The sequence below is a fragment of the Zingiber officinale genome, chromosome 5A (assembly GCF_018446385.1).
Source record: "Zingiber officinale cultivar Zhangliang chromosome 5A, Zo_v1.1, whole genome shotgun sequence".
Lineage (NCBI taxonomy): Eukaryota > Viridiplantae > Streptophyta > Magnoliopsida > Zingiberales > Zingiberaceae > Zingiber > Zingiber officinale.
The window spans coordinates 18,940,058-19,084,236 of record NC_055994.1 but is presented as its reverse complement, the minus strand read 5'-3'; the positions used below and the strand labels follow the sequence as shown (position 1 = coordinate 19,084,236).

At 38.5% G+C, this 144,179-nt stretch overlaps 2 protein-coding genes across 2 annotated transcripts; one reads left to right on the top strand and one right to left on the bottom strand.

Annotated features, from left to right (window-relative positions):
• The first annotated feature begins 52,442 nt into the window (after positions 1–52,442).
• Positions 52,443–77,241, top strand: LOC121980274 (protein phosphatase inhibitor 2-like). The gene is made up of 5 exons (XM_042532248.1): positions 52,443–52,636; positions 75,682–75,746; positions 76,146–76,327; positions 76,434–76,592; positions 76,831–77,241. The coding sequence occupies exons 2-5, from the start codon at positions 75,742–75,744 to the stop codon at positions 76,884–76,886; spliced, it is 402 nt and encodes a 133-aa protein (XP_042388182.1). The 5' UTR covers positions 52,443–52,636; positions 75,682–75,741; the 3' UTR covers positions 76,887–77,241.
• Positions 77,242–77,438: 197 nt separating this feature from the next.
• Positions 77,439–108,168, bottom strand: LOC121980273 (protein EXPORTIN 1A-like). Its single transcript, XM_042532247.1, has 32 exons — positions 107,736–108,168; positions 107,139–107,255; positions 105,564–105,656; positions 105,389–105,460; positions 105,108–105,215; positions 104,959–105,041; positions 102,450–102,588; positions 102,253–102,321; positions 101,963–102,040; positions 101,773–101,835; positions 101,634–101,678; positions 100,545–100,652; positions 100,365–100,463; positions 99,405–99,608; positions 97,863–97,922; positions 95,338–95,448; positions 94,369–94,466; positions 94,177–94,285; positions 93,759–93,824; positions 88,899–88,997; positions 88,712–88,792; positions 88,547–88,636; positions 85,231–85,316; positions 85,022–85,102; positions 84,744–84,926; positions 79,368–79,434; positions 79,182–79,292; positions 78,928–79,035; positions 78,707–78,844; positions 78,507–78,644; positions 78,322–78,426; positions 77,439–78,009 (listed from the first exon to the last, which is right to left on the bottom strand). The coding sequence occupies exons 1-32, from the start codon at positions 107,829–107,831 to the stop codon at positions 77,887–77,889; spliced, it is 3,228 nt and encodes a 1,075-aa protein (XP_042388181.1). The 5' UTR covers positions 107,832–108,168; the 3' UTR covers positions 77,439–77,886.
• Between the last annotated feature and the right edge of the window lie 36,011 nt (positions 108,169–144,179).

Below are 144,179 nucleotides of genomic sequence, written 5' to 3'. Positions count from 1 at the left end.
TGGTGTTGGAAAGACCAAGTTGGTCAAAGGGATTGACCGGACACTTGGTAGAGAGTCTTAGCAGGTCAAGGGAGTGACCAGATGCTAAGCATGAGATACCAATAGGTCAAGGTTGACCGGATATTGGTTTGGAAGGCTTGGGACTTGGTTTGGGCAAAAACCAAGCTTTGGATCGATCAGTGGATCGATCCAGTGATACACTGGGTATCTGGATCGGTCTGGTGACCGATCAGTAACCAAACAGTAGCCTACTGAGTGTTATCTGATCGGTCTGCAGACCGATCAGGAAACAACGATCAGAAGGCAAGAAGCTCGGGAGAAAAGGAAGGGGATCGGTCCCTGGACCGATCAGAGAAAGATCTGATCGGTCCCCAGGACCGATCAGGATGAAGCTGGACCGATCAGGAGCATGCCTGATCGGTCCAGACCTTAAGTCCAGAAAGGCCCAGGCAGGGCTTAGCCTGATCGGTCCCCATGACCGATCAGGAGCTCTGTGGACCGATCAGGATGGAGCCTGATCGGTCCAGAACTATCCGTTGTGAGTGACAACGGCTATCTCCGTCTTCTTCGATGTCCTCTTTGCAGTGCAGGTTATAAAAGGAGATCGAGGGCTTCTAGGCGTGTGCTTCTACTGCTTCTTCTTCTGGTTCGAAGCTACTGCTTCTTCTTCTTCACTGCTGTGATCTGAGCTTTGCTGAGCTCGCTTCTGCTTGAAGCTTCGTGTGAGCTTCCCCGGCTGGTCAGCTGCTGCTGTTCTTCCGTGAAGTTGCTGCTTCGTCAACGGAAACCAGTCTAAGGCAAGCAAGGTGTTTTACATTCATATTGTTTGTATTTCTTGCTGTATTTCTATCTTGTTGTTGCAAGTTATTGTGGCGAGGTTTCTCCACCCAGAAGGAGTTGTTATTAGCCGATTTTCCGGGGTCTCATCCACCGACGGATTGATAGGCTTCGTCCACCTTACGGACATGCCGAGGAGTAGGAGTTTATCTCCGAACCTCGTTACATCATCGTGTTAGGTTTGATTTTCTTCTCCTTCCTAGTTTCATTTCTTGTTTTTATTTCCGCTGCGCTAACCCTAGTTTGTAGAAAGAAACGAGAATTTGGGGTCGGCTATTCACACCCCCCTCTCTAGCCGCGACCATCGATCCTAACAGCCTAAACTCTATTATATTTTTGTGTGGCATGTACTCATAGCAATTGAACTCTAGAACTTGCTTAATTTCTTTTCAAGGTCACAATAGCATATGTATGCATGGAAATAAAGGATATTTGTCATTTTTCTTCCCTCATTATTTCCCATTTCTTTCTCCACAATTTTCTTTATACATTCTCATCTAGAATTCGAATTCTTGAGTATACTTGTTTGTCTTCATTTCATTTGGAGTGTTGGTTGAATTCTTGATGAGTTGTATTGACAAGAGAACAAAGTTCAAGTGTGGGGAAGGTGTAAATTGTTTTTGGAATGTTTGGATTCATTTGTTAATGTTCAGGATTTAAATTTAAGCCAAAGATGAAGTGTTGGAAAGATGCAATGGAGTTAAATGCTTAAGGGTTTTATGGTTGGAGTGCTACTGTTCTAAAAAAAAAATGTTGAAAATCTGTTATGAATGAAGAATTCTTAAGATTGTATGCTAAATGAATCCATATCTTGAGCTTAATCATGTGAAGAGCAAGCTCCAATTGCTTTGAATTTTAAGATTTGATACTTTGTGATACTTTCAAAACTATGTGGCAAGAAAGTTTTGGAAATGCTGAAATCTTGACTACTGTAGGAGTTGCTAATCAAAAGCAAGGATCTGGTTCACCTTGTCATGTTGAATTTGCACATTTTGTCGTGTTCAGAAAGTTCAATTGCAATCCTCAAATTCTGATTTCACTTGAATTTATATTGTGACTCATTTTTGAATTTAGAATTTAAGAATTCAGAAATTTAAGTTAATTGCAGCAACAGATTCCAATTAAACTGCAGGCTAGAATCACTTTAGCTACAGCTTTGATTTCAAAAAAATCTCAATTTGGAATTCAAGCTACTGGAATTAACAACCAGCAAGTTCTTTATCAGATTTTACTGTAATTTCAATTGGAAGTTTTGTGTGCCAATTGCAACTTAATACTTCAAAATTCTGTCCAGAATTCAATCAAGTTCATTTCCTTAATCTCAAGGCAATTCCACACCAAATCCTTAAGATGAGATCTGTGATGACGCATTTAAATCTGCTACACTGAATTTGGCAGTGGCTACTAATTAGAACTTAGCATCAATATGCATAAGTGGAGTTTGAATGGATTCTGAAATGCTGAGCTTGTGTCCTGTTTATTGCCTGTCTTCACCTTGCTGTGGTTGCTTTAGAGGATGTTTAAATGAGAATTAAATGCTCAACATATGTGGCATTTCAAAACTTCTTTAATTCAAAAGTCTCTACTGAAATTTCTAAGTATGGAAAGGAACGAGAACCACTGAAATTGCTGTTTATGTGGAAGCTGAATGCTGAGGTTTTTTTGTACCAAGCTTTTGATCAGTAAGGTCCAATCTCAGTTGTGCTAGAAGTTACAGAGATTAAATCCATGTAGAGACCTCTTAATTGATGATGGTAACATTGCTAAAATTCTGAAACTAAGGGAAGCACACGGAATGAAGACTGATTTCAGTAATGAAATTCTGAAGGAGAGAATATGATTGCCACTTCAGAAATCAGTTTCGAAATCTGTAAGGAATTGGATGTGTTGAAGTGGTTGCTGATTTGTAGTGCAGAATTAGAGAAGTGTTGAAACTTGGTAACAAAGTGTATCAGAAATTCAGAAATGACATCAGGGAATGGAGAAGCTGAGATGAAGTTTTAGCATACAAATGAAAATAAAAGGAGAGTTTGCTGCAGGAATAGAGATAAACAAACTGCAGAATTCTGCAGAATAAGAAATGAGGCAGTTTTGTGCCAAATTTGGAAGAGCTGTTGGAATATGGGAAGCTTTCGAATATGCATTGTAAAGGGTCTATAGAGACAAGATGAAGGAGCATTGAAAATTTTTTGTGGCTGAACATGATAGGTTGATACAAAGTCTAGCACTGAAGGTAATCTGCAACAAGCAGTGCAGAATGGAGTTCAAGACCTACTGACCATAGAAAAATCTGAAACCTAGCTGCCACTTAGTATTGATAATTGGTTATCTATCTTCTCCAGAGTTTACAAGACTTTTAGACAAGGAATTTGATAACAAACAGGAAAATAAAGCTGTAAACTGAAGAAGATTGAACCAAAATTGCAGCTTGATGTTTTGGACTGTTATTGCAGTGAGAAAAAGTAAAATCCAAGCTCAAATAATTTTGTGAATCTTTCTATTTGTGTGCAGGATCAAAACCAGAATTGTTGGAGTATAGAAAACTGAAATGGGGCAGTAAGAATAAATTCAAGTTTCATTACTGGAAAGGGAAAAGTGCATGACAATTTCATGAAGAGATACCAGATTTGGAGGGAGATGATAGTGGTGCAAGGTTCTGATCAGTAGAAGGTTTCACTAAACTGTTTGAGAATTTCAGTACTTTGAATCTGAGTTCTGAGTTCTGAAATTCTGTTCCAGAAATTGATTAGCAGGCAACTTGAATTCTTTTGAAATCAGAAATTGGAATTCAGAAATGATTGTTCGAAGTTTCATTCCAGCTGAAAGTGCTCAGGAAATTGGAATTCAGAGATTCTACAATTCATGATATTGTAAAGGTTGAATTTAGGAGTTCACTAACTTCCACATTAAACAAAATGTGGAACTACTTGAAATATGAATCCGAATTTGTTTCTAAAGCCATGAATCACTTGGTTGAGCTTGTAAGTTAAGTTGATATTACAAATGGCAATGCTGAATTTGGGATTTAATGCATGATAAAATCTGCAGAATTAAGATCTGATTTCTGAAAATTGCAGCTGCTGTGACATCAAGCCTAGGAAGTGTTCAGAAAATTGAAATTCTGAGATTCCGAAGTTGCAGAATTTGAAGAGATCAGGATGTAGGCAGTACAACATTTGCATTCCAGTTTTGGAACTGAAATTGTAGTAACAAGGATTAGGAATCAATTTCAACTTGAGTAAATTCTGAAATCTGCACACTACAGCTTAATAAAATTTTGCTGATTTCCAGAATTCAGAATCCAAATTGAATGTTTCTGCAATTTATGATTCGGCAAGGTTTAATCTGATGTAACAGTATTTGAAGTTCCAATCACTCTAATGCTATATGAGACCACTGTTGGCTGGAATTTTCTTACTTAATGCTGAAATTGATTCAATTCTGGAATCCTGAAACTTAAGTCCAGAGATCAGAATGCAAATATGCAGAATCTGGAATTTTCCAGCTGCACTTCAGTTTTGATTCAGAAATGGCACGGCAGAATTTTGTGAAGTTGATTTCTTTGTTCAAACTTCTGAAATCTTATCATTATTATTGAAGATCTTTAGGAGCTGAAATGTTCAGTTATGGAGAGTTTTCTGCTGCATTGTACCTGCAATACACCACAAAAACAGAAGTAGAAAAGAATCTGCAGAAAAAGAACAAAATTGGTTTGGATGGAGTTTTATTGCTCGAGACGGCCAACAATTTAAGTGTGGGGGAAGGGAATTATTCTTCATGATTTGAGATTATTTTTGAGCTTCCAAATTGCTGAAATTGAAGTGGAAAAATAGTGAAAGAAAATTTTTTGAAAATTGGCACATTCAAGAGAGTATCAAAAGGGAGACAATGTATCAAGATTCTATGTTGGCATTCAAATTGAATGGGAGGGTAACTTGATACTTTGAATTGGTTAAAACAAATGGTATTCAACTCTTTTTACATCAAAATGGTCAACTCATCAAGTATACTCCTCCAATACTCTCATCTTCGCATTTTCTTCATTAATGCCTTTTCTTTTGCCTATTTCATCCATTTCAATTGTTCTTTTTGCTTCTATTTAACTTCTTCATGATTAAATCCTTTTGATTCATGTATGCTATATTTATAGTGGTGGAGAAGTAGAATATAAGCAAGCTTATGGTAGTGAAATGTTGTGAGTTGCATTGAGTGAGTTCCACTTATACACATGCTTGAGTGTGAGAACTAGAATAGGTAAATCCTTTGTGAGATTGCAACTTGCTTAATTTTTTAATTGAATTGAAACTACCATACCTACTGATTATTGTTTGGATTGTATTCATGATTGTTAGTGATCTTTAGATGATCTTACTTAAATTCCTTTTACTATCTTTTAGATATTGCTAGGGAATTTTCTATGGAGATGATTTTTAGTTTTCTTTACTTGCACGGGACGTTCAAGACTAAGTGTGGTGGATTTGATAACCATGATTTTATTGCATTATTTTGATTCATATATGCATGGTTTGATGTTGATTTTATAGGTTTAAATCATGGTTACATCATATTTTGTGCATTGTATCTATTTTGGACCTAATTACAAATTATTGTATTTTTGTGTTATTTGATGCTAATATTTGATTCTTATTTTGTAGGCATCAAAAGATCTTGGATTTGGATCTATTTGGACCGAAATTGGGCTCGAATCGGAGTTCAAACGAGAAGATCAAGCTTTGAAGCATTATGGGCCGTTTATCAAGAATAGGAGAGATCTGAACCATCTGTTGAAGATCTGGCCGATCCAACCTAATGGGGAGTAGATCTGAGCCATTGATGAAGATCCAGAAGTTTTGATCCAGATCTGAGTTCATCTAGCCATTGATCCAGCTCGAATTAATCTGGACCGTTCATTGAAGACAGGGCAGATATGGGCCATCCAGTGATGATCTGGTCGATCCGACCTACGGGAGAGTACATCCAAACCCTAGATCAACATCAGCACCTTCGGATCAGATTTTGGATGACTTTTCACCGTTGATTTAGCTCTAAATTGATCCCAGCCATCGGTTCAGATCTGGAACAGATTCAAAACACAGAAGCTACAGTGTTTTCCAGTGTCGATCTCCTCACGCAGCTGCGCGTCCCGCGGCGAGCTTTTGCCGGGATTTCGATCTCTTTCCTTCTCCAATCCATTTCCAGAGCTTCTACCTTGGTGGAAGACTTCTTAGCAGCTCATCCCGATCATCTGGAGCACCGGCGAGTGTTCTCTCCGGCGAAAAATCTGCTCACGGCGACTTCTCTGTTTTCGCCAGATTTGGAGGTGGTCTTCCAAATCTGCGCTCCGATTCCCATCAGTGACGCTTGGAGGTGGTCCGCCGGCGTTATTGAGCTTCATCCGATGCCCATCTGCAATCCACGACTTCCATCCAGATTCAGAGAGCTCCGGTAGCAGATTTCCAGCATTTTCCGGTAGTGGGTGTTGGTGCAATATCCCTCAGGTCAAGGTTGACTGGGTAACCAAGCGGAGTCTTGGTTTGGGTTTAGATGTTTGACAATAAGATATTGATTGAAGAAGAGTCAAGTAGGTCAAGGTTGTTGGATAATCTGGGAAGTCCTAACCGGGATGTTAGGCAAAATGAAAGACCTAGTGAGTGAAGCTAGGCGGTATGAAAGTCCCGGTGAGTGAAGCCAAGGAGAGTGAAGTCAGGTGGTGGAAGTCCTAGTGAGTGAAGCTAGGCGGATGGAAATCCTGGTGAGTGAGGCGGTGAAAGTCCTAGTGAGTGAAGCTAGGCGGATGGAAATCCTGGTGAGTAGGCGGTGAAAGTCCTAGTGAGTGAAGCTAGGCGGATGGAAAACCCTAGTGAGTGAAGCTAGGTGAAAGTCACGGTGAGTGAAGGCAAGGGAAAATCCGGATGGATCAAGGATGATCGGACATATGGTCTTGGGAAGTCCAAGTAGGTCAAAGATTGTTGGATACTTGGCATGAAAGAAAAGTCCAAGTAGGTCAAAGGATTGACCGGATACTTGGCACAGAGAAAAGTCCAAGTGGGTCAAAGGATTGACCGGACACTTGGTAAGGGAGTCCTAGCAGGTCAAGGGTGACTAGATGCTAGGCATGACATACCAACAGTCAAGGTTGACCGGTGTTGGTTTGGGAGGTTTGGGACTTGGTTTTGGACAAAATCAAGTCTTTGGATCGATCGATGGATCGATCCGGCCCTGGATCGATCAATGGATCGATCCGGGCTCTGGATCGATCAATGGATCGATCCGACCACTTGGTCGGATCGATCCGTGGATCGATCCGAGGCCTAATACTAGCTGAAAACATTTTGGCTCCGGATCGATCCGTGGATCGATCGGAGAGCGATGGATCGATCCGTGGATCGATCCAAAGCCTCCCCGATCGATTGGGAACATTCGAATCGATCGGGATCCGACCGTTGACATTGTTTATAGCTGCAGGCGTTCGATGGCTGCGGTATTGCTTCTCCGATTCACTCCAGAGCTCTCGCCAACTCCTCCACAGCGCTCACAAAGCTCAGATCGCCAGTTCTTGAAGGATCTTGGAAGCCCTCCAAGTCAAGAGGCGGATCAAAGCCAAGAAGAGAAGCTAGGGTTAGGGTTTTGTACTCATTGTAAGCTTGTAAGCTTGTATTTCTTGTATCCTTTCCCTCTCTTCTTGTATTGAGTCTTGTAGGGCTTCTCCGCCCTTGGTAGTTACCATAAAGGAGAGTTTTATTTAGTGGAGGGTGTGTGTGTTGGTGTGGATCCTTGGATTAGTCACCTCTTGTGAGGTGGATACCAAGTAAAACCAACCGTGTTAGCGTTGTTGTATTTGTTTCTGTATTTTCCGCTGCACATCTTTGAAGGAACAAGCAACGCCGAGCACCGAGCGAACGCGACGAGCTATTCACCCCCCCTCTAGCTACTTTTGGTCCTAACAAGTGGTATCAGAGCGAGGCCGCTCTTCACCGGAATCATCGCCGGAAGGGTCAAGCATAACAAGAAAAGCTAGAGGGTGAAGAAGTTGGAGCAAATTCTTCAAGTTCAAGATTCTATCAAGCTCAACTTCAAGATGCAATTCCAAGATGGACTTGGATTTGACACAAGGGTGGCTCCACCATACACATCGGCAAGCTTCGATTCTTGGAGATCAAGAATCGAAAACTTTCTTATGATGGAGATAGAGCAATGGTTTGCTCTAAGGCTTCAAAGCTCCAACGAACTCCAAGGGCAAGCTTCTAAAGAAAAGCAGATGGAGCTCAGAGCAAATTCAAAGGGGCGAGGCAAATGACAAAGTGACCAAGCTTCTGGTCAACTTATTGCCTAGCCACATCTTGGCTCGAGTTGGAGAATTCGAAGATGCCAAGGAGCTTTGGAGCAAATTGGCCAAGCTTCATGAAGAGATCCCCTCCACTGTACAAGATCATGAAGAATCCAAAGAGGGTGACTCTTTGGAGCAAGACCAAAAGGAGGATTCCGAGGTTGATAGATGCTCAACCTCCGAAGAAGAGGAAATCCAAGAAGCTTCATCCTCAAGGGAATGCAACGAAGGGAACAAGGAGGAAGCATACTCCTTGTTTCATATTCAAGATGATGAAGCCTCCACCTCTAGGATTGAGGGGGAGCAATCCTTGGTGACGCCGGATCAAGAAGAAGGAGAAGCTTCTACATCCGGGTCAAGAGACGAAGAGGAGGAAGTAGATTCTACCTCCACAAGTCAAGAAAAATCAAATGGAGGAGAATCAAGGTCCGATCAAGAGGAAGCTTCTACCTCCGGATCCAAAGAAAAAGATGCCACCCCTACAAGCAAAGGTATAAATATTTCAATTAATAATAAAAATCATATAATATATTTTGAGTGTAGGGAACATGGGCACTATAAGAGCAAGTGTCCCAACTTAGCCAAGAGGAAGGGCCAAGTGGCACAAAAGGGCAAGGAGAAGCCCAAGGAGACCACCCCCGGGACAAAGAAGAGCAAGGAGCACATTGTGTGCTTCTTGTGTCAACAAAAAGGGCATTACCGAAGTCAATGCCCCAAGGGGAAGAAGATGGTCAAGGCTCAAGGAGGCACTAGTCAAGGGGGAGCCTCCAAGGTAAAAAGGAAGGTAACTTTCATTGAGCCTATTCCCTTGCAAAATGGTAAAAAGCATGCTAGGTCAAATTTTTATCATTTTAATGCGATTTACCATAAGAATAGGAAGCATGAGGGCTTTAAGGAAAAGCATGTGGCCCTACATGCCAAGACTACCCAACCTAAGGTTAGGAAGGTAGATAGACGTTTGGGCAAGAACACTAAGGATAATAGATACAAGCCCAAGAATAAAAATGCTCATGGATCAAATGAAAAACCAAAAACTAAGGACTTAGTGATAGAAAATCAAGTCTTGAGATCAAGGCTTGATAAAATGGAAAAGACCCTAAAAAGGATGGAAAATATCCTATTAGGGCAAAATGAGCATAACCTAGGTTTAGGGGTACAAAAGCCATCCAATGGCCATAGAGGTTTGGGATACAAACCAAAGGCTAAGAAGGATGTGCCCTCTTACCATAGAGTTCCATATAGTTATGGAACAAACCCTAGGTCTAGTGGTCAAGCCAAAAATGCTAGGGAAGTCATCCCTAAGAGTATTTTTGCAATAAATGTGACTAAGACTTCTAAGAAGTCTAAGAAAGTCACAAACAAGGTCACAAGGGAGGTTATCCCTAGAGTTGACCTAGAAAGTGTGACCAAGGCTTCTAAGAAGCCCAACAAGGTCACTAGGAAGGTATCTAGGGAAGTTATCCCTAGTGAGTACCTAGAGCATCCAAGGAGCACCAATAGGTGTTGGGTTCCTAGGAGCATCTTCTCTACCCCATAGATGGGTTAGAGAGTGTCAACTCCGATTAGAAGGGTAGTTAACCCAACTTTGAGGAAATTGACACTCAAGGAGCATTTTCAAGGTTTTAGTTAACCTTTGAAAATGAAATGGAATATTGATTACTTTGAAAGAGTAAATGTGTCAAATTGGAGAAGTATTGATTTTATTTTAAAGTGGCACAAATTTGAGAAAACACAAGAACTACCAAGTTGGGATTTTGGTATGTTCTTAGGAAATTAAAGGCAAACTAAGCCTTAATTTAAAAGTGCTACTCTTGAGGAAAAATGGAATATGGCAACATTTGAGGACATGTTTACTTTCAATTGGCATACATTAAATCAAGGAAATTAGAAATGCCAATTTAGGTTTTGGCACTCTCTTGAAGCACTTTAGGGCAATCTAGGTTTAAGTTGTAAGTTTAGCTAAGACTTTAAGGATACTTAGATAGTTAATCTAGGTATATTTTATTTATGCTAAACCTTGCCATGATTGTTTGCCCATCATATGCCATGACATCATGTCTATTTTTGCATTCATGTTTTATTATGAAAAATCCAAAAATACCATGTCATGACATTCATACATCATGTAGCAATAGGATATTTTCTTTTGAAAATTATTTTCTGTTGATGTATGCCATAACATAATCATGCATTTAGTTTAATTCCTTGTAATTAAGGACGAATGGCATTTAACGACACTTATTAACAAGTGACATCCTGGGTGGATGTCTAATATCTCTAAAATGCCTAGATAGATATGCATGATCCCTAGATTAGGGTAAAAACCAAATTTTACATCTCACAAAGACCTCTAAGGTGACTTGTATGTGTTTTAGTGCATATTATATACAAGTGAGATGTTAGGATGATGAACAAAGCTCAAGATGTTGATTTAGTGCATTCCTTTGAGTTTTAAATTCATCAAAACACATAGTTATGTGTTTTCCCATCATTGGGAAAGCTAATGTACAAGTCATGTGCATTAAGCCCAAGGAATGTGATGGGATATTGGTTTTGAAAATGTTTTTAAAATGTTTTTAGAAAACCTTGGTGAAGGCTATCTTTTGATAGTAATCACCATTGAATAGTTAGACACAAACTTGAAGAAAAACACTAAAGTTTTTGCAAGTTTTCAAGTTTGTGTCAATCTTTGAAAATATGATGTATTTTCATAGAAAGCTATTTTTCCATGATTAAGTATGCCCTAAATAATGTCTACACGAAATTTCATAATTTTTGGATTTTTGTAGAATTTTCTAGGGGTTTCTGAAGTTGACTGAAATGGAATTTCAGCAACTATCAGAGCTCCGATCGATCCATGGATCGATTGGAGTTCCATGAATCGATCCATGGATCGATTCAAACGGCAATTCCCGCGAGCAGAAGCTCGCTGGATCGATCAGCCGATCGATCCAGGGAGTCTGAATCGATCAGTGGATCGATTCAGAAAGGTTAAATCGATTGGAACCCAACTCCAATCGATCCAAGTTGCTGATTTTGGCTGGGAAGGCTTGATTTCAGCATCTTTGAACCTCTTTGAGTCTAGGTAACCATTCCAAACCCCTTAAATACATTTGTATACATACAAAGGGTGTTTTCATGTTGAAAACAAGGATGGATTGGTTAACGAAGACTAAGTAGAAGTTTAGGTTGAGGTTGTTTCAAATTTTGAATATTTGAACCTCAAAACTTCTAAACTTGGGTTTCCTAATGGTTTAGGGATTCCAAGTCATTGTTGGTGCAATGACAGAAGTTACCACCATGTCTTTAGGGGGAGGGACTCTTTAAAGACATGAAAATTATTTTTCATGAACCTTGGAAGGTGGTTAACCTTCTGATGTGAACTTGCTCAAGGTTGAGCATTTAAACTTGAAATGGGGAGAAATAGGGAGTGGATATCCTCATTATTTCAAGTGGACACTCAAGTGGTAGATAATGCTCAAGGTTGGGTAGTTGTCTACATTGAGGGAGAAGTTAAGGATAAATGAAGGGTATGGGACCTTCATTATCGTGTTGATCTACGAGTGATGTTGTGAACAACGATGAGCAACTCTTCGGGGAGAGTCTTCAACAAATGGATTTGTTGAAGTGTGCTAAGTGGAGCATAGGTTGATGTGTGTCCAACGATGGGTTGATGTGTGCCAATAGGGGGAGAATGTATGGTTAAGTTTAGGCTTTCATTACCTATGGGAAGGTCATAGGGGGAGAATGAAAGGACTCATGAAAGGGAGTAAGTTAGGCTTTCATTACCTAGAGGGAGTTTGCCCTCTTAGGGGGAGAATGAAGAGCTTAATTTATGCCTTCATTACCTAGTGGCATGGAGAAGGAGGCTATGGGATTGTAAGTGTTATTGTGGTATTGTCAAACATCAAAAAGGGGGAGATTGTTGGTGCAATATCCCTCAGGTCAAGGTTGACCTGGGTAACCAAGCTGAGTCTTGGTTTGGGTTTAGATGTTTGACAATAAGATATTGATTGAAGAAGAGTCAAGTAGGTCAAGGTTGACTGGATACTTGACTGGGAAGTCCTAACTGGGATGTTAGGCAAAATGAAAGACCTAGTGAGTGAAGCTAGGCAGTATGAAAGTCCTGGTGAGTGAAGCCAGGCAGAAGGAAAGTCCTGGTGAGTGAAGCCAGGCAGAAGGAAGTCCTAGTGAGTGAAGCTAGGCAGATGGAAATCCTGGTGAGTAAAGCCAGGTGAAAGTCCTAGTGAGTGAAGCTAGGCAGATGGAAATCACGGTGAGTGAAGCCGGTGAAAGTCCTAGTGAGTGAAGCGGATGGAAAACCCTAGTGAGTGAAGCTAGGTGAAAGTCACGGTGAGTGAAGCCGAAGGAAAATCCAGATGGATCGAGGATGATCGGACATCTGGTCTAAGTAGGTCAAAGGATTGGATTTGGATACTTGGCATGAAAGAAAAGTCCAAGTAGGTCGAAGGATTGACCGGATGCTTGCACAGAGAAAAGTCCAAGTGGGTCAAAGGGATTGACCGGACACTTGGTAAGGGAGTCCTAGCAGGTCAAGGGAGTGACTAGATGCTAGGCATGACATACCAACAGGTCAAGGTTGACCGGGTGTTGGTTTGGGAGGTTTGGGACTTGGTTTTGGACAAAAATCAAGTGCTGGATCGATCAGTGGATCGATCCAGGCTCTGGATCGATCAATGGATCGATCCAGGCTCTGGATCGATCAATGGATCGATCCAGACCTGTCCCAGCGAACAGAGAGCCTCTGGATCAATCCGTGGATCGATCCAGAGGTCCCAATCGATCAGTGGATCGATTGGGACGCGGCTGCTTCGCGCGATAAGCGCTGGATCGATCTGTGGATCGATCCAGGCGCGTTTCCAAAGCACAGAGGCGCTCTGGATCGATCCGTGGATCGATCCAAAGCCTCCCCGATCGATTGGGAACATTCGAATCGATCGGGATCCGACCGTTGGCGTCGTTTATAGCTGCAGGCGTTCGATGGCTGCGGTATCTTCTCACTGATTCACTCCAGAGCTATCGCCAACTCCTCCACAGCGCTCACAAAGCTCAGATCGCCAGTTCTTGAAGGATCTTGGAAGCTATCCAAGTCAAGAGGCGGATCAAAGCCAAGAAGAGAAGCTAGGGTTAGGGTTTTGTACTCATTGTAAGCTTGTAAGCTTGTATTTCTTGTATCCTTTCCCTCTCTTCTTGTATTGAGTCTTGTAGGGCTTCTCCGCCCTTGGTAGTTACCATAAAGGAGAGTTTTATTTAGTGGAGGGTGTGTGTGTTGGTGTGGATCCTTGGATTAGTCACCTCTTGTGAGGTGGATACCAAGTAAAACCAACCGTGTTAGCGTTGTGTGTTTGTTTCTGTATTTTCCGCTGCACATCTTTGAAGGAACAAGCAACGCCGAGCAACGAGCGAAGCGCGACGAGCTATTCACCCCCCCTCTAGCTACTTTTGGTCCTAACAGGGGGTGGTCCGTCGGCACTTGTGAGCATTCCTCGAACTGATTTGCAGCTTAGAATCTCCACTGAGGTCCGAAATTGGGTGGTCTCGATTTTGGCCTCTTGTGTGACGGCTTGAGTGTGAAGTTTTGTGGAATTGGTTGAGGGATTGGATTGGTTAGGGTTTATTTCTTTTTGCTACTGTTTTATAGCTTAGAACTTGTTTCTTTTAATGGTTGTTATGTTTTTATGCAAGTAATTTAGTATTTCATTACCTTGTTGTAGTTTAATTTGAGTTTAAGTTGTGCTTAGTTAATTGTTTAGTGTTTAAGTTCTAAGTTAGGGTTTAAATTCTGCTTAGATTAGATTTTATTTCTGTCTTGTTATTTCATATTTAGTTTAAGTGTGTTGATGGATTTATCACAACGTAGTGTGACAATGCGTAATGATTTGTTCATTGGCACATAGTTAGGTTTCACTCTTGCATTTGATTAGTTTCTTATTTGCTGTGTTTTTCATTTATTAGATTTAGATTTAAAGCTTAAATCCCCCCAATTCCATTTTTATATCGAAAACCCCAAAAATAGGAATAAAAAGACAATCCTAAATTACATTCTACCGTTGGTTTCTCGGATCGATCCTGGGCTCGTTACTACAACATTATTGCAAAATTAAGGGGTTCAGTGAAAAATACATTTGTACAATTTGATTAGCGGATGTGACAGTAGATTCGCGCTATATCAGTGCTTCAAGAAGGTTATAGCACCGCTCGACCACCGCTCTTCACCAGAGACCATTTCGGGTACTGGAAGGGCCAGATGGAGGCGTATCTCCAGACTCATTTTAAAGTCTAGATGATCATCAAAACCGGGCTCCAACTACCAACTGACAACGCTGGCAAGCAACTACCATACGAGGACTGGGATGTGACACTAATCAAAATGGTAGAAGCAAATGCCAAGACGACCTGCACCCTCCAATGCGGATTGACGAAGGAAGAGCTGAACCATGTCGGCCCATTCACGAATGCTAAGGAGCTGTGGGAAAAGCTGATCAAGCTTCACGAAGGAACGCCCGACACTAAGGTAAGCAAAAGATATTTAATTCTCAATAAATTGTACAATATAAAATTACAGGAAGGTGAGACGGCTAGCCAGCTCCACGCCTGGATCCAAGATCTCCTCAACGGGCTTCATGCGATTGGACAAAAAGTGGAGAACCGCGACATAATCAGGTACTCTCTGAATGCTTTTCCAAGGAACACCTTGCGGGCATCCATGGTAGATGCTTACAAGGTTTCTAAAAACCTTTCTTCTATCAAATTAAATGAGTTATTCTCTGAATTCGAGTTGCATGAACAGATTAATGCACGCCCGGTCGAAAAGGGTATAGCTTTGGTTGCAGGTATCGGCAGATCACGTGAGTCAAAACCAAGGCGAAAAACCAAACCAGAATCAGAAGAAGAACCAGATTCAGATGACGACGATGACGAACTCACGACTGAGCTCGTCAACCTAGTGAAAAAGCTCTACAAGAAGAAGAAGGGCTTCAACAAAAATGATGTCAGAAAGGTCATTCAGTTCAAGGAAGCCCAACTAAAGGTAAAGTTTGAGGTGACGTGCTATGGATGCAATTAAAAAGGGCACATCAAGGCAAACTGCCCGAACCAGAATAATCCGAAGAAACTAAGGAAGAAGAAGGCCCTGAAGGCTACCTGGGATGAGTCATCCTCAAAGGAGTCCGACGACGAAGAACTTGAGCAGACGAGTTTTCTCGCAATGACGACTTGAGACTACATCAACGAATCAGGAAGCGAGGACAAGTCGGAAGCTGAGTCCGAGAGAAGCCACAGATCCGTATCCATTTCTAAAGGGCTAAACTCCACTGTAAGTACAAGTCGGTTATACAATTTAATTAATTACTTAATGCGTAAATTAACTAAGTCTAATGTTCTGATCAAGTTGCTTCTAAAGGAAATAACATCCTTTAAAGAAGCAACTAATACCAAATCCTTGGCTGACCAAGTTCAGACTGGAACCTCAACTCAAGTCCAAAAACTTGAGGAAGAGAATTCCAACCTAAAAAGTCAAGTCAAGGATTTGAAGACTACATTGGAACGGTTTACACTGGGTTCCAAGAATCTTGACTTGATTCTTGGAAAATAGAAAGTCGTATACAATCGATCCGGAATTGGATTTAAAGCTAAAAAGAAATATTGGTCTTATTTATCGCTTATTAATAGACCGAATAGTAAGATAGTCCAAGCATGGGTACCTAAGTTCAACTTGGTCAATCAAGTTGGACTTGGTCAATATTGGGTCCCCAAGGATCAAGTACATTACCTTGATAGACCATATCGAGGCTAAGATCCAGGGGGAGCCAATAGAAAAACTATCTTAATAAATAAATAGAATTATCTGATGATTGTTTATTTACTTTCCTGTTAATATGCATGGTTAGACTAAGATATATTAAGGACCTAGGCATAATTTACACTTGTTCAGTTAAACCTAGGGATTTCAAAAAGAAAAATTAAATATGACATTTCTTTGAGTGGTTCTGTCTAGGAAGTGGTGGATGATCCCATACCCAAAAAGGTCTAGTGCCTCGCCACGACCTGGGAACCAATCCTTGAAATACATACTTAATTGACTAATTGAAAAACCTAAGTTTAACTCAAATGTAAATTAATCCTTAGAAAATAATCTAAATCAAAGATAACCATCTCACAAAAACTACTTAAGGTTCTCTGATTGATAACTTAGAATCGGGTGAGATGGATTTAGATTAAACTTAGTTCTAATTATTTAATCAATTTAACTTAATTAATCAATTTAACTTAACTAATCTAATTATTTAATCAACTTAACTTAATTAATCTAATTATTTAATTAATTTACCTTAATTATTCAATTTAACTTAATTAATCTATTTTAAAAAATATTTAACCTAATTAATCAATTTAATAATTTAAATTAATCAGTCAATTTGACAATTTATTAATTCAATTGAATTGACTTAACTCAATTGAGTTAATCAACTTAATAAACCATCTCACAAACACCCATAGGAATACCATGATTGATCATCTAGCTTGGGTGAGATGGAACATTAAGATAATTTCAGTCAAACTATCGTCTAAATCCAGACATTGACACAAGTCAAATACTTTATGTAGGAACATAAAGATTTGGATCAATGGATGCTAGATAGTGGATGCTCCAAACACATGACGGGAGACAGACTGAAATTCACGAAGTTGAAACTCAAGAACCTAGGGTATGTCACGTTCGGCAACGACGAAACCCTTAAAGTGATCGGAATAGGTAACATCCAACTAAATTCTGATTTTTACATTCGAAAAGTGTTATTAGTTGAACAATTTAGTTTCAATTTACTTAGTATTAGCCAGTTATGTGACTCAGGATATTTAGTCACATTTTCAAAAACTGAATGTATAATTAAGAGTATTAATAATCCTGAAATTAAACTTAAGGGTATTAGGAAAAAGAATATTTATACTATAGACTTACCAACTTCCTCACTAGAGTATTTATTAACACAACAAGAGGAAACTGAGTTATGACACAGGAGACTGGGTCACACTCATACTAGACTCATTTTAAAAATGAGTTAAAATGGTCTAGTTAGAGGTCTACTCAAATTAAAATTTATTGAAAATTCAACTTGTGATGCTTGTCAACAAGGTAAACAAACCAAGTCAAATCATAAGTTAACCAACTTAAATAGAACAACTTCAATACTTGAGTTCCTTCACCTAGACTTATTTGATTCACATGGAGCCAAGTCACTAAGCAAAAATCAATATTGCTTAGTAATAATCGATGACTACTCAAGATTTACTTAGGTAAAATTTTTAAAAACTAAAGATGAAACTTTTCAAGTATTTAAAATCTTTTGCAAATTAATAGAAAATGAAAAAGATACTCAGATAAAAAAAATTAGAAGTGACCATGGGGGAGAATTTGAAAATCATAACTTTATTGAATTTTGTGAAATGAATGGATATAAACATGAATATTCTTGCCCTAGAACCCCCTAATAAAATGGTCTAGTAGAACATAAAAACAGAACCCTACAAGAAGCCGCTAGGACCATGTTAAACGAATACAAACTATCTAATCAATTCTGGGATGAAGCAATTAATACAGCCTGTTATATACAAAATAGAATTTTAATTAATAAAAGTCAAAATAAAACACCATATGAAATATATTATAATAAAATTGCTAACTTAAACTATTTAAAACTATTTGGGTGTAAATTATTCATCTTAAATACCAAAGATTACTTAGGAAAATTCTCATAAAAAACAACCCCAGGAATATTTTTAGGGTACTCAACAACCAGTAGGGCATACAGAGTTTATAACAAAAACACCCTAAAAGTTGAAGAAACTGTAAATATAATATTTGATGAAGAAAATATAATGCCCAATTTAATAAATGAAAATAATACAGAAAATACTAACTCAAGAAATATAGAAGATGATGAAGAAAACCTACTTAAACCTAGTGACTCACAAGAACCAATTACTAACCCAAATACAAGGCCAACTAGAACAAGTACAAATCACCCATCTGACCAAATTTTGGGTGATCCAACTCAAGGAGTCAAAACTAGGTCATCCTATAGGAACCTAAGCCAGATAGCCCTTATTTCCAAAATTGAACCCAAAACTATAGATGAAGCCCTACCAGACCCAGACTGGACCTTAGCAATGTAGGAAGAGTTAGCCCAATTTAAAAGAAATCAAGTCTGGAAATTAGTACCTAAACCCATGAACAAGACTATAATTGATACTAAATGGGGTTTTTGATCAAGGCAATATAGTCAGAAACAAAGCTAGGTTAGTAGCCAAAGGATTCAATCAAGTAGAAGGGTTAGACTACGATGAGACCTATGCCCCTGTAGCCAAACTTGAATCCATTAGGATGTTGCTGGCCTATGCAGCACACATAGGGTTCAAGCTATACCAAATAGACGTAAAATCCACATTTTTAAACAGATTTATTAAAGAAGAGGTATATGTAGGTCAACCCCCAGGATTTGAGGACTTAGAATATCCAAATCATGTCTTTAGACTAAAAAAGTCCCTATATGGACTAAAACAAGCTCCTAGGGCTTGGTATGAACGCTTATCCAATTATCTAATATCAAAAGACTTCAACCAAGGTCAAATAGATCCAACCCTATTTGTGAAAACCTTAGAAAAAGACATCTTTATAGCCCAAATTTACGTAGACGATATAATTTTTGGATCAATCAACTTCAAGTTTTTAAAATAATTTACCAAATTAATGGAAGATGAATTTGAAATGAGTCTGGTAGGTGAACTAAACTTTTTCTTAGGTTTACAAATTAAACAAACCAAAGATGAAATTTACATTTATCAAACTAAATATGCTAAGGAACTAGTTAGAAAATTTGGAATGGAAAACTCAAAAATTATTAATACACCTATGGCCACTAAAACTAAAATTGACTCAGACTTAGAAGGTAAACTAGTAGACTTGAAATACTATCGAAGCGCAATAGGGAGTCTACTGTACCTAACTGTGAGCCGACCAGATATCCTTTTCACAGTAGGTATGTATGCAAAATACCAATCTTGTGCAAAAGAGTCTCACTTAACCTTTGTTAAAAGAATACTAAGGTATATTAAAGGGACCCTAAATGTAGGATTATGGTACCCTAGATCTTGCACCCTTGACCTAACTGGCTACTTTGACTCAGAATATGCCGGGTGCAAGCTAGATAGAAAAAGCACAAATGGTAGCTGTCAATTTCTATGTCAGTGCCTAGTAAGTTGGTCAAGAAGAAAGCAACACTGTGTTGCTTTATTTACCACTGAAGCTAAATATATCGCCCTAGGTGAATGTGCATCTCAACTGTTATAGATGATGCATACACTAAAAGATTATCAACTAGAATATCATAAAATAAAAATTTCAATTGATAATATAAGTTCAATTAATCTAACCAAAAACTCAATTCACCACTCAAGGACTAAACATATAAAAGTAAAGCACCACTTTGTAAGGGATCACATAGCTAAGGGTGATATTGTACTTAACTACGTTGAGTCAAAATCAAATTTAGCTGACATATTCATAAAGCCCTTATCTAAACTTGAGTTCAGTTCACTTAAAAGATAAATAGGGATGTGTTTAGTAGAATAGAACTTATTTTCTACGTACTTTTCTCAATTTCTTTTAATATTAGGAAAAATACTTTTTCAAAATCCCAATTTCTTAGACTTTCAAATTTTGGACTTAACCTAGGAATTTACCCCTAGAAATCATGTTCCCCTAGATTTCAGCGAGAGCATCTCACAAGCACACTAGACTTAACTTGTTTGTGCTTGATAAATTTAGAATGGGGTGAGATGCGTAGGATACAGTCTAGACTTTAGTATGCTTATTTCTGTGTATCACAGTAAGTCTAGACAATAAATACCAAAATTACAGTAATCAAGTTAAGTTATCCAGACTTAGTCAAATATAACTGGATCACTAGCTTAACTTGACTAACCAAGTGAAAGTTGTTGCCCTCTAGGTAATCAGATAGTAACTTTGGTTAGAGATGTGGCCAAGGAATTTAAATGTTACTCATGCTTGGACTTTAGGAATATGTTTTTGGTTTTATTTTGTTTAAGTGAAAATGGCCTTAGTTAAAATTTTACAAGTTTTTCAAGTTAAGCATTTGTTTTAATTATTTCCAAAAAGGAAAAACAATTTTTTTCTCTATATTTCAAACTTAGCGTTTAAAGCAATCCCAAATTTTTTGTGCTAAGTGTCTTTCAAATGCTTATTAAAATTGGCAAAGTACTTCAAAAACTAAGTTACTTTTCAAAGTCAAAAACTTCACTTAGCTAAAAGTTTTACAAGAAAATTAAGAGTTTTCCGAAGTATGTTTAATCCTCTACTTAAAAACTTGTATGTTTCTTAAACTTGTATGTTTTCCGAAGTGTTTAGTTAAACACCCTATTTTCGAAAACTAATATCACTCTCCAAACTAACTAAGGCAATTTATCATTTTATGTTCCCTTAAATTATTTTGATATATGACAAAGGGGGAGAGTAGAGAAATTCAAATTCATTATTCAATTCAAAGAAAATTAAAGAAACGAAGGAGAGCTTTTATTAAGGGGAAGTTTTTGTAAGATTCCATTAAGGGGGAGGTTTATTTGTGCTAATCATGCTTGTGCTAAACTTTTATCGTCTTTATTATCTTTTTGCTTAACTTTGAATTTCTGTTGCCATAATCAAAAAGGGGGAGATTGTTGGTGCGGGAAGCATCCGACGATCAAACCTTAGTTTTGATAATGACAAAAGGGATTCAAAGTTAAGTTTAATTGTTATCTAATGAGCTTAAACAAGTTTGCAGAAAAGTCCTAAAAACCCTAGGGGGTGGTAACCCTAGGTGGAGGAGAAATCCTAAGGGGGGACAACCTTAGGTCCTAGAGGGTGGTAACCCTAGGTGAAGGAGAAATCCTAAGGGGGGGTAACCTTAGGTCCTAGGGGGTGATAACCCTAGGTGGAGAAAAACCCTAAGGAGCGGTAACCCTAGGTCTTAGGGGTAGTAACCCTAGGTAGAAAGTCCAGTCGGTTTAGAAGACCGGACTGGCATCAAGTAATCTCTTCTGAGGGGAGTAGGTGAGGACGTGTTCCCCGGAAGAGGGAACAGTAGGCATCGATTCGACGTAAGGTTTCCGGTAGGAAATCCGAAGTCATAATTGGGCAACCCAAAGGCTGTCAAACATTTTATTTATTATATTTATTATGTGCTAACTTTATCTTGCAGGGTATATAATTGTCTTGTGTGTTGGGACCGAAATGTAGCTAGAGGGGGGGTGAATAGCTCAGCACGATCTCGTGCTCGTCGTTGCTTGTTTCTTGTGATGAAATACAGCGGAAAATACAAAGAAACAAATACACACCGCTAACACTAGGGATTTACTTGGTATCCACCTCAAGAAGAGATGACTAATCCAAGGATCCACACGCTCACACACCCTCCACTATGAAAATGCTCCTTTTCGGTAACTACCGAAGGCGGAGAAGCCCTACAAGCTCTCAATACAACAAGAAACAAAGAGAAGCAAATACAAGGGAAAGCTTACACGGTTTACACAAGAAACTCTAACCCTAGCTTCTTCTTCTTGCTGTAGATCCGCCTCTTGACTTGGAAATGCCTCCAAGAACCTTCAAGATCTGGTGGTGAGAACCCTGTGGAGAAGCTCTGGACTCACTGTGAAGATCGGAGCTGAACAGTGCAAGCGTTGGTGGAGAAAGAGCTTGACAACGACTTTAATCGACGCCAACGGTCGAATCCCAATTGATCGGATTGCTTCCAATCGATTGGGGAGGCTTTGGATCTATCGGTCGATCGATCCAGAGTGCCTCTGTGCTCTCGGGAATTGCCTGGATCGATCGGCTGATCGATCCAGGGCTAATCGCGCGAAATCACACCTCCCAATCGATCGACCGATCGATTGGAGGCTCCCAATCGATCGGCTGATCGATTGGGAGGCTTTCTGTTCGCGCGACACTTCTCCCAATCAATTCACTGATTGATTGGGAGGGGGCTTATCGCAAAGACTCGCCCAATCGATCACCTGATCGATTGGGCATGAGCCAATCGATCGACTGATAGATCCAGCTCATGATTTCTCTCAAAATCAAGTCCAAAACCTCCTACACCAACATTCGGTCATCCATGACTTGTTGGTCCATCATGCCTAGCATCCGGTCACCCTTGATCTGCTAAGACTCCCTCACTAATTGTCTGGTCAATCCCTTTGACCCACTTGGACTTTCCCTTCTCGTGCCAAGTATCCGGTCAATTCCTTTGACCTACTTGGACTTTCACCAGATATCTGGTCTGTTAGAGTGTATACTAAAAGCCTAGCTTTTGGTATAAACATTTATCTAGAAATAAGAATCGCATTGGTCAAATGTCTACATTTGTGATAAATGTAGTTGTTCAATTAATTTATATTGTAGATAACATGGTGTGTGGTGTCACACACAGAGGATCATGTTATCAGTACCTTATAAATTATAAACAGTAGCTCACGACCAAGATGGAAAGGAACAAACCATTTGAAGGTCGTAGTGTAATTAGGTATTAGTTTATCTTAACTATATAATTACACTAGTACACTTAGAGTGTATTGAGTAGGACCATTAGAGGTCGTTTCTTTTATACTGACTTTATAAAGAAACAAAGACCTCAGTTATTATGGAAGTGTGCTCTTAATCCTAATATAATAACAAGCACATATATTTGATATTTATTTCTTTAATTTGTCAATGGGTGAGATTTAGTTCGATGAATCAATAAGCCCGATAAGTTGGAAATGATATCACTTATAGTGTGTGTTGTTGATTATAGAAGGAAGCTGTCCTAGAGATACTAGGTTGAGAATGTCCCCAAGAGGAGCTCAAAAGGATTGTCATGTTAAACCTGCAGGTGGACTTGTCAGACATGGCGATGAAGTTGAGTGGTACTAATCTTGGAGCTAGATATTAATTAAGTGAGTTGTGTTACTTACTTAATTAGTGGACATTGTTATCTTAAACACGGGAGACTAACACACTCATAATAAGAAGGAGCCAAAATGTAATTTGGGATTGGTGCGTAGTTCAATAATAATTCTCTAGTGGAATGAATTATTATTGATAAAATTAAGTTGTGTTTAGGGCGAACAGGATGTTAATTTTATCGGAGACCAAAACCAATTCCTCCTCTCGGTCCTATCGTAGCCTCTTAATTATAGTACTATACCCACCTATACCCACCTTCTTACCCATCCTATAGGGGGCCCAAGCTAGCTTGGAGACCAAGCTAGGGCCGGCCATGTTTTGTTCATGGGTGAATTCATGTGGCCTAGCTTGAACTCAAGCTTAGGTGGCCGGCCTAATAAAATAAAAGGAATTTTATTTTAAAATTTTCTCATGTGGATAACATGATTTAAAGAGAGTTTAAAATTTAAATCTTTCCTTTTATAAGATTCTACAAAGATTAAGAGAAGAGTTAAATCTCTTTCCTTATTTGTAGATTAAAGGTTGATTTTAATTTTAGTAAAACTTTCCTTTTAATCATGTTCATGTTTTAAAGAGAGTTTAAAAATTAAATATCTCTTTTATAAAGCTTCTACAAGGATTAAGAAAAGATTAGATATCTTTCCTTATTTGTAGATTGGAAGAGATTTTAATTTTAAAGATAACTTTCTTTTTATCCACATGTTTAAAAGAAATATTTTAATTTATAAAATTTCCTTTATTGACCATCATGAAGGAAAATTATTAGAGAAATTTTTTAAAATTTCCGAAAACAAATTAGGAAAGTTTTAATTCTTGATTGAATTAAATTTCCTTTGCTTGGTTTAAAGTGGCGGCCACATTGTTGATGAGAAAAAATATTTTTAATTAAATAAATTTTCCTTATCAATGGCAAAAGAATTAAGGAAATTTTATTTAAATTTCCTTATTTGCCAAGGCCAAGGATTATAAAAGAGAGGTAGAGGTGCCTTCATGGAAGACAACTCTATTATTTTCCTCTTTCTTTTCTTCCTTGGTGTGGCCATCCTCTCCTCCTTTCTTCTCTTTGATGGCGAACCTCATCCTTCTTGTGGAGACTCATATGGTGGCGGATCAAGTTTAGAGAAGAAGAAGAAGAGAGAAAGAAAGCTTTGTTTCTAGCATCCCTTGGAGCATGGTGGTGGTGGCGAATCTCTTCATCCTAGAAGAAGTTGTGATGACCGAAACTCGCAAGGAAGAAGAAGGTGCTTGGTGGTTCTCATCTCGGAAGATCGTTGCCCACACAACGTCCGAGGTTAGAAGAGGAATACGGTAGAAGATCAAGAGGTTTTTCTAAAAGGTATAACTAGTAATTTTTCTTTCCGCATCATACTAGTTATTTTTGGAAATAATACTAAATACAAGAGGCATACGATTCTAGTGTTTCGAATTTGTTTTCGATATAGTGTTCTTTTGTTTTCTTTTCCTTGTGATTTGATTGTTCTTTTCGGTTGACCTAAAGTTATTTTAGGAAATTAAATATTAGCTTTCCTTAAAAGGTTTTGTCTAGTCGGTGGTGGTTGCTCCCATATCCAAGAAGGCCATGTGCCTCGCCACGTCAGTACTGGGAACCAATTTTGGAAATTAATATTTAATGGAATTAATAACTTAGGTGATTTGGATCAAACGTGTTAAGTTCCGCAGGAGATCCAAGTCAAAACCTAAAAGAACAAATAGATTAAGTTTTGGATCAAACGTGTTAAGTTCCGCAGGCGATCCAAATTTTAATTTAAAAGAACACATGGTAACTAGGAAAAGGTTCAGACCTTTGTACAAAATTTTTGTACAGTGGAACCTCTAGGCTTTCCGAGTAGCAACCAACAATTGGTATCAGAGCTAAGGTTTTGCCTCTGTGTATTTGGTATTAGTTTAATTATGCACATGTCATACATAATTTAGGCAGGTTAATAGTAGGATGTGCTAACTTTGTGGATGCAGGATCCAACTATTATGACTTTTAGTTATTATGTGTGTGATTGGACCCTTGGACTTGTCATGGGCATTTATATGTGTGTGCATGATTGTATTATAAAATACAGCAGGAGCTGTATTTAGTTTTATTAGGATTTTATTTTTGATCTAGATACATGTACATTCCTTTTATGGAATATAGGATCAAAAATATAAAATTCTATTTATGTCGCGGATCGAATCTTGCAAAGCGTGGAACCTTCTAAGGACCAGAGGCGTAGCGGAATAAGGAGCAAGATGGATGCGACAGCTAGACCCGGTGGCGGTGGCCAAATATGGCAGCAGCTTGGGATGACAACACACGGAGGACAACCATAGATAGAAGTCATAATAGTTGAAAATTAGATTTTCTATTTATTGCTTTTATATTGTGTTGTGTGTGCATGTTAGTATACATGTTTAGTAGGCTAGCATAGTTAAAATTCCTCATTTATAAATAACTAAGAGGGAGAGGGATTTTTAAATAAATTCCACGGTCTCCATTACTGATTTGTAAGTGATGCAAACAAGCTTGCGCGTTGGCTCTGAGTGCCTTCCTCCATATCGGATGAGCTTGTTTGTGGATCACTAGAACAAACATCCATTTAGGATGACTATAGGAAGTTAATTAAGAGCGTGCGATCTTCCCCATCAGAAGGGGCATAATCTTATTAATGGACTTAGTGTCAAGTAATGGTATACACTTAGGCACATCTAATAGTATCCTTCCCATCGCTTTTATTATTTGTGTGACCAAATGAAACCAACTATTAATTTGTCATAAAACTAGGTTGACAAGATAATAAAATTAAAGGGTTAAAACCCCTCTTACAAATGATTGATTTTGTATACGTCCACACTAACGTGGCATACAAAATTAACGGTGTTTGAGATAATTTTATTTGTCATAAAGTTACGTTGACAAGATAGTTAATGGGTAAAACCCTCCTCTTACAAATGTTGATTTTGTATACGTCCACACTAACGTGGCATGCAAAATTCACGGTGTTTTGAGGTGTTGGTAAATTTAAATAGTATTGTTAGAGGAATCAATATTATTTTAAATTTAGAAGTCTTGACCAAATATTTGATTAAAGATAGACCAACTATTAATTTTATTCGTCATAAAGTAAGGTTGACGAGATAATAAAATTAAATGATAAAATTTCCTCTTTGAATTTGTATACGTCCACACTAACATGGCATGGGGATTTTTAAGGAGTTGGTCTTAACCAAATATTTTTGTGATTCTTAGGATGATGGTCAATCCTTAGCTGATATACTTTAGGATAGACTTAGTGGTCCCAATTATAATTGATTGGAAATAGGATTTGGACATTAAGGTAGACTGTCCTCTTAGAACTAAGAACAATATAGGTGTATTTTATTCATTAGTTGAAACATGTTTAGTGGTGTTATCTACCAGAACCTGGAGTGTAGATACAGATGCCATTAATCATGTCCGCAATTCATTGCAGGGTTCCAGGAAACCCGACAACTAAATGAAAATAAAAACACCGTCCACATGGGCACTGCTGTAAAAGTGGCAGCTGTTGCAGTGGAAGATGTTTATCTTTTGATAAAAATAAAACATGGGTTTTTTGAGTAATTGTCTTTACGCACCAAGTTTAGAAAGAACTAGTTTTCAGTTTCTAAACTATTCAAAGAACATGATATTCTGCCTCTTTTAATAACAAAGTTGTTATTAAGGAAAAGAGGGAAGTTATCCATTCGCACGTTAGTTGGCAATTTATAAATCCAATAACTCTCACGATGCAACAAATGGAAATTAGTAACACATCTTCTAACTTTAAGAGAAAGTAACCTTCGGAAATGAACCAATTATATCTTTGGCATCTAAGGCTAGGTTATATTAACTTGATTCATTGGTAGCTGATGAACTTTTGGGTTCATTAGTAGTGGAAATCTTTCCAACCTGCGAGTCTTACTTGGAAGGAAAAATAACCAAGAAGCTTTCAAGTCTAAGGGGTATGGAGTCAAAGATATGTTGAAATTGGTTCATTCTGATTTGTGTGATCCTATGACTATCCAAGCAAGAGGTTGTTTCAAATATTTCGTCTATTTTATAGACAACTATTTGATATACGGATACATTTACTTGATGTGCCACAAGTCTAAGTGCTTTGATTAGTTCAAAGAGTATGAGGCTGATGTGGAGAAATGTCAAGGTAAAAGTATCAAGACACTACGGTGAGATCGTAGTGGCAAGTACCTCTTGGGAGAATTTAGGAGTCACTTATCAGAAGTAGGGATTCAATCCCAACTAACTACACCTAGGTATATCCCAACAGAATGGTGTAGAAAAATGAAGGTATAGGACTCTTATGGAAATAAGTAGATTGATGATGAGTTATTTAGAAAATTACTAAATTCATTTTAAGGATATACTCTGGAAACGGAAGTAAACATAGTACCTTCCAAAGTCAGAACTCTCTACTCATATAGAATTGCTAATAGGTGTAAGCCTATTTTGAAGCATATTCGGATTCGGGTAGTCCAGCACATATGCTGAAGAGAGACAATGATAAGTTGGACAGGAATTCACTTGTTTGTGGGTTATCCTAGAGAAATGAAAGTAGGTTTATAGTCTTAAAAATCAGAAGGTTATTGTTAGCATCAATGACCGATTTTTAGAAAAGGACTATGTAATAAACCTCATGCCCATAAGAAAATTTGTTCTTAAGGAAATAATAAAAGACATGTCTAATCTAGTACCAACTGTACAAGATGAGATACCACAAGCGCAACACGTATCACAAATGATACACAATTGCAAAAGTGCCTCATCGTAGTGGGAGGGTTGTTAGGCAACCTAAAAAATTTATGTTTTGGGAGAGTTTTGGACTCGATCCCTGGAGGACATGAACACGATCTCCATATGATGAAGCACTCCAAGATAAAGATGCAATATCTTGGCAAAGTAAATGAATAACGAATTAGAATATATGTATTCTAATAAAATCTGAAGCTTATAGAACCACCAAATGGTATAAAAGCCTTTGGGTGTAAAAGGTCTATATTAGGAAAGAAGGATAGACGGGAAGGTAGAAACTTTCAAAGCAAGGCTAGATGAAAAGGAAACTTTTCATTGGTAGTCATGCTTAAGTCTATCCGGATTCTTTTATCTATTTGGCAAGTGGATGTCAAGACACGATTCCTTAATGGAAGTCTTGAAGAAAACATCCATATAAAGCAACGAGAAGGGTTCATTGCAAAGGGATAAGAGCATCTTGTGTAAGCTCAATCGGTATGGAGTGAGGCAAAGCTTCAAGGTCTTGGAACATCCGGTTTATCAAGTAATCCAGATCTATGGATTTAGTATAAGTCTTGTGTATACAAAAGATGTGATGGAAGCGTGGTGGTATTTCTTGTACTATACTTAGATAACATTTTGGTAGTTGGAAACAATATCAAAATGTTGTCGGAAGTAAAGGTATGGTTGTCCAAACAATTCGATATAAAGGACTTGGGAGAATGTATATATTCTTGAGATCAAAGTAATAAGGATCGCAAGAAAAGAATATTTTACTTATCCCAAGCTTCATACATCGGAAAAATCCTTGCTCGTTTTAAGCATACAAAACTCGAAAGGTTTCTTACCTTTTAGGGATGGAGTAACTTTATCTAAAGATATGTCTCTGTAGACATCAAGGAGATAAAGGAAATAAAGGCAGTTCTTTATGCTACGGTGTTGGAAGCCTAATGTATGCTATGCACGAGATAAGAAATTTTGCCAAGGGCATAGTTAGCAGATATCAAAGTAACCTGGACAAGGACAGTGGACTACAGTAAAGCATATATTGTAGTATCTTAGAGGCACTAGAGATTATATGCTAGCTTACAAGGCGATTAATTTAGTCCTTGTGGGTTGCATGGATTTTGACTTCAATCGGATAGGGACAATAATAAGTCAACCTCGGGGTTTTGTGTTTACTTTAGGAGGTAAAGTCATAACTATGGAAGAGTGATAAGCATAGGTGTTTTCTGAACTCCACCATAGAAGCTTAGTATATGGCAAGCCCGAGGTAGCCATAAAAGCTGAATGACTCAATAATCTCAAGATAGACTTAGATATGATTTCTGGTTTGTCCAAAAATTATTACAATTTATTGTAATAATATTGGTGCAGTAGCAAACTCGAAGAAACCATAAGTCTATAAGGCAAGTAAACACAATAGAGCGCAAGTACCACCCAATACGAGGAATCGTATTAACGAGGAGAAGTTGTTGCCGCCTAGATTGCATCAGGTGATGGCCTATAGATCCTTTCACTAAGGTCCTTAAGGCAAGAGCTTTTGATGGGCATGTTGAAGGGATGGGAATCAGATGTATGGCAGCAGATATGGCAGCTTAGTCTTTTAGTATAAGTGGGAGATTGTTAGAGTGTATACTAAAAGCCTAGCTTTTGGTATAAACATTTATCTAGAAATAAGAATCGCATTGGTCAAATGTCTACATTTGTGATAAATGTAGTTGTTCAATTAATTTATATTGTAGATAACATAGTGTGTGGTGTCACACACAGAAGATCGTGTTATCAGTTCTTTATAAATTATAAACAGTAGCTCACGACCAAGATGGAAAGGAACAAACCATTGGAAGGTCGTAGTGTAATTAGGTATTAGTTTATCTTAACTATATAATTACACTAGTACACTTAGAGTGTATTGAGTAGGACCATTAGAGGTCGTTTCTTTTTATACTGACTTTATAAAGGAACAAAGACCTCAGTTATTATGGAAGTGTGTGCTCTTAATCCTAATATAATAACAAACACATATATTTGATATTTATTTCTTTAATTTATCAATGGGTGAGATTTAGTTCGATAAATCAATAAGCCCGATAAGTTGGGGAATGATATCACTTATAGTGTGTGTTGTTGATTATAGAAGGAAACTGTGTCCTAGTGATCTAGGTTGATAATGTCCCCAAGAGGAGCTCATAAGGATTGTCATGTTAAACCTTGCAGGTGGACTTAGTCCGACATGACGATAAGGTTGAGTGGTACTACTCTTGGAACTAAGATATTAATTAAGTGAGTTGTCAGTAACTCATTTAATTAGTGGACATTGTTATCTTAAACAGGAGACTAACACACTCATAATAAGAAGGAGCCCAAAATGTAATTTGAGATTGGTGCGGTAGTTCAATAATAATTCTCTAGTGGAATGAATTATTATTGATAAAATTAAGTTGTGTGTTCGGGGCGAACACGGGATGCTTAATTTTATCGGGAGACCAAAACCAATTCCTCCTCTGGGTCCCTATCGTAGCCTCTTAATTATAGAGTACTATACCCACCTATACCCACCTTCTTACCCATCCTATAGGGGGCCGGCCAAGCTAGCTTGGAGACCAAGCTAGGGCCGGCCATGTTTTGGTTCATGGGTGAATTCATGTGGCCGGCCCTAGCTTGAACTCAAGCTTAGGTGGCCGGCCCTATTAAAATAAAAAGGAATTTTATTTTTCTCATGTAGATAACATGATTTAAAAGAGAGTTTAAAAATTTAAATCTTTCCTTTTATAAGATTCTACAAAAGATTAAGAGAAGAGTTAAATCTCTTTCCTTATTTGTAGATTAAAAGGTTGATTTTAATTTTAGTAAAAACTTTCCTTTTAATCATGTTCATGTTTTAAAAGAGAGTTTAAAAATTAAATATCTCTTTTATAAAGCTTCTACAAGGATTAAGAAAAGATTAGATATCTTTCCTTATTTGTAGATTGGAAGAGATTTTAATTTTTAAAGATAACTTTCTTTTTATCCACATGTTTAAAAGAAATATTTTAATTTATAAAATTTCCTTTTTATTGACCATCATGAAGGGAAAATTATTAGAGAAATTTTTTTAAAAATTTCCGGACACAAATTAGGAAAGTTTTAATTCTTGATTGAATTAAATTTCCTTTGCTTGGTTTAAAGTGGCCGGCCACATTGTTGATGAGAAAAAAATATTTTTAATTAAATAAATTTTCCTTATCAATGACAAAAGAATTAAGGAAATTTTTATTTAAATTTCCTTATTTGTCAAGGCCAAGGATTATAAAAGAGAGGGTAGAGGTGCCTTCATGGAAGACAACTCTATTATTTTTCCTCTCTCTTTTTCTTCCTTGGTGTGGTCGGCCATCCTCTCCTCCTTTCTTCTCTTTGATGGCCGAACCTCATCCTTCTTGTGGAGACTCATATGGTGGCCGGATCAAGTTTAGAGAAGAAGAAGAAGAAGGAGAGAAAGAAAGCTTTGTTTCTAGCATCCCTTGGAGCATGGTGGTGGTGGCCGAATCTCTTCATCCTAGAAGAAGTTTTGATGGCCGAAACTTGCAAGGAAGAAGAAGGTGCTTGGTGGTTCTCATCTCGGAAGATCGTTGCCCACACAACGTCCGAGGTTAGAAGAGGAATACGATAGAAGATCAAGAGGTTTTTCTAAAAGGTATAACTAGTAATTTTTCTTTCCGCATCATACTAGTTATTTTTGGAAATAATACTAAATACAAGAGGCATACGATTCTAGAGTTTCGAATTTGTTTTCGATATAGTGTTCTTTTGTTTTTCTTTTCCTTGTGATTTGATTGTTCTTTTCGGTTAACCTAAAGTTATTTTAGGAAATTAAATATTAGCTTTCTATAAAAGGTTTTGTCTAGTCGGTGGTGGTTGCTCCCATATCCAAGAAGGTCATGTGCCTCGCCACGTCAGTACTGGGAACCGATTATGGAAATTAATATTTAATGAAATTAATAACTTAAGGTGACTTGGGTCGAACGTGTTAAGTTCCGCAGGAGATCCAAGTCAAAACCTAAAAGAACAAATAGATTAAGTTTTGGATCAAACGTGTTAAGTTCCGCAGGCGATCCAAATTTTAATTTAAAAGAACACATGGTAGCTAGGAAAAGGTTCAGACCTTTTGTACAAAATTTTTGTACAGTGGAACCTCTAGGCTTTCCGAGTAGCAACCAACATGGTCAACCTTAACCCATCTGGATTTTCGCGTGCCTAGCTTCACTCACCAGGACTTCCCTACTACCTAGCTTCACTCACTAGGACTTCTCATCTGCCTAGCTTCACTCACCAAGACTTTTCTTTTGCCTAGCTTCACTCACTAGGACTTCTCATCTGCCTGGCTTCACTCACCAGGACTTTCCTCCTGCCTAGCTTCACTCACTAGGACTTTCACTTGGCTTCACTCACCAGGATTTCCCTCCTGCCTAGCTTCACTCACTAGGGCTTTCACCTAGCTTCACTCACCAGGATTTTCCTTCTGTCTAGCTTCACTCACTAGGACTTTCACATCTGCCTGGCTTCACTCACTAGGACTTTCTAGTCTGCCTAACCTTCCAATTAGGACTTTCACCTGGCTTCACTCACCAGGATTTTCAGTCAAGTATCCAGTCAACCTTGACCTACTTGACTCTTCTTCACAATCTCCCCACATGAACAGTTGCACCTGCAATCTCCATGTCTTGTCTCCATGTATTGTCAAACATCGAAACCCAAACATCAAGACTCAAGCTTGAACCAATTCAAGCTCAGTCAACCAGGTCAACCTTGACCTAAGGAATATTGCACCAACATTGTGGACTAACACATCTTGCAGGGATGAATGAGACACTTTTGCCTCGGATGAACAATACCCGAGGCACCCTCCATGGAGCTTGGAGGTGCCTCGGGTGCAAGGCAGAAGCTGGCTGCGCAGTGGGCTCGGAGGCTCCCTCAAGGGAACTTGAGGTGCCCTGGACGCTGGCTTGAAGGCAACTTAGTGGTTGATGGAGGCGTCTCCAGGCGGATAAGACGCAGCGACCCGAAGACTTATCGCAGCGCAAGAAGCGAGATGAGAGTTGAGGTTTGAGGCGCCTCCATGGTGCATTGGAGGCGCCCTCAACGTCCAATAAAAGGACATCTCGAGGCAACAACAAAATGATAACAAAACAAGCAATCCTTCTACATCCAGCTGCTAACGAGAAAGTTCCCACATAGCTACAACAAGTTCCCGACGACCCGACACTCCGATCTCGTCAATTTTCTTATCGTTAGTATATTTTATTACTGTTAATTGTGCACTTAATTGTAATCCTCTATTGTATCAAATTTGCAATATTATAGTTGTTGCCCACCAAAAGCAATCAACGATCGCGGACCTTGGAGTAGGAGTCGCCCTAGGCTCCGAACTAAGTAACTCCTTGTGTCTTTCTGTATTGATTTTATTTCCGCTGTTGTTACTCGTTGTTTTGTGAATCTGAAACACATGAAAGCCACGAGAGCTATTCACCCCCCTCTAGCACGATCTCGATCCAACACTTGCTTGGCTACCAAGCAAGACTAGGTTGACCCTAGCTTGGGCCTTAAGACGCTAGGCTTTGGGTGGATATAAGGCTTTAAATAAAAGGCTACAATAGGGGCCGAGAGGAGGAATTGGTTTTGGTCTCCCGATGAGCTTGACCTTCCCGTGTTCACCCTGAACACCCAACTCAAGTTCATCAATAATAACTCATACCACTAAAGAGTTATTATTGCACTACCGCACCAATCTCATATTACTATATGAGCTCCTTCTTATCATGAGTGTGTTAATCTCCCTGTGTTTAAGATATCGAATGTCCACTAATTAAATGAGTTACTGACAACTCACTTAATTAATATCTAGCTCCAAGAGTAGTACCACTCAACCTTATCGTCATGTCGGACTAAGTCCGCCTACAGGATTTACATGACAATCCTTATGAGCTCCTCTTGGGGACATCATCAACCTAGATACCTAGGACACAATTTTATTCTATAATCAACAACACACCATATAAATAATATCATTTCCCAACTTATCGGGGCTATTGATTTACCGAACTAAATCACACCCTTTGATAAATTAAAGAAATAAATATTAAGTATACGTGCTTGTTATTATATCATGATTAAGAGTACACACTTCCATAATAACAGAGGTATTGTTCTTTTATATAGTCAGTATAAAAAGATACTACCTCAAATTGTAACGACCCGCCTTCTACCACTAGGCTGTAAGGCTAATCGTCACATTATGCTGTGCTAAACTATTCCCTGACCATTTAGTAAGTCTAGATGCGGAAGCTGTACTAATTAAAATTTCACTAAAACACTGACATTTCTTGGTTCTATACATGCTAAGGAAGGTAACTAACTACTCATAACATGTCTTACCTTCTCCATGGCCAAGGAACTGGACTTAGACACTTCCATGCTGATACCAGACCTCCCAATCGATCCACGGATCGATTGGAATAGTCGGATCGATCCAGTGATCGATCCAGCCGGCAACTGCATGCGGGACATAAGTTGGATCGATCCAGTGATCGATCCAGCTACTGTGGTCGGGCGATAATTTGGATCGATCGGTGATCGATTCGGGTTGATCAATCGATCGATGATCGATCCGGGGCTCTCGTTCGCGGAAATGGATTGATCGGTGATCGATCCAAAACCCTCTTGTTCGGGCGATTGCCCAATCGATCGGTGATCGATTGAAACCCTCGAATCGATCGGCTGATCGATTGGTTGAGTTCTGATTTCAGCACTGTTTCGTGCCTCAACCACATTACAAGTACCAAAATGACTAAGAAACACTCTAATGACAACAACTAACATTCTAACAACATAAAAGAGATATTCTAAGCATAATAAAGTGCATGGTTAACTAATTCGTAATGAATAACATACTAAAGTGCAAGATGATAAAAAGAAACACTGAAAAGTTCTAATGTTTGAAATAAAGCTTGCTAAGGTTCCCTAAGATCTTCTTCCAGGTTCCATCCACACACATCCTTATCAATGCATTGACCTCCAGCCTCCGCTAGTCCATCTTTCCTTTACCTTTATCTGCAGTATAAGGAAAAATAGAATCTGTAAGCTTAAAACTTAGTAAGAAACCATCTACCTCACAAAATCATGCATTCGATGCAGTATGCTTTTAAATCATGCTATTTGAAAATATGCACTGAACTTACTAAGACATGGTATACTGAAATCATAAGGCATAACATATAAGCATGGCATAAGCACTGAATCATGGCAAAGCAACCCAAAGAACACTGAACTGAATATAGGTTAAACTAAATCTGTAACTGGAAACAAACTCAACTAGCCTAACTGATTTTGAGTTTGAAATTTAATACGTAATAAGTGAAAATACTAAACATGTTGTTGGGCCCGACATGCGTGCATCCCTACTAGACCCGGGTTGCAAGTCCCGAATTTAGCAGGTTGTCTAGGCTATCTGAACCTAGGGACGATTGTGAGTCCAACCCAATGGATATCTAATCGATGCAGTGCCACTGAAAATACTGATATTCATAGCTAACTGATATAACATGTTGTTTCTAGGTTATCGAACCTAGAGCTAGGTTATCTGAACCTAGAGGCGGGGGAGCCACCCATTGGACCGTAGTCCCATAAACTGAACTAAACTAATGTGCTGGTTTAAATGCCTCTAATGCCTTTAATTGAGCTATTAAACATAACTGAGGTGGTATTTAGCTACACTAACATTTTACCGAACACTTGGTATGCTTCAACTCTCTCCTCTAATAGGGAGATCACCTCTAGGCACCCGACAACGTCTAGAATCTCCAACTAAAGGAGAACGACGTGTCCGGCCCGTCCAGAGGTGTTCAACTAAATCCCTAAATCCTTGAGGAGGGTTTAACATACCCTATGTGCCGGAAAAACCTGCATATAGCTAAAACTAATGCATAGGAAACCAACCGGAGCTATTATACTGCAGGTGAGGGGTTTCTTACCTCGTACGCTAATTTTCTTACAATTCCTTTCGCTAGAATTCCGGTGGAGATGACCTTCTCGACGATCCGATCACGTCTTCGCGTTCCTCTCGCGGAGAAGAACCTCTTTCGTGTTGGAGTCGTCGCCGGAAGATGACCCGATGGTCCTTGGGCTTGGGCGCCGAGAGAGGAGGAAGAGGAGGTGTGGGCGGCGGTGAAGTTTTGGAAGAGGAATAGGTCACGGTGAAAATAAAACCCAATAACTCTTCACCCTATTAATCTTCCTATTTAAATCAAGTGATTAATTCAGCCAACCCAACTATAAATGTACCTGATTCCCTTTCCTTTCAGCACGGCCCTGCTGGGTTCAACCGGTTACTGACATTATCCCGAAACCATAGGTCTCGGGTTCGATTCCCGCCTAAGCTATTTTGCGGTTCTAATTATTTTTGTTACTTCCGCTACTCGGAAAATTCCGGAAAAATATCTAAAAATTCCAGAAAAATCATACTATATTTCTAAAACAGTTTTGAGAATTTTCGGGCTTTACAATCCCCATACCTTATAAAAGTTCATCCCCGAACTTAATCCAGGTACTTCGTCTCATGCTGGCCTCTGTCTCCCAAGTCGCCTCTCTGTTGTGTGATTTTGCGGTGACTTTGACTAATGGTACTTCCTTGTTCCGTAATTTCTTTCGCTCGGTCTATTATCCGAATAGGCCATCATAGAGATCATCACGGACTGTACCAGGGGGCTCAATCACACGGTGGCGTCACGGATATGCTTCTTGACATGGAGACATGAAATCGTTGTGGACGGTGACATCTCCGAGGTAGCTCTAGCTCATATGCTACCTTGCCCTCTCTTCGTGATAGGGTATGGTCCCACATATCGGGAGCTAGCTTGCCTTCTTCCCAAAACATGACTCCTTCATGGGAGCTACTCGAGCTGTCCCAATTTGAAAACTCTAGGGTCTGTATCGGCATAGCTTTTACTCTGTCTTGTCTCTATCCTCTGGCGAATCTGTTGTATGGCTGCTGTGGTATCTGCTACCCTAGCTCTTTCTATTCACCACTCTCATACCAGCAGATTGGTGATCACCTCCGCCCATAGAGTGCCTCATAAGGTGCCATGCCGATAGTGGCACGATAGTATGCAAATTCTGCTAAGCTCGGATATTTGCACCAACTTCCTTGAGTCTAGGGCACGGAGCATATCTTGATGCCGATTTACTCTCGCCTGACCATCATGCGGGGATGGAAGGTCATCAATTTCAATTTGGTGCCCAATCTTGTGTACACACTCCCGGAAGTGTGATGTGAATCTGCTGTCCGAAATGATGGTTCGTGGGACTCCATGTAGTCCGACGATCTCGAGACAACCGAGCTAGCTTCTCCATGGAGTAGGATATCTTGATAGCTAAAAGTGGGCTGATTTAGTCAACATGTCGACTACCCGGATGGCATCAAAACCATTTGTGGTTCGGTAGCCCCACTATAAAGTCCATCGAGATATCCTCCACTTCCATTCGGAATCAGATAGGCCGCAACTCCTCACAGTCGTGATGTTACGCCTTGACCCTCTGTGAGGCGGATGCTAACATATCTGGCGATGTCTCGCTTCATCCCGGCCACCAAAACGTTTCTTCGGTCTTGATACATTTTGGTGGAGCCTGGATGCATCGCATAAGGAGTCTGTGAGCCTCATCTAAAATCTGCCTCCGTAGCTCCTCCCGATGCGGGACACGTAGTCTATCACCAAAATACAACACCCGCTATCGGACACTCTGAATTCTCTACTTTCGGATTCTGTAGCCCTTGCTTGATTTTTTTCGGGTCCCGGTCTGAGCTGACCGAATATCACCAAGCAAGGTAGACTCTAAGGTCATAGTAGAGAGCTGTTCGACGATGAGTTCGAGACCAAAATCCGCGATCTCCTTCTATAGGGGTGGTGACATGGCTGCTAGAGATAATAAGGTAGCTCTGGATTTCCTGCTAAGTGCATCTGCTACCCTATTGGCTTTCCCCGGGTGGTAGAGGATGTCTATGTCATAATCTTTGACTAGCTCTAGCCACTGCGCTGTCGCATATTCAGATCCTTCGAGTGAAGAAGTACTTCAGGATTCTACACTGAGCTCCATACAAATAATGTCTCCAAATTTTGGCGAACACTACAGCTGCAAGCTCAAGATCATGAGTAGGGTAGTTCTTCTCATAATCCTTGAGTTGTCTGGAGGCATAAGGCGATTACCTTGCCATCTTGCATCGGCACTGCTCCTAATCCCAATTTAGGGGTCACTATATATATCAAAGCTATTTCAGAATAGGTGCACTAGTCAATCTCCTCTTGAGTTATTGTCTCACGATCCTCATCCGAAATTTCTTGTTCTTCCCGGTGAGGCATCGGGGAGGCTATCTGGAGAAGTCCTCTACAAACTTTCTGTACGCTAATCCCGAAAGCTCCCGATCTCGCTGGCGTTCCTAGGTCTCCTCCAGTTACTTGCTTCTATCTTGTTGGGATCTACCATAATACCATCCTTTGAGATTACGTGACCCAAGGACACTGATTTAGCCAAAACTCACATTTCGTGAACTTGGCGTATAGCTTCTGCTGAAGGGTCCGCAATACTAGTTTCGGTGCTCGAGTGTTCTTCCCGAGTTCTGAGTAGATAAGAATGTCATCGATAAACACAATAACAAACTTATCTAAATACTCCCGAATACCTGTTCATGAGATCCATGAATGTAGCTGGAGCACGCAAAAGGCATGACTACGAACTCGTAATGTCCGTATCCGGTCTGAATCGTCTTCGATATATCACCCTCCTTGACTCGACTTGGTGGTATCCTGATCCGAGGTCAATTTTGAGAACACTGTTGCTCCCTTTAATTGGTCGAACAGGTCATCTATTCGGAAGGGATACTGTTCTTGATCGTGACTGATTCAATGCTCTGTAGTCTATACATAGTCGCATGCTTCCATCCTTCTTCTTCACGAATAGCAGCGCTCCCATGGTGAGTGACTAGGGCGTATGAAGCCCTTGTCAAGTAGCTCCTGAAGTTCCTTGATTCTGCTGGAGCCATGCGGTGGGCGCTTTGGATATAGGATTGGTGCCGGAAAGAGCTCTATCTCAAATTCAATCTCACTGTGCTGGCTCTTCAGGGAAGACTGCTGGTAGTCACATACAACTCGAACCTCTGCTAGCTGTTGGTCCTCGTCATGGGTGGTATTGACTACATGTGCTAGGTACCCGCACATCCCGAATCCATCTGTGCCTTCATAGCTGAGAGAAATTTTCTAGCTTTTCTCTTTGGTTCTCCGATGTACTCGAACTGTGCTTCGACTTTTCTGTTTACGGCACTCTATGGAAGCACCGTATTTGATCGGAAAGTCCATCCCAAGGATCACGTCGTAGTTAGTCATTTCTAGCAGGATCGGATCACGAAGAGTTCCATGTCTGCTATAATGACCGCACTGCTGAGCCAGTGCGTGGATGCCATGACCTCTCCTGAAGGTAGTATGACCACCGAGTACCTCTGGGGTATTTCTAATTTCTCGGAGAACACCACAGCTATATATGAATGGGTTGCCCGATGTCAAATAGAAAGCACTATCTTTGAAAAATGCTAATCGACTGTGTGTCGAGGCATTTGCTCGTCCTCCCGGTGAGTGAGTAGATCCTCGCGTTCGCCATAGCTGGAGGGGCTTCTAATCGCCCTGGTGATAAGTGGACCTTCTAGAGCGGCTGCATCGATGTGGTGGTAGCTGCGTATTGGATCTCTTGTGGTGAGGAATCTGGGTCTTGTTCGGCACCGCTTGGCCATGTGCCCTTCTTGTCCACATTCAAAGCATCCTCGTGTGCCCTTGCGACAAACCCCGGGTGGAATTTCCCGCACACTTTGGATAACTGGGACGCTTGCTAGATGGTCCTCCTTTTGAGTCACTCCACGATTTACGCTTGCTATTGGAGTTCCCTTGTGGCCTTGCTGTTTTTGAGTGTGAGAGTTCCCTTGGCCCTTGGACTCGAGGAGGCTTGCTTCTCTGGTAATGCTCTGTGGTCAAGGCACCGCTCACTAACTCCTCATGGTTTGTGGCTATGTATGCCACCAGCCACGTTCACTATCTGGCCTCGGCATCTTGAGCATCAACTGGATCCGTTCCTTTTCTGTGCTGACTAGCTCTGGGCACAGACGAGCCAACTGTTGAATTTCTTCACGGCTTCCTCAGCTGATAGGTTGCCCTGACAAAACTCGATGAACTCGTCATAGTGGCGGTTTGTAACCCGCGTATGAAAGAATTCCTCGAAGAACTCCTTCTCAAAGTCAGCCCATGTCATCGGTCTTTATCCTCTTCCACCACATGCGTGTGTCTCCTGTCAGGCGAAGGAGGCACACTTCACCTTCTCGCGTTCTGGCCAGTCCAGAAGCTCCTTTGAACCAGGCTTGTGCATCCCATGGTTCACTAGCGCTGAGAAGTTCTCTCTCGCTGCCACTGGATCGGATAGGCTTCCTTTCTTGGCTCATCTGCTGGGGCTATTGGTGCTGTAGGCTGGTGGTGGAACCTCTAAGACTTGGAGTCGTCAGGTTCGGTTCCGGGTGACTGTGGGGGTACTCTGCGATTAGCCTTTAAGGTGGCTATTTCTTGTTGCTGAGCTACTAGTGTTGTAAGGTCTGAAGGAGGCACTGAACTGCCTGCCGCTAGCTAGTGCCCTTCTAGCTGGGCGTCCTCGTGCCATTTCTAAAGACATAGAGAACACGTATAACTAACACTATCACGGTTATCTAACTACCGATATCATGGTTAAACTATCACATGCTAACAAGCAGTAGGTATATAAACATGATGTAATAATAAACAAGAAGCATAAATAAAGTAGAGGTGTTCTTACTTGGAAGCTGTAGGTACAATGCTGATGTGTGTGTAGGAAGTATGGACCCGCCTTCTACCACTAGGCTGTAAGGCTGATCGTCACATTATGTTGTGCTAAACTATTCCCGACCATTTAGTAAGTCTAGATGCGGAAGCTGTACTAATTAAAATTTCACTAAAACAACGACATTTCTTGGTTCTATACATGCTAAGGAAGGTAACTAACTACTCATAACATGTCTTACCTTCTCCATGGCCAAGGAACTGGACTTAGACACTTCCATGCGATACAGACCTCCCAATCGATCCACGGATCGATTGGAATAATCGGATCGATCCATTGATCGATCCGGATGCATGCGGGACATAAGTTGGATCGATCGATCGATCGATAGTACGTAGGACGATAATTTGGATCGATCGGTGATCGATTGGTCAATCGATCCGATGATCGATCCTGGGCTCTCGCGCGAAATGGGGATCGATCGGTGATCGATCCAAACCCTCTTGATGCCCAATCGATCGGTGATCGATTGAAACCCTCGAATCGATCAGTGATCGATTCAGTGATCTGATTTCAGCACTGTTTCGTGCCTCAACCACATTACAAGTACCAAAATGACTAAGAAACACTCTAATGACAACAACTAACATTCTAACAACATAAAAGAGGTATTCTAAGCATAATAAAGTGCATGGTTAACTAATTCGTAATGAATAACATACTAAAGTGCAAGATGATAAAAACACTGAAAAGTTCTAATGTTTGAAATAAAGCTTGCTAAGGTTCCCTAAGATCTTCTTCCGGTTCCATCCACACACATCCTCATAGCATTGACCTCCAGCCTCCGCTAGTCCATCTTTCCTTTACCTTTATCTGCAGTATAAGGAAAAATAGAATCTGTAAGCTTAAAACTTAGTAAGAAACCATCTACCTCACAAAATCATGCATTCGATGCAGTATGCTTTTAAATCATGCTATTTGAAAATATGCACTGAACTTACTAAGACATGGTATACTGAAATCATAAGGCATAACATATAAGCATGGCATAAGCACTGAATCATGGCAAAGCAACCCAAAGAACACTGAACTGAATATAGGTTAAACTAACTGAAACTGAATCTGTAACTGGAAACAAACTCAACTAGCCTAACTGATTTTGAGTTTTGAAATTTAATACGTAATAAGTGAAAATACTAAATATGCTGTTGGGGCGCATCCCTACTAGACCGGGGTTGCAAGTCCGAATTTAGTGGTTGTCTAGGCTATCTGAACCTAGGGACGACTGGGAGTCCAACCAATGGATATCTAATCGATGCAAGATTGCGAAATAAAATCTTGATATCCATAGCTAACGATATAACATCGTTTCTAGGTTATCGAACCTAGAGGTGGTTATCTGAACCTAGAGGCAACGAGCCCACCCATTGGACCGTAGTCCCATAAAGACTGAACTAATGTGCTGGTTTAAATGCCTCTAATGCCTTTAATTGAGCTATTAAACATAACCGAGGTGGTATTTAGCTACACTAACATTTTACCAACACTTGGTATGCTTCAACTCTCTCCTCTAATAGGAGATCACCTCTAGGCACCGACAACGTCTAGAATCTCCAACTAAAGGAGAACGACGTGTCCGGCCCGGTGTTCAACTAAATCCCTAAATCCTTGAGGAGGGTTTAACATACCCTATGTCTTAGAAAAACATATAGCTAAAACTAATGCATAGGAAACCAACCGGAGCTATTATCTGCAGGTGAGGGTTTCTTACCTTGTACGCTAATTTTCTTACAATTCCTTTCGCTAGAATTCCGGTGAAATGACCTTCTCGACGATCCGATCACGTCTTAGCGTTCCTCTCGCGGAGAAGAACCTCTTCGTGTTGGAGTCGTCGCGGAAGATGACCCGATGGTCCTTGGGCTTGGGCCGAGAGAGGAGGAAGAGGAGGTGTGGGCGGCGGTGAAGTTTTGGAAGAGGAATAGGTCACGGTGAAAATAAAACCCAATAACTCTTCACCCTATTAATCTTCCTATTTAAATCAAGTGATTAATTCAGCCAACCCAACTATAAATGTACCTGATTCCCTTTCCTTTCAGCACGGCCCTGCTGGGTTCAACCGGTTACTGACATTATCCCGAAACCATAGGTCTCGGGTTCGATTCCCGCCTAAGCTATTTTGCGGTTCTAATTATTTTTGTTACTTCCGCTACTCGGAAAATTCCGGAAAAATATCTAAAAATTCCAGAAAAATCATACTATATTTCTAAAACAGTTTTGAGAATTTTCGGGCTTTACACAAATGGTCCTGCTCAATATACTCAGAGTGTACTAGTGTAACTTTATAGTTAAGATAAACTAATACCAAATTACACTACGACTATTCCAATAGTTTATTCCTATCCATCTTAGTCGTGAGCTACTATTTATAATTTATAAGGAACCGATAACATGATTTTCTGTGTGTGACACCACACTGTTAGTTAGAGCCCTAGAGCCAATCATTTGATGATTGTATTATGGACTTATTGTATCATATTCTTATATATAAATAAAGGCATTTGTTTTGGTTATTATACTTACTTGTATTGGTGCCAAATAAACTAAGTATAATAGTGTCCTTGAATAGAAGGTTCTCACCTATATCAATCGGTTAGTTGAACCGATAGTGAGATGATATAGGGAACACTGCTCTTAATCATTCCTAGTCAAGTATTAACATTCAGGGACAATGTTAATGCAATAAGACTAGTATGTAGGTCAACTCGATGACTTGATCTCACAAGTCATGGATATAGAGATATCAAGTTGACACATGGGTATGCATTGGAGAATGTATACTGAATGATCCGCCATGAGAAAGTATCATGGATCGTTATATGAGTGTCATATACTTTCTCATGTAGCTATTAGTATGACTACTAGTCCTTAGACCTGAAGTCATCATGGATTCCTACATAAGGAGTTATGTACTTTGGTTTCGTCAAACGTCACCCGTAATTGGGTGGACTATAAAGGCGATTACTGGGTATGTAACGAATTATGCAGAGGGATGTGAGTGATGTAGACGGGATCTATCCCTCCTATATGACGGGAGCGACATCAATATTCCTGATAGAGTGAGACCATGAAGTGCATGGTCATGCCCAAATGAGTCAATATGAGATATTGAGCTCATTTGATTTAGTGAGTCTACTTGGAGTTCGAGATTTAGATTGGTCAGAGGATGACACGGTCTATGCCTCACATTGATCAATCTAGATGTCTAGGATAGAAGGACACTTGTCATATATTGTGAGGAGTCACAATTAGTAGTCACAAGGTAATGTTGGATCTCAACATTCTTGTAACTTGGGTAGTAATGATGTGTTGCTAGATACCGCTCATTACTTATGCTCCTAAATGGGTTTAGGGGTATTGCCAACGTTACAAGAACCTATAGGGTCACACACTAAGAACAAGTGGATGGAGATTAGGTTCATATGATGAACCAAGAGGATTAGATTCATTTGATGAATCAAATTGGATTAAGAGTAATCCTAATTGGGCTAATTGAGTTGGACTCAAGTTGATTCATGTGTTCAATGAGTCTAATTTAGATTATGACTCATTGAATCAATTTAATTAAATGAATTAGATTCATTATATTAAATTGGCTTGAATTAAATGGTTGGATTAGATCAACCATGAGAGAGATTAAGTCAAGTTTGACTTGACTTGAGAGGAAGATGAAGAGTCAAGTTTGACTTGACTTTATGCCACCTCATTGGTGAGTTGGCATTGATTGGGCCAATGATGATGCTCCACATCATCATGGTTGCTTAAGTAGGATGTCACCTCATGGGAGTTATCAAGAGTTGTGACTCTTGGCATTCCATGGAAGTTACAATACCTCTTAATGTGGCCGGCCACATCAATTGCATAATGAGTTTTCATTTTGAGTAATTCTCATTCAATCCATCATCTTCTTCCTTCTAGTGCTCTCTCTTCTTGCTCTCCCTCTCCTCATCTTGCCGAACCCTACTAAGATGCTAGCACACTTTAGTTTGGTGATCTCCTTCTTGTGTTCGTGTGGATACTTCTAGAGGGTTGTCTACTTTGACAATCTTGAGATCCGGCAAACCTTTGGACTAGCGGGATAGCGAAGGGCATCGCATCGAGGGTAACGCTCTTATCTAGTGTAGATCTAGACTTTAGAAACTCGTACTCGTATTTTGTTTTATTTTTCTTCGCACGGATCCGGTGGTCGGGGGTTTCAGGATTTCCGCGACGCGAAAAAGCGATTTTCGCGGCCCGAAAAACCCAACACACACACCATGTTATCTACAATATAAATTAATTGAACAACTACACTTAGCATATAAATGTAGACATCTGACCAATGTGATTATTTATTTCAAAATAAATATTTACAAAAAGCTATGCTTTTAGTATACACTCTAACACTCCCCTGCCTGATAGTTCACCAACTCCACTTGAGAGGCTATCTACTTGGGCATGATCCCTGCCAACTCAGATTTAGAGGTAGCTAATTCAAATTTCATAGCTTCTAAATTCTGCTCGTAGGGACTCCAACTCTGCTCTATGAGCATCCATATTCTTCTATTGATCAGACACTAGCAAAGTTTGGCACACTAACTCGGCATCTTTAGCAACAAGCTCTGAAGCATGTAAAGTTTCTAACTTCTTTAATTTGTTGGAGAGGCTTTGAGTTTCAATAATTTTCTCATCCAAGTCAGCTACTACCTTGGTCCTCTTGGTCATTTTGGATCAAAGCTTCGCTTCGTTTGTTTTCAAGGCGACTTCCAATTTCTGTTCTTTAGCCACCTCAGCCCTCGCCAGATCTTGAGCCTCCTAGATTTTTCTTTCTAGTTCGCTGAATGGGTCAGTTTGGGGTTGACCTCCTTGTGGTGCTTGGAAGGGGGCTGGAAGAGATTTTAGTTTTGATAGTCGCCCCTTCAACGTCTCATTCTCATGAGTCAGGTCCATCAAGATTCGGATTATGTTCATCTTGGCTCCCCAAAACTAAAAAAGAAAATGCATCATTAGTAGTGTTTCAGTTAAGACGGGGTAGGTCAGCAGAAACTTATCGTGGTTAGGGCTTGGGCAAACCCGTGATCCATCTTCATTATAGTGTGGCATTTTGGTCGGGTCATTGCTAACTCCTAGGCCTTTGTTAACTGACCCTTCAATACTATCCGACCACATACCAGTGGTGAATCTAAGGGTGAAGATACCACCTGAGTGGATGGTACGTCATAGGAAGCCAAAAATTAGTAGCGACTAGCTTGCTGGAGGAAGCCTCCACATATGGAGAGATTAGAGGGAAGGAAGGCGAACGAGGAGTAGGGGCAACAGGGGATTTGCCTGGTTAGAAGACTATCTCCCCTTGAATCGGGCTATTGAAAGGAAGACTTGAAATCACCCACTCAAGAGATGGAATCGAAGTACCTTCCCTGGCCCACTCAAGCTATTGGAAGGAAGAGCTAAAGGCACCCACTTGAGAGAAGACACAACAATTGGAGATATCTGAAGAGGGTTGTGTAGTATGTACAAGGCGGCAGCACTTGCGTCTAATCCTCAGGGCACCTCGGATTCCAAGGGAGGGATGTTTCCCAGTACGGGGAGGGGCTCGGAAGGCAACTCCCCTTCCATAGCTGGTGCCGCACTGATATCATCTACTTGGCTATTGGATTCCTCTCCAAATAAACCGCCAATTGATTCTCCCATTCAGCTAAAAGAAGTTGCTCTTGCCAATCTAACTCAACTTCTGCCAACCGTAGAGACTTGGAAGCTAAAGCTAGGAGAAAGGTGTCCATTGCATAAAATAAAGAGGACCTTAGTTAATGATAACATTAAGACTATGTTATCAATACTTATCGAACGAAAAAGGAAGCGTCGCTGGATCAGTCTGAACAAGTAGAGGAGATCCTCATGCAGTAGTTGGGGAATATTGAATTATGGAATGATCAGTCTCTCCGAAGCCAAAACAAAGGCTGAATTGTGTTTTTAATCTTCTAGATCAGGAATGGGAGGAAGGTTCAATCGTCACTCAGTCGACCATGACACAAGATTAGGCATTTGGATGAAAAAAATGAGATTTCTATATATCCCTTATTAGACAAGGGCAGTTTCTTAAAAAAATTACCTTGGGTTGAGATTAGAACAAGAAGACCTCAGACTCCGATTTCTTAGGATAGGAAAAATAGTGAAAGTTACGCGGGGTCAAGGGGATGTCATATAGGTGAAATAAGATGGTCATTCCACACATTGAACGGAAGGCATTAGGTGTGAGTTACTAGAGTGGAATATTAAAGTACCAGCTTATTTCGGACAAAAAATGGGGGATTGGGAAGTGTAGACCAGCATACAATTGATCCCTGAAGAAAGCAACGTAGCCTGATGGAGGACGATGGGGATGTTGTCTTGAGGACTCATAATACAAATGCGAAAGTTCTCAGGGATTTCTAGGGATAGACGAATCATCTTAAGGTCATAATTGTCCAAATCAGAGTGAGTGAATGCATACCAATGAACAAAGGTTTCTTGAGCCATGGATGGATGAAGGAGAAATGAAGAAAGGTCGGAAAAGGCACTTATTAACACAAATCACAAGAAGGGGAGCGTAGTTGACAGAAATCGTCGGAGGAGAAGACTGAAGAAGATGAAGCACGAGCGGTTTACCTCTAAGACACTTAGGGTTTTTAAACATAAGTCATAAGAGACTCTTTAAGCTCAACCATCCAATTAAAATAGCTTGATCGGTTATAATCGTCGGATCAGAGAGGAGGGAGTGTAGTTGGTCCATACGAAAAGGCCTATGTCTGCCGTCATAGAAGAGAATGAAGAGTTCGTGGGATACATGACTAGGGGTATAAACAAATCGAGCTGACACAAAAAATATTTGATTCGTATTCGAATTTATCGAATTCAGGCCAAACTCGAACATGTTCAAACTTTTTTTCGAGTGAAACTCAAGTCCAAATTATATTGTTTGATAGTTCGTGAGCCGCTCGCAAACCTTAATATTTATTAATATAAGTTAAATGTATATTAAATAAATAAATTTTGAACCTTTTGAGTACCTAGTTTTGAGCAATAATTTGAATAGTTCACAAATATGTTTGAATCTTTCGAGCTGAACTCGAACCCGAGCCCTAATTCGAACCTAACTCAAACAAAAAATTTTGAATTTTTCAAGCTTCGAATCGAGCTCGAACTCGAATATACCTATTTCTAGATGAATTCGAGCCTTAGATTTTTCTGCATATTCAGCTTGATTCGGTTCGTTTACACCCTTATACGTGACACTCGCCCAAGAAATGACATTTATGATGGACAAGATCGCCAAAACATTTTGCTATAAAACACCCTCCTGCGTATCATCGGTGCACTGTCTAGTATATCAAACGTCTAACATGAATTTTTCCCTGAAAGATAAAGTTGATTGTAACATTAATGGGTGATCAAAAGCATGGCCAGCCGGTTGGACTAGTTGATCGGGCAGAAGTAAGACTCGGGTCTAGTCAGTCGATCAAGAACTTCCTTCGACTAGACTTGAAGGAGAGACTAGTGAAACGGTATGTTGTGGGTGGACCTAGAGATAATGTGGGATCAATGGTCAAGATGATGTGACAGTCAAAATTAAGATGAGGTGGTAGTTAGAGTCAGAATAGATATAGCTAAATGAGTCACTCTCACTGGGGCTCAGCTCTCCACTTCTCAATGCTAAGGCATTCAGTATGAAGTCGGTTATCCCTATAGCCAATCAAACTTAAAGGACTTGGTGCTCTACTCCTCAGTGCCAAGATACACAAAATAAACTCGGTCAACCCCAGCGCTGGTTGAGCATACAGGATCCAACTCTCCACTTTTACAATACAACTCTCAGTATATAGTCGATCAACCCAAGAGTCCGTCAGAATTACAGGGCATAGCTCGCCATTTCTCAACACCAAGGCACTCGGCATGTGGCTCATCGGTCATGGAGCCAGTTGGACTTACGAGGCATAGCTCCCCATTTCTCAGCGCCAAGGCACTCAGCATACGGTCGGTCAGCCATGGAGCCAGTTGGATCTTCGGAGCTCAGTTTCCCACTTCTTATATGCAAGTCTCCCATCATACAGCTTGTTGGGCACAAAGCTGATCTGACTGCCTCTAGAGGATACCATTGTCAGGGAATCGTAATAACCTGTCAGAGAATAACGGCTACCCATTAAGAAATATTCCTATACTCTAACATATACAAGCAATGGAACCTTCTTATGAGGGTGGCTGCACATCTTGCATTCTCAGCCGCCTCATTATTGCGGAGGTTATAAAAGACGGTTCATATACATGTATCATAAGCTTTTTCAGAGGATGACTGTACATCTTCCATTACCCAATATATTCTGACACTAGACATTCTCTATCATCTCATTATTATAAAGGTTATGAGAGACGGTATAGAAATGGGACTTCTCCGTTGGCCTAGGACGTTTTATATTACACGCGTGCATCTACTGTTTATCTCCTTCTCCACTTTTCACTTAGCTACTGTTCTGACTTGAACATCAGAGTGCCTGTACCTGAAAACCCCTCCTTGATTCTTACTCTGATGTTCCCCTTTACTCTCTCTAGTGTGCACAAAGAAGATCATCCAGAGCTATCTTCTAACTCAAAGTCTTTTTCAGTAAAAGCTACATGCCCAACATATTATCTTTTCTAATTTCAAACAAGATCAATAAAGATTATATTTGAAAAATAGTCAACTAAATTATTTTTAGTAAGAAATTTATAGTCAGCTAATGATATAGTATGTTAGTTGTTTAACGGACATCTATGCTAGAGCAGTTAATTGGAACTTATTTTATTGGTAAGGTGGATAAAATGTGTCTATTCGAGTAACATTTGTATAAACTTTTGGAATATTTTTTTTTTTGTCTTGGCAAGGCAAGTGTGCTTGAAAATTTTGTGTGTGTGTTTTTTTAACCAATTCCTCAAGTGTAATTATGATTGATTGGAAAATGCACCAAGTCTCTTATCACCGCATCGAACCTTGAGAGGCGTTCAAACTCTCTGAGTGTTTGCCATTCAAGTTGCAAGCCTTTAATGAACAAGTTTTTGAGTAATCTACTGTTCTTAGCTTTACACCTCATTTCTATTTGAAAAGCAAACATCATTATAATCATCCAAAAAGATTCGGATTGTAGACTTGCTCCATCATCTCTTCTGAGCAATTAGTAGTGGATTTATGGAGGTGATTCACTAGACATGTCGATAGAGTGTAAATGATATAAACCCTATGTTAGCATTATGTGTTTGAAATGTGAATGGAACAAAGAGATAAAATCGAAGAGATTCTATTGTGCATTAGAAATCTCTTGTTTTATTGTTGGTTAAAATTATGATATATGCATTGATGTTGTAAACATATGCATGGAGAGAGAATCTCTTACGCGTGGATGCGCAGGGATAAGTGCAAATCGAGGGTCTGAATTGTACTAAACCAAAGTTGGCTTGTGTGTGAGCACAACTTGCGCACGTTGAATGTTGGACTGGTCAAGACAAGATTTGCCCAAATAAATAAACCAATATTTCACTACCTAGATCTCTTTTTGCTAACGTCTCGACATTAATGAAAACATTAACTCATTAATAGCGACATTAGACCCAGCAGACAATGTGAGAGCTCCTATATAAGGAGGCTGAATCTTGAGCAAATGATATAGAGTAGCGGAAGATAAGCGAAAGAGAAAGCGAGAGGAAGAGCAAGAAGCGAACCTCTATCCACCCGTGTTCTCCTATAAAACTCTCTCAGTCGTACATCCATTCAGCTGAACTACTCGTGATATCACTCGGGTGTATTCTCAGTTCGCCACGAACAAGCATTGCTTGGTTGCGTATGTAGTTTTATCGTTGTATCATGGGAAACAGATGATCCGAGAGAACCTTGAAGTACAGCCGGAGGTGGGACGAATCTGTTTCAAAGAAATTGAGTTAAACACAGACCTCGGTATCTTAGTTAGCGAATTTTCTTCCCGATTTAGCGATTGACTCCCGATTCTGCTACGCACCCGCATCAATTCTATAACTCGGACCATCGGAAGCTTGGTAAAATCAGGTCCGCTGATAGTCTGAGATTATCCGTTCAGGTCATCTTAACAAATAAATTAAAATTGATCTTGTGTAATTTTAGTTATATAATTTCTTTTAATATTTCTGACAACAAATTGTCTAATATTATGTTATTTCATTCTTATTGTTCTCGCTGCATATACAATTTAAGTTTAAGAGCATCTTACAAACATGTAACACTTAGATCGTTTATGCAGCCATCACCGATCCTGCACAAATTGCCAATATGATCCACAAAATAGTCCTAATAGACATTAAGAATAATGAGCTTTTAATCAATTATAGGAAAAGTAACAGAAAGATAGGCTTTGATAAATATTTAGTGTCAATATTCGAACAATAATATTTCAAAAGAAACATCAGCCATCTTACTGTTATCTATATGCTAACTCTATTTTGAATTGGATTAAATGTGTCTGGAAGTTATGTCGGAGGTTAAAATATAAAATGCATCATTTTAAAAATATCTTTTTCTTTTTTATTTAACTCAGTTTTAATTAAAACGTACTTAAAAGTGTGAATTTCCTGAAAGACGCACACAATTTTTAAATTTATCAAAGGGCATATCTATTTCCTATTTTATGACTCCTAGCATTTAAAGAATAATACCATCCTAGAATTAGATTTTAAAAATTAACACAACTATAGTATTTATTTTTAAAAATTAATATCACTATAGTACTGTATTTTAAAATAAACATCACTTTAATGCGGCATAAATATTAATGTTAATTTTTAAAATTTGATAACGTTGTGACATTGATTTTTAAAATGTAGCACTATGAACATCATAGAATTAGCATAAGTAAGGGTGTAATCGAGTCGAACTGAACCGAACTCTTGAATATTTGAGTTTGACTTGTTTATAATCGAACCGAGCTCGAGCTTTATTTAACGAATATATTCATAGCTCACGAGCTTATTTGAACTTTTATCGAGCCTAAACGAGATTAATAAATATAAATTATAAATTTTAATATTCATTAAAAACTAAATTATATATTTTAAAAAAATTATAATATTCTAGTTAAAATTTATAATTTTATTCTAATTAATAAATTTAATATATTTATCTATGTTTTTCATAAGTAGAGTATAAAATCTATAAATTCAATATCAAAACTAGTATTTTTTTATTTAAAAATTGATTTATGAGTTTAACGAACATGTTCACAAGCTAACGAGCCGAATATTGTGAAGTTTGAGCTTGGTTTGTTTATCTTAACAAGCCTAATTAACCGAACTCAAACGAACTTTTACCGAATCAAACTTCGAATAGCTCATGAACGGTTTGGCTCATTTACACCCCTAAGCAGAAGAAGTCGAATGAGAAACGAAAAATGTAAAAGTCAAAATATCTATTTTAGAAATTTCATAACTTTAAATATGTCCAAATTATCAATATTTTTTTTTAAAAAATAAAACTTATATTGTTTTTTAGCACTTAATTAAATTATTATTATTATTATTATTATTATTATTATTTAAGGAGCCGAGGGTGGTGCGAGAAAATTGACCCATTCCTGTTTCTTCAGTCGTCCGTGGCTCTGAGCTGCGCCAGCCGGCGGTCCAAACTCCAAACTGTTTCGCCTCTCGTTGACTACGCGGACAGCACTTGTTCTCAAAAGCTGGAATTATTTCGTATCTCCAGATCTACAAATAGTTCCACCAGCAGGCTATCATTGTCCTCCATTTGCATCCCTTCGTCGCTCTGGTAATTTCTCCCTTAGTTTGTTTGGTTCGTTGGCTTCATCGTCTAATTGTCTTGATCTGTTTCCTTCGGGAATCACTAAGAATTAGGTTTTTTCTAGATTCATGTGAATGGATCTTTGTTTGACGGGAAACAACATGCTCGAATTAATCTGGATAGGTTTCTGGTTTAGCTACTGCTTCGTGTTTGTGCTTCGTGTATGATGAAAATAAATGTTTTTTTTTCTTTAAGTCGATGAATTATGCTCAAAAGGCATTAAAGTTCCTTTTTTTAAATAATAATAATAATAATAATCTCGCATTCCTCTAGCCCTTTTGCTTTTAATATGCTCCCTGTGGCAGTTATTATGATCTGCATAAATTAAACTGTTATCCAGGATTGTTTTTTCTACGCATCATGTTGAATGAAAAGTATATTTTCTTTCATCCATGGATAATTTTAAAAAAGGCTTGAACTGTTGTTGTTGAATTCGGGACAATTAATCTTGTATTCCTTCAATTGGACAGTCTTTCATCCATGGTGTCTTTTTTTATCACTTACAAGAATAAAACTGTTGAATACTGTCTTTTATACATCGTCACATCTTCCTTTTCTAATCTAATTGTTTTTATTTTATTAGTACCTTCCTGGAAATGTGTTACAGAAGCACTGATAAGTAATTAATTCTATCAGAGATGCGGGTTTCTTGCTTGTAATGTGTTTTATTTGTTTGCCTGTGTATTCAATCTAGTTATAGAATGTTTGTAATGAAGAGCAATAAAACCTGTTTCAATCCATCTTCTATTAAGTTTTTCTTGAAGGAACTCGTGTACAAGTATGCTTTATTAGAGGTATGGTAAACCTGGAGGAGTATTTTGTTACTCAGCTATGTGATGACGGACCTATTTTACACGGTAAAATGCTGGATGAAAATAGTGAATTTATTTTTTCACCTCCATCATCTATTTCTAATATACATTTTTTTTTTGTTTTGCTAATTTTCATGATCCTTTTCTTTTACAATAATGATTACTAACTGTGTCAGAAGTTAGGTATCAATGACGTGTCTTGATGTCTTTGCATATTGTGCAACCAGTAACTTACTGCCAAAAGAAGCTGAATTTATTCAGGGCATTGAATGTGCATGTATATGCACAATTAACAAAAAGTAGTAGTGATGCATAAATGTTATGTGATTTTGATGACTTTGATTGAACCTCACCGAAACACTAATCTACAACGTGGATCATTAATAAATATATAGATAACACTGCAAATGCTATCACTTTACTAGACTATACTTGACGAATACTTGAATTTTAGTCTTCTATATACTTCTTGACATTTCCTGTGGATTTTATTTGCCAAAGCTGCTACTTTAGGAACTTTATTATTGAGTTAATTCAGTTTTTTAAGTAAGGACATGTGCATGCGGTTCTATGCTCACAATTTAGTCAGATTGTGCTTGGCAATCTATATTTCATAATGGAGCATAATTTTGAAAGAAATACACTGTCTTGCAAATGCTTATGTTATCTCCATAACAATTATGCAATATTGCTTCTCACTTAAAATTTTCCTTTTGAATAAATTATGTCAATACACATACAAGTAAGTTCATTATTTTACCTCTTAGCTTCTAGCTAAATTTTCCAATATGTTCCTTTTGTTGGTGCAAGCGATCAATAAGAATCTCAATTGATAATAGTTAATCAATATGAATAAAAGATGCACAGAGGCCTTCTAATCATTTTGAAAAACAACTAATTTGGGTTTAGCTGGTGGACTTTATATGAACCACCGGCAATGTATATTTGATGATTGCTTCTTTGTTTTTTTTACAAGCATCTAATGGCCCCACGTTAACTGGCATTTATTCCTGATTTAGGAACATCTAACACAAATTCTCAAAAAATGTAATGTGAAATAATTGTCATGTTTTCCCATAATAAGAACTGAAAGTTTTGTTCATGCAGAATGACTTAGAATTGAAGTGCTAAAGGGAGGATATTTTTCCCATTGTTATTTTCATATTGTCAAACTTAATATAAGTGTTATGGATCTAGAAACCTAAATGTGGATACCATATAATATTAGGGATCTATTTGTAATTTTATAGTGATGAATTCTAAACATATATAGAGGGGACTTAACCCTGGGATGCTCCCATTACACGGTCTCAAAGCAAAATTGATCTCCTACGTCGCATTCCCCTATCATTTGAATGCCAACCATCTAATTCGTGTCATGCATGACAGTACCTATATGTGGTATTGTTGTGCAGATTGCAGTTTTGTTCCATCAACCAAAAGAGAGGCGCAACGATTCAAGAAAACACACTTAAATTTTAGCAAAGTAGGGAACTTACAAGATTACAAGATGTAGAATGCTAAGCAAGCAGAACACTCAAGTAAGGTTCAGGTTATGCCTGAATTCCTTGCAAGAGTTCTTCTTATAGATAACGCTGGGTGCTGAGTGGGCCCCATCATCACGTTCATCAGTAAGAAGATAAGAAGGAATCTAGATAATTATTATGATACATCTACTAAAGCTACTTTGAAAAAGTAACTTTACTTAAAGTAGTTTGGACAGCTTGCAATAATTCTCCTTTTTGTAAAGTAAAGTTGAGTGGTCGTAAATCATTAGGTCCACCATGTCACTGCATCAGATCTTAAAATTTCTCATCCGAGATACGCAATCTTGTAGTAGGTATGCTGCTTGTGAAAGCTGATCATCACACTGTTTGACAGGTACCAGTTATTCCACCAGTGGTCTTTTCCTCTACACTTATTGCATTCCTGACGCTTTAGTGAGTGGATGAGTCGTAGCTGTTGTAGTGCGTTAATAGCTTGCATTGCTGCTCGTTGCTCAAGTCGATGCAGATCTTCTGAGATTTGATGGAACTCATCGAGTGGGACTGGACAACCATGGCGTTTATTAGACTCCCGTTGGTACTGTTCAGCGAGATCAAGAGGGCTTGCAGGGCCTTGATCAACATCTCCTAGGCCTCTTGGTTGGGCTTCCTCTCGAGCTCCTTGAGTGCTGGTGGTACCAAGGCTAATCTGCCTAGGTCTTGCTCCGGCCATTCTGTAAAAATTAACACTAAAATTAGGCGAGATAGAGAGTTTGCTACCTGGTTATTCTTGCTGTCAATGTGTTCAAATTTCACTAATGGTCCAACTCCAGTGATATAATCAGTAAATGAGAGTCATCGTACTCTGGATGGTTTGTGATTAGTTGTTTTCCCAAAGAAACTTATAATGGCTTGACAATCCGTTCTTATTAGAAGTTCAGTTTTGTCAAGAAAATAAATCTTCAAAGTTTCCATTGTGTTTTGCACCGCATGAATTTCAGCATCAATGGTTGATTTGGGAGGGTTAAATTTCCCACTTGCATATGCACAAATTTTTTCTGAGGATATTGAATCAAATTTGTTCTTTTTCCATTTACATATACCTCCCCACCCATCCATGCATCCATCGACTTCTAAAATGATGTAGCATTCTGATGGAGGTATCTCAAGATCTGGGAGTTGTTTAACCTTTTCTTTTATCTGTTGTATCAAATCCCAGTCTTGTTGGTTTAGCTTCTTCTCACCATTAGGTGAAGTTTTGGCATATAGAGGTCCCAAAAGTTTTCCTAAATTAGGAATATAGTTTCTGGCATAATTTAGAAGACCAAGCCAAGACCGCATACCTTTAGTGGTTTTGAGTTCATTATCCTTGAAATCGGCAATTTTTGAGATCACATGCGGTTGAAGTTTAATTCTGCAGTTTCCAATAATTGCTCCTAGAAATTCAATTTCTGATACTGCAATTTTCATTTTAGTGGGACTTAAGACAAGCCCATTTAACTGGCAAATATTAAGCATACGCTGAAGGTGTTGCTCGTGGCTTCTTTCATCAGGGGAGAAGACTAGAATATCATCAATATAGACAGCAATAAAGTCTTATGTTCCCTTAAAACAAAGATCCATCTTTCTTTGAAATATTGCAGAAGCCCAAATGGCATAACAAGTCATTCATATAATCCATCGGGTACCCAGAAAGCGGTCCATTCTATTGAGTCAGGGTGCATGACAACCTGATGAAATCCGCTTTTAAGATCAAATTTGGAAAATATACAACTGTTGCTTACCTTTTTTAAGATGGTATTGATGCCAGGGAGGTTGTACTGGTCTTTATGAGTAATATCATTAAGACGCTTATAGTTGAATACCAGCCTTTCCTTCCCTTTCTTTTCTTTTCCAGATTCTGGATCAATAGTGGTTCCTGAGTTAACTATGATAGCAGTTGTTCTATGCCTGCTCTTGCTGGGCCGAATAATACCCAGATCTAATAAGGCCTTTACATGCTTAGAGAATGCTTCCTTTTGGGTTGGCGTTAAGTGCTTCAAAGGCCTATCCTCAATAATAAATTCAGGATTTTTAATATCCAATTGGCACAGGATTTTATTCTTCTGCCAATGTTGGAGAGGATTTTCCCCAATATGACTCCTTGCTTTTTCAGTTCTTGTAATAAGGGACTAAATTTTTGTTCAAACGTTGAATTGATTCTTCGAGAATAAATGACCATTTCTTTGATTTGTATATATTCTTCCTCAAGGTCAAGTTCCTCAATAGCTGCATTCACAGATGGTAACGTATTGATAGTAGTTAGATTTTTATAAAAAGTAATCGTGTTACCCTCAATTCGGAGTCCTCCATGCATTGCTTTGATAAAATTACATCCAATAATAAACTAGATGTTATCACCTAATACCATTGGGAAGTTGTAGGTGTATGGTATTCTGAAAATATTGTCTCCAATTATCATACGTCCATTTTTGAGCTTCATATTGGCAGATTGTTGTGAATTAATACCACTGAAGTTTACCACAAATATATTTTGTTCCAAGGCATCTTTTGGAGCAGATCTTTGATCTACACAACAAGTTGTTGCATCAGTGTCCAAAATCGCTTTTAATTTGAACTTTGAAATACCTGGGATTTCAATTTCCACAGTTAAATTATATAACATATTCTTCACTAACCGTGGATTCGATGTCGTTGCAACTATTTCTTCTATGAGCATGTTGGCAATTTCTTCAAGTTCCTGGAAATCCTTGTCCAGGTCTTTTTCTAATTGTAAGGCTTCCAGCTGTGATTTATAGTATGCAATTTCTTCCTTTAATCTTCTGATTTCTTCCTCGCACCAGATAATATAGTTTCTTTGTTCCTGTATTAAATTCATCGGATAAAATGGTGTAAAGGGTGCAGGAGTTACGGGTACCTCTTTATTAAAATAATACGGGCCACATAGGTTGCATACTGTAAGATAGCAGTCTGGGCAGTGTATTCTCGCCCTTGGAATAGTACTTCTTTTGCAACAGGTACATATATGTGATTGTGGAACAAGAATCTTTTCATTATGCTTCCATTGATGCAAGCAGTTTGACTGTGCATCTGTTAGCTTGACTTGCTGTCGATAACCTCCATCCACTAATCCAAGCATATATATAGAATTTAACTGCAAGGATTGAATAGAATGTTGTACCTCAAGAACATCATCTTCTCCTTCAGAGATGCTATAAATAGCATCGCTCTGTGCTTCTCCTTCTTGTACAGATAGGATATCATAATCATCAGGAAGGTTAAGTTGCTCAAATATAGCAACTCTCTTGACGTTTCGCTTTTCATTTGGGCAATCTTTTGCAAAATGCCCTTCTTGACCACATAAATAACATTTGCATTTTTTGTTTCTTAATAAATGCTTATGTTTTTCCATCTTGGCATGAGTATTATGTGGTTTACCTTTGTAGGTTTTGGATTGTCGAACTCCCATTTTCCTGGATCCAGATCCAGCCTTCTGATAATATCTTGGGATGGGAATTTGGCTACAGAATGATAAATCCTTCAAAGATCGCTTAAATGCTGCATCTTTACATTCTTGCTCAAGAAATTTATGAGCAAAGATAATCCTTGGAAAAACACCAACTGTTAGACCGGGGTGTTTTGCTTCAAAGGCTACCTTGATTCTATTTCCAAGGTCTCTTGGCATTTTCAACCAGAATTTCTCAGAAAGCTCAGGTCCTGCAAAGAGGCGTCCAGTTTTTGCCGCTAATCGCATGTAGTCATTAATATACTGTATAATATTTTTAACATTATCACATGCCAATTTTTCTAAACCTCTGTAGGCTGAATTTTGGATTTCAGTTGAGCCCTAAGTTGGGTCTTCTGCAGAAAATACTCGCCTCATTTGTGATAGGATATTCTATATTCCTTCACGACCTTCACTAATAGAGATAAGAGCATCATATTCAGTGGAATACGTCATTCTCCATTGTATCCATGTGATTTTTTCAATTTCCCCCAGTAAATTTTCAATAAACTCTATTTTTTCTTTTGAGTCTGAGAAAGCTTGTGATGCCACAAAATTTTTTGTAATTGATTCCCATCTTGAAAAGGCATCATCAAATAAGTTTAACTGCTCAGGAATAACAAAAAGGGCCCCACTTTGTTGTTGTGCAGAGGGTAGGGTCCATAACTCATTACTCATTCCTCCTTTAAATCTAGCCTTGGGGGGTTGATGTTCATATATCGACTGGAAATTGGGGGGGGGGGGGGGGGGGCCTGGAGAGTTATTTGCTGGTGGATAACCGGGTGGACCCATTGTTGTATCCGTAGGTGGTCTATACGGAGAAATAACAGTACTGGTTGAATATATCTGTTCTCCTGATAAAGTATTTTCTGTCAACCTTTGAATACTTGGGTATTCCATTTCACAATTTGCCGCAATAATTTGAACAAATTCTGCACAGTGTGCTGGAATTTGAACAAATTCTGCACAGGTTGACAGAAACGTCAAGAGAGTTGCTATATTTGAGCAACTTAACCTTCCTGATGATTATGATATCCTATCTGTACAAGAAGGAGAAGCACAGAGCGATGCTATTTATAGCATCTCTGAAGGAGAAGATGATGTTCTTGAGGTACAACATTCTATTCAATCCTTGCAGTTAAATTCTATATATATGCTTGGATTAGTGGATGGAGGTTATCGACAGCAAGTCAAGCTAACAGATGCACAGTCAAACTGCTTGCATCAATGGAAGCATAATGAAAAGATTCTTGCTCCACAATCACATATATGTACCTGTTGCAAAAGAAGTACTATTCCAAGGGCGAGAATACACTGCCCAGACTGCTATCTTACAGTATGCAACCTATGTGGCCCGTATTATTTTAATAAAGAGGTACCCGTAACTCCTGCACCCTCTACACCATTTTATCCGATGAATTTAATACAGGAACAAAGAAACTATATTATCTGGTGCGAGGAAGAAATCAGAAGATTAAAGGAAGAAATTGCATACTATAAATCACAGCTGGAAGCCTTACAATTAGAAAAAGACTTGGAAAATGATTTCCAGGAACTTGAAGAAACAGTTGCAACGACATCGAATCCACGGTTAGTGAAGAATATGTTATATAATTTAACTGTGGAAATTGAAATCCCAGGTATTTCAAAGTTCAAATTAAAAGCAATTTTGGACACTGATGCAACAACTTGCTGTGTGGATCAAAGATCTGCTCCAAAAGATGCCTTGGAACAAAATACATTTGTGGTAAACTTCAGTGGTATTAATTCACAACAATCTGCCAATATGAAGCTCAAAAATGGACGTATGATAATTGGAGACAATATTTTCAGAATACCATACACCTACAGCTTCCCAATGGTATTAGGGGATAACATCCAGTTTATTATTGGATGTAATTTTATCAAAGCAATGCATGGAGGACTCTGAATTGAGGGTAACACGATTACTTTTTATAAAAATCTAACTACTATCAATACGTTACCATCTGTGAATGCAGCTATTGAGGAGCTTGACCTTGAGGAAGAATATATACAAATCAAAGAAATGGTCATTTATTCTCGAAGAATCAATTCAACGTTTGAACAAAAATTCAGTCCCTTATTACAAGAACTGAAAAAGCAAGGAGTCATTGGGGAAAATCCTCTCCAACATTGGCAGAAGAATAAAATCCTGTGCCAATTGGATATTAAAAATCCTGAATTTATTATTGAGGATAGGCCTTTGAAGCACTTAACGCCAGCCCAAAAGGAAGCATTCTCTAAGCATGTAAAGACCTTATTAGATCTGGGTATTATTCGGCCCAGTAAGAGCAGGCATGGAACAACTGCTATCATAGTTAACACAGGAACCACTATTGATCCAGAATCTGGAAAAGAAAAGAAAGGGAAGGAAAGACTGGTATTCAACTATAAGCGTCTTAATGATATTACTCATAAAGACCAGTACAGCCTCCCTGGCATCAATACCATCTTAAAAAAGGTAAGCAACAGTTGTATATTTTCCAAATTTGATCTTAAAAGCGGATTTCATCAGGTTGCCATGCACCCTGACTCAATAGAATTGACCGCTTTCTGGGTACCCGATGGATTATATGAATGACTTGTTATGCCATTTGGGCTTCTGCAATATTTCAAAGAAAGATGGATCTTTGTTTTAAGGGAACATAAGACTTTATTGCTGTCTATATTGATGATATTCTAGTCTTCTCCCCTGATGAAAGAAGCCACGAGCAACACCTTCAAGTCCCACTAAAATGAAAATTGCAGTATCAGAAATTGAATTTCTAGGAGCAATTATTGGAAACTGCAGAATTAAACTTCAACCGCATGTGATCTCAAAAATTGCCGATTTCAAGAATAATGAACTCAAAACCACTAAAGGTATGCGGTCTTGGCTTGGTCTTCTAAATTATGCCAGAAACTATATTCCTAATTTAGGAAAACTTTTGGGACCTCTATATGCCAAAACTTCACCTAATGGTGAGAAGAAGCTAAACCAACAAGACTGGGATTTGATACAACAGATAAAAGAAAAGGTTAAACAGCTCCCAGATCTTGAGATACCTCCATCAGAATGCTATATCATTTTAGAAGTCGATGGATGCATGGATGGGTGGGGAGGTATATGTAAATGGAAAAAGAACAAATTTGATTCAATATCCTCAGAAAAAATTTGTGCATATGCAAGTGGGAAATTTAACCCTCCCAAATCAACCATTGATGCTGAAATTTATGCGGTGCAAAACACAATGGAAGCTTTGAAGATTTATTTTCTTGACAAAACTGAACTTCTAATCAGAACGGATTGTCAAGCCATTATAAGTTTCTTTGGGAAAACAGCTAATCACAAACCATCTAGAGTACGATGGCTCTCATTTACTGATTATATCACTGGAACTGGACCATTAGTGAAATTTGAACACATTGACGGCAAGAATAACTAGGTAGCAGACTCTATCTCGCCTAATTTCAGTGTTAATTTTTACAGAATGGACGGAGCAAGACCTAGGCAGGTTAGCCTTGGTACCACTAGCACTCAAGGAGCTCTAGAGGAAGCCCAACCAGGAGGCCCAGGAGATGTTGATCAAGGCCCTGCAAGCCCTCTCGATCTCGCTGAACAGTACCAACGGGAGTCTAATAAACGCCATGGTCGTCCAGTCCCACTCGATGAGTTCCATCAAATCTCAGAAGATCTGCATCGACTTGAGCAACAATGCAAGCTATTAACGCACTACAACAGCTACGACTCATCTAGTCACTAAAGCGTCAGGAATACAATACGTGTAGAGGAAAAGACAACTGGTGGAATGACTGGTACCCAAGTGTCAAACAGTGTGATGATCAGCTTTCACAAGCAGCATACCTACTACAAGATTGCGTATCTCGGATGAGAAATTTTAAGATCTGATGCAGCGACATGGTGGACCCAATGATTTACGACCACTCAACTTTACTTTACAGAAAGGAGAATTATTGCAAACTGTCCAAACTACTTTAAGTAAAGTTACTTTTTCAAAGTAGCTTTAGTAGATGTATCATAATAATTATCTAGATTCCTTCTTATCTTCTTACTGATGAACGTGATGATGGGACCCACTCAGCACCCAGCGTTATCTATAAGAAGAACTCTTGCAAGGAATTCAGGCATAACCTGAACCTTACTTGAGTGTTCTGCTTGCTTAGCATTCTACATCTTGTAATCTTGTAAGTTCCCTACTTTGCTAAAATTTAAGTGTGTTTTCTTGAATCGCTGCGCCTCTCTTTTGGTATCTAATTGAGCACCATGTTGGTAGCATCTTCTTGAGCACTTCCCTCTCCATGTGCAAGCAATGCTAGCCACCTTATGCTCGCAATCACACTTCTGACACCAATGACTTCCCAATTTGATTCTTCCAAATTCTCCTCCTTCTGGAATCTAGTGTTGTCTTGTCAAATAATGCTCTACTTTTCTAAAGTAGATACTCTACTAGCTGTAAAGTTGAGTCTGCATTACTTTTCTAGTGTTGTCCTGTCAAATAATGCTCTACTTTTCTAAAGTAGATGCTCCACTAGCTGTAAAATGGAGTCTGCATTACTTTTCTAGTGTTGTCCTGTCAAATAATGCTCTACTTTTCTAAAGTAGATGCTCCACTAGCTGTAAAATGGAGTCTGTACTAAAGATTCCTTCTTATCTGCAAACGTGACGATGGGGCCCATGGCGCACCCGACGTTTGTTATAAGACTTGGAATTAAACCTCTTGCAAGATATTGAGCATCCACTCAAATCTTACCTGAGGTAGCTTGTAAGGTCCATAAACTTATCAATTTCCTAATTTCCGCTTCCACTTCGCCAAATAGGAGAGTGGCGAAGTGGAAGCGGAAATTAGGAAATTGATAAGTTTATGGACCTTACAAGCTACCTCAGGTAAGATTTGAGTGGATGCTCAATATCTTGCAAGAGGTTCAATTCCAAGTCTTATAACAAACGTCGGGTGCGCCTTGGGCCCATCGTCACGTTTGCTGATAAGAAGGAATCTTTAGTACATACTCCATTTTACAGCTAGTGGAGCATCTACTTTAGAAAAGTAGAACATTATTTGACAGGACAACACTAGAAAAGTAATGCAGACTTAACTTTACAGCTTCGAAAACAGAACACTCCTCGCGCTCCTCTTCCACAAGACTTAATTTCTAAACTCCAAAACCTATCTCTTGGCCCTTCTAAATCCAAGGAAAAGCCAGGAAAGTTAAGGGTATTCAAGGATCCATATAAAATCCTAAAACAGGAGCAGGAAAAATTAAAAGGTACATGGTTGCCACCAGAACTGAATAACAGGTAGCTACTACACCTTTATTTGAAGATCAAATAAGAAACTACAGAAGGAATCAGCGACGTCTTTATAACACTCAACAAGCAGCAAGACGAATTGGGCGTCAACTTACTGGTGGAGGAACCACAAGATATACCCTTGAACAACAACTAGAACTAGAAGCCCAGTTACAACTTTCAATGCAAGAGCGAGCATCCATAGTACCTGCAGAGGTACTATATCATTCCAGAAGAGATGACGCACATCATCGGGTTTATGTGCACAGATTAGAAGAAGCAATACTAGTAACAGATAATCACCAGGTTGATAGAAACTTCATTCAAGAAGAAAGCTTTGCTCATTTACAAAGAAGCCGCATGCAATACATCCACCTGGGGGTGCTCCAGGTACGTATTCAAATCCTACACAGGCAATATGAAGGAACCATGGCGCTGGTAGTCTTTAGAGATAACCGATGGCAAGGAGACCAAGCTATCCTAGCAACAATGGAAGTAGACTTGACACGAGGAAGTCAAATGATCTATGTGATCCCAGAAGTTATGATGACTATTGGGGATTTCTACAGAAACATTCAGATTTCCATCCTTACAAAAGGATATGAAGCTTGGCAAAATAGCGAAGCTAATTTGCTAATTACCAGAGGTATGGTAGGAAGGCTTTCTAACACACCTAATGTTGGATTTGCCTATGAAGTGCAAGGAGTTGTGGACTATTTAACCTCTCATGGTGTAAATGCTCTCCCTGGACGAAGATTGTCAACAAGAAGTTTACAAGGGTTAAATTGGGTAATAAACCCAACTCAAATTTCAATACCAATGCAACCCACGGAGGTAAATAGTCAAACCATGATGGACGGAAGAATTTCATTGAGTTTCAACAACTATACTGTTGCCCCAACACCAGAACAATCAAAATATAATGACAAAGATGAAGAGATACTAGTAGTTTTGATAGAAACAAAACCAGGAGTCTATATCTATTATGATGGGGAAGCTGATGATTACGATGAGGAGCAAAAATCAAAATATAAGACAGGAAGATGGGATACTCTCGGCTAACCTAATGGAAAATTTGACTACTATGTCAATTATGATATCCCAGAAATTCCTTCTTTTCCAGAAATCCCTCCTATTGGATGGGATGATGAAGTTGGTGAGACAAATAACGCACAAAAGGAAGAATCTATAGCCGCAAGTGAAAGGTATTCTTCAACAACCGAACCATATATTCTCATAAATAAAATTACTCCAAATGCAGTTACACCTTCGAGGCAATCGGAGGGATCAGCAGGACTAGACATCTCAGCAAGTCATTTAGCAGTCATAGAACCTTATGGCCGAGATTTAATCCACACCGGCCTACGAATTGAAATCCCATACGGATACTATGGGAGATTGACATCAAGATCAGTCCTGGCTTGGAAAACTGGAATTGAAGTTGGGGCTGGAGTCATTGACTCTGATTACAGAGAAGAAGTTCAGGTACTTCTATTCAATCGAACTAACCTCCCGATTTATATTTCTCAGCAGCAGAAGGTAGCACAGCTAATACTTGAAAAAATAGCCATCCCGGAGGTTTATGAAGTTCCTCATCTTAGTCACACAGAAAGAGGAAACAAAGGGTTCGGATCAACTGAAGCCCAAAATCAGATAACTTTAATCCCAGAAAAGGAACAAGCTCTTACTTCACAAGATCCACGGTATTTTACTTCACAAGATATATTTGCCCTCTTAATGCCCAAGGAAACAACAGCAGTCCTTGTTCAAGATGATTCATTCCTAAGTAATTTCGAGCAAGACCATGCAGTGGATACAAGCCTAGGGGTCGTTGTACCACGGTCCATGGACCTACTCTTAATTACCAGGATCTTGATGATTCTTATTTGGACTACATACAATATTTATCCACTCTCAGTGGGCAGCAACCACCACAATGGGATAATTCTCCTGATTCTGAAGACAACTGGATCAACTCATTTGCAAGCGAAGGTGGTGGGAGGCAAGAGGCATTTATTCAATTAAACCCTCAGGAATGCAACAAATTCATAGAACTAGTCGCTGCCAATGTAGAAATGGAGTATCCTTGTTTAAGTAGGCTAGTGGAAGAAGTATCACCCGCCACAGAGCAAATTTATTCTACTAGCACTGTGATATCCCCATATCGCCCTCCTAAAAATAGGAGAGTGGCGAAGTGGAAGCGGAAATTAGGAAATTGATAAGTTTATGGACTAGGAGAGTGGCGAAGTGGAAGCGGAAATTAGGAAATTAATAAGTTTATGGACCTTACAAGCTACCTTAGGTAAGATTTGAGTGGATGCTCAATCTCTTGCAAGAGGTTCAATTCCAAGTCTTATAACAAACGTCGGGTGCGCCTTGGGTCCCATCGTCACGTTTGCTGATAAGAAGGAATCTTTAGTACAGACTCCATTTTACAGCTAGCGGAACATCTACTTTAGAAAAGTAGAGCATTATTTGACAGGACAACACTAGAAAAGTAATGCAGACTCAACTTTACAGCTAGTAGAGCATCTACTTTAGAAAAGTAGAGCATTATTTGACAGGACAACACTACTTTATACAGAGCAGCGCGAATCTTTGGGTCCACCATGCTTATACTTTAATGTTGCCCATTCTGGTTACACAATCCTGAAGGAGATACGCAGCATGTGAAAGTTGTTTGTCGCATTGTTCTAATGCGGGGTACGAGTCGTTCCACCAATTATCTTTTCCTCGGCACTTATTGCATTCTTGTCTTTTGAGGGAATGGATAATCCTGAGCTGTTGCATTGCATTGACGGCTCGGATGGCAGCCCTTTGCTCAATAGTGTGTAGATCTTCTGTGATTTGGTGGAACTCTTCTTGTGGGATTGGTTCCCATGTCTTGTGTTAACCTTTCTTTGGTATTGCTTAGCGAAATCAAGAGGGTTTGGACCATCTTGTTCAGCAACTCCTGAGCTTGCGGATGTGGCTGGTTCTGGACTTCCTTTATAGCTGGTACTAGTAAAGTGAGTTGGTCTAGGTGCTGCTCCGGCCATTCTGAAAATATTAACACATGAATTAGACGAGATAGAGAATTAGCTACCTGATTATTCTTTCCATCTATATGTTCGAATTGCACCATTGGTCCAGCTTCCGTAATATAATCAGTAAAAGAAATCCATTAAACCCTAGAGGGTTTATGATTTGTCGTTTTCCCAAAAAAAACTTATAATTGCCTGACAGTCTATTCTAATTAGAAGTTCAGCTTTATCCAGGAAATAAATTTTTAATGCTTCTATAGTGCTCATAACAGCATATAACTCAGCATCTATTGTAGATTTCGGTGGATTAAACTTGCCGCTAGAATACACACAAATCTTTTTTGAGGAGACAGGGTCAAATTTTTTCTTTTTCCATTTGCAAATACCGCCCCAACCATCCATGCATCCGTCTACTTCTAGAATCATATAGCATTCTGGTGGAGGTATTTCAAGATCTGGTAACTGTTGTACCTTGGTCTTGAGTTGATGAATCAGATCCCAGTCCTGCTGATTTAATTTTCTCTCTCCATTTGGGGATGTTTTAGCATGTAAAGGCACAAGTAGTTTACCTAAGTTAGGTATGTAATTCCTGGCATAATTCAGGAGTCCTAGCCATGATCTCATTCCTTTGGTTGTCTTGAGCTCATTATCATTGAAGTCCGCAATCTTTGAAATTACATGAGGTTGAAGTTTAATTCTGCAATTTCCAATAATAGCCCCTAAGAACTCAATTTCAGGGACTGCAATTTTCATCTTCGTAGGGCTCAAGATTAATCCATTCTTCTGGCAAATGTTCAACATCCTTTGAAGATGTTGTTCATGACTTCTTTCATCCGGAGAAAATACTAGGATGTCATCTATATAAACAGCAATGAAATCTTCTGTACCTCTAAAGCATGCGTCCATCTTTCTTTGAAAAACTGCTGGTGCGTTTTTGAGTCCAAAGGGCATGACCAGCCATTCATATAAACCATCAGGGACCCAAAATGCAGTCCATTCAATTGAATCGGGATGCATGGCAACCTGGTGGAAACCGCTTTTTAAATCAAATTTAGAGAAGATACAACTGTTACTAACCTTCTTTAGGATGGTATTGATACCCGGTAGACTGTATTGGTCTTTATGTGTGATATCATTAAAACGCTTGTAATTGAATACCAGACTTTCCTTTCCTTTCTTTTCTTCTTTTGTAATAGGGTTAATAGTTGTACCAGAGTTCACGATTATGGCAGTCGTTCGATGTCGACTCTTACTGGGTCGAATTATCCCCAAATCTAGTAGGGCTTTAACATGCTTTGTGAATGCCTCCTTTTGTATAGGGGTTAAGTGTTTCAATGGTCGGTCTTCTATAATAAATTTTGGATTTTTAATATCCGATTGACACACAATCTGATTCTTTTGCCAGTGTTGCAAAGGGTTCTCCCCAATTATCCCCTGATCCTTTAATTTTTGTAGAAGAGGACTAAATTTTTGCTTAAAGGATTGGTTTCTTGCCCCAACTGAGATGTGAACCATTTCCTTTATTTGGATATATTCTTCCTCATCCAGCTCAAATTCTTCAATAGCTGTATTTACAGAGGGTCACGTATTAATGGTTGTAAGATTTTTGTAAAACGTTACCGTATTTCCTTCAATTCTGAGTCCTCCGTGCATGGCTCTTATGAAGTTGCACCCGATGATAAATTGTATATTATCACCCAAAGTCATTGGAAAGCTATAAGTATAAAGGATTCTGAAAATATTATCACCGATAATCATTCGGCCATTTTTCATCTTCATTTTTGCCGTTTGTTGAGAATTAACTCCACTGAAGCTTACTATAAATGTATTCTGTTCCAAAGAATCCTTAGGTACTGATCGTTGATCTACGCAACAAGTTGTAGCTCCAGTGTCTAATATTGCTTTCAATTTGAATTTTGAAATCCCTAGAATGTCCATTTCAACCGTTAGGTTATATAACATGTTTTTTTACCAACCTGGGGCTTGGATTAGAAGCTACTACTTCTTCTATCAACATGTTGGCTGTTTCTTCTTCTTCTTCTTCTTCTAGGTCACGGAAATCCTTCTGCAGTTTTTGTTCCAACTGTATTGCTTCCAGTTGAGACTTATAGTATTTGACCTCTTCCTGCAACCTTTTTATTTCTTCCTCACACCATATAATATAGTTTCGTTGCTCATATATAAGGTTATTAGGGTTGAATGGTGTAGCAGGAGCGGGAGTAATTGGTACCTCTTTATTGAAGTAGTATAGCCCGCAAAGGTTGCATACTGTAAGAAGACACTCAGGACAATGTATCCTTGCTCTTTGTAGAGTTGCTCGTTTACAACATGTGCACATATGAGATTGAGGGGCAAATATCCTTTCGTTGTGCTTCCATTGATGTAAGCAATTTGATTGTTCTTCCGATAACTGAATCTGTTGTCGATAACCCCTATCCTCTAGGCCAAGCATATATATGGAGTTTATTTGAAGAGTTTGAAGGGATTGATGTACCTCATATATACTATCTTCTCCTTCAGATAGGCTAAAAATAGCGTCACTCTGAGCTTCTCCTTCTTGTATTGAGAGTATATCACAATCTTCTGGAAGATCCAGCTGCTCAAATATTGCTACTCCTTTTATATTCCTTTTCTGATTAGGGCAGTCTCTTGCGAAGTGGCCTTCTTGTCCGCACAAGTAGCATTTACATTTTTTGTCTCTTAGTAAATGTTTTCTTTTTTCAATTCTTGCATGAGAGCTGTGGGGTTTACCTTTATAGGTTCTGGATTGTCGCACACCCATCTTCCTTGTTCTGGATTTCTGATAATAGCCTGGGATAGGAATCTGGCTACAGAACGTAAGGTCTTTTAATGATCTTTTAAATGCTGCATCCTTACATTCTTGTTCCAGGAACTTGTGAGCAAAGATGACTCTGGGTAGCACTCCTACCGTAAGGCCTGGGTGTTTTGCTTCAAAAGCTACTTTAATCCTGTTTCCAAGATCTCCAGGCATCTTAAGCCAGAATTTTTCTGATAATTCTGGTCTTGCATATAACCGTCCCGTTTTAGCGGCTAATCTCATGTAATCATTGATGTACTGAATTATATTCTTCACATTGTCACAGGAGAGTTTTTCAAGATCCCTATAGGCAGAATTTTGTATTTCGGTAGATCCTTGGGTTGGGTCTTCTGCTGAAAATACTCTTCTCATCTGGGATAACACATTTTGAGTTCCTTCTCGGCCTTCACTAATTGTTATCAAAGCATCATATTCTGTTGCATATGTCATTCGCCATTGGATCTACGTAATTTTTTCTATTTCACCCAAGAGGTTCTCGATAAATTCAACCTTCTCCTTTGCATCTGAAAATGATTGTAATGCCACACAGTTTTTTGTTATAGACTCCCATCTTGAGAAAGCATCATCAAAAAGATTTAGTTGTTCCGGAATTACAAATAATGCACCACTTTGCTGTTGTGCAGAGGGGAGCGTCCATAACTCATTATTCATTCCTCCCTTGAATTTAGCTTTTGGTGGCTGCTGCTCATAGATAGGTTGAAAAGCCAGAGGATTTCTTGTTAAATCATCAGCTGGGGGTATCCTGGGGGACCCATAGCTGTATCTGTAGGAGGGCGATATGGGGATATCACAGTGCTAGTAGAATAAATTTGCTCTGTGGCTGGTGATACTTCTTCCACTAGCCTTCTTAAACAAGGATACTCCATTTCTACATTGGACTAGTTCTATGAATTTGTCGCATTCCTGAGGGTTTAATTGAATAAATGTCTCTTGCCTCCCACCACCTTTGCTTGCAAATGGGTTGGTCCAGTTGCCTTCAGAATCAGGAGAATTATCCCATTGTGGTGGTTGCTACCCACTGAGAGTGGATAAATATTGTATGTAGTCCAAATAAGAATCATCAAGATCCTGGTAATTAAGAGTAGGGTCCATAGACCGTGGTACAGCGACCCCTGGGCTTGTTTCCACTGCATGGTCTTGCTCGAAATTACTTAGGAATGAATCATCTTGAACAAGGACTGCTGTTGTTTCCTTGGGCATTAAGAGGGCAAATATATCTTGTGAAGTAAAATACCGTGGATCTTGTGAAGTAAGAGCTTGTTCCTTTTCTGGGATTAAAGTTATCTGATTTTGGGCTTCAGTTGATCCGAACCCTTTGTTTCCTCTTTCTGTGTGACTAAGATGAGGAACTTCATAAACCTCCGGGATGGCTATTTTTTCAAGTATTAGCTGTGCTACCTTCTGCTGCTGAGAAATATAAATCGGGAGGTTAGTTCGATTGAATAGAAGTACCTGAACATCTCCTCTGTAATCAGAGTCAATGACTCCAGCCCCAACTTCAATTCCAGTTTTCCAAGCTAGGCCTGATCTTGATGCCAATCTCCCATAGTATCCGTATGGGATTTCAATTCGTAGGCCGGTGTGGATTAAATCTCGGCCATAAGGTTCTATGACTGCTGCATGACTTGTTTAGATGTCTAGTCCTGCTGATCCCTCCGATTGCCTTGAAGGTGTAACTGCATTTGGAGTCATTTTATTTATGAGAATATGTGGTTCGGTTGTTGAAGAATACCTTTCACTTGCGGCTATAGATTCTTCCTTTTGTGCGTTATTTGTCTCACCAACTTCATCATCCCATCCAGTAGGAGGGATTTCTGGAAAAGAAGGAATTTCTGGGATATCATAATTGACATAGTAGTCAAATTTTCCACTAGGTTGGCCGAGAGTATCCCATCTTCCTGTCTTATATTTTGATTTTTGCTTCTCATAGTAATCATCAGCTTCCCCATCATAATAGACAGACTCCTGGTTTTGTTTCTATCAAAACTACTAGTATCTCTTCATCTTTGTCATTATATTTTGATTGTTCTGGTGTTGGGGCAACAGTATAGTTGTTGAAACTCAATTAAATTCTTCCGTCCATCATGGTTTGACTATTTACCTCCGCGGGTTGCATTGGTATTGAAATTTGAGTTGGGTTTATTACCCAATTTAACCCTTGTAAACTTCTTGTTGACAATCTTCGTCCAGGGAGAGCATTTACACCATGAGAGGTTAAATCCACAACTCCCTGCACTTCATAGGCAAATCCAACATTAGGTGTATTAGAAAGTCTTCCTACCATACCTCTGGTAATTAGCAAATTAGCTTCGTTATTTTGAAAAGCTTCATATCCTCTTGTGAGGATGGAAATCTGAATGTTTCTGTAGAAATCCCCAATAGTCATCATAACTTCTGGGATCACATAGATCATTTGACTTCCTCGTGTCAGGTCTACTTCCATTGTTGCTAGGATAGCTTGGTCTCCTTGCCATCGGTTATCTCTAAAGACTACCAGCGCCATGGTTCCTTCATATTGCTTGTGTAGGATTTGAATACGTACCTGGAGCACCCCCATGTGGATGTATTGCATGCGGCTTCTTTGTAAATGAGCAAAGCTTTCTTCTTGAATGAAGTTTCTATCAACCTGGTGATTATCTGTTACTAGTATTGCTTCTTCTGATCTGTGCACATAAACCCGATGATGTGCGTCATCTCTTCTGGAATGATATAGTACCTCTGCAGGTACTATGGATGCTCGCTCTTGCATTGAAAGTTGTAACTGGGCTTCTGGTTCTAGTTGTTGTTCAAGGGTATATCTTGTGGTTCCTCCACCAGTAAGTTGACGCCCAATTCGTCTTGCTGCTTGTTGAGTGTTATAAAGGCGTCGCTGATTCCTTCTGTAGCTTCTTATTTGATCTTCAAATAAAGGTGTAGTAGCTACCTGTTGTTCAGTTCTGGTGGCAGTCATGTACCTTTTAATTTTTCCTGCTCCTGTTTTAGGATTTTATATGGATCCTTGAATACCCTTAACTTTCCTGGCTTTTCCTTGGGTTTAGAAGGGCTAAGAGATAGGTTTTGGAGTTTATAAATTAAGTCTTGTGGAAGAGGAGCGTGAGGAGTGTTTTGTTTTCGAAGCTCCTGCTGGATTTCCCTTAAGGTTTCAGCTATTTGGGTGAGTAAATGGATTTTGGTGTTGTTTTGCTTAATAATAGTAGTGATTCCAGGTGTTACACCTTGAAAATCACTGGGTTTAGCAAATCCAATAGAAGGGGTTTCTATGGGTTCGGTGGCTGAAACAGCTTCTCGATAAGAAATAGTATTTCTTGCAGTAACAAAGGTGCTCATAAAAACTTATCAGAATTTACAGGGACTCTTGTTCTTCAAGCGAGGGCAGTTCCTTCTCGGAGAATCTCATACAGATGTGCCCTTGACTTCTTCAGGCCTCCTTGCCTTTCTTTATCAAGTTAGGATCTGTCCTTTTGCTTCTCAGGGTTGCATAATACCAACAAGCTTAAAGAACTAGAGTATGACAAGCTCTGATACCAAATAGGAGAGTGGCGAAGTGGAAGCGGAAATTAGGAAATTGATAAGTTTATGGACTAGGAGAGTGGCGAAGTGGAAGCGGAAATTAGGAAATTGATAAGTTTATGGACCTACTTTCTTCTTCTGCTGCTGCTGCTTGACTGGACCTGGTGACCAGGTGCTGGTGCTCAACCAAAACTGTGGAGTGACATGATGGAATCCTATTTGGTTTTTGAGGTGTAAGGTTTGAATCTCTTGGCTAGATAGCAAAATCTTTTGATTATTTTTTACTTCTCTTTGGTTAGACAACAAAAGCTTTGTTTCTTCTCCTTCAACTAAATCAATTTTCCAGCTTTTGACGGTATTATTCAAGGGCTACCTTCAATTTAAAATGCCGAACTTTTTGGCTATCTCCTTGATGCGTCCTACCATTGTCCTTTAGAGCCTCGATTGCTCCATGATGATTTCTACGGAGAAATTAGACAGAAGAACTATGCTTTGCGGGTTGCAATGGTTCAAGTTTGGTTGTTCATTGACCTTATCCTTATGAGCATTTTTGGTTGCTTCTTCTCTTGCTATGAGATTTGGGCATAGGCTAGGGATCTGTATACGAGTAATGTATCTTGGGCTTATGACTTATTCATAATCTCTTCCATGACAGTCAAACATTGAAATAGCACTCATTTTCTAGATCATTTCAAATGTCAAGATAATGTAGGATTGGTTTGTCGAACTTAATTATTATGCCCTTGCACACTATTGGTCTTAAATTAGAGCTAACAAATACCTAGATTTTGGGAGGCTCCCATTCCACTCATATTCTATGTGTACATGGAGACATTTGCTTTTACCACTATCTCATCATCTTCTCCCGTAGATTAACTATTCACATTAGGCTTTTATGCTCTTCTAAGAGAGAAATAGACCGCAATGGTAGATCGGTGTTAGAGGCAAAGTATAATAAGGCTATGGTCCTAACAATATAACATTTAGATCAATGAGTGAAGACTGAACCTATGAAATTGTACTGCGATAATCAAGCAGCCACTTCAATTTTAGTAGATTTGCTAACCAAATCCTCAAGGGGTTCTAGCATATGAGGGAGAGAGTGATACAGACCTATACTAATTAATAAGCATAGGTAGAAGGGATTGTCTTGCAATTAAGCATAAGAATTTCCCCATTACGATAAGTATCTGGGTTCATTTCATTTGATAGTACTATATAGTCTGGTAAATCAAATAAACTCTTTCGCTTTAGATTTACTCAAATGTTCACAGTGCATTGCTAATTAGACTCCTTGTTTATGTGACGATGGAGTCATGGAGATGCTCCTGTTTGATTTTATTGGCCTTATTTTATATATTTTGCAGTACAGAACCACATTTCCATGTAAAAAATTTGTATCCTTTTAAATCTGTAAACATGGATATCAGATGGTCTGGATTTTCAAAAAAGTTCTATATATCTAACATGTTTACATATATGAATTGTCATCTACTGTTACCACTAATGTGTGCACCTATGCGAACTTCAGAATTTATGCACCATCCAAAATTATCTCTGAAGTGTTCATGCAAAAGATTTCTCTACTTTCAAGCTTCTGTGGATTGGTTACTAACATTATACCTTAGTAAATATCAATAAAATTGTAATTATGATTTTCTAATCTCAAGTATTTATGTTATGACTGCTATGTGTATTATCGATTTTTTTTTTCTGACTGCAAAGTATGTTAAGGGGCTCGACTTTATTGACCAACTATTGTTTATCATATATATACAAGATGCTGATTCTGCTGAGTAAACAATTTTAGGAGTATTTGCAAATTCAATTATGAATATCATATAGGTGTCTAGGCTACTTTGGTCTCGTCAAGTATGCTGGTTTGGAGTTGGATGACATGGATTTGTTGGATTTGGATCCCGTGTCAATCCATATTGGGTTTCTTGAGATCACTTTGGAATGGCTGAATAAGCAAGAACAAATTAGGAACCAGATGTGAAACCCTGACGATCTATTTGTTGAAGAAGGAAATTGATACATGCTTGGGACTGATGGAAACTATTGATAAGTAGCACAAATTCACTTTGCCGTGTCTTCTCTCTCCGATGAAACCCACTCACTATTCCTAAGGATTTTCATGTCGGCACAAGTTGGCATTGACCTAGATCAGAAAATTTGTGCGAACTATTGACTGAAACTATCAAAAATAATTTAATTTAATTATAACATGTCTCTTTTTTTGGTTACTAATTTTGGCATCCTCTTTACAAGTATTTTCCTATTTACCACTAGAAGTTTGTGATTTTTGTTTGATTATTTACTTTCTAATGAATGGTCTGTCATGACATTTCTTTTCAAGTGTGCTGCAATTTTTTTTCCCCTGCTAAAGTGACCAGGTAGCCTTGCTATATGCATTCATGAATGGATTGTTTTAAAATTTAAATTTGTGCTATTTGTAATAACCATTTCTTTGCCTCAAGATTTGTATTTGAAGTTAACAGTTTTAACTTGTAATTCTTTTATATACACAGGGAAATCATAGAGCAATCAGGAATTTTACTGATAGCTAAGGAGATATATTATTTTGAACAATGAGGTTAGTACTAGCAATTTGCCTGGTGTCATCATGTGTAATATATATTTTTCTATTCCACTTAAATGCTGTCACAACTTACAAGTGGCATGAAAATTGTGAAAATCTTTTAATGCATGACATTTTGCTTTTCCTTTGTCTTCGCTATTCTAGATGTCTGTTCAAACAAGATTTCCAAAATTTGTCTTCCTAAATTAGTTGATGTTAATCCAATTGGCTAAAAAATTCAGCAAACCTATAATTCATGATCTTTTAGGTTTTCTTGTCTATTTTACAAGGAAATTGGCTTCATGATCATCCAAAGCAAAATTTATTTTTTCTACTACGAGACTCAGTATTTATAAATATGCAGATTTTTTTATTTGAAATTGTTAGCCGCCGCCATTTTTGTTTATGAAACAGATGCATGTATTTCTCCATCTTGGATAATATGAAGCTTAAGAGTTGCACATTTTATACATCTTTCAGTGGGCCTAGAGTGACATGGAATGAGGACAACTTGCACGAAATTGAAACCAACAAACCAGTGAGGCAGAAAATAACTGAACCTAAAACGCCCTATCATCCTATGGTGGATGATGACGGTAGGTCTGCAGACCTCGACGATTACATTCAGACAAGTTCCACTTTAGGTTGTTTTATCTTCATCCTAAAGAGGGGGCATGAATCATAAAGTTCAGGTGCATGCAGGTTCTTCATCACCAAGAAGAGCTTTTGATGAATGCTTGGATGACCAAGAAGCAATGGGAACTATTTCAGATGATTTGTCTTCTCCAAGCAAACAATTTTCAGAGAATGGTGGTCAACCATCTATGGGAGTTGAAGCTGGTGCCATGAAGCAAGATGAAGGTTCACAATTACTAATTTCATATTTATTCTCACATAGTTGCCTAGACTTTATCTCATACTATGTTCCATGTACATAGCTTATGCCAAAGAAAATTTGGAGAAAATTCTATTCTTTTCTGTGGTCTGGGAGTGGAGGGGGTAAAAAACAGCATCATAGAATAAAGAAAAGTGAAAATTTCCATTGTCCTATTAAGAGATCGGTATCTGAACTATGTGACTAACTTTTGATTCCTATCAGATTCTGGTATAGACAAATCAAGGCTAAGTTTCAAGGAGCACCGCAAGGCTCACTAGGATGAATTTCTAAAGGTGAGGGAGCTCATGCGGTTAGGATCCCTCTCAGATATTGTGCTAACTCAAGATGACACTGGAAAAGAAAACACGAAGGCAAGTGCCTGCTCACCTTCAGCAATGGATTGACAGGAAAACAACATTCCTCAATATCAATCACTGTTTGATGGCATGGCACGCCCAGGTGAGTATTGTTTCTCGGACAACGTGGTAAACTTTACATTGTGTTGTTCAAAAGTTTGAGCAGGTGTTTGTCTCTTTGAAAATGTTACTATCTGTTAAGCATATGAGAACTCATTAGTGTGGAGACATCGCATGTGCATTTAAAGCTTAACATGTACTGTCTTTTTATCCATCACATTGCGGCATCCCATCGCTATAGCGAACCCACAGTACAATTAGCAAAAATAAGTTGCCCACCCCGGGAACATTAGATACTGAAATACAATCACAACCAAACAAGATTAAAGAGGGCTAGCACAAATAGGTCACCTGCCAACTTGTGCGCTGCACTCTACAGAATTACTCATCTTGTTAATTATTTAAACTCTGAAATTAAAAAAAAAATTGAAGATCCAGCTGCAACAATGTAATTCACATGACATTGTTAGGGATACCATAAGAGATTTTAGGCAAATGATTCTTCTATGCAAAAAAAACTTGGGATGAAAACATCAAATCCCCTAATAGTTAAATACATTAAGCTGAGGTATGCTACGCACCATGCCCTACATTAGTAAAATACATTCTACCGAGAAGCTACGGCTCAACCAGATATTGGAGCGAGCCTGAAAATATCACCAGTCCAAGAAACTCTATATGGCTAGCTAGAGTTTCCTCTACCTTCCCATACAAATAAATCGGCAAAAAGGGACGTCAAATTAGAAATGGGCATCCTCCGATCACCACCAGCAGAGAATTAGCCAAGTAGTGTGAGGCATTCGTTGGGAGTTGGAAAATTGATAATAACTATGAAATTAGAATTGAAAAGTCATATGAGATACTATGAATCCAACATCTCGTCCTGACGCTCGTTTGGGGCAATGAGCCCAGGAATGGACAACATTCTCCGGCGTTCCTGTTCTCTCAGTACTGCAGCCTCCTCTGCATAAAGATCTTTGTTATCCTGTGGAAACAAGATAAAAAAATGAGTGACATGCAGACATTTTCATACAGTTTGCTTCAACGCGTGTATGGACATGATTGATTGTACATACCTACGTTTTTGCATAAGTTTAAAGTTTAACTCTTTAAAAAATTACTTATTTCTGACCAAATTACAATAATCTTTTGGCAAATGTTAAGTTCGCAAGGGCTATTCAGGTATAGAATAGGAACAGACCTCTATCATCTTATACATCAAACTAACTAATTGGGCCATCAAGATAAAGCAACTACAAATTTAAACAAATAGGCAAAAACAAAAAAAAAAAAATACCTGAGCAGAGAATTCTTTTGATTGGACGAGAAAGTCTCGAATATGATTCTTGAAGTTTGGAGGATCATTTTTTGACTCAAATAATCCACCAACAAAAGTAGTTATCTGGGCAAGAACAAAAAACACATTCTGTAGAAGTAAACAAAAGGTGGAGAATAAAGAAATGAAAAGAACTCTATCTCTACCTCAGCAACTGACATATTTGGAAATGATGATCCCAGTAGTTTTATGGTGTAATCTCGAAAAAACATTGTATTGTTTGGGTATGGATATGGAACTGTAGAAGAATCCCATAGTGGCTCGGTTAACGTGCCAGAGTCAACCTGAAATTTAACCAAGTTAAATTTTAAAGACAAGGGCTAATAAGAAAGCAATTTCTTTTTACCAAGCAAAACAAATGTTGAAGCACTAAAACATGTAGCTTGAAGCCTGGTTTGTGGAATGTATCTGTCAAGACAGCAAAGATCTCCTGCTCGATTGTCAAAAAATATGTTCTATAGAATTGGTTACAGAACTCTGAAACCTGTCAGTATACAAGAACATTAAATTGTTAATATATATCCTACCCAAATCATAAGATGACCTGATCTGGAAAAATCTACTTACCTGAAAGTTTTTCAGTAACTCCAACAGAAGATTAAGGCCAGTCTCAGCAATATTCCTCTCGGTATGGCGAAAAGCCCAAATGATTGAATCCATCACGAGTTTCAATTGCTAAGACGAAACAAAAGCAATTATAAAACATAAGATAAGCAATATTTGACACAAAACAGAAACACTCAGAACAAAGGTATATGTATATGTTAGCGCATATTCACTGCACTAAGTAGTTAGATAAACAAATAAAAATCATGGCTTACCTGACTTGATAGTTGAATTAAAGCTTGAAAACAATGGGTACCGATCGCACATAACAAAGAGAAGAACTTAAGACGATGCTCTGGATAGTCCTCAAAATTCTTGGTGATCATCTGCAACACAAGGAGGTGTCACAGAAGAGAGGAAATCTCATAATCATGACATACATTTTAAGTGCATATATGCACCTCAAGAGTGCACTGGAATACAGCTTCAAATATGCGGGGTACATACTCCATCATCACAATTTTATACCTGAAAGAAACCAATTCAAATGAGAAGGTACAAAATCAGATAGTAACTGCTCAAATAAATTTGTGATTGGGCTTACAGGCCAATAAATTTTAACACAAGGCAGCATCAATATAAATCACAAAAGGGCAGGCTAATCTAGGTGAACAACCACCCCATGCTCAAAAGTAAATAATAAGTTCTATAGTTGGATGAGTCAAATCTATTAGAGTTGAAAGCATAAGAGATAGAAGGATACGTGTCTGATATAAACATAGAGACCATGGTGCCTGAGATTATGCAAGAAATATTTTTTACTTGAAGTAGTAAAAGGCGTAGATTTATGGGGCATCTTTGTGTTCACAGCAGTAACATCTTTGTGACGCACTACAGTACAGAAGAAGATGCTGCACGATATTTATAAGCTGATGCTGACAAAACATCTTCGTGGGAAATTTTATCCCAACACCTTTTTCACCCAAAGATTTTCATGTTTCCTTTTACTTTACCCCTGTAAAGTCAGATTCTGTCAAGCTAACAGTCAGCATTGTGTAGTAGGAGTTTGACTATGACGTGGTGGGCCAGCCAGCTTTTTAATCAGTCGTGTTGAAGATTTTAGATTGTGGTGCAAACTAAAAGAAATCTTGAAAATCAGCATCGCAGATTAACATTTTCTGGAAGTTATAGAAAAAGGTTAGGTATGGTGGTCAAAATCAAATTCAACCTATTTTAGTTTCTTCCAAAACAGTAGTAGTGTATACTAAGAAGCCCCACAATGAAGGGTGGGTAGTGGTTAGAAATCTTGAAAATCAGCATCGCAGATTAACATTTGCAAAAAAGGTTAGGTATGGTGGTCAAAATCAAATTCAACCTATTTTAGTTTCTTCCAAAACAGTAGTCTCCTGCTTCCTTACTTATAGAAGGATAGTAGACATGCCGGGTGCTCATAGGGCCCCATCGTCACATGGCATGTCTGTCCTTAGATAAGCAGGAATCTTTCTTTACAGCTCGTTTGGTCCTGTAGGACTTTATCCTTAGTATATAAGGTAAGAGGGAATCCCATTTAAAGCACACTTAGGATAAGGGGAATTCTTTTTACAGCACGCTTAAACAAGGCAAATCGTGGTGGGTTGCGTCGTCCTTTTGATTCCTTCATGGGTCCACCACTTCCGCAAAGTCACATACGGAAAGAGTTCATCCGGTTAATAGCGTCCTGAAGTGAGTGAGCAGTTGTTGTAAGTTGCTCGTCTATTTGCTTGGTAACGAGGTACCAATCTGACCACCAGTTATCCTTTGAACTCCTCCGCAAGCACTTCTGCTTTTTCAGGGAGTGTAGTAGCCTGAGCTGCTAGAGGGTGTTAGTAGCCTGGATGGCTGCCCTCTGTTGTAAATTATGGAGGTGTTGGTCGATTTGTTCTGCTTTCTCCAACGTGATTGGATACTCTCAGTGCAAGGATTGTAGTTGCTGTTGATATTGTTCAGTAAGGTAGAGAGGGCTTGAGTCATTTGTGTCTGTGCCTTTGGGTGGGGATGCTCCTTGAGCTCGTGTAGAGCTGGTGCCACGAGTTCCAATTTGCTTAGGGCTTCTTCCGACCATTCTGTAACAAGATAATTAATTAGACGGGATAAAGCATCTGCTTATCTTTCCCATCTATATGTTCGAAAGAAATAGAAACCCAATGTCGGTTATGTAATCAGTAAAAGCAACCCATCTAACATGAGATGGTTTGTTGTTGGCTGATTTTTCAAAGAAACTTATGATGGCTTGGCAATCTGTTCTAATAATCAACTCACTCCTGTCCAGAAAATAAATTTTTAATGCCTCTAATGAATTCATAATTGCATGTAGTTCTGTATCAATTGTTGATTTTGGGGGGTTGAACTTGCCACTAGCATATGCACAAATTTTTTCTGTAGTTCATGGATCATGCTTTTCTTTCTTCCATTTACAGATCTCTTCCCATCCGTTCATACAGTCATCTACTTCAAGGATTATGAAACATTGTTCTGGGAGAATTTCTAAGTCTGGTAACTTTTGGATTTTTTTCTTTGATCAGCCTAATTAGCGCCCAATCCTGCTTATTGAGTCTTTTATCTCCTTGTGGGCTTGTTTTTGCATATAGCGGGCTGAGTAGCTTCCCCAGGTTCGGAATATAATTTTGGGCATAATTGAGAAGCTCTAACCATGATCTCATTCCTTTAGTTGTCTTCAGATCTTCATCTTTGAAATCCGCAACTTTAGTAATAATATGAAGTTAGAGCCTAATCTTGCATTTTCATATAATAGCTCCGAGAAATTCAATTTATGTGAGGGCAATCTTCATTTTTGTAGTGTAATACTAGCCCATTATCTTTGTATATTTCCAGCATTTTTTGCAAGTGCTTCGCATGCTGTCTTTCGTCTTGAGAGAAGACTAGTATGTCATCAATGTAAACCGCAATAAATTCCTCGGTTCCTTTGAAGCAGTTATCCATCTTTCGTTGAAAAACAGCGGAAGTGTTCTTTAATCCAAATGGCATCACTAGTCATTCATACAATCCCTCTAGAACCCTAAATGTCGCCTATTCGATTGAGTCCGGATGCAATGCGACCTGGTGGAATCCACTTTTGCGGTCAAATTTAGAAAATACACAGCTATTACTGACCTTTCTCAATATAGTGTTGATCCCAGGAAGACTGTATTGGTCTTTGTGTGTCCGGTCGTTCGGGCATTTGTAGTTAAAGACCATCCTTTCTTTTCCTTTAATCTCCTTGCCTGTTTTTGGGTCAACAGTAGTTCCTGATTTTATAATGATGGTTGTTGTGCGATGTCTGTTCTTGCTTGGTCTAAGTATTCCAATTTCTAAAAGGGCTTTGACATGTTTGGCAAAGGCTTCCTTTTGCAGAGTCAGGTGCTTTAATGGCCTATCTTCAATTGTAAGGTCGGGATTTTTGATATCCAACTGGCATACTATTTTATTCTTGGCCCAATGTTGTAATGGGTTTTCCCCAATATTGCCCAGTTCGTGCAGCTCCTTTAGGAGTGGGCTAAATTGTTCCTTGAAGCTTTGCAAGGTTTGTCCCCCTAAAACGTGCACCATTTTTTTATTTGGATATACTCCAAATTTAACTCTTCTATGGCTACTGCATTCACAGAAGGTAAAGTATTAATAATAGTAAGGTTTTTGTAGAAGGTTACCGTGTTTTCTTCGATTCGTAACCCTCCATGCATGGCTCTAATAAAATTACATCCAATAATTAGTTGGATGTTGTCTCCAAGCACCATCGGGAAACTATACGTACATGGTATTCTGAAAATATTTTCCCCGATAATCATCCTTCCAGCCTTCATCTTCATATTGGTTGTTTGCTGGAAATTTATGCCACTGAAGCTTTCCACAAATGTATTTTGCTCTAGTGCTTCTAGTGGCACAGATTTTTGATCAACACAGCATGTTGTAGTGCTTGTATCAAGAATTGTCTTTAGAGAGAACCTTGGAATATCAGGAATTTCCATTTCTACGATCAAATTATAGAGCATATTTTTAACAAGCCTCGGGCCGCGTATTTCTTGTGTGGCTATTACTTTGCTAGTAATTTCCTCGAGAAGCATATTGGCCGCCTCTTCTTCCTCTTCCTCTTCTACTCTTCCCAAATTATGAAAATCCCTTCCTAATTTGCGAAAGATTGGTACCCTGTTACCAAGCAAATAGATGAGCAACTTACAATAACTACTCACTCACTTCAGAACGCCGTTAACCGGATGAACTCTTTCCGTCTGTGACTTTGCGAAAGTGGTGGACCCATGAAGGAATCAAAAGAACGACACAACCCACCACGATTTGCCTACTTTATTTAAGCGTGCTATAAAAAGGATTCCCCTTATCCTAAGTGTGTTGTAAAGGGAATACCCTCTTAATCTTATGTACTAAGGATAAGGTCCTACAGGACCAAACGAGCTGTAAAGAAAAATTCTCGCTTATCTAAGGACAGACAAGCCATGTCACGATGGGACCCTATGAGCACCCGGCATCCCTACTATCCTTCTATAAGGAAGCAGGAGACCTTCCAGAGCATTCAAGCATCACTTGAGCTCTACTCGGGTAACCTTGTAAGAAGCCCCACACTGAAGGGTGGGTAGTGGTGGTTAGCAGATGTGGTACATAGAGATGCCAAAACAGAGGTGGCAATGAAGGTTTCTTGCCACCTCAAATGCAACAATATCTGTTTTATTCCGTTAAGAAATTCAACAGGACAGGACACTGGAAGATAAGAAGAGCTAGGAAAAGTACGCAATTTCCTTGAAAATAACAGGAAAACATAATCCCTAATCCAGCAGGATTTGGAGGATAGTTTTCCATTATGTAATTTAGTTACTGATCTGTAAACATTATGCACTAGTACAAGCCGCCGATGTCCAATATTGACCATCTACAGTACAACTGAAAAAAGAGGTGGGATGAAGAACAATAAGTGGTAAAAAAGTGATCAAAACCAAGCCAAAAAGATTTGGGACTGTGACATCATAGATGAAACAATTCGATCAGCTCATACTTTAGTTGAATTGATCCAAAAGATACAAACCTTACTTTATAATAGCTATACCAAACAAGGATGGAGTCCATATGAGTTTAACCATACAATTTAACAAACTGACTGCTGCTCTTGATTATCTAAAAAACTGAACAAAACTCTCTGGAGAACAATGTCTTGTAAATAAGAAGCTTATCACGCAGAAAAAAGAGAACAATGTCTTGTAAATAAGAAGCTTATCACGCAGAAAAGAATGCCCTGCTCAAACTAGAACATAGCAAAGTAGTTCCACATAAGGAAAGAAGAAATCGTTCTACAGTTCATAAGACCAGATCCTCTGGTCCACAAAAAAAGTGGACCAGGGGATGGACTACTTGCAATTATGACCAGATCGTGGCCGCGATCCGGCTGCAATTGGTTACGATCCCTCCCTGGGTTCACCATCCCTGTAGGTTATAGTTTGGGTCAGGACGGATGACCGAAGACCACCAACGGTGAGCAAGTAACCAAGCTGTCAAGCGACAAGCGGGGAGGCAGCCTCCGGCCACCCATCCCGACTCAAACTATAACCTCAGGAGGACGGTGAACCCAGAGAAGGATCACAACCAATTGCGGCCAGATCACAGCCACGATCTGGCTGCAATTGCAAGTAGTCCATCCCCTAATCCACTTTTCTGTCGACCAGGGAATCTAGCCTCACAGTTCATAGCTAAACCTTTGAAAATCATTGACTAAAAAACACGAAGTATAACTTCCCATTGAAAGAAAACTAGATAACATACAAGGAATAATGCAGATAAAAATGTAGAGTTACGCATACTTGTTTATAATGGTTGCAAAGAGTGATAATACTTCAGATTCCCTAGCATCTGGCAAGTTTCTGGCATAGTCACCAAGGACAGGATCCATCATAGGTGGCACAAACTGCTTGCCAATGTGGGGTTGATCTTCAGCTTTGTCTATAAATGTCTCAATCAGCTTGAGTGTCTCCCGTTTTACAGATCTGACAGTACATACTCGAAAATGAAGACTAATTCTTCGGAATTTGAATGATTAGGAAATCTAATGCAACAAGACAAGCAAACTATTGGCCCATACCGCAAAAGCTTAACAAAAGATGTTTTTGAAGCAAAAGGGCCACCTTCAACAATACTGTTAGATATTAATTCACTGTACATTCTGTGGAGAAGAGTCAGATATGAAACAGATTAGTATAATTTAAAAAGAAAAATAAGTATAATACTCATTCCCATATGGTAAAACACGAAAGACCTCAAAAAAAGAAAAGTGAAAACACTAAAATGCACCTGTAGACTGTAAGCATATCCAAAAATATGAGAGAAATTTGTGGGAAGAAATATGTTCCAAGAGAACTAGCAGCACTAGTATTTGTCTGCCAAGCATCATCAAAAAATAAGATTAGTTTCCATGTGATATGAACTTCAATCATGCAATAACAAAATTTAAAAAGCATCATGAAATTATATATGAATAATTTGTATGCAACTAAAATAGTCATTTTTCACATGTAAAATGCATGAGCACAGATCTGTTATAATATCCGAAAAATACACGTTATTATCAAATAAAATGTCAACAAATAAGGAATGCCCAAAAAGTTTCTTTACAGAAAGATCACAAATTTAAAGGGCATTTAATAGTGAATATCAATGTTGGAATCAAACAATTACTTCTAGCCCAAATTATATGAAAATTGCAGGCCATACATCATTTAGTACAAGGGATAATTAATGAAATGCAAAATTTCTTCCATTGCTTTGTATGAGACAAGCTATAACAGTATAATTGACTTTCTCCCTCAGTAACATTTGTGTTGTAGTTCAATGAGAGAGAATGAGTGAAATATAGCAGTTGGGAGGTGCATTAGTGAAAGATCTCAACAGTGAAAATGAGCAAGAAAAACAGTCTAGAGGTTCTAGAGCTTTTCAAATAATATAGATTTTCTAGAGCTTTGATACAATGATAGAGTTGTTGCTTTGTGACTTTGTGGTCGTGGAAACAGTCTTGTAATACATGATAAGGTTACGTATAATAAACCTAATGTGATCTGACTCTTCCCCACGACCCCACGTTGGTAGGAGCTTCATACACCGGGCTACCTTTTATTATTATTATTATTATTATTATTATTATTGGGTTGCATAGACCAAATTTTGACCAGAGCTTTCCAAATAGAAAAATGATATGCTCAAGGAAAAAAACTCAAGAAAAAGCTCAAGGATAGACACATAAAGTGATGGGGCCCACAAAAAGTGAAATGGTGGGACATGACTTTATGTGTCTATCCTTGAGCTTTTCCTTGAGTTTTTTTCCTTGAGCATATCATTGCTCTTCCAAATAATATGAATTTAGCATATATTAGGTTGCATAGACCAAATTATAACCACCATGATAGTAGAATCCAATAACTAGTCTGAAAGTCAAGTAGTGTTTTTCTCCTTTTTTAACTTTCTTTTTTGAGTTAATTTCCATTTCCTGTCAATTCAGTAATAAGTGGGCAAAGGCTAATTGAAATGCAGAATCATAAGCAGTAGTAGAAAACTAAAGAAAATCAAAATGTTTGATGTATCCAACAATGTTCCACCTGATATATGTTTTTTATTGTTATGCATATTGAGTAAATTATTTAAACATCTGTAATGGAACAACTATAAGCAGTAGCAATAGCAGGATGGATCATGCAAGACTAAAAAAAAAATCTAATCCTGGTAAGAGCACCATGAGGTTTCATCAGAGCTCATTTCTTGGTCAGATATTGGTCACAAAAAAAAGGACAAACTCAACTTGTCACCAGCCACTTCCAGCTTTTCTAGCTTCACATCTGATTCCTTAAAAGATCCTTAGTCGGAACCTTTCTTGGTGGGCTTTAATGGAATCTAATGGCATAAATCATTGGTTTACAACAAAAACAAGCCATATACCCTCTAACTGTTTAGAATCAACTATATAAATCTTATCACTAAAAATACCTCAAATAATGAGTGTTCTTTTGCTCTTTCTTTCCCTCTAAAACCTTCGACTCTAATTAATTAAATTGTGGATATAAGCTTTGAAACATACCCATCCACTATTTTCTCATTTTATCATCCATTAATGCTGCACAATTGCTGAGATATAATCACATTTTGATTTCTCTCCTAGAAATCACACATCCAGACACATGTATCTAATGATATACATCCTTTCTATACTTCCTAACACCAAGAAGGAAAAATACTATCCCTGCCAAAGTGACAACCATGAGATTTCATCAAGTCAGAACCATTCTTGGTGTGCTTTGACAGAATCTAAAGGCATAAATCATTAGTCTACAACAAAAACAAGCTGTATATCCCAATTGTTTAGAATCAATTATATAAATTTGATACTAATAACATCTCAATCACTTGGAAGATTTTAATGTGTCAGTTGTTAAGTCCTTCAAATTATTTTCTGTATTTTCTCTTCCTTTCCCCCTAGGTTCTTCAACTCTAATAATGAAATCTATAGGCCTTCAATTATCCATCCCTTATTTCTCCTATTTTATCATCCATCGATGCTACACATAATTGGTCAACAAATAATAACATTGCTATTTCTTCCATCCTAACAGTCACACATCCATATTACAGTAATTTATGATATGCTTCCTTTCTTTACTTCCCAGCACTTTAAATATAAAGCACAGCCAGGCACACCATAGTCTTATAAATTTCTAGGTTTCAAATTCTCAATCCTTTGGTCAAGTTGACTTGCCCAAGTATTTTTGATTGCACAGTCTGAATTATTCGTAACCCTGCTCTTTACTTTTCTGCAACACGCTAGAGTAACAAGGAACTATCACGATCATTTTTGAGTGAATAAAAGTCATATCCAGTTCTTATATAGTTTTTTCTCAATTATTTGACTTATTAAACAATAGCATCCATCATTGATGTCCATGTAGAATTTTTTTTCTTTTAAAAAAAAGTTCCAGCACATTTTTTTTTTCTTATTCACTCTTTGCAGAAACATCACAATATGACTACTAAATTTCTAGATTAATTAATGTACAAATAGTATAAGGCAAAGTGGACATACGAGGATAGACAAGATAAAAAAATAAAATCATAGAAAAAATTGGGATTGCGCCCATTGAGGAAAATTTTGAAAGACGCATTTAAGAAGATACAAACATGTACTTATATGATGTGAAATTATGATAGATACAGACATTAAACGAGGAAAAGGAAGACCAAAGAATAATTGGTCAACAACGATAAAATAAAATAAAATTTATTTAACTATAGACAATGATATAATAGGGGATGGAGCCCAATAGTGTAGGAGGATCTAGATAGTCAACCCCACCAACTGGGATAAAGCTTGGTGGTGGTTGTTGTATAAGACAATGGATAAATAAAATAAGAAACCAACATGGCATCAAATTCAAATAGAATATGGTTTAAAAGCAAGAATATTCCAAAATAAGTTGGTATGGCCAACAAGAAATATTGAGCATTATGTTGCATCCATATAAAAAATGGAACATAACCAGCAGTAATACTTTTGGATAAGCATAGTAACCTAATATTAGCAAACAATCAGATTGTCGTATGTGAAATGATAACTATGATTGTGTACCTGCAAAATGTTAAGAACTGTCCTAATTACATCTTGATCTTTCAGGAAATCTACACTGTGGCTAGCTTGCCCAATGATTTCAGCCCATTTCTAAAAAATTATCACATAAAGACCATTAATGTGATAAGAGAATTTCAAGATATACCATAACGCCTTAGTAATTACCTGATTTGGAAGATCCATTAACCTTCTCAGATACTCGTCCCTCTTGGCAGGAAGAGGTTCTGCTTGAATCATTTGACCAACCTGCATTTAGAAGAATAGAAAATTAGTGAATCTAGAAAAAGAATAAAATATGCATTCACAATAGTACAGACTCATAGAACGAGTGAGGGAAGAATAAAATACTTACAGACTCATAGAAAGAGTGAACCTGATGAGGCTGAAGATCTGAAACAGTAATTGATAAACTAGATAAAAGTTCAGAAACAAATGGTTCATTTTCACCCACCTGCATCATCCAACAACATTCCCTCCATAAGATTTTGATAGGCTTCTAAATTTATGATATTGGTGGAAAAATCAATGACCATAGGACAGAAGAAAAATTGTTTAGTTCCAGGAAAATTATATATGCAAATTTACTAATTAGAGTTTCTTCTAAAAAAATCAGGATTTGGCTGAGAAAGTAGTGTTTTAAAATTTATACCTAAATGACCAACAATTATCAAGATAAATATCCGAGCATCATGAGCTGAAAAAAAACACAGTCCAATCACCATTGTGATCAACAAATAGAAGCTAAGCAACATGTATAATAGGAGTGAAGAACAATAAAAAACCAGTAGTGGTTTAAGTTGATCACTTAATCTCATTGCAAAATGATCATATTTGGCTAAAAAACCAAGTCTCTATAGGAATGTTTGGGAAAGAAATAGAACTAAGATGGGCTTGGCCGAGAATGTCAAAAACGATTGTCTTTGATTGCATGACTGAAATAAGCAAAATAATAATTTAATATAAAATTTTAAAAATACAAACAACAACAACAACCAAACCTTTTCCCACTAGGTGGGATCGACTATATGAATCCTTTTATACCATTGAGTTATATCTCCTATTATATCATCATCTATATTTAAATAGATTTTATCTTGTTTTATTGTTGTTAACCAAGTCTTTTTTGGTTTTCCTCTTCCTCGTTTGATATGCATGTTTATCATAGTTTCACATCGCCTAACTGGAACATTTATTAGTCGTCTAAGTACATGTCCGTACCATCTTAAACGTGTCTCTCGAAGTTTTTCCTCAATAGATGCAACTCCGATTTTCTCTCTAATGCTCTCATTTCTTATTGTCCATCATCGTATGTCCACACATCCACCTTAACATCATCATCTCTGCAACTCTCATCTTCTGCTTTTTAAAAATACAAAAAAACAAAACAATTCATTTAAATTTTATGCATTAAATTTTTTATTTATTTATTAGTTCATATTATCATATGTATGGTGATGTTCCAAAAATAATTGTTGCTAATACTGAATATATATTTTGTATTATGTATAAGTACCATATATTATATTAAACTTATAAATATTAGTACTATTTATCCTAAGTTGTAAATACTACAAAATTAATCTAGTAAATCCTGAATATATATAACCCACATTTAACAGCCAACCCCAAATAGTTGCAACTAACCAGTCTGATATTTTTTAGGGGAAAGAAATAGCACAATGATGATATAGTGGCACATGGATGAGCATTTTGTCACCAAGTGTAAACACCAATTTTCAATTAAGTATTAATAAAACATAAATAAACCCTAATATATGATGACCAAGCATGACCATTTCTCACCCCTCATAAATCACTTTTTATGAATCCTTCTTAGATCATCATCACTCATTCACAGGATTGAGATTATGGTGCATCATTTTCTCTCTTATTTTTATTTTTAAGCTCTTTTCAGCTTCCTCATTGCCCATTGCTATGATCCCTCTTACCTAGCATCTGCTACACAGTATCAGAACTTTTAAATTGAAATTTCCAAGTTGAGCAAAATTGCATCTAATTTCTCAGGAAATTAGATTGATTCAATTATCATTCCCAAAAGCCCTCTTATCTCCTCCATATTTGTAGTTATTCGGGGCAATTTTATGTTTCTAGCACCCTTCAGTGAGGGTTCTTCAAGTGGCTGAATTCCAGATAAAGGATAAAACTAACTGGAGCAATCTGGGATGGGCTCAACCAATTTTGAAAAGTGTGACAAAAAATGAGAGTTATGTAAATTCCATCAAAAAGACCTGTGCTGCTTCAGAAAGGTTACTAGAAAAAAAATAATTATCAAACAACATTAGAATGTCAAGTACCTTGAACTCTTCATTTGCACAAGTATAAAGAACATGACCAACTACATACACCGTAAAGGAAACGGTGAAGAATTTGCAAATTTCAGAGAAAAAGGAGAAGAGAGGATATTACAGATTGAAACTCAACATAATATTAAACCTACAGACTAGAGATCAAGAGCATAAATTTCAGAAAAAAGAAGAGAGGATATTACAGATTTAAGCTTTAACACCATATTAGAACTATGGAGTGGAGATGCAGCATCTGCTACTTCATGGATGAACTGATTATCAGACGAAGGTAAAAACATGCTCAGTTTTAACTGAAAGAAAGGATTAGATGTATGTTACATCCGCAGAAACTGGTAGGTAAAGTCTCGTAGTGAAAGCTAATAAACTGAGTCATAATGACTGCCCAATCTAGCACATCTATTATGCTTACTAGATTGGGTTTAAGATTTACTGATCCTTTCATAACCCTCCTGCTCTTCTATATCTATGCTTGTTCATTTAAAACACATGAATACAGAACAAAAGGATGATGTTCTAATCAAGCTGTCTCAAACCATGAAAATTCATCCCTTTAATTTGATTTTTCTACTCAACCAATGCCAGTGTAAAATTCATTATAATTTTTATTCAAAACTAAGCATAGATACATTGATAATACCAAACATCTTATTATATAACTCATCATAAAAAGAGGCTCATCTTTTTAACTACATCGACTGATAATTAATCTGCTATTACTAAACTCCTTAGAACTTATAAAAAAGGAAGTTTGGCGCACAAGCTCCCACCAATGCGGGATCCTGGGAAGATCTATTGTACACAGCTTTATCTGCATTGCAAAAGGCTATTTCTACGACTTGAATCCATGACTACCTGATCACATGGCAACAACTTTACCATTGCGCCAAGACTCCCCTTCTCCTCATATTCTATATTGAAACAAAATATAAAAGACAATAAACAGTCCAGTGCAGCAAGTCACAACTACATGGAAGACAAAAGTTAAATGGTCCATTTGAATAAATCAACAAACCCACAACCTGAAAACCAATAGCAACAACAACAACCAAGTCTTTATCCCATTTAGTGATATAGATCCTCCTAATTGGGCTCCGCCCCTACTATATCATCATCTATATATAAATTATATTTAAATAAACACTATCCTGCTTTATTGTTGCTAACCAAGTTTTCTTTGATCTCCCTTTGCTTTGATAAATGTGTGTCACAATTTCACATCGCCTAGCTAAGATATTTATAGGTCACCCAAGTATATGTCTATATCATCTTAAATGTCTCTAAAAATTTTTCCTCAATAGGTACAACCCGATTCTCTAATGTTCTCATTTCTTATGATGTTGTCTGCACATCCACTTTAACATCGTCATTTTTGTAACTCTAATCTTCTACTCATATATAACATAACAAGTCTAACTGTCATTTTATAGAATTTCCAAAGAACACCTAATGCCCTCCATTACATTCATTTAGAATTCATTCCACTATCTCGTCTAATCTATACATCATTTTGTCTGGGAAGTATTATACTGAGGTGGTATGCTTTTATATCAAGAACATCAAATGAACATTTAAGGTCCTAATTGGCTAATTTCATATTTCAATGACATCTATACACATTATTTGTCCAGGAAGTATTAAACTGAGATGGTATGCTTTATATCAAGAACATCAAATGCACATGTTAGGCCCTGCTTCGATGGATCTCCTTACCCTTATTTCAACTTCAATGTTTCATACAAGTAGAAAATGATATTGAACAATGTGTTTGGCAAATTAACTTCTTTGAAATCACATCATGAAAATGACAAAAAGAGAATATATAATAACATTTTATCATTTTATATTATATTGATTGTAAATTCATTTACAATTATAATTCAATATTCTCCATGTTTAATTAATGAAATGTCAATGGAGTAATTAGGGTATCTAGGATGCAAATGGACAAAACTATTTTCAGCCATTAATAGTTGTAATCTTCACAATCCATTACTAAGGAGCATCTACTGAAATTAAGCCTTAAATCATTGTATAAAGCTATGTTATCAGTCTTGGATATAAGTATCTATTGCAAGTGTGGATCCAAATAACTGCCGTGGCTATCTCAAGATGTTGGAAGGAGGCTACCGAGAAGAAGAGACTTCACACAAGTGACTGTGGAGGTAGGGGTTGAGAGGATAGCATTTTGTGTCTCAAGATGAAAAGTAGGGAAAATTTAACTGAAATAGTTCAGAGTGGTTCCATTTCTTGTACTTATTCTGCATGTTGGTCGGATGATATGATATGTTTCTTTATGCAAATGAATTTATGATATTTTTTATCTAAAAGTTTCTTGTTAATTTATATTTTAAATATTCATTAGTTTTAAGAGTACTTTCATTATTTCAATGCAAATTAACTATCAAAAGTTGTCCTAAACCTAACTGGCCAAACAATAAGTTTTCATAAATCTTAACTTCATCCATACTAAGCTTTGAACTGCTCTATGCGCAAGAAAGAAATTCAGCACAATAAGTGATTTAAAAATTTAAAATTATATATTGTAAAAAACTTAAAAAGGACCAAAGTAAAAAATAGAGGGATGACAAGGAATAAGAGAAACAGACAAAAATGAGAAGCAGAAATAATGACAAAAACAAAAAAATTCATGTGGTTTAACAGATTATCAAATCCCTTCAGATGTATTTGTATCTAGACCATGTCATCCAAATGTGTTACACAGCTGAATAACATTGTGCTATTATTTTAAACATTATTCAGCAGGACTTTGTATTATCATTTGATTGTTATTCAACTGGCCCAAAATTACAATTGGATCAAAAAGGTCTAAGGAACACAAAAATGTAAATATACTACTTGAACTAGTTATTAACAAGCAAAGTTACCTGGGTGGTCACAAATTTGCGCTTGCATTTCTGGACAATTTTCAGAAAAGTATCACAAGCCATGTCCTGGAAACAAAAATTCACAGCAGCTTCAGCAGGACTACTAACCAACAGGCCCCAGCTGAGATCTTAAAATTAAAAATCTCTAGTCCAAAAGCATATTCTTAATTTACCATTTTTCCAAACAAAAGGAGAATAATTAAAAATCAGTATTAGCACCATGCCTCATAGATGTGACTTATGTAGGTTAAAGAACATATTTAAGATCAATATCTAGTTGTGCAAGTTTCAAGGGGTCATATTGAGTAAAGATTTTTACTTGAGTTGTGACCTTGACATTCACCAGTAAATTAAAAAAACCTATCGTGTAGACTGCTGTCTCAGTAATTTAAGAAATAGTAAAACTAAAATCAATTACCTGAACACCTGGATGTGTTTCATGCATAAACTCAAATAACTTGTTCACTACTGTTTTGAGAAACTTCCAATGGGCTCGGAGAAACCGTGGATACTGTCCTACAACATACCTAAAATTCGAAAACACATAATAAATTGTAAAGAAACCAAATATATGCCACCAAGAAACCACACAACAAAGAACTTTGCTCACATTATATTACTCGCAATCACAGCCTTGTTATCTTTTCCTTTTGTAATTTCACAAAGATTCAATAAATCACGAATGACCATTACTAGAAATCTGTTTTCCTGTCATGATAAAAAATATTAGAAACGAGATAAGTAATTAATCTGCATATAGAAAATCATGACAAAAATATTAATTAAACAAAAAAGGTAAAAATGCAAAAGTAATTTCAACCGTCTAAACAGAAATTTGCCCAATTATTCCTAAGAATTCTATGAAACAAAATTAGTAATGACAAAAATAGAACATTATGTGGTTTAATCAGGAAAATATATCCCAAGTTTACTGCAAGCTAGATTCTGCTCTGAACAATCATGTTGGAAAATTACAAAAACATATTTTCTATCAATTTGCATGAAGATGAACAGTTATACTACAGCAAGAATGATCTTTAATACCTTCTGCAAGAGCATGCCTAACCTCTATTAACAAGGATGAGCTTATAATTACATAATATAGTACTTCTCTGAGAATGTAAGCAATATGTAACACTATACAATGTTCCAACTAGTTAAAACATCACAAACCTAGTTAGACCAAAAAACAAATCAAAATAAAAATCGAACATGAAGGTGGAAATTGAAACCCTATTGGGAGACAATTTCAAAGCATAACAATCAACGTGACTTATCAAAATAAAAGACAACCCGATGCACAAAACTCCTGCCCATGCAAGGTCCTAGGAAAGACTCGGACCACATTGGATATATTATATGCAACCTTAGAATGCATTGCAAGAGGTTGTTTTCATGGCTCAAACCTGTGACCACCAGGTCGCATGATAACAACTTTACCATTGCGCAAAGTATCAATATAAATAAGCAAATTTTGAAAACACCAAAGAGCAATTAAATTACTTTCTGAAGCACTTCCAGCCCACGTTTATACCAAAGATATAAGTAATTTCTAATGATACCAAAAGAGAGGGAATACTTGCTCTTCCATCATTGATCCTGATATTGATCCAATGGCCCAGCATAATGTGTTTAAGTTGTTCCACGACCACTCATCTCCACTCAATTGCTTGTTCAACTTCTTCAACATCTGCAATGAGAAATGTACATATGTTATCATATAGCAACAATTTTACCAACCCACAAACTAGGAAATTGCTTCAACTCATACAAAGACTGCTTCAGTTTACGCACAAGAAGACTTCAAGGTTTCTCCATATACACTTCCTCATCTAGACACCACGAAGAAGATCATTTTAACATCTAATTGAAGTGTTTGCCAGTATTAGATAGCAACAAATGAAAGGAAGAGGTGGACGGGAAATAATTGAAGCCATTAGAGAGAATATATCAATTTAATCAATACCATTGACAGGTGTATCATATAACCTGTGTACCCTCTTGGACTGACCAAGCTTTAAATCAGACAATTGAACATATTGAACAAACAGGAGATGTCATCAACTCGTCTGGGAAATCTTATCAGATTCCAAACTTGTAAAGGAAAAGCCAAAGAAGCATAAGAATGTGAAGGGATAAAGGGTCCAAGGTTCTATACTTTGGAGTAGCCTTAGAAAAATAGGAAAGGCAAAACCAGAGACCATGGAAGGTCTTGGTAGGGTTGAGGTCTAGTGGGGCAATTGCAACTGGCTTGGAATATGGCCATCTACGATGTGTGCAATGGCCAAATCTCTAGGATGGTGGAATAGATAAATGAGTAAGCCTAAGGATCAGAAGATGGTATAATAAATAAAAAAGCAAGCATGGGAAGTATCTAAGCTATCATCTTAGAAATGGAAGGATAGGGGAAGAGAAAAGGAATGTACTTAATAACAACCATAACTCTTCTTCTGCAATATATAATACTCAACACAGACACTCGATAAACTTAAGGCACCCATGATGTCATAATCAGACTTCCAAAATTGCAAGGGAATCCTCGCACGTATTGCTCTTGCAATCTCAAAGAAATGTTTATTCTTCCTCTCAATCACACAATTCTGTTGAGATTTATAAGAGCAAAATGACTGTTGTTGACCAAATTGACTAGGAAAGAAAGATTGAGAAGTGCTAAAGAGGCAATATCTAGCATGCTCACTTTCCAATGCATGGACAAGAGTTAAAAAAAATATTTTGACTATAGAAAATAGAGAAAATTTCAGACTGCTCTGTTATGAGGAAAAGTCATGGCATCTGTGAATAGTCATCGAAGAACACTACAAAATACCTAAAACCCAACCACAGAAGGACATGACTAGGTATTCCACACATCAGAATGGACTTAGGGAAAAGGAGTAGAGACACTTTGTGATTTGAATACGGAATGAAAATTGAAAATGTTTACCTAATTGAAAGATTTATACTCAAAACTATGTAAGTAGGAACCATCTTTTGTAGATTATGACAAAAACTAAAATGAAAGAAAAATCTACAAAATGCGCCAAAAATTTTATTCTAATCAACCAAAGCACCAAGAGTAAAAACATCATAAATCAGTGGCATAGAAGCAAACATGAAAAGAATTGCAAATAGATCACAAAGACAAATAGCAACTGGATTGAAAGGATGCTATTGTTAATAAAAAAAACACGGGAGAAATAGTGCAAAGAAGGAAGAAATGAGGCGGCACAGTAAAGGAGAAAAGTTTTTTGCACACAAGATGAAAATATTGCATGGATGAGATGTAAGGTCGAGTACAGCTGAGGTCGATGGTATGAAACCAACATATCACTGAAACTCAATAATGTCAGTAAGCTGTCCTCAACTAGATCTAGTGCCGCGAGGAGCAGAATTCTGCAATTCTCAACGACAGAATGAAAGTTTCATCAGTTTCATAGCCTTGCACATGAACTGCACCAATTCACTCAATAAGGCTCCATGCCCATCAACCATGCTAACGAGGAAAATTATAAGGACTATTGCCTTAAGGTCATTCCTCATACCTTTATGTATATTGCCTTATCAATTTTCCATTAGATCAGTAGGTTACATAGGCTTATAAGTAAACCCTATTCTATTTGCAGTTAGTTCAAAAAATGAAAAATCTTAGGAGGATAGTCGAAGGAAGAAAAATGTAATAGAGTGATTGTGACAAAATGGAAGTATAACCAGCAATCTGATCTCTACACAATATGAAATCTCAAGTTGTAAATGCCCTTTGACAAAAAATTATTTATATGGAATTTGATTAAATGATCAAAATAAATATAGCCAAATTTCACAGTTTCAAGTTGAATTGAGAAGGAAGTACGTGTTAATTATAATGTTATAGAAAATCATGGTACCAAATTCAAAAGTCCACTACTACAAAAGTATCCTTTATAGCTTACCAAATTTGGCCATACTGTATGTATGAACATAAGATTGGATTACTTATGAAATCCATTGACCAAGGTTGATTGACATAAGTGACCATCAATTTTAAGACACGCTATGACTTAGATATTATGTAGTAAATAGGTTCTCAAACAAAGTAGATGACAAAAAGGAATCATTAAGCTGTACCTGTTGCTCTGTGTCCTCATGATCAAGGTGAGACAAGTATATTAATGTTTCTCGCATTATCTGCAACAATGAATCATACAATCTCAAACAAAGTTAAAACTACAGAAATCAAAATACCATATAATAAAGTTTGCAATGAGTGTTCTCCCCTCTGCACTACCATTGCATTTTGATACTAAAAACTTAAACAGAAACATAATTTTTCACTAAAATGCAATTGCACAAACGCAATTTCAAACTGGGAAGAAAATAACCAAGGTTTTAAAAGTGTCTGTTGACATAATGTGGTCAGATTGCCCTGTGCAATATGTGGTCAAATGCACTCCTCGTTAAGAAATATTTCAAATTGAATCTCATTCATCAAGATATAGCATAATTATTATTAAGAACTTAATAAAAATCAATGCACAAGTAATATACATCTATTACGCATAACAAAATACAGGAAAAGAAATACTAAGAATAATTAATGGATAAAATGACATGCAAAGGCTGCAACAGTTGATGTGTAAACTTGAAGTTGTTCACTAAAAATATAATCAAGATTGAATTCTTCACAAGTTTCACTAACTCAGTATTACTTTGCAGCAGCAATTCAGTAGTTATATTGGAAGATGTAATTGAATCACATCTAGTCTATTCTAAAATATAAGTTAGGTAAAATCAAGGTTCACAATATCAGACAAATCTGGTGATGAGGCAGATGGTAAGATTTTGTTGTCAACCAGCATATTGTACATTGGTACCAGATAAGCGTCATTCACAAAAAGGAGGAAGTACCAAGATAGTGCCAGCCCCAATCAAGAAGACAGAATACTGGACAGGAAGATGGCAGATTTTGTTGCCAACCAGCATACTGTGTTGCTAATAGATCGTGTCACCCCTAATCAGGAGGATGTACTTAGATAGCAATCAGCCCCAATCAAGAGGATGAGAGGAAACATTCATCCTCCATTTGCGATCACTATCCACTGGAGCTTGCTTGCCACCTAAATTCCTCTAACTTATCCGAATGAAGGTTTAAAGTAGTGATTCTGGTTCCAATTGTTAGCAAAGAAGTAAAGGTTTTTGTTGCCACCAGCATACATATGTAGGCACAAGATAGTATCAGCCCCATCAGCAGAACTGACAGGAAGAAGAAAATCTTCATGCTACCATGGAAGTTCACTACCAGGGAAGCTTGCTTGCAACCAAGGTTTCACACTTATAAAAGGTCATTTTGGCCCCTCTAAGATCCACTATGAGATTTTGAGGCATAATATTTTCATTGGCAACCTTTGACATAATGTTTAGAATTCAGCAAGTGTTCTGGCCTCAATTTCGGTGTGGAACTGTTTGTTACCATCAATCTCTATCAATAATTAAATGATATCATAATCACTGGGAATTAGTCAAAAACAATTCTCTTGACGATCAAATTGAAAATTGAAAGTAGATGGACTACTATATGCAGATGATGGTGGTACAAATGTGAGGCAGAGTACTATATATGCATATAAGGGTACTATAAAAAAAAATCCGCACAAAAATTCCACCACAAACCTTATACTGAACAAGGACATCAATGTCTTTCATAGTTTCACGAACTATGTTGCCATTTTCATCTTCAGCAATCAAAACCTCTTCTGGCTTAGCCATACGACAAATCATGAGTGTTCTTAACTTGGACAGTGGAACTGAATAAAGTTGCCGCCTCTGAACAAGAGGAGAAGGAAGGCCATCAACCACCTCTGGCATGAGTGTAGGCTAAAGAGAAAAGTGAATGTCATTGTTAAATGAATTGCAAAAAGTATATGCAACTTAACAATGTGATAATGTAAAAGAAGATATAAACTAACATATGGAAATTAAAAACTAACCAAGAGATTTTTTTGTGATAGTCATGGTGAACAGATCGCAGGGAGACGAATGTAAGGAATGAACACAATGATATTTAAACAATATGACAAATGCACACTGAACATGATCAATGCTTCAAGATCATTTGTGGAATGTCTTTGTAATTTAACTACCATCATCCATACACGTGCTGCTGTAAGTGTCAAGTAACAAAAAGTATTCAAGCCTGCTTCAATAAGCTAAATATTCATTACGTAAAGGAGTAGGCAAACCTTGTCTCTTTAGTTCAAAATGTAATCTTTCTTTAAGTGACAGAACAAATCCTTAGGTGTTAGATGCAAAAAAATGCCAAGCATTTAATTAGAGGTGGGGATGACATTATTTAAACATGAACAAACAATAACTTTTGCAGAATTTTCTTAAAAAAACATTATGGTACATCTATCTTGAAATACTGATCTACAGGTTTTGATAACTGTAAAGTACCTCATAGGAAACAGACCTAGGACCTCAGCAAAAGATCTTTCAGTAATAGGCTATAAAAAGGGAGATGAACAGATGCATGCACCTTGCTTTTATAAATATCTTAAGGGATATGTTAAAAAATATATAGGTGAAGAATAAAGAATAAAGATGGTTAACTATACATGCTTGTAAGGATACCTGAAGACGCATTAAGCTTGCAGTAAGAGCAGGGTTCTCCAAGTTGTGATGCGCTTCAAACAGCTCTAGAACTAGTAAATTCCAATAGTCCAAGCAAACCTGCATAAACATTCAAAAGGTTGAACAATATAAGATTTCACATCAAAAATTTAGTAAAGTGTGAGTATGAATTTGTGATACCTTAAAAACTTCAGTGTCATCAACATATGAAATACCAATAAGATACTCGAGACCCATCAATAGTCCACCTCTATTTGCAGGAGCTGATTCCAGTACTCGGATGTGAGACTGAAAAGAGATAAAGAGAGTTACATGAAAGTAGTCGACTTGCTTAAGTTCTTTTCACTAACACATGGACTTAGCAATGAAATTCTTGGTTAGGAGACTGCATATACAGTCTCATTCCAGTATACATACTTTACAAAAGTTCTACAAGGCACATAATAAGAAAAAAATGTTAAACTAATATCATTGAATGAAAATTTATTTTGGTCAGAGTTACAACATTGAATAGTCCACTTTGCCTTTGTGATCCTTTTATTAGTCCCAGTTGCTCTGATGTCCTCCAACTAAATCCACCTACTAGGTTGCCACTTAGTTTGCAGATTAAATGATTTTTTTAAATCTCCAATTGCACCTCAAATCTCCTAATCTTTTGTGGGATTTAAAACATTGAATAAACAAGATAAACAGACTTGATGTTGCAGCAAACAAATGATTCCCACAATGACCAGTATAATTGCAGGAAATGAGTTCCAATGGCGCCAATGTTCCATATATCAAGCATGCTACCATGGAAAATCAAGAGAAAGAGAGAACAAATGATCAAACCAGAAATTAGAAGTTGTTAAGAACAAGCTTGAAGGATCAAAATTGTCATTAAGAGAAGGGAAGGGAGAGGGAGGAAGAGAGAGAGACAGAGAAGTCAAAAATGACCAAATTAGAACAATCTCAAAAGATTAAAATTGACACCAAGCTTAATCTGAAGAAATTGTGTGGTCTTTCTAATGGCAACTTATCTGCCGTATTTATCAGAGATCAAAATCTTGTAGCTAGATGTAAATAATCAATGAACACAATCATGTTAGCTCAAATACGTTTTTAAACAAACAAAGAAAGCCACTACCTGCCAAGAAATTTTGTATTAAAAGAGATGATATAGAACATTCCCATCCCTATACTATATATATATATATATATATATCCAATTTGAGTGCTAGAATAAATAATCAACTTCAAGAAGTAAAAGCTAAAGAGGAACAAACTTGCCTTGAAAAATGAAGCAAAAAAGAGCGCAAGATTTTGAATGAAAGCCTACAATTAGATAGAATTAGCATAGTTTACCCACAGCAATAGTTAATTAAACTATTAGCACAAACAAATTTACACAACTGATCCCTGTGGATACCTGCTCTTCACTAGAACCATTGGTGTATGCTTCTGCGAAATTTGTACCATGAGGGATAATAGTCTACATGTTAAAATAGTAAAGACTATAACTGTCAACATAATGTGAGAATGAATAGACAACACAAAGAAAAACAGAAATCAAAGGTATAAGAAATACAAATAGGGAAAGACCATTAAAACAAACATACCTGTAATTGTACCATAAATATTGTATACATCTTCACATATTGTGGATCATAAAAGTCACCAAACTGAAGCGCTGCAACCTAAAAATTAGGAGAAATCTTTACATACCATTATAAAATAAATCTAATTATCAGTAGCCGTGAAGATAACCACCTAATCGCTACTACATATTCAAATTCACGACACTAGCCTAAATATTGTTTGATCATGGATGAAGATTAACTACTTTACTAGACAGTAGCATAAAGACAGCATAAAATAAGTGTAAGATGAAATTATATAAGGCATGAACCTCTGTCAAACACTGCAGAGTAAGGTTCTGGTACGATCCCATGGGAAAGAATTTCAAGAGTATCTCCAACTGAAAAAACATTATCAAAACATTATAGTAAATTTCACCTCAACATTTTTGAAAAATTTTGTTGAATCAGCTACCACATGACAACAACATTGATTAATAAAACAATAAGTGGTCATCAAAGAACAAACCAGCGGAGATTCAAATATATAGCCAAGTGGAATCCATGATAGAAAGGCATGAAGTGTTGCCAAAGTAGCTCGGATAAGCTCTGTTCTTTGAGATGCTGATAGCACATATAAGCACAACTCGTGGATGAGCTGAAATTCACTGATAAGAAAGTATATTTCATTCCAAAATACGAGGTGGTAAAACCTTTTTAAAAGAACATGACATCATTGCAACAGAATGACAAGCAAAATTACATAGAATTTCAATTATCAGTCATTCCAACATTCAATGAAATGACCTTAATCATGCAGTGAACAAAGGAGAGCTTCATTGAAGCAGTAGTTTCAAAATTGATATCTCAAGTAAAGGAGAAGACTATGTGTAAGAGTGTAAATTGAACTCATGAGTGAATAAATATAAACGTTTTATGTGATTAAAGGTCTTAGTCTACCAAATGAAGCATCTTAAATGGTAGGCCAAACAATGGATAAAAACATTGGAATGCAGTTCCATCGCAATTTCTTTATTTTAGCCTTTAATTTACAATAATAAATATTTCTTTGAAATGTTGATTTCAGTAACAATTAAACATGTTAGGATATTAAATGAATATTACTTCCATGTATCACAACAATTTGGAATTAGATATATATAGCTTCTTCTTCTATTTAGTTGCATGTAAGGCCACACTGCTAGAATATCAAATCATCGTCCCCCTGGAGACCACCCAAAAAGGGGTCACCTCTAGACCTTTGCTCTAGGCATTAAGGTATTCTAAACACAATTAAACATGTTTGTGTTGGTGTAGTCATCACCGATAATTGAACTTGTATTTTGAAGTCTGGCAAGGGTTTAAAGTTAGACATTATGTGTTTGATATGTTAGTTAAGTGTGAAGGTCACTTAACATGGAAAGTCCTAATGGGTCAAGAAGACCGGACATTAGGCATCGGAAAGACCTAGTAGGTCAGGAGAATCAAACACTAAGCAAGGAGTCTTAGTGGATCGGAAGGACCAGACACCAAGACCAGATGAGAGTACTTGATGGTGACCGGACATTAAGGAAGGAAAAGTCTTGGTAGGTCGATCGAACATTGAGCACAAGTAGAAGTCCAAACAGGTCCGTGGATGTTTGGCATGTAAGGTAAATCCTGGAGAGGTTTTCCGTTTTGGAAGATAGTGAGGATGCGTCCCAATCGGGACAACCTTAGGCGTTTGATCCAACTAAAGAAACCAACAAAGGTTTCTAAGTCAAGATCTATCTGTCAGACTCATTCATGCATAAAAATAAAATTCGGGTTGATCCAAGGGTTCGGTGGACCGAACAAAGTGGTTTAGTCTACCGATCCCATCAGGCTCAAATTAGATTGAGATTCAGCAAAGAAGGAAATGAGGGTTTACTGAACAAGAAGTACCGAACACCTTTGGTAACCTGAGATAAGATGAGATTGGAACAAGTAACAAAGGAAATAATAGGGTTGTCAATCGAACAAGGAGTCAGTCGACCAAAGGAGTCGGCCAACCAAACACATTTGGTAAGCGAAGATCAAATAAGATTAGATCGAGCAACAAAAGATAATCCGGTTGTTCAGTCAAATAGAAAGTCGATTGACCGATAAAGGCTAATTTCGTGGAAGATACGATTTAGGCAGATCGTGAACCTAAATGTGAAGCCAGGCAGATTCTGGAGTTTGATCAAACGAATGAAAAGTTTATAAAAAGAGCCTCGAGGTCCGAGGCTAAGTATCAATTTCTCTCATTAATCCATCTCTCTTTTGCTTCGTTAGGGCAAGTTCCTACTACACCAAAAGGCTCTCCGACAAACTACACCCGAATTCCATCTTTTGTTGTTGGTACATTTGATTTACTTCCATTTATTTTAAAGAAAGGAATAGTAGTATGTTACCATCTCCCTCATTCTTGTATGTGTTTCATCCTTCTCGGGAAGCTTTTCAGAGAGGAGAGCTTTAGTGATTTGCCCATTTGGAAACAGTCCAAGAAATCATAGACTTTGGAGTAGTAGTCGTTGGACTGTGAACCAAGTAACCAAATGTGTCTTCTAATTTTTAGTTATTCCGCTTCTTATCTCTATTTAGTTTTCAAAAGAAAATTAGTTTTTCAAACGAGTAATATTCACCCCCCTCCCCTCCCTCCTCTATCGCATATTTCAATCCTATAATTTGTTCTAAATTTTTAAAAGTTTTAGAATAAGGTAATAACATGAGCCTCATAGTGCATATTGGCCGATATTTGATGTTTGGTCCCTCAAAACAAACCCAGATTGGCAGAGTTGATCCAGATTAACATTTGTCAATTTTAAGAATTCCAGTACAGGAAGCAATAACCTCCTGACTGGCATCACAGAGATCCCAAATAAGAAGAGACTGCAATCAGATCATAACAATTACAATCATATTAACCAATAGTTCTGTCTACCATTTGTGAGGTAATACAAGATCCCTATACTACCACAATACGAGTCTATACAGCAGATAAACAGGAAGCCAAACAAAGATCATATAAATCATACCTATTTAATGACTGCTTTAGTTCTTTTATTTTTTGTTGAGTCATCTCTCCTCTTGAGAAATCAAAAACCTCTTCACTCAAAAGCTGCATAATTGACAACCTTTTTAGCATTCATATTTGCCAGAATGCAATTATTAAGGAGATATATACCTTTAGTATAGCCATACAATTTTCACAAATTGTTTCACTGCTCTTTGCAGCTGAGAGAAGATCAGGAATGAAGCTCTGCCATCTGGCTGGCCACTCATGCTTTAAGACCTGCATGGAAAAATGTATGGGATTAAGGAAAATGTGGGGAATATAGAAATAAGGGCCAGTTCACCTACTACATCTTTTATCAAAATGGAAACCAGCAGTCAAAAAGGCTAATAGTTGAATACTACAACCAAAGGGACATTGGAAAATATAATAGTGAGGAATCAGTGGATTACCTGCACTAATATGACATTAAGCTTATTAACATACAATCGCTCCTTCCGGAAAGAGGATTCATTACTAGAAAGCTGATTAAAAGTTCAAAGGTGACACAAACAATTAAAAATAGTTGGGACTAAAATGGCAAGTGAAGAAGAAAAAACAAACATTTACAAACAAATTGATACTTACTTGTACAATGACATCAGATATGTAATTCTTTATTCCATCGCGTTGTTCAACTGGTAACGCATTCCATCTGTATTTAATGACATTTTCTAGTACCTAAGAGATGGGTATAGCAGAAAATCATTGGTTAACAGGCTCAATACTACATAAAAATATGCCTGGAAATGCACATTAATTTTCAAATTAAGTTGTGTGAATGTGTTTTGTCCACAAAAGCTAATTTGACTAGTTTTAAATAATTTCATCCAAAAGGACTTTCATAAAGATTTTGTAGGAAAGCACCATCTGTTATATTTCACAAGAACTTTAGCATTTTTATGATATGTTACCTTCATTATGTCCCATATCACAAACCTCATATTATTCTTAAATATCTAGTTTAATCAATTAGATGTATATTTAAGAGAGTACTTCACAAATTTATGTTCTTAATTTATCATTAAAACTAGTAATGGTAATTTTAAGATTACAGGTATATTTATTTTTACTTGTTGGATATTTTAAAAAAAAATATCTCACGTTCATTATTTAGGCTAGTTTTATATAATAATTCAAACGCAAAGTAACCATTACACTATGGTAATTGTTACTCATTAACCATTTCTGTTTTAGCCATTTTAATTCTCACCATGTAAATATATATAAAGCATCTCAACTACTGATACCATATCACAGAAGCTTTCCTAGCTTATTTAAATTTCCAGGGAACTATACTTTAGCCAATTTTTCCCAGTACTATTTCCAACTAGAAATGATCACAGTTTCAAGTCAGGTTTAGTCCAAATCTAACCAATCTAGTTGAGATAGGAGGAAAGCAGGACAAACCCTGGTTGAATTGGATTCCACAGTACATGTCAAGTTGAATTTAACTGGCTAATTTTTTGGTAAAATTTCTTTTATATCTATGGAATTAGTCCAAGTCAATTTGAGGTCAAAGTCTCTACTTGTATGAAAATTGGTTAAATTAGGTCAGGTTTATGAGAGAAAAAACATTAATCCTTGTCAAGCTGGGATAGGAAGAAGGAAAGGAGACTCAATTCTTAAAAGTAAAATTAATAGAATCAACCAAAGATTTAAAATCAATTTAGGTTGGAGTCAGTTTTAGGATTTCTGAGTTTTTAAGACCATTATTTACAGCTGCTTTTCTTAACACCATTCACAGCTGCAGAAGTGTGTCAAACTAAGCTTTACTCTCTGATAACATCACATGAAAGAAAAGGCAATTAAAATAATTGTCTGGGTCAACATAGTACAATCCTAATTGGTATAGACGACATGAGATTATCTGTGTCAATGAACATCGAGTTTTGGTGATTTAGAACATTTTGACTATGCCGATTGCCGCCCAGAACAACACAGAATTTCAAATCATATTATGTTATCCTAACAAAACCAAAATAAGAATATGCAAGCAGACACTAAAATTGTAACTAGATGGTGTAGACTATTCATTAACTTGAGAAATATGTGATGTGAAATAAACATATCAGAGTTGGATTCCAACATGTGACAAGTCTAATTTTGTACCATCTTAAGAAGCATATAAAGAAATGAAGCAAACAACAGTTTTCTACTAACCTGTAGGGCAAAAAACTTGGTATTTAAGTTTTGTGAATTTTGTAGAATGTGAACCACTTGTAGCCAGGTGTCATGGTTGTTTTGCAATTCTCGCAATATCTGATCTGCAGCTGACCTCTGTGAAAAACCAACAATCATGAATCAGCTCTATTATTAATACAATTCAATTTTTACATTAGAATATAACAATGAGTTAACAACTAGAACAATTGCTCATTGCAGTACTCAAGAGACTGCAAGCGTAAACAAAGCACCTTTTTCAATAACACATTTATTTAGATTTAAATTTAAATTCTCACAATAAAATGCAAATTTATTTGAATCCACAGTCAAACAACTGGTGTACAAGACCGTTGCAAGGAAAACAAGAAACGAGTGGCATTATTCTAGAAGAAATTCATTTACACTTAAGTTGGTCGGTACTAAAGGATAAAGTAGCAAACACGCCCAAAACACAATCAAATAACCATGGCAAATTTCAGGGACCGCCCGCACAAGAGAAACAGCAACTCCGTCAAAAACACACACGACGGAGAACCAAAAAAAGGAAACCAAACATAAACAAAGACAACACTAATCACAAGCGAGCAAACAAACCTCCTCCTTGGATCCCGTTCCATAAAACGCGGCCACGGTCGCATCCAGAAGGGGCACGTCGATCGGCTGGCTCAAATCCCTCAATCTCTCCGCCATCACACCGAACCGCAGATCCAGCCAGAAAAAATTTAGAAAGCGCACAATTAGAAGCCCTCGAACTGTTGAGCAATCTCGAAACGAGCGGAGTGGTGAAGAGAACAACGTGCAAGGGAGTCCCCAGAACCCTAGCCCTTCTCCTCTTCGTCTCCGCCGCGCGCGCGGATTGGGTTCGAATGCCGAAAGGTTTTCCTATCCCTTTTCACCTTTTTTCTCTCTCTGTCTCGCTCACTCTTCTCTTTGTATTCGTCCGCCTCTTCCGTGGTCGACAAAACAATGGAGGGCGGACTCGAGACGAAAGAGAGTGCCCGTGGGAGATTGGGGAAGCGGCCTTGGGGTTTTGCGGGGAAGGAAAAACGGCAGGGTACTGGGAACTAATTACGATACAGCCACTCTGGCTTGGTGGGAACTGCGAAATCCAAAAACGCTGTGGATATGGGGCCGGCATAAATCATACCGGGCGTCCTTTTCGGATGAGCCGCCGAGGCGGGGTAATTTAGGCGTTTAATCGTACAGATTTTTGAGTGATTTACTTGGGAGGATGGATGTCAGTGAGGGAAAAAAAAATTATGTAATTTACTTAGATGGATTTCATTTTTTTTCCTGTTTACTCGCTATTAAAAAATAAACGGATGGATTCGTAAAGTTATCCATGGATCATTGTTTTTGCTATTTTTCATCCGTCCAAATTGTGCGGAATATTTTTCCCTTCTCTTTCTCTACCGTATCTCCACTATGCTCACCATCCACGAACCAAAAGTGGGACAGCCATCAGGTGTCTCCTCTTGTAAAATATGAAAAAGGACAAATAATCATAAGAAAATTTTTAAAAATTTTTAAAATTTATCGGAGCTCGTATGATGAATTTAAGGGGATGAATTTGTAAACTTGGGAAAATCCTATTTGAAATACTCAAAAGTAAGAGTTGATTTAGAAATTATCTTAGATTTAATTAAAGATACCTAAGGTAATTTTTCTTTTCTTTTTTCCTCTCATTTCTCTCCCTCTCTGCCCGATTCTTCTCCCAACCCGACATCGCCTCCCCTCTTGCGATGCCGACCCTCTTCATCTTCCCCAACCCAGCATCACTTCGTTTCCTCTCTTCCCACACATACAAAAACCCTTCCTCTCTCTGCGCCGACACCCTGATTCTTCCTCCTTCACCCGACGCCTGCTTTCTCTTCCTCGAGTCGATCGCACCACTGTCTCCTTGCATCGATTGGCCTAGTGCGCGCCTTCCGATCGCCGGTGCTGCCAACGCTCTCCCCTCTCCTTATCGTGGACACAGTAGCTCGTTGGAAGCCGAGTGTTTGAACCCTCTGTTGGTCATGCCCTAGCTTCAATCCACCGCCCGTAGCCACTTCATCGAGCCTGTGCCACCCGATCGCCGGCGTGGGTGGGCATTCAGGGATCCGAGGGTAAGTTAGCCTCGACCGATCCTTCCTCTCTTGATTCTCCCTGACTCTTGCCCTAGCACTGACGCCGACTCTTCTCTTTCTCCCGGTTTCCTCATCCCCGTGCCCTAACTGTTGATCTACCATCGCTTTATCTGTGCGCTGTAGCTCTGACCTCTAATCCCCTCCGGCTAACCCTCTATATCTAGGGTTAGTATCAAATTTGTTCCTCTGCTCTGAGGTGAAGCACTCAACCAGATTCACTGTACCGGCCAAGCAACACTGTTCCGGCTAGATGTGATGATTAATTGGGTAAGTTGTTAGCTAAATGTTGTGAATTAAGAATGAGGATTGAATTCTTAGAGGTGGTCGTATTGATTATGATTGGGATGTTGGAATTGAAGGGGGCAGTGGCTTCATTGTAGTTCCAGCCACAGAGTTCCAGCAGCAAGTGTCCCTCCGGCCACAATTCCTGGCAACAAGACCCCGGCTGTGAGTCAACAGAGGAGACTCCTATATTAGGTGAGTTGTTGGACTTGGTTCATGTTTAGCATAATCGATACAAGTATAAAATGTTTAAGGTTTAATTGGTTTAATCTGATTGTGAATGCTTAGGTATATCCAAATCCAATGCAGTGGTTATTGTTATAGAGGAATTGATAAATGAGTATGATGGATCCAATTTGGATTAGCTAATTTGGTTGGATTGTTTAGGACAATCCAAATTAAGGTTCCTAATGAGATTAGGATTTAGTTTAGCTAGTTGCATTTGGAATTAGCTAAAATTATATGCATGTTGTTACAGGACTTTAATTCGAGACGGCGTCTCGACGTGGGATCTATCTGATACGATCTTCATTTTTTAGACGAGTACCTTTGACTTATCTTTTTGATATTATCATTCTGATATGCTTAGTGAGTTATAACTAGTAGTAATAGTTATGCTGATATCTGCTTGGTATGTCACTACTTAATACCTGCAGTATACCTATTTTATTATCTGTTGTGTATGTATGTGTATGTCCTTTTTGATTCTTGCCATGTGTACTTATGTAGTGACATACAATGCATTACCGGATACATGTCTAGCTACTAGATATACTTAGCTTGGGTACCCAGTTTTATTACTTGGCATGTGCACCTAGGTTTATCATCTGGCATGTGTACTTAAATTATTGTTATGGATTTGATTTCCTTTTTGGTACACATTATGAGGAGGCTGGTATTTTCAAGATTTACATGCTTAGTATCATGCACCATTTTACATGATTACAGACTATGCGATTATCGACTCCATTGTTGTTGAACACATCGCTAGTTACATGACCTGCACACACACAACCACTCATGAGTTAGTGGTATTTCAGGCAGGGTGTGTGTGCAGTTTGTTCTGTCAGAGCTCCACCGGTTCGCTCATGGGTAGTGTGACTGCGGCGTGGTAGTGACCAGGGATCCCTCCTCTTGACTATGACACAGGGAGATGAAAGTTTTGGCTCTCCCACTCTATTTGGGGTAGGAGGATAGGTGTACTCCGACAGCATCCTGTCCACTCGGTCACTCAGGAGTAGTGATGACAGAGTGCACAGTTGTCACAGCCTTACCCACTCGACCTCACCATCGCGTGTGAGGTGGCTGACTGCATTAGGGGTGACTATGACATTTGCATCATATGCATGGATTGCATTTATTGCTTGTGATTACTGCATTTTGGATGCTGCATTTTGGTAGTTGCATATGATTGACATGCATACAAGAGACATAAGGTATTTGGACTGACGACCCTTATATCCGGATAGGAGGTCATGGTGAGTACAGTTTCTTTGTTTGTTCAGTTTTTGCATTTCCTATTATTGATCAGAAGACTGTACTCCATAATTATTACTAATAGCTATATCTTATTATGCATGTTAGCTTGATACCCGCTGAGTTCATTGAACTCACCCCGTTGCATTATTTTCATATTTCAAGTTGAAGCTATTAGGAGGTTCGAGTCACTAGTCCCCACTTCGTGTTGTGACGGTTTTCCGTTTTCAGTCTTTTTTTTCTTGTTATGTATATACATACTGGTGATGCGTGTGTCTTGCACTCGTGGACTTTATATCGTGATTTGGGTATGATGCTCATGTTTTTCGCTGCGGTAGTTTTTACGTTATAGGTTGTGTTTTCCTCGTTGTAGTGGAGTAGGTTTTTAATTAAACTGCGTGGTTGTGATTGTCAACCGAGGTTGTACTATATAAATTGCGTGGATTGTTTATTTAATTATTGTATGTGTTCCGGTCGTGTTGGCCGAGGATTAAGAGGCCCTGAGGCTGTGTAGTCAGGCTCCAGATTGTCACCCGTACAAGGGAGATACTGTCGAAATTTCACCGATAGGGACTCCCCCGGGGGCGTGACACCTCCACCCTGCTGTCGTGTCATCATCCTGCAACCTACAACTCTTCTTCTTTATCATCATCGCCCTCCCAGCCTTCCCCTCAATGGCCTTGCCGCCACCCAAGAAGTGGTAGCGCCTCGGTTGTAACTTCGCTGGCACCATCAACGCCCTTCGTAGCTCCCTCTCCCTTAACCTAGAATCCATTCGTGACCCCTCACCTTCATGCTTCGATGCCGCAGCTATACCCAAGCATAATTCAATATGAAAGTATTGGTGCAATTATCACCAATAGTTAAACTCATGCTTTGATGAATGATAGATAGTTTAAAGTTAGATGTTGTGTGATCTAATCTTATATCAAGTGTACAGGAATTGATGGGTCTAGTTAACTTACATCAAGCTAAAGTTTAGTTAGGTCAGAGGACCTGATAATAGGCATAAAGTCCAGATAGTGTTGGTACAAGTTGCACTAATAATCTAGTTTTAATATATGACAAATAGGTTAAAGTTAGATGTTATATTTGTTTGACCTTTCGACCAAGTGTGCAGGAGTTAACTGGTATGAAGGACCTGACACCGAGCTAAAATCCAGCTAGATCTGTGGGATCTGATAGCTGGTGGGAAGTCTAGATAGACCGGCGGGGCCCGATATCTGGCGGAAAGTCCTGTTGAGTCTATGGGACCTAACAAACGGTCGAAGTCCAGTTGGGTTTGTGGACCTGACAACTGGTAGGAAAACCTGGTGGGTCAAAGGCAAGTCAAGTAACTACAAGTGGTAAGTAAAGGTAAGCAACTGGAGGAGAGATCCAGTGAAGACGCTTTCCTCGTTGAAGGAACTGTAGGCGTTGGTCCAGCTTAGGACCATTGGGAAACCTAAACTAAGATCTTAATTAGATCCTGATCTCAGGAAGACAGAATTCCTAAGACCAAGATCTAATTGTTACTCATATTTTATTATGTTATACTAACTCTATTTTGTAGGGTAAAAATATTTTCTATCGACTGAACTAACCTTTTTCTTACAAGAAAAAGTTGTTGAAGAAATGAGGTCCAGACAACCGGAAGGGATTCGGACACCTGAAGCAGGGTCTCCCGAGCGGGTGTCTGGAGCGCCCTAGTGGTCCGAGCACTTAGGCTCGGTCCAGGGGCCCAGATCCGAAAAATAATCTATAAGTTGATGTGGAGCGTGTCAATTGGCCGAGTCATGTGGCCCAGGCGCCCGGAGGGGTTCCAGGTGCTTGGAATGGATCTATTTAAAGGCCTTCGACCAGAAGCATCAAAAAACAATTGCTACGACTTTCACTCTTGCTCGATGCTCTGAAAAAGTTCTTGCGACGTTGTGATGCTCTTCTGACAACCGGTGATCAAGATTTTCTCACTTTCTTTGTTGTCGATAATTTTCATATATAGTTCCTGCACTCAATTTATAACCATTCGAACTGTTAGTGAATTTTCTAATGAAAGCACTCGTCGAGTGTGAGCCTTGGAGTAGTAGTCGTCGAAGGCTCCGAACCAAATAAAATCAACTTGTGTTAGCTCTTGGCTTCTCTATTTTCTTTTCTTCTTTTATTCTTCCGCTGCGTACTTGTTATTAATTCGCTATCGATTTTCGACAATCATTATTCACCCCCCCCCCTTTGCATTTTTCCTATCCTTCAAGTGGTATCAGAGTAGGTACCGCTCTGAATTGGTGCAACCACCAATCAGGCAAGAGGTGATTTTCTTGATTTCTTTCCTTTCTCTTTCATTTTTTTTTTGGGTTTTGATATAATCCAAACTAGTATAATTACCTCTTTGGATAAAATTTTTCGTTGCAAATTACTCTGAATTGATGCAATACCAATCGAGTCTTAATAAATTTTCTCTCTTCTCCCACACTACTAATCCAAGGCCTAGTCTTGGGACTTCTTTCCTTTTTTTTCTTTGTGTGCAAGTTTCATGGCCCAAAACGAGGGATACATCACCGTTCGTCCTCCCCTCTTCAAAGGTGATGATTTCTCACATTGAAAGAAACGGATGGAGGTATACCTGAAGATCAACATCGATCAATAGTTCACACTTCGACAAGGATACCATGCATCGATAGACGAGACAACAAAAGTACTAATTGATCTAGAAAGATGGAATCTGGAAGACAAGAAAGAGACCCAGATCGATTTCAAGGCATTGAACACTATCCAGTATGGACTCGCGAAGGAAGAACTGAACCACGTCGGCTCATACAAAAATGCAAAGGACCTTTGGGATAAACTCATCGAGCTATACGAAGGAATAAATGAGGTAAAGGTAATTGAAAATGACTCATTTCTGAATAAATTACTTAATATCAAAATTCTAGAAGAAGAAAAGGTGATTTGGGATGAAGCGTCCTACAAAATGTAAAATATCAAAAAAGGGCGAATAACCATAAGGAAATTTTTCGGAATTTTTAGAAATTTTCTAGGAATTGTTCGGAGCTCGTATGACGAGTTTAAGGGGGATTAAATATTGGACCCCGAGAAAGCCTGTTTAGGCTACTCCATTTAAACGAGGAAATGTTGATTTTCTTTTTATTTTTCTTTTGTTTTTCTCTCTTTTCTCCCCCGCCGAACCCGTGCCCTAACTTCCTCGCACAGAGCGATTTCTTCTTCCTCGCGATTTAAGCCGTGGCTGACGATATACATCTTCTTCTTTCTTCGTCTCCTCCCCTTCCTCTTCCCCTCATCTTCTCTTTTCCTCTTCTTCTCCCCCAACCCGATCAACTTCCTCCCTCACTCTCTCACGACGCGGTCCTTTCCTTTCTCCTGACCTCTTCCTCGCATCACCCACTACCGACGCCCTCTCCGTAGTCCTTCTCTTCCGTCCCTGCCCAAGCGCCGACTACACTCGAGCCATCGCCGGTCGAGCCCTTCTCCCGATTGCTTTCAGCTGCCTTCTCTCTACCCTAGCGCCGAGTGCTTGGCACCATCCGAGGTGGAGCCGTTGATCTCCTTTCCGTGCCCTAGAACGTCGATCAACGCTTATCGCTAGTCGCCTATCCAAGCTGAGGCGCAACTTTGACACAGTGAGCAAGGGCTTCAACGCCCTTCAGATCTCCTGTCGCCCTTCTTCTTGATCTGAGTCAGCCGAGACCCCTGACTCCCGATCTCCCCTGCGCCAACACTGCGCCCTAGCTCTCGATCCACCGCCGACGAGTGCTGGTCTTCCCGATCCGAGGCGCCACCTCTGCATGAATTGGGTTTCAACTAGGGGCAAAGATTCAAGCCCTAGTTGCTGCACCCGTACCCTAGACCTCATCACCGGGTCTTCCTTCTTCGCCATCAGTCGCCAGCAGAGAGGAAGAACTTGACATCGTTGCAGGTAAGGCATATTTGGGTATTTAGATTTGATTGGGGATGTTGAGATAGAGAGTAATAATTCTTTGCAGTGTCGACAATAGATCATTGGCAGCAATTCCATCCAACAACACCTTGTTTCCGTAGCAGCGGCTGTGAATTGAGGTAAGGTGTAGGATTTTTGATGCTTGTTGTAGATGATTATTTGATAGGTTAGCAAGGAATGTTAATTTAGGTTTATGTTTTGAATTAGGTATGATTGGATTATGAATAGTTAGGGTTAATGGAGCTAACCCTAATTAACTTATGAGTTAGGTTTAATTAGGGATTAAATAATGGATTTAAACTAAGCTCGGATTAGACTCGTTTAGGAATCTAACCGAGATTAATGAATGAATTAGGGTTCTTGGTAAATAAGGATTTTGGTTTAGTTATTTTGTTTACAATAAAACTTAGCTAAACCGTATGATTTATTACAGGATTCGGATTCGGGACGAGCACTTTGACATAGAGGTTGATTAGCTCGATCTACATTGGAGGCGGGTACCTTGACTTATCTATTTTGATATGTCATATTGATATGCTTAGTAATATTTAACAAATAGTAATATTTATGTTCATTTTTATATGGGTATGTCATTATCTATTACCTGAACATGCTGTATTTATTTCCTGTTGTTGTATTTATGTTCCTTTGATTATATATGACCTTAAGGTAATGACATACCATGCTTTATTATGTTCAGGACACTGATTATTTTACCATACCTGACCGATGTACCTAGATCATATTATTTGATCTATATATCTTTTGGTACATATTTTGGTAGAGATGGATATGATCAGGATATTTCCATCCTTAGTGTCATGAATCATCTCGCATGATTGCATGTTGTGCGATTGGTGGCTCCATTATTGTTAAGCACATCGCCAGTTACATGGATCTGCACACACAACCACTCATGGGTTAGTGGTTTTTATCAGGCAGGGTGTGTGCAGCAGGTTGCTCTGTCAAGGGCTCCGCTGATCCACTCATGGGTAGTGTGACGCAGCATAGTAGCAGGGCAGGGATCCCTCCTCTGGACTGACTCAGGGAGATGAGAGCATTGAGCTCCCCCACTTATGATTTGGGGTAAGGAGGATAGGTGTACTCCGACAGAATCCCGTCCTCTCAATCACTCATCAGGAGCAGTGATGGCAGAGTGCACGGTTGTCACAGCCCTACCCACTCGGTCTCACCATCGTGTGTGAGATGACTGACTGGCAGTAGGGGTGACCAGGACATGTCATTGACATTATACACATTGATGCATTTATTGCTTGTGTTTGCTACACTTATATGCTGCATATTTGGTGGATGCATATATTTGACATGCATACAGGATTTATGATAACCTCGCTCTGATACCAAAAATATTATCACACCCCAGGTAGTCTCTGCCAGAAGAAATTTCGGCTGCATCTCCCCTGTACAGGTGACAATATGAAATTTCCTACAATGCCCTCAGGGCTACATATACCTCGACCAACACGGCCGAAAGAATAACAATAACAAAATCCCTATGCACCTCACTGATATTATCATGGCACGAGCCCAGATTCCAGCATTGACAGAGTCGATGAAGAGTTGATTCACACTATTCCGAGGAGAGACTGATCCGAGTGTGGCCCAGTCCTAGATTGAGACTATGGAGCAGACTTTCTTCTACATGGTTTGCTCTGAGTGGGAGAAAGCAGAGCTGGTTGTTTTCCATTTATGGGATGAGACCGACACTTGGTGGGTTACACAGCGTTCCATCATAGGCGAGCAGAACATCACCTGGGTCAGATTCAGAGAGGCTTTTGAGAGCCGCTACTTCCCACGGGCATATCAGATGACTCGGCGACAGGATTTTCTGAGTCTGCGACAGAACAACCGCTCGGTGACAGAGTACAATACTGAGTTTAATCAGTTGGCCAAATTTTATCTAGAACTAGTTGCTGAGGACAGTTCTCATATGCATCAGTTTATTCAGGGACATGATGGACATCTGCAAGCAAAGCTTGCCGGTTTTGGGAACTCATCTTATATAGAGACATTGGACCGAGCCCTTCTGATTGAGCCATCTCACCAGAGAGTGTATCCGGACAAGAAAAGGAAGCAGATAGGTCAGATATCAGGGAAGATCTAGCAGGCATAGGTGACCCGACAACAGTAGAGTGGTCCCAGTCAGCCAGGTCAGGGAACTTCTGGGGCATCTAGTCAGCCTCAGAAGTCGAGGCGGTCTTCATTAGGACGTTTTCGGCCTCCTCAACATACCCGGAAACAACCCACCAATGACATCCACTATGCCCAGTGTGGATCCAGAGAGCACACTACATCAGCCTGCACCCTGGGACGGTCAGTTTGCTATTATTGCAAACTTCCCAGGTACCTGAGCCGAGATTGTTCGCTGAAGGCTCAACATATTGTTTCCGGAGTTTTTGGTCATGGAGTTCAACTCAATCAGACAAGGACTCAGCGAGGCGGGCACAGAGCCCAAACTTCGCATTGTCAGCAGAGGACAGCTCCTCCTGTAGCTGCTGCTTATGGCATGCTCAGGCAGGAGCACCCCAGTGCTCTCACAGTACCACAGAGTTTTATCGTGGGATCCCAATATCAGCTGCAGCCTCAGCCCCTAGTCTAGTATTGGCAGCCCCAACCTTTGGTTTAGTATCAGACGTAGCCACAACCACTGGTTCAGTACTAGGCGTAGTCACAACCACCAGTACAGTATCTGTCGCAACCCTCTCTTCCACCTCTGGCCTCGTATCGAGCACCGCCTCAGTGGCTGGCTCCTGCCCAGATGCAACCGCCACTAGCAGCGCTACCACCTCCACCTCCACCAGAGACTGGACGGATTCATGCGATCACCAGAGAGGATGTGCAGCGGGCTGACGGATCCATTTTCCGTGGTACGATTTCTATTTATGCCTTATCTGTTGATATGTTGATAGATACTGGTTGCTCGCATTCTTTTATATCTCGTATATTTATGAGGGAGATTGGTAGATTACCCACTATTAGACTACAACGACTTTGGCAACATGATACTTACGTCCGGTGATACTTTGGACGCCACTCAGGAGGTCAGAGGTTCCCCGTTAGACTTTGGCAACATGATACTTATGGTGGTTCTTTTAGTATTGGAAATGGTCGAGTTTGATATTATTCTTAGCATGGATTGGTTGTCAGCATATCATGCCACTGTTGATTGCCAGACGAGAGTGGTCATATTTCGACCTCCGAACCAACCCTCGTCGAAATTCACTAGCATCAGAGACGATGACATATCGATTATTTCGACGGTTCAGACTCAGAAGCTGCTGTCACATGACTGTCAGGGTATTTTGTTATCTTTGATTCATATTAAAGACGACAGTAGTTCTCAACTCTCCGATGTTCCAGTAGTCCGAGAGTATCCGGATATATTTCCAAAAGACCTACCAGGATTGCCTCCTAGAAGGCAAGTAGAGTTTGCTATTGAGTTGATTCTGGGAACTGCACCGACATCGAAAGCTCCTTACCGTATGACATCAAAAGAGTTGAACGAACTGGAGGTTCAACTTCATGAGCTTTTGGACAGGGGATTTATACGCCCTAGTGCTTCTCCATGGGGTTCTCCGGTATTATTTGTCAAGAAAAAGGATGGTACTCTGAGGTTGTGCATAGATTATAGACAGCTGAATGCAGAGACCGTCAGAAATAAGTACCCCTTACCTCAGATCGAGGATTTATTTGATCAGCTCAGAGGTACATTAATGTATTCTAAGATTGATCAACGGTCCGGATATCGTCAGATGAGAGTCAAAGAATCTGATATTCAGAAGACAGCATTCCGTACCAGATACGACCATTATGAGTTTTTGGTAACGCCATTTAGGCTTACCAATGCTCTAGTGGTATTTATGGATTTGATGAACCACATCTTCCTGGAGAATGTTGATCAGATTGTTATCATTTTCATCGACGAAATATTGGTCTACTCGCGTTCCGAGGAGGAACATGCGCAGCATCTTCGCACAGTCTTGGAGACTCTTCGACGACATCAGCTATACGTGAAGTTCAGCAAGTATGCTTTCTGACTATCTTTGGTCTGTTTTTTGGGACACGTGGTCTCTAGCCGAGGTATTTCAGTAGACCCTCAGAAGATCGAGGCTGTCACCAGCTGGGAGCAGCCGAAATCAGTACAGGACATCCGTAGTTTCTTGGGACTAGCAGGATATTACAGACGTTTTGTCAAGGGTTTCTCCCGCATAGCTATGCCACTGATATGCTTAACCAAGAAATATATGAAGTTCACGTGGTCCAAGGCCTACGAGACCAGCTTCCAGGAGCTGAAGCGGAGATTAGTGTCGGCTCCGGTGTTAGTTTTGCCCCGCTAGAGAGGATGAATTCGTACTTTATACTGACGCATCTCTTCAGGGTTTGAGCGCTGTTCTAATGTAGCACGACAGAGTAGTCTCCTATACTTCTCATCAATTGAAGGAGCATGAGAAGAATTACCCTGTACACGATCAGGAGCTAGGCGCCATCATCTTTGCTTTGAAGATTTGGCGGCATCATCTTGAGATTCTCACTGATTATAAGAGTCTCAAATATATTTTCACCCAAAAGGAACTTAATCTCCGACAGAGGAGATGGATGGAGTTCCTGAAGGATTATGATTATACCATTAGCTACCACCCGGGGAAAGCTAATGTGGTTGTCGATGCACTCAGTAGGAAGTCCAGAGGGGACTTTGGCTTGCCACCGAGCTTCGGTCATGGACTTGATTCAGGGTTTCTCCAAGTTGGGCCTTGAGGAGCAGGGACACACAGAGCGAGGTGTTTTGGTTACTATGGTTGCTTAGTCGTCGATCCAGACAAGGATCCGAGAGGCCCAGGCCAGTGATCAGCATTTTTAGTTCATTCGCAACTAGATAGCTTCCGGGCAGCAGACAAGGTTCACCCGAGATAATGCGGGTATTATATATTTTCGAGGTTGGTTATGTGTACCTCCATCTCACCCGGTCAAGGAGGAGTTATTTCAAGAGGCTCATCGCTCCTGATTTGCTATCCACCCAAGCGGGACCCACATGTATCGAGATTTGAGGCGTTCCTACTGGTGAAATGATATGAAGAAAGACATTATGGAATTCGTAGCTAGATGTCTTGTATGTCAGTAGGTGAAGGCTGAGCACCAGAAACCTGCCGGATTACTTCAGCGGATTCCTATTCCTGAGTTGAAATGGGAACACATTACCATGGATTTTTTAGTGGGTTTGCCTAGGACATGACGAGGCCATGACGCGATTTGGGTAATCATTGATCGATTAACCAAATCGGCACACTTCTTAACGATCCGGAAGACTGATTCCATGGATCGATTGGCAAATATGTATTGTCGAGAGATCATCAGATTACATGGAGTTCCTTTGAGTATTATTTCAGATAGGGACCCTCAGTTCACGTCCCGATTCTGGCAGAGTCTGCAGCAGACCTTGGGCACTCAGCTCCGTTTCAGTACAACTTTCCATCCGCGGACTGATGGATAGTCAGAGCGAACCATTCAGACTCTAGAGGACTTGCTGAGGTCTTGTGTATTAGATTTCAGAGGCAGTTGGGAGGACCATTTGCCATTGGTAGAGTTTACCTACAACAACAACTTTTATTCAGCTATCCAGATGGCACCGTTTGAAGCGTTGTATGGTAGACCTTGTCGGACATGCTAGAATGTATACTAAAAGTCTAGCTTTTTGTATAAACATTTATTTTGAAATAAGAATCACATTAGTCAAATGTCTATATTTATATGCTAAATGTAGTTGTTCATTTAATTTATATTGAAGATAACATGGTGTGTGGTGTCACACAGAAGATCATGTTATCAGTTCCCTATAAATTATAAATAGTTGCTCACAACCAAGATGGAATGGGATAAACCATTGGAATGGTTGTAGTATAATTTGGTATTAGTTTATCTTGACTATAAAATTATACTAGTATACTCTAAGTGTATTGAGCAGGATCATTTGAGGTTGTTCTTTTTACATTAGATGTAAAAAAGAGCAGGACCTCTGTTATTATGGAAGTGCGTACTCTTAATCATGATATAATAACAAGCACGTATACTTAATATTTATTTCTTTAATTTATCAAAGAGTGAGATTTAGTTCGTTAATCAAAAGACCCAATAAGTTGGGAAATGATATTATTTATATTGTGTGTTGTTGATTATAGAATGAAACTGTGTCCTAGTGATCTAGGTTGATGATGTCCCCTTGAGGAGCTCATAAGGATTGTCATGTAAACCCTGTAGGTGGACTCAGTCCGACATGACAATAAGGTTGAGTGGTACTACTCTTGAAGCTAGATATTAATTAAGTGAGTTATTAGTAACTCATTTAATTAATGGACATTCGATATCTTAAATACAGAGAGATTAGCGCACTCATGATAAGAAGGAGCCCATATTGTAATATGGGATTGGTGCAGTAGTGCAATAATAACTCTTTAGTGGTATAAGTTATTATTGATGAACTTGAGTTGGGTGTTCGAGGCGAACATGGGAAACTCAAGCTCATCGGGAGACCAAAACCAATTCCTCCTCTCGGTCCCTGTTGTAGCCTCTTATTTATAAAGCCTTATATCTACCCAAAGCCCAGCTTCTTAACTAAGCTTAAGGGCCGACCACATCCTTGCTTGGAGCCCAAGCAAGGGGTTGGCCAAGTCAAGCTTGCTTGGGCCGACCATCCATATATAGAAAAGGAAGTTTTATTTTTTGTAAAATCTTTCCTTTTATAGAGATCCATTAAAAGGATTTAAAAGGATGATTTTAATTATAAAACTTTCCTTTTTTAGATTGGTCACAAAAGGAAATAAAAGGGAGTTTTTATTTTGTTAAAAAACTTTCCTTTTATGATACTTTCCACATGGTTTTAAAAGAGAGTTTTAAATTTTAAAATATTTCCTTTTATATCTTTCTACAAAGGATTAAAAGAGAGATTTGAAATCTTTCCTTATTTGTAGTTATCTATAATGTTTAAGAGAAATATTTTAATTTTAAACTTTCTTTTTTGTAACCATGATATAAAAGGAGTTTTATTTTAAATATTTTCTTTTATAGACATTCACAAAAGGATCTAAAAGAGAAGATTTTAATTTTATAAAACATGTTTTTTATAGCTAACCACAAAAGGGATTTTAAAAGAGAGATTTTATTATTATTTTTGTTTAAAATCTTTTCTTGTTTGATGCACAAGTGGTGGTTGGCCATGTAAAGGAATAAAAGAAAGTTTTAATTTTTTGATTTAAAACTTTCCTTTTTTGGATTCACCAAAGATTATAAAAGAGAAGGAGAGGGTGCCTCATTAAGAACAACCTAAGCTTTGCATCCTCTCTATTGTGGCCAAGACTCCTCTCTTTTATTCCCTTGGTGGCTGCCCCTCTTCCTTCTCTCTTCTCCTTTTGTTTTCTTTCTTGGAGGCCGGTGGCATCGAGCTTGGTTTTCTATTGGTGGCTGGTTGCTTGAAGGAGAAGAAGAAGAGAAGGAAGCTCTCTTATCTAGCATCCCTTGGAGGTTAGTTGGTGGCCGAAACTTGGAAGCTAAGGAAGAAGCTTGGGTGGATTTCATCTTGGTAGATCATCGCCCACACAACGTCCAAGAGGAGGAGAGGAATACAATAGAAGATCAAGAGGTCTATAAGCTACTAAGAAAGGTATAACTAGTTATTTGTTTCCGCATCATAACTAGTTCATCTTCTTTATATAGATCTTGAAAAACCAAACACAAGAGGCTATCGGTTTTAGGTTATCGTTTTGTTATCGATTTTATTTTTTGATTTCATATTTTGATATTATGCTTTTATTGAGGTCTCTGTAGTTAAACCTAGTTTACTATAAGAAGTTAAATATCCGATTTCTTTGAAAGACTTTGTCTAGGAAGTAGTGGATGATCCCATACCCAAGAAGGCCAAGTGTCTCGCCATGTTTAACCTAGAAGCTGATCTTTAAAATAGATATTTAATTAACTTTTGTAATATGGTTTAACTTCGGAAGATCACATCGGTTAAACTTGGAGTAAAACTGTTAAGTATCGTTTCCAATCCAAGTTTAACTTCTGAAGGACAATTTGGATTAATAATGTTAAACATCGTTTGCAATCCAAATTTAACTTTAGTAGAGCACATGGGTAGCTAGGATAGTTCTATGATTGTACAAATTTTTGTACAGGGGAACTAGAACGTTATTCCGAGTAGCAACCAATAATTGGTATCAGAGCTAGGTTTATGCCTTTGTGTATTTGGTTTTTAGTTTAATTATGCACATGTCATACATATTTTAGGCATGAAAATAGTAGGATGTGCAAATAGATTAACTCTGTGGTTGTAGGCTCCAACTATTATGACCTATTGTGATTATGTGTGATTGGACCCTCGGACATGTCGAGGACATTTTATGTGTGTGCATGATTATATTTATTAAATACAGCAGGAGCTGTATTAGTTTTAGGATTTTACATTTTGTTTGATCTAGACTTTATGTACATTTCTTTATGGAATATAGGATCGATATATGTAAAATTTTATTTTTGTCGCGGATCGTATCCTTGCGAGGTGTGGTGCTATTTGAGAACCAGAGGCGCAGCGAAAAAGGAAGCTCGATGGACGTGACAACATGAGCCTTAGGATTGGTGGCTAGGTTTGACGACTGCTAGGGCTGGCGGCACACGAAGGACAGTGTTGGAAGAGGCCATAAAAGTTGAAAAATTAATTTTTCATATTTATTGCTTTTATTTGCTGTGATGTGTGTGTGTGCATGTTAAAATCCTCATCTTAAATAACTAAGTGGGAGAGGGATTTCTAAATAAATTCCACGGTCTCCATTACTGGTTTGTAAGTGATGCAAACAGACTTGCGTGTTGGATATCGGATGAGTTTGTTTGCGGATCACTAGATCAAACTTCTTTTATGGATGATTATAAGAAATTATTTAGGAGCATGTGATCTTCTACATCTGAAGGGGCACACTCCTATTTAATGAACTAAGTATCAAGTAATGGTATACACTTAGACGCATTTAATAATATCCTCCCCATCGGAGTCACTGTTATTATTTGTGTGACCGAAGAATACCAACTATTAATTTTATTTGTCATAAAGTTAGGTTGACAAGAATAAAATTAATGGGTTAAACTTCCTCTTATAAATGTTTGAATTTGTATACGTCCACACTATCGTGACATACAAAATTTACGATATTTTAAGGTGTTGGTAAATTTAAATGATATTGTTTGAAGAATCAATATTATTCTAAATTCTTAAGTTTTGACCAAAACTTATTTTGTGATTCTTAGGATTTCAAATGGCTTTCAACTCATTTGTTGTTAGTTTGAAAGAGAACAAACTTGTTGGTCCCAATTACATAGATTGGAAAAGAAACTTGGACATTGTCCTAACTGCTGAAGGTTATAAGTTTGTATTGTTAGAGGTCTGCCCTAATGAGCCTTAATAGTGATTCTAGTGAGTTAGGAGATTGAGTATCATAAGAAATGGGTCAAGATAGATGAGATGACGCAGTGTTACATTTTTGGCTTCTATGTCAAATGTGCTGCAACATCAGCATAAGACCATGCCTACTGCTTATAACATGATGTACAATCTCAAGAAACTCTTCGGACACCAGAATCGGGCTGCTAGGTAAGAGGCTATGAGAAACTTAATGACAGCCACCATGTCAGAGGGGACACCTGTAAGGGATCATATCCTTAAAATGATGACTTACTTGAACGAGATATAAATCCTTCGAGCTGAAATCGATGGGGAAACCCAGGTCGATATTATTCTCCAATCGTTACCCAAAAGTTTTGAGCAGTTCCGCCTGAACTACAATATGAATAAAAGGATTTATTCATTGGCGGAACTACTGACAGAACTTCAAGCAGCAGAAGGGCTATTTCGTCATAGTTCTCAAATCCACTTTGCTGAAAATGTTTCTACTTCTAAGTCAAAAGGCAAGAAGAAGAAAAAGAAACAAGCTGACTCGACAAAGAAAGTGAATCGATCTCTAGGTACTAGACTAAAAGCAGGAGTGAAGAAGCCGAAGGGCAAGTGCTTCATTTGCAAGCAGTCTGGACATTGGAAGGCAGACTATCCTCGTAGGAAAGAGAACAATAAAGGTATATCTTATTCTCTAGTATTTGAAACATGTTTAGCGGTGTTATCTACCAGTACCCGATGTGTAGATACAGGAGCCACTGATCATGTCTGTAATTCACTGCAGGGGTTCCAGGAACCTGATGACTATATGAAGGAGAGATAACCATCTACATGGGCAATGCTACGAAAGTGGCGGCTGTTGCAGTGGGAGATATTTACTTATCATTTGATAGGAATAGAACTTTGATTTTGAGAAATTATCTTTATGTACCAAGATTTAGAAAGAATTTAATTTCAGTTTCTAAACTATTTTTGGATGGATATTTTGTTTCTTTTGATGACAAAGTAGTTATCAAGAAGAATAGGGTAGTTGTCTGTTCTGGTACATTAGTTGACAATTTGTATACTCTAAATCCAATAACTCCTACAAAACAACAAATGGAAATTAATAGCACATCCTCTAATTCTAATAAGAGAAAGGAACCTTTGGAAATGAACCAAACATATCTTTAGCATCTAAGGCTTGGTCATATTAACTTGAGTAGGATTCAAAGGCTAATAGCCGATGGACTTTTGGGTTCATTGGTGGGGGAAAACTTTTCAACCTGCGAATCTTGCTTGGAAGGAAAAATGACCAAGAGACCTTTTAAGATAAAGGGGTATAATGCAAAAGATGTGTTGGAATTGGTCCATTCTGATTTATGTGGACCTATGACTATCCAGGCGAGAGGTGGATTCGAATATTTTGTCTCTTTTATAGATGACTATTCGAGATATGGATACATTTACTTGATGCGTCACAAGTCTGAGTGCTTTGATAAGTTCAAAGAGTACAAGACTGATGTGGAGAAACGTCATGGTAAAAGTATCAAGATACTACGATCTGATCGTGGTGGTGAGTACCTCTCAGGAGAGTTTAAGAATTACTTATCAGAGGTTGGGATTCAATCCCAATTGTCTGCACCTGGTACACCCCAACAGAATGGTGTGACAGAACGAAGGAATAAGACTCTTATGGAAATGGTTAGATCGATGATGAGTTATTCAGAATTACCAAATTCATTCTGGGGATATGCTCTAGAAATGACAATGTATATTCTGAACTTGATACCTTCTAAATCAGTACCCTTACTCCCACAGAATTATGGAATGGGTGTAAGCCTAGTCTGAGACATGTTTGGATTTGGGGTAGTCCAGCACATGTGCTGAAGGGAGATGCTGATAAGTTAGAATCTCATACAGAAGTTCGTTTGTTTATAGGTTAGTCTAAAGGAATGAAAGGTGGTTTGTTTTATAGTCCTAAAGATCAGAAGGTCATTGTTAGCACTAATGGCCGATTTTTAGAAGAGGACTATGTAATGAACCACAAACCCATGAATGAAATTGTTCTAGAAGAAATAAAAGAGGGCACGCCTACTTTAGTACCAACAGTGCAAGATAAAATATCACAAGAAACTGCAACACGTATCACAAATGATGCACAAATACAAACGGTGCCTCGTCGTAGTGGGAGGGTTGTTAGGCAACCTAAAAAATTCATGTTTTTGGGAGAGTCTTCGGATTTGATTCCAGGTAAACATGAACCTGATCCTCGAACATATGATGAAACACTCCAAGATAAAGTGCAGCATCTTGGCAAAAAGCAATAAATTTAGAAATAGAATCTATGTATTCTAACAAAGTATGGGAGTTAGTAGAACCACCAAATGGCGTAAAAGCTATTGGATGTAAATGAGTCTACAAAAGAAAAAGATGAACAGATGGGAAGGTGGAAACCTTCAAACCAAGGCTTGTTGCGAAGAGGTATACTCAGAAAGAGAGAATCGATTATGAGGAAACATTTTCGCCGGTAGCTATGCTTAAGTCTATCCGGATACTTTTATCTATTACTGCTCATATGGATTATGAGGTTTGGCAAATGGATATCAAGATAACTTTCTGTAATGGAAGTCTTGAAGAAAACATCCATATGAAGCAACCAGAGGGGTTTATTGCAAAGGGCAAAGAGTATCTTGTATGTAAGCTCAATCGGTCTATTTATGGACTGAAGCAAGCTTCAAGATCTTGGAACATCCGGTTTAATGAAGTAATCTAGTCTTATGGATTTATTTAGTGTCCGAATGAGTCTTGTGTATATAAGAAGTGTGAAAAAAATGTGGTAGTATTTCTTGTATCATACGTAGATGACATTTTGTTAATTGACAACAATGTCAAAGTGTTGTCAGAAGTAAGGGTATGGTTGTCCAAGTAATTCGATATGAATGACTTGGGAGAATGCGGACATATTCTTGGGATCAAAGTAATAAGGGATCGCAAGAAAAGAATGTTGTGCTTATCCCAAGCTTCATATATCGATACTATCCTAGCTCGTTTTAGCATGCAAAACTCCAAGAAAGGTTTTCTACCTTTTCAGCATGAAGTATCTTTATCTAAAGAGATGTCTCCTAAGATATCAAAAGAGATAGAGGAAATGAAGGTAGTTTCTTATGCTTCAGCTGTAGGAAGCCTGATGTATGCAATGTTATACACGAGATCGGATATCTATTTTGTCGTGGGTATGGTTAGCAGATATCAAAGTAATCTAGGGCAGGGATATTGGACTGTCATAAAGCATATACTAAAGTACTTGTGAAGGACTAGAGATTATATGTTGGTTTACCAAGCAGATGATTTGTTCCCTGTGGGTTACACAGATTCTGACTTCCAATCAGATAGAGATAATAGTAAGTCCACCTCAGGTTATGTGTTTACTTTAGGAGGTGGAGCCATAGCATGGAGAAGTGTTAAGCAGAAATGCGTTTCAGACTCCACTATGGAAGCTGAGTATGTGGCAGCCTCTGAGGCATCCAAAGAAGCTGTATGGTTCAGGAACTTCTTGATGAACTTAGATGTGATTCCTGGTTTGCCCAAAATCATCACAATTTATTGTGATAATAGTGGTGCAGTAGCAAACTCGAAGGAACCACGAGCCCATAAGGCGAGTAAATACATTAAGCGCAAGTACCACATGATACGAGACATCATAAAGCGAGGAGAAGTTGTTGTCGCTAAGATTGCATCAGCAGATAACCTGGCAGATCTTTTACTAAGACCCTTCTAGCGAAAGCTTTTGATCGACATATTAAGGGGATGTGAATCAGATGTATGACAACATTTATGGCAGCATAGTCTTTTAGTATAAGTGGGAGATTGTTAGAATGTATACTAAAAGTCTATCTTTTTGTATAAATATTTATTTTGAAACAAGAATCACATTGGTCAAATGTCTACATTTATATGCTCAATGTAGTTGTTCATTTAATTTATATTAAAGATAACATGGTGTGTGGTGTCATACAGAAGATCATGTTATCAGTTCCTTATAAATTATAAATAGTTGCTCACAACCAAGATGGAATGGGACAAACCATTGGAATGGTTGTAGTATAATTTGGTATTAGTTTATCTTGACTATAAAATTATACTAGTATACTCTAATTGTATTGAGCAGGACCATTTGAGGTTGTTTTTTTTATACTGGTTATAAAAAAGAGCAGGACCTCTGTTATTATGGAAATGCGTACTCTTAATCATGATATAATAACAAGCACGTATACTTAATATTTATTTCTTTAATTTATCAAATGGTGAGATTTAGTTCATTAATCAAAAGACCCGATAAGTTGGGAAATGATATTATTTATATTGTGTGTTGTTGATTATAGAATGAAACTATGTCCTAGTAATCTAGGTTGATGATGTCCCCTTGAGAAGCTCATAAGGATTGTCATGTAAACCCTGCAGGTGGACTCAGTCCGACATGACAATAAGATTGAGTGGTACTACTCTTGGAGCTAGATATTAATTAAGCGAGTTGTTAGTAACTCATTTAATTAATGGGCATTCGATATCTTAAACACAGAGAGATTAACGCACTCATGATAAGAAAGAGCTCATATTGTAATATGGGATTAGTGCGGCAGTGCAATAATAACTCTTTAGTGGTATAAGTTATTATTGATGAACTTGAGTTGGGTGTTCGAGGCGAACCTGGGAAGCTCAAGCTCATCGGAAGACCAAAATAAATTCCTCCTCTCGGTCCCTGTTGTAGCCTCTTATTTATAAAGTCTTATATCTACGCAAAGCCTAACTTCTTAACCAAGCTTAAGGGCCGACCACATCTTTGCTTGGAGCCCAAGTAAGGGGTCGACCAAGCCAAGCTTGGAGCCCAAGCTAGGGCCGGCCAAGCCTTGCTTGGTGCCCAAGCAAGGGCCGGCCATCCATATATAGAAAAGGAAGTTTTATTTTTTATAAAATCTTTCCTTTTATAGAGATCCATTAAAAGGATGATTTTAATTATAAAACTTTCCTTTTTTAGATCGGTCACAAAAGGAAATAAAAGGAAAATTTTATTTTGTTAAAAAAATTTCCTTTTATGATGCTTTCCATATGGTTTTAAAATATTTCCTTTTATATCTTTCTACAAAGGATTAAAAGAGATATTTGAAATCTTTCTTTATTTGTAGTTATCTATAATGTTTAAAAGAAAGATTTTAATTTTAAACTTTCCTTTTTTATAACCATGATATAAAAGGAGTTTTATTTTAAATATTTTCTTTTATAGACATCCACAAAAGGATCTAAAAGAGAAGATTTTAATTTTATAAAACATGCACTACAAGAAAAACGTCATTCAACAACACTCAAACGACAACGGTTTTATACCAAACCGTTGTCTTTTTGCCTTTTAACAACGGTTTTAACCAAAACCGTTGTCTTTTAGCAATTTTTTTGGCCTACGACAACGGTTTTTAAAAACCGTTGTCTATTTATGTTTTTTTAAGACTACGACAACGGTTTTTAAATGCTACAACAACAGTTTTTGAAAACTGTTGTCTATGTGCGCTTTTTTTTAGGATTACGACAACAGTTTTTAAAAGCCGTTGTCTTAAGTGATGTTGAATACTGGTGTTTTTTTTCCTTCGCCGTTTTTTCCCTTCGCCAATTTTTGCCCCGCTTTTTTTCTTTCCCTCTCCCCGAAAGTTTTTTGCCGCCGCATTCCACCCTTTTATCTTCTCAATCCGTCCCTCTTTTCTCTTTTCTCACAATCTCTCGCTCACCGGAGCCGCGTAGGAGCAGCAGCAGTCCACGAGTCCATTAAGGACGCCCTCACCGGAAAGACCTCCGACATGAAATCCACTAACAGTAAGTGTCCTCTACTTCTTCCTCCTGCATCTTCTCGTCGAAAACCCTAGATACTCCTGCATCTTCTCGCCGTCTGCGGTACTCTGGGCTCGCCCTCTTCACATTCCTCTATATAAAGCCCCTTCTATCGTCTTCTTGCTCCACACTCTTCTTCTTCGCCTCCGCGAAGGCTCCCCGTGCCACAAATCCTGGTCGTCGAACCCTAATCCTCCTCTTATCCCGTTTCTTTCCTGATTCTGCCAGACTCTTGGAGGAGTGAGACGTGATAATGGGAAAGAGAGCGGAGGAGCTCGATATCGATAATCTATTGGATGAGATTCCCCATCTTCGTCATCGTGGTGTCCTCGATAGACCCGACGGTGCCGGTTTCCGCATCGCCGATGAGTTGCCGACGTCGGTCCTCCATGGGGATGGCGGTGGGTGTATCTGGTCTGAGGGGGTTCCGAGCTCGTTAGCGGAGCGTTCGCTTCCGTTGGAGGAGACCCTCCTGCTCTAAAACCTTCGCAATGTTCGTCTCGGCGCCGACCGAAATGGACCGATCGATCGTTCCCTGCCCCATACCAACCATCACCGAGTGGGTTGTTTGTTTGGGTCTTCGCTCGACTCTTTTGGACGGGATTCTTTGGTAAATGGGAATGGGAACGCGTCTCTGCCTCAAATCCGGCAGCGTTATCCTGGAGTTGTAAACTTGTTTGGGAATCCCTCTTTTGGAACAAGAGAGTTGAAAATTGGTCAAGTTTCGCGACCAAATACCCCTTTCCAAGGAAACGATTCTGGCAATTTTAGTCAATCTGGTAATGGGTCTTATCCAATATCTGATATGTTATTTCACTCACAGATGATTAGAGGAGAACCTTTCTTGGTTTCTGGCGATCAGCTAGTGACAATGGCACGGAAGATCTCTAAGGGAGACTCAATTCCTCGGCAATTGGGGGGGCTTCATTCCCCAAGGAACCAAAGGATTGTTCAGGGAACCATTACAAAGTGTCTCAGCTTTATGGGTAAAGAACAAATATATTGCCTTGCTAAAGACCAGCACGGATGCCGGTTATTGCAGCAGCAGCTTGATGAAGGAAAGGATCAGGTTGATACAATTTTCAACGGCATCATTGAACGTGCAGTCGATCTCATGGTCGATCCCTCCGCATCATTGAATATAGCCTCCTGCTCTATTCCAGCTTTCGGTATATCAAGTTTAAAGATTTTTAAGAGCTCGATTTCAACCTCTAGTGTGAAATTGCAGATGGGTTTCGTGAGGTATACAGGCTGCCAAAATGGGAATTTTACCTACTTCGATTTAAATCTATTCACTGCAATGTTTTAGCTCATGATCAAAGTAAACTTAAAGGATTAATCCAGAGCCTATGGGAACTTTCTGAATTCATTTTATTTAAGGTATTCTTTCCTTTAATGGTCATCCCTTTAGTTTTCTTTGTATCAGTATATTGTTATGTTACATATCTTTTTTTTGTGGGAATACTGAAGCTAGTTACATGATTATCTGTCATAATTGCAAATAAAACTAAATTTTTATGTTTGGGGTGTTTTCTATTGTCAGTCTTATTATTGGGGTACTTTCTGAATTATTTTTAGAGTTCAACCATGTGGAAGGAAAATGCATTTGGTAAATATATATACAACACGACAGAATATGTTGCAATTATGCTTGTCTACAGAGATTTTCAGTTTATTTGTATTTCTTATATTCTCTGTATTATTATTCCTATATTCTCTGTATCACTTATTTATTTTTTATTTTTCTGCCAAGTTACTTTATAGTATTTTACTGTTACTTTTTGTGCAGGGACTTTCCGTTCCCAGATGCAATCAACAGACGAAACCAATGAAGACAAGAAAATATTTTATACTCTATTTCTTACAAAATAGACAAATATTTCTTCACCAATCGGTACAAAGACAACAATTGAAAGTTGTAACTATCTGATTGATAAGTCCTAGGCTATTTGGTTGAGTTCAAGTGATCATTGAAGCATTTTCAATGTTTCATTATATTAATGTTCAAGCTACATAGTAATTTGCATGCCTAGATGTTAAGCCTACCTAGGGCTAGACTGATCTTTGATCTTTAGTTTTTTTATATTTCATTCCTGTATTTTGTAATACCTTTTATGCATAGATCTTGATCTATACAACTTTTTATTGGTATGTTAAAAACATTTTGCTCAATTCGTTTTTTTTCCAATTAGCGTAAATTAAATTCCTTGACGTTTGCAACTGTTGCACCCATTTCATAATTGATGAAATTAATTGTTTTGTTTAAAGCAAATTTTTATTAGATGTTGTCATTTTTCCCTGGTTATTATTCAATTCTTTTTTTTAATGCATCTATTGTAGTGATGTGGAGATGAACATTATGTTGGAGAGCTCCTTGAATGCAAAGGAGAAAATAATCTCTGAGTTGAATATGGAGCTTCATAACATGGAATCCACATTATTAAAGGGGAGGGAGCAACATTTGAATGAGATAAAGAAGTTGAATTCATTAATCAATGAAAAGGTTTCAGTTCTTTGTTTATACCTAATTTTTTATACGATAACTGATATGAAGTATAAGTTGCAATATTTTGGCATTTGAGATGACCAACAATTATAGTTCAATTAAAATTTTATCACAATTTCTCGGCACAACAATATGATCTTGGACATGTTTAAAGCTATCACATCCTTTATTAACACAATTAGATTTGATAAAATAGCAATGCTTACAATTCCTAATCTCTATATCTCTATTTTCTTGCAGGATAGTGCTCTTTTGGAGATAAGAAGAGAACTTCAAGAAAGACCAACCACAAGATTAGTTGATGATCTGCATAAAAAAGTTAAAATTCTTCAGGTCCATAAAATGCAATTGACCATTGGATTCACCTTCCTAACATTTGTGCACATGCATTCTTCTTTTGGATTCCTTTATACTGTTTGATATTGCATACTTAAGAGCCACGCTTAAACAATTTTGCAATATAACTATACTTTTGAAGATCCACTTAGGTATTTAGCCAGTAGTTGTTTCAGTTCATCTACATTCTTCCTTTCTTTATTCTTAGTAGTTTGTTCCTAATTGATGATGTATTTAGCCATGCTTTGCTCCGAGTGTAATTATTTAGAGAGATAGTTTAACATACTTGTAGTTTGTCCATTGGAGGATTTTTGACGGTACAGTTCAATGCTACAAATTTCACTTATTAAGTGTACATATGGTGTTATTCCATACCAATGCAACAGTGAAATCAAAGGTCCATTTTCAATGCTTTGCTCTCAAGTTGTTTCGGTTAGTAATGATCATAAAGATAACCTTTTATTCTTACAAGATTGTTCCAGATAGCCTCTGTCACAATATTATTTACAATTTTCCTTTATCATGACTATTTCAGATATATAATTTAACATAATTTCAATTTATTAAGTTAAGTCACAGTCTTACTTGAGTGTACTAACAGGCACAATGCATTCAGCAATACAATTTAGTTGCTCAGGAAATAGTTGAAACAAATGCATTAGCTTGTTCATTGATATAGGATATGGTGAAACAAATGCATTAGTTGAAACAAGCTATCACATCCTTTATTAAACAGGAAAATGCATTTTTATTATTCATAGGCATTTAGTTTAGATCAAGTGACATTTCTTTATCTTCTTCTTACAGGTGGAGTTTGAAGGATTAGGAGAATTAAGAAGCAAGGATGAAGAAGATGAAGGATTAGGAGAATTAAGAAGAAAGGATGAAGAAGATGAAGGCATTTAGTTTATCTTCTTTCTTTATCTACTTGGTCCACTTCGATCCAAGTACGATGCAAACATGGCAAGGATGAAGAAGATGAAGGATTAGGAGAATTAAGAAGCAGTGTTTTGTTACTCTTCTAGTGTTGTACATGGTAAAAGTAGTTCAAATGATCCAACTCTTCAAAACTGGATATCAAGATTAGGATGTTGTGTTACTCTTCTAGGATTAGGATGTTGTGTTGTTCTACCTTTGTTTTAATAGTGTCGTTGTCATTTTGTTGGCTGCTTTGAAATTTCTTCGGAATGTTGTAAATATTATTTTAGAATGTTAGAAAATTATATGTTAAATTTTATTTACAAATTTAGTATTTTGAATGATTTATAATACTAGAAAATTGTATAATAAATTTTAATATTTTTTTTTATTTTTTATCAAAAAAAGACAACGGTTTTTCACTGTTGTCGTAAATAGTTTAAAACTGTTGTTGAAGACCCTGTTATTAAAGGTAGACGCTCAAAGGCAACGGTGAAAAACTGTTGTCTTTGAAGGAAAAGACAACAGTTTTTCACCGTTGTAAAAACTGTTGTCTTTGTCTTCAAAGACAACGGTTAAAAACCGTTGTCTTTGGGTACCCCCTTTAACAACACAGCCTTTAACAACAGTCCGAAAGGGGCTACGACAACGGTGAAAAACCGTTGTTGTAAGGCTTTTTTCTTGTAGTGATGCCTTTTATAGCTAATCACAAAAGGGATTTTAAAAGAGAGATTTTAATTTTTTTGTTTAAAATCTTTCCTTATTTGATGCACAAGTGGTGGCCGACCATGTAAAGGAATAAAGAAAGTTTTAATTTTTTGTTTTAAAACTTTAATTTTTTGGATTCACCAAAGATTATAAAAGAGAGGGAGAGGGTGCCTCATTGAGAACAACCTAAGCCTTACATCCTCTCTATTATGGCCGAAACTCCTCTCTTCTATTCCCTTGGTGGCCGACCCTCTTGCTTCTCTCTTCTCCTTTTGTTTTCTTTCTTGGAGGCCGGTGGCATCAAGCTTGGTTTTCTCTTGGTGGCCGGTTGCTTGAAAGAAAAGAAGAAGAGAAGGAAGCTCTCTTGTCTAGCATCCCTTGGAGGTTAGTTGGTGGCCGAAACTTGGAAGCTAAGGAAGAAGCTTGGTGGATTTCATCTTGGTAGATCGTCGCCCACACGACATCCAAGAGGAGGAGAGGAATACAACAGAAGATCAAGAGGTCTATAAGTTACTAAGAAAGGTATAACTAGTTATTTGTTTCCGCACACTACAAGAAAAAAGTCAAACAACAACGGTTTTTCACCGTTGTCGTAGGCCATTTTGAACTGTTGTTAAAGGCTGTGTTGTTAAAAGGGGTGGCCAAAGACAATAGTTTTTAACCGTTGTCTTTGAAGGCAAAGACAATATTTTTACAACGGTGAAAAACTGTTGTCTTTTCCTACAAAGACAACAGTTTTTCACCGTTGTCTTTGAGCGTATGCCTAGGCTCTTCAACAACAGTTTTGAACTGTCTACGACAACAGCTAAAAAGCGTTGTCTTTTTTGCCAATGACATCGGTTTTTACAATGGTTAAAAATCGTTGTCTTTTTAGGCAATGATGTTAAATAACATCAGTTTGTCACTATTGTCTTTTAACGCCATTGACAACAGTTTGACATATTTAAACTGATGTCTTTGGGTACAATATACAACATTTTGACAATAAATAAAAAACTTATTAATCTTTTCCTACTCAATGGTTTATAAAAAACATCCAATGCAAATTTCATTGATAAAAAACCTACATAATCAATATTTACAATGCAAATTTCATTAAAGTACCAAACATCATCATCCAAACATCATTAAAGTACCAAACATCAACATTCAAACATCACAAAAGTTTACACAGCCAAAAGTTTATATATATCACACATATAGTCCAAAATATCATGTTTTGTTGGAGCACGTCTTCTCTACCTGTGTATCTTCTAAACAACCTGTGCATCTTCTAAACTGCAGCCTTTTCTGGTTTCTCCTCCCTCCTAGCTTCTCTTTTCTTCTCCTTTCACAGAAATGGGTCATTATCTTTTCCCTGAGGTAAATAGCATATGATTGCAAGTTAATTCATTTCCCAGGAGTAAATGGCATAAAAAATGGATCTCTTGGAAATTTCACACCTGACCTTATTACAGTTTTACAAAAACTCAGAGTAGTATGTCTTAAAAGACCAGCTATATGGCTTTACAAGTAACTCTTAAGTATGGTAAACCAAACCTATCAACTTTACATATACCAAAAAAAATTCTATCCAATTTGAAGTCTAGCAAAACTCCATCTACTATGGGTTCAACTGCTTTGTTAGCGAGATAATCCGCCAGCAATTTCTTTAGTAAATCAGCATAATTATTTAAATTAATCTAAAAATCAAAGACTTGCAGATCTACATATAGCATTTGCTTAATTAATAGCAAATTCAGGAAAATCTACTTGCAGAAATGGCTTAGAGCAACAACCAGATTCTGGTTCTATCATCGAGCATCAAAAAAGCATTATAGAATCTAGCTAAATTAGACATGAAAAATCAAGTTCCAACTTATTTCCGGAGCATACAAAATCACAAATACAAACAAGGGCTGAAGCAACAAAGCATCACACAGAGAATTAAGCAAACAAGCTTTACTAATTTAAATTCACAGAGCAAGCAAATTGATCAACCCACAATTATTATAAGGATCTACTCTCTTGATACTCAAATAGACTCAGTAAACGGCCTAACTTCTAGCAGGAATCAAAATTCCTAACTATATTAGCATTTTCCCCAATTCATATTCGAATAAAATTCTCCAACAATCATGCAAAAGCATAGAGATGGTTTATTTAGTTTTTACACGGAATAGAGAGTAGAAAAGAGCAATCCAAACTTCCAACAACATCATAGAGGATACCGCTAATTAGATCATGGAAATCACACAGATAGAACTAGTAAAGAACATAAAAGCCCAAGATTTAACGATGAGACTGAGGGATTTAACAAAGGACCTGTATCTAACCATGTATCAAACCAGAAATTAATATGATCTTCACCTAAACGCCATCTAATCTGCTCTTCTGCTACGTTTCTCATCTGTAACGTCCTTTTCCAACAATGTGAAGCTTTGTTTTTGAGTAAAACCACCACAGGAGAGAATGACCCACAATACATGCTAGACAGAAATTTCGACAAGTGTGTTCTCTACTCCCAATCCTCCTTCTAGCTTAGGTTTACAAATATCTTTCCAAGAGATCCAGTGAATCTTCCTATTGGAACTGATAGAACCCCAAAAAAAATTGGCCATAATCATCTCAATTTGATGTAAAATACCCCCTTCGTCACTATTAATAATGGAGTCATCTAAAAAATGAAGATGCTGCAGTAACAAGATTATTACCCTTCTAAACAAAGACATATACATTATAAAATTAAGAACCCCAGAAAGTTTGTTATGTAAACAAAAATACAATATAAATATTTGACAAAGGATTAAGGTTAATCATTTTTTATATTTGACAAAGGATTAAGTTATCGGTTTGTATTTCATGTTGGCGCATCAAGTGTGCAGTTTAGTCATGCCGATTGGATTTGGTAAATGGACTCAGAGACAGATATCTCCAAATCAAGTGCAATCAAGTATAAGCAGCATGTATTCAATTTAACTGAATATTATTATTGTCAAATGCAATAAGATGAACTCATGTATATACCTATTCATAAATATGATCTTGTATGCATTCTGCTATCTCAGAGCGCACTTCATCAATTTCTTCTTGAGAGTACTCCGCTTTTGTGAACTGTGAACACACATAAATTATATGATCTTAAAGAACAAAATATAATTAATTGGAAAAAAATAATAACTAAATAACTTCTAATTATTTGAGATGATAAAGATAATATTACTATCGATGGTAGTGTATCCCCCTCGATCATTGCATTTTCTTCAGAATTTGTCTCATAAATCTCATCACGTAATAACCACATTGTTTCGCATCTGGCGCCTAGGAACCTACGTTAAAGGCAATTGATATTGTTAATGATAAATATACACATACCTTGATTGATTGAAATAGAAGTACCCATACCTTGATTACTTCCCATTGTACATGCTTTCTTCCTTTCCTTCCATTGTTCGAATTAAACAATCTTAACACCCTTCATATATACATTCAACATAGTTGATATATAAGTGTTTTATGACTAAATTAAATACATAATAAAAAGCATATATAAACTCACATTTCCACAACATATTTCCAATCTTCATCACGAATGCGATGACTTAAAGAATCCAACAAGTAAACAATCTCCTTACGAGGTTTAATGACAGTCAAATTCCAATGGAAACTACACACAAATACAAAATTAGTGCATACAATTCACTAAAATAATCAATTGAAAATGATATTAAAGATGTTCATTACCCATTGCAACTTGGCACCAAAACTAATTGATTAATTGATGCACCACTCATCCTATCTGCTAAGAAACTCGCCCTCTGGTTCAACCGTTCAGTTTTAACTATTTTGTCTTGTGTGGTTTTTTGAAAGTTTGGGATGCTATGCGGATTTACAAATCTGAATTTATCAATCTTCTTTTCTTTTACCAACTTTTTATAAAGATGCCTGCCATTTGAAATAAAAAAAAAACAGAACTACATTAGATATTAAATACCGATCTAATAAAGTATGTGCTTCTTATATACTAAATTTAAAAAAGAACAAACAATACTACAAGGTAATTCGAAGACTTACCATATGTAAACAACCACATAATTTCCTGAAATTGGCTCCAAGTGATATAAAGCACTAATGTCCTCAAGATGCAAGTTCAGTTCATAATCATCTTGAAATACCTCATGATCTAAAGCAATTGACAATTTCCTTCCATTCTCAAGAGCACGCTTACAATAACAATACACCACGCGCAATGATCTTGGCACACTTGATAACAAAGTCTGGTTATTTTCTACATGTGCTGTTTTCTTCATTTGACGCTTCTAATAATTGTAATTGTAAACTTTTTAGATAGGTGCAATACTAAATAGTTTCACAGATATTTACTTTGAAATATTATCTTAGATGTACCTTTTGTCGTAGCATCAGCAGGTGTTTTGGCCAAGCCACATGGGTTCCAACAGCATCACCAATAGTTTCACATTCATTGGGAATCAGAACTGGCAAACATGTTGATTTCTGCATTGCTTCATCGATGGATACACGCATACAATTCTTGGGTAATGGAACACCATGGAGAGAGTGATTAACTCCAATGACCTCAACAACTGTACCATATGCAACAATGTCTGTGCTAGAATCCAATGTTAAAATAACTGATTTACCCTAAAAGATAAATAGTTGTGTCATTGAATTATACTAACTCTTTATTTTAATAATAAATATAACCACAACTTATATACCTGTAAAGCAACTTCTTTATCCACAACTTGCATTTCGACATCATTGAACTCTTTATGACCGGGGAAAGTCTTATCGGTGTTCAGTTTATTGTCATTTTGTTGAGGTAACTTTACCGAGCAACTTCCTTTGTCATCAATGTCACTGCCCTATGCACCCTTTTTGTAGACAATTGCTTCAAGTTTTTGAATGCGTGTATCTTGTTCTTGAATTAATTTTCTAGCCTCCACCAACTCTCTCTTTTGCTCAATCAGTAGCTCTCTATCAACATTGTCAGTCTTCCATCTACTAACATTAAAGAACAATGATGGAGTGATATGACCTCCAACAGCCCTCACACGTCCACTATGTTCTCTTGAATTGAGTGCTTTGGTAAGAATATCTTCTTTTGCCCCATTAATTTCGAGTGTACCCTCACGCTTCTGTTGTATATAATCATCCTGTCATCCAAATAAAAAAAAATTACTTTAAAAGTTTCATTTAAATACAATAATTGATTTTTACTCATAGCTTCTCACAATCTTGTCTATTGTTTGTTTCAACTCTTGGCCATCAAATTTCCCTTCTTTATTAACCCTTCCTTTCTTCCAAATAATAGCTCTATTGATTTCATCATCGTCACATAATTCATTTGCCTAAGAACAAGAATAATTGAATGATATATGTTAAATAAGAATGATTATTAAATGCTAAACAAAACCGTTATACCAATTTTATAAGCAAAATATACTTACTATTTCTTCAGCATATCGTGCATATCCTTTACGAGCAAGGCGATGGGGGTATATGTTCTTCTTTCTTTTCTCCTTCTGTTGTTCACTTAGTTTCTAGTCAAGTGAAACATTCCACATATCAAATTTACTAATTCATCATTTACCTTAATATCTACTTATTTTGAAAGAACAAAAGACTAAACTTACAATAAAGTCGTCAGACATGCGAGTCTTGACAAAAGAAATCCAATCATCTCTTGCAAGACCATAGCCACTAGGTGGTTCATCCAACTCTTCGAGTTTGTCAAGCTTCTTCGAAATGAATGTCTGAGTGAGATGGGATTTAAACTGACGCCACTTATTACTTGCTGAATTCAAACATCCCTTCTTCCAACTTGGGGGAACATCATATGTCAGCTATAAAACACAATTGGGAATACAATAAACTGATTAGTACCTATATTCATCATTGACACCATAAGCAAACACAATTTCTGGAAATTATTCTAGCATTGAAACAACACACACATTCATTAAGTTTAAGGCATTCTCATCATTGAGTGTTTTGGAGATCTGAAATTGGCAGATTTCAAGCTTTTCTTGCTAGCCAAGGCGTCCAGGTATTCATTTTCCAGGAATTATGTTTTAGCAGTGATCCGGTAGTAAGAACAGGGGACCCCGCCCTATGGAGTCAACGCCACATGGAAGTCACAGTGGCAGTTGTCCATCCGGAGAGGGCCGGGTCCGACCGGACGACTGGCCGATCGTCCGGTGGAATCGAACGTCCGGAGAGGGATGGGTCCGGTAGGCCAGCCGATCGGATGATATTCGGCTGATGGTTAAAGGCGCCCTGTCGAGATCAGGGTTCCGGCGCTCAGTGGAAAAGGTCGCTGGGCCGAGCGGACTTCACGCTCGGCCAAAGCCATAAGGTAACACTGCTAATAGTCTCCATAAAGCACGTGATGGAGGATCTCCCCAAGTAAACCACCGCATATGTCCGGCCGGATGTTGAGGGAGCTGTCCGCTCAGAAGCTAGATCTGGAGCAAAGGGGAAAAGGACAAGGAACGTCTTTTTCTGACAGCAGGTATGTTTCACGTGCGGGCCATGCTCCAAATCTTGTGGCAGGGGATTTCGCTGTCCCATCGAGGACATGCTGAGACTGTAGCAGTATGGGTTAGGGAAACTCACTGACAAGTCCTTACTGGAGTATGGGCCATGGACACGTGTACACCTCGGTAGGTGTACACTCACTTCTTCGCCAGAGGTACGCATTCTACGAGTTTTGGAGCCACTATTTCTTTCTTGAGCTTCGCCTGACTTGAGCGTCGGAGGGTCGCCGCCGGGAACCCCTTCCCGGCCTGACTTCTATGCAGGTTCGCCGGAGCTTCGTGCCACCAGTCGAAGATCCACGACAGCAGTCGAAGAGCGCCCCGTGCCCAGCGTCCGTTGATTCAGCATTCGGACATGATCAATTTGGCGCCGTCTGTGGGAACACTCCTGCATCCGAAAGGAAACAATGGACGAGGCTGGACGACAACACACGGTGACGCTTTCGATGGAGGAACTCGACGCTCTGATCGAGATAAGGGCCGCCAAGCTTGTGGAGCAAAAACAGAAAGCCACAGCCGAGCGGCCGGAGAAGCAAGCAACGTCAGTGTCTGGTGGTCGAGCGGGAACACCACAGACTACCGTCCTATTCCGTCGGGCCCTATTCCGGATGCCTCCTGATGCTGTAGCGGTGAATCGCAATCGGGGATCTTCGCCAGATGAAATACCAATACGGGATAACAGAAAAGGCAAAACCCTCCGAGCGGACGCTTCTCCCGAGCGGAAGCACCGACTGCCACAGTTCCATTTCCCTCAAAAGCATATACTTCATCTCCCGAATTCGACTTATAGCAAGCCCCTCCTTCTGGAACCTCAAGAGTGGGAGTTTGATGTCAGGCGATGAATCGACCGCATACGAGGAAGTTGGGTGGACGAGCCGCCGAGCGGATGAAGATGGATTGGCACTTGGATCCACCATGAAGCGCAAATTATCTCCAGCCTGTCCGGGGCAGGGCGAGAGGTGCACCAATAGAATATGTGTTGTATATTTTCCGTTTGGTTGTATATTTGAAATGCAGAAGGCAAAATGTTATAATGTGCGCAATTGGAATTATCGGCCGAGCGGCCTATCTTCATGGTGTATAAGATCCGAGCCAAGCGCTATTGGCTCGATGAAGAAGGCCTCGAGCCGTTCAGCTGGAGGTATAGTATCCGAGCCAGGCGCTCGATGACGAAGGCTCGTGGAGCAATGGGAGCAGAAGGCTCAAGTAAAAGGACAAAGCAGCAGGCCGCCTCCACCTCTGGTAGGCCGAGCGACCATGGAGGACCGACCGGGAAGTTTCGCCATCCTCCTGGCCTTGATAAATTTCGACGAAGTACATTGTATCCACCTCACTCCACGGGTATTCGGGAGTTGAGAAATTGCGTTAGATCTTATGCTGATCGGCAGGTTAGTTTTTCAGATATAGTTTCTTTCGGGCGTAGAATTCATCGTAATTTTCCGAAAGAAGGCCCGTGCCGTTCGGCCGGATGTATAGTATCCGAGCCAAGCACTCAAGAACGAAGGCCCCGAGCCGTTCGGCCGGAGGTATAATATCCGAGCCAAGCGCTCGACGAACGAAGGCCCCGAGCCATTCGGCCGGAGGTATAGTATCCGAGCCAAGCGCTCGACGAACGAAGGCCCCCGAGCCGTTCGGCCGGAGGTATAGTATCCGAGCCAAGCGCTCGACGAACGAAGGCCCCGAGCCATTCGGCCGGAGGTATAATATCCGAGCAAAGCACTCGATAACGAAGGCCCCGAGCCATTCGGCCGGAGGTATAATATCCGAGCCAAGCGCTCGATAATGAAAACCCCGAGCCGTTCGGCCGGGAGTATGTTATCCGAGCCAAGCGCTCGACGAAGAAGACCCCGAGCCGTTCGGCCGGGAGTACGATATCCGAGCTGGGGGAAAGGTGCGCTAAATGTAAATTTATACACATTTCGGTCGCCTATGTCCTTGTAATGCAGGAAGCAAAATTATAAAGATGGCAAATATCTTCGCCGACCGGCCGTGTTAGCGGAAGGCCGTCGAGCTCGACGTTAAATATCGAGAGACGAGCCGCCTATAAACGTCCGAGCGGAAGATCGCCGAGCTCCGACGTTAAATATCGAGACGAGCCGGCGTACGTCCGAGGGGAAGACCGCCGAGCTCCGACGCGTTAAATATTGAGAGACGAGCCGACGCCTATAAACGTCCAGCGGAAGACCGCCGAGCTCCGACGTTAAATATCGAGAGACGGGCTATAAACGCTCCGGGCGGAAGACCGCCGAGCTCCGCGTTAAATATCGAGAGACGAGCGGGCATAAACGCCCGGAAGACCGCCGAGCTCCGGCGTTAAATATCGAGAGACGAGCGGCCGAACCGTCCGGGCGGAAGACCGCCGAGCTCCGGCGTTAAATATCGAGAGGCGAGACGGTGTCTATAAACGCTCCGAGCGGAAGACCGTCGAGCTCCGGCGTTAAATATCGAGAGTCGAGCGGAAGACGCCGAGCGGAAGACCGCCGAGCTCCAACGTTAAATATCGAGGCGAGCTATAAACGCTCCGAGCGGAAGATCGCCGAGCTCCGACGTTAAATATCGAGACGAGCGGCGTCTATAAACGTCCCGGCGGAAGACCGCCGAGCTCCGACGATAAATATCGAGAGACGGGCCGGTATAAACGCCCGGAAGACCGTCGAGCTCCGACGTTAAATATCGAGAGACGAGCCGGCGTCTATAAACGTCCGAGCGGAAGACCGTCGAGCTCCGACGTTAAATATCGAGAGACGAGCCGGCGTCTATAAACGTCCGAGCGGAAGACCGTCGAGCTCCGACGTTAAATATCGAGAGACGAGCCGGCGTCTATAAACGTCCGAGCGGAAGACCGTCGAGCTCCGACGTTAAATATCGAGAGACGAGCCGGCGTCTATAAACGTCCGAGCGGA

Excerpts from the sequence above, each read along its gene's own strand:
- LOC121980273 (XM_042532247.1), bottom strand. The coding sequence starts at position 107,831 with ATGGCGGAGAGATTGAGGGATTTGAGCCAGCCGATCGACGTGCCCCTT. Across the intron at positions 101,679-101,772 it reads ATGGTTCTAGTGAAGAGCAG|GCTTTCATTCAAAATCTTGC; the intron begins GTATCCACAGGG and ends ATCTAATTGTAG. Across the intron at positions 84,927-85,021 it reads TCTTTTGTTAAGCTTTTGCG|ATCTGTAAAACGGGAGACAC; the intron begins GTATGGGCCAAT and ends ATGTACTGTCAG.
- LOC121980274 (XM_042532248.1), top strand. Across the intron at positions 76,328-76,433 it reads TCCTATGGTGGATGATGACG|GTTCTTCATCACCAAGAAGA; the intron begins GTAGGTCTGCAG and ends AGGTGCATGCAG. Across the intron at positions 76,593-76,830 it reads TGCCATGAAGCAAGATGAAG|ATTCTGGTATAGACAAATCA; the intron begins GTTCACAATTAC and ends GATTCCTATCAG.